Below are 144,179 nucleotides of genomic sequence, written 5' to 3' on the forward strand. Positions count from 1 at the left end.
CACCACAAACTTCCACCCTTCCTCACCCTGGGAGCTGCTAGTACACTATGCATGGGATCCCTGTGAAGATCCTGCCCACCTACCCCAGTGACTGCAGCCTCTTCCCACAGCTCTTTCACCCAGAGCACCCCAATCCCTTGGGATAGCCCAGCAGGTCAGCCCCATAGCTCGCCCTGGAGCTGCCCTGGCTCAGGGCCACAGGGTTAAGGTAGTCACTGGACTGGGGCTGGAGGACCAGGTGCTGCAGTTGCTCACAACCATCAATGCTCCAAGTCTGGGTGTCCCAACAAGTCTGTAACAGCATTTCTGGGGCCCAGCATCCTGTACTGACGTACCCAGCAACAGCAGCCTGCACCCCTAAACCTGTGCTCTGACTACCTACGAGTGCTCCCTAACTCAGTTAGAAAATTGAAATCTACTTTCTTTTCCAGAAAACAAGCTTTAGGGTTATGGTCAAGAGAGGAGCAAGAGGAGCAAGGCTACTGTAAGAGTTGATCTGCAAGGGGCTGCCAGAAAAAGCTAAAGGCTTTGTGGTGGTCACCGATTTCTCATTTTTTATCATGCACCTTTTGGAGGCTACTAAGTTAAATAAATGCCATGATATTGTATTTATTGTTATCAGTCTAGGAGCAATATGCTAGGCATAAGTGACTGTTGTTACCTCAGTAGTTCATTTGCATTTTTCTGACTTAATTCCTTGAAGATTTACTAACAATTTAAATACCATGGTTATTGCCATAAATTAAATTTTTGTCAGCTGACATATCATACATTTCTTGGAGCCGGTAAATTAACAACTATATTGATATTTTTGTAGGGAAATATCCTATTTGTTTGTTTGTTTGTTTATCCTCTGCATTTACCTAGAGAGATGTGCAGACAGATTTCTACTCAGTCACAGTGTATCCTTTCAAGGTCAAATCCCAGATCTCCAGGGGAATGTATTATTCTCTCTATAAGATGTCAAAGTTTCTAATAATGTTCTAATCAAGAAAAAAAATTCTTACCAACAGCACAGTGCTGACAATTATTTTTGCTGAAGGACAGTGGCTGCATAATGGTAACCACTCGCAACATGCTTACAATTTAGAAGGATGTCTGGACCATAGAACTTTGGCTAGGCTATTATTCCTATCTTTTGGTGTACTAGTTATTACTAAGATCAGCCATAATTTCCAAGCCTTTGTCTTTAGTGCTGTTCAAAGGTGTCAAAAGCTAAAAAAACCCCTAATTTTGTCAAAAGGGGACTGAATGAGGAGCTCCACAGCTTTTCCCTGTCATTATTACTAGTGAATACTAGTGCTCTCAACGGCAAGAGCACTGGTTGCATTGGGAGATGGAGGATTTTGTGCAAACTGGCAAAGTAGTCACTGTGTAAACAGAGAACAATAATTTTCACTGTGACCTTGTACTGACCTTCACCATGAGGTATATACTTCTTTGCTTCTAAATTCCTTCCTGTCTTTCCAGGACAGATGGCCTAAGACATGGTAGTGAATTCAACGTGCCCAAGGCCATTCTCTAGCCAACCTACACAGAACAGCACACATTCTTTCCTCTAAATTATCCTATCATTCAAAAAAAGGCAACCAAATCCAAACCTACAACTTTGGTATGGGTCCATCTCTTGCCCAGCAGATGGTGTGGGCCAAAACTGGGATGAAGGAGCCCTGGCATTGTGTCAGTATGGATGGGTAAGCCTAGTACCCAGTGTGTTCCCCAGGTCTCCTTAATTTAGCAGTAATAGCTAATAAGAATAGCAGGAGGCTTATTCTGATGCTCCTGAAACTTTCTGGGGAGTAAAATCTACTCCTTCTGTGTTAATTTTACTCAGAAAACTTGCAGGAAACACAAGGAAGGTCAGTAGTCACCACAGCAACATCTGAGCAAATCAAATTATATTCTACAAATTTTCCCAGCTCATCTAGCATATTCTGTTCACAGCCTTGTGCCTTCCCTGCAACTTATATTCAGTTATCAGATTGAAAAAAGAGACGAGAAAATCCAAACAGTTAAAAAATTCCTAGCTGGCCTGACTTTGTGGAGAGCTGTTTGTGCCCAGAGCAGGGTGACAAAAGGATTGTATCTATGGTAAATCAAGGAGCACTAAATGCTACAGAAAGTTAGCAAAGCTTAATTAATTGGTCCCGCAAGATATCATTGGGCAATTCAACAGTAAAATATTTTTCCTAAGAGATCATCCAACTTTATAGGAGCTGAAAAACCCAGCAATCTGTGACTATGCACTGCAAACAAAAAGCCATGGAGCCCAGCATGCATAAATCTTTGTGACAAATAACTGTAATTAAAAAAAAAATTCTAACAGACAGACTGGAAAAGAACACCAACCAAAAAAACGTTTTTCCAATAGGTGCACAGCAACCTAAATGGAAGCAACCCTATCCATCCCATGCAATTCCAGAAACCCAAAGACATAACAAAAAGATACAGTGGAAGTAGCAAGTTCATGTCCAAGGTTCTCATGAATGCTCTTCCTTGTAAGAGAGCATCATCATCATCATCATCATCATCATCATCATCATCATCATCACCACCACCACCATCTAGTTTTCTAAAGCAACCATGGTGTTTGCACATGCTTAAGTCATGCAAAACTAAAAAGCTCCCTTAGGAATCTATAGATATCACCACAGCCTTTTTAATACATAGACATACATACAAATTAAAAAAAAAAAAAAAAAAAAAATATATATATATATATATAAAATAGACATATATGCCAGCAGGATCTCACCATGAAATAGCCTTCAGAGCTTACACCTTACACTTTAAAAATACTTCAAAAATCAGCTATCTGTGATGGCCTACATGACCAGTATTTTGGCTTATAAGAATTTTTGTAAGACCTTCTAAGATAGTCCTTAACATTCGGCCTTTCTAAAGAGTAATGCAAACCTCCCCTGCTGGACCCTCATTCCTTAACTTCTCAGCCCATCTACAATAGCCATGATGAAAAATTGCTTCTCTATTTTGATTTTTTTTTTCTTTTGTTTTAAGTCTTCCACCTCTGACCAGATTTTCTCAAAACTGAGATCCTCAATTTCTAACAATTCCCATTCTCCTTCAGACTCACTCTACTCAGACCACAGCTTGAAGTGTAAATGGCCAAAAGACTCAAGGCATGGAGCTGACTTCTCCCCACTGCTCAGTAGAGAGGGATTGTTAATGTGTTCCATGCTGTTTCGTATCCTGGCGTGATGTGTTGATGGGCTCACAACAGCATGACATTGTTGACACTGTTCACTTTGATCTATGGTGAACCCCTACAGAGTCACTACCTAACCACTACTTGTACGAGTTTATTTTCCTCACCTATGCCTCATGTTTTACATATCTCTTGCACTGTACATTTCCAGTGTGTGAAAATTATTCAGCAGACCAGTCCTATCAGGCACGTCCAACCCATTCAAGTTTGGGAGGAACTATATATATTTTTTAAGACTATATACTCTATTTCAATATGTAAGTTATTGATTAATATACTGAAGAGTGGTCTCAGAGCAGGTGAATGGAAGTCTCTCCTCAGTCCGCACACTAGCTTGACCAAGAAGTGTTGATAATTATTTTCCAATCACAGTCTACCAGTCACATTTGTTCCTACTTCACAAGAGCTTAATAGCACCACAATTCTGCCACTCGTGTTTGGGAGTGTTATGTAATACATAGTCAAAGTGTGTATTCACATGGTTTGTGTCTTAACTACAGTCAAGACAGCTAACATCTCACGTTATTCTCCTAATGTCCTATCAGAGAAGGAGATTTGGATATTTTAAAATTATTTGTTCTTGTTTTGTTGACAGTTACACCACTTCTTATGATGCCTAAAGATTTTTTAGATATATTTTTTGTATATTTGCAGCCTTGTAGATTTTTAATATATAGTTGTATGGTTTCTAGGACTTTTCCTGCCCTTTCTCACAACAAGTTAACCCTTACTAACACATTCTTGAAATTCTGCTTAGTCTTTTTCTTAAGAGAATTTCTGACAAGGGTATCTTGTTTTTCACTGGAACTTAAGAGACTTAACAAGAAATGGGGCAAGAAAGCCCCTGGACCAACTCCAAGGGCCTGACCCAAGGGTGGGGGATACTGGGGCAACTGATCTCTTATTGGATGTGCCTGCTAGATATAGTAATTAATTAACCTTGCAAAACTGTAGAAATCCTTTATCACCCATGCACAGAGCCAGATTTGTGCACCTGAAAGATCTCATTAAAAAGCTGCTTTTTGTATTATCACTCAATAACATTTGGAAAATCTTTATTCCAGGCAATGCTTGTTCCAAGTAATTACATAGAGCGTGTTTTATTATTTGTTGTGGCATTATTCTGTGAATTTGAATATGAACTCACCTCCAAACTTCAGCTAACAAGCTGCTTCAACCTGGATTCCCATTTTCTTCGCCATGAAAAGGTGGTGGAATTATTTCTGCACCATGGCACAAAAAAGAAAAGCAATTGGTCCAGTTTCCAGTCTTGCTTTGGCAAGGAATCCTTCTTTTTTTCTTTTTTCACACTTGCACAGGCACAATATAAAAACTCAGAGATTTTTTTAAGCACTTTGTGGCAAGTTGGACATTTCAAGCCAACAATTTCAACCACAAGCAGTTTATGGGGCATCTCTGCTCTCACAGCATGTTTTGCGCATAACTTCAGAACCGTCATAACTTTCAAGCCCAAGGTTTGGAAAGAAAACAAAAATCAGGAACTGGTCATAAAAGAAGCACATAAAAGCCTATCAGCAGATAAATAAAAGTCTTCTGGCATAAACAGTTTCTCCCATAAGGTCCTTGGCCTTCTCACATTTCTTCTAATGTTAGCCTGAAAGTTCCCACAGCTCCCCAGCAAAAAGTTAAAACACCTGCTAAGTTTCAAGGTGGAACTAGACTGTGGTTTTAATTTCATTACTTCTTTAAATAGTGTCATGATACTTCAGCAGATGCAGAAGTTAACCTATTATCCAAGCAGGTATCAAACTCTCTCATCAAAGCCCTAGAACAACTCTACAGGTAACAAAATTCCATTGCTTACAGGGTCCTTTTAGCTGTGTGGAAACTTGAGTCCCAAAGTAGTTTAATTTTCATATTTATCATGCATTTCACATTCATCATGTACTATATGTTTATCAGGTGCTTCATATTTATGTTAGGTACATATCCCTGATCTTGATAAAACACTATTTAAATTCTAGATATAGGATAGTATGAAAAAAGACAGAAGATTTGCATTCTTACCTCTGTCACAGGTGCTATATAAAATATCTGTCCAACACTACCATGTTAATAGGAGTCTGAACAACTTATCAACATATCTCCAGTAATTTCTCAAAAAAACAGCTTTCTCATTCTAACTGTATATTCACCATTAATAGTTCTGAAAAACTGCCATAATCACACAGACATATAAAAATGAGATTCTTCAGAGAGCTTCTGAAGGTTGGAATCAATGGCAATCACTTTAAAGATATTTATACAACCCCACTGTCAGGTACCATGCACTGCTGGAGTTTTTTGGGATCTGGCCCAAAGTTCTGACATATTTCTGGGGCCCTACAGTGTACACCAAATCTGTGTACATGGCCAGGATGTATGGGACAGACAGACTCCAAAGAAAACATTTCTCACATGGCACTGTGAAAATACAAACCCTAACACACATGAGCCTGAACAGCACAAAGACCTTTTCTTGCAGGCAAATGGCCTTTATTTATAAAGTACTTGTTATTGTTTTTCAGCCTAACATTAATTGAACCAAGCCAAACATAATTTACAGGTAAACATGTGTTAAAGAAATGGCAGTGGCTTTGAAAGTGATTTTTCTGTCATGGAAGTAATGCGAAGACAACTAATTCAAGACAATAATGTTAATGGGAGTTGATAAAGTGTTTGAGTAGACAGTTGTATGGATTTATCAAGTGAAGCATGTATCTTAAATATATTAGAAAATTATCATCTCACACTGATTAAGGATGTAGCATTTCTCTCCACTAAGATGTGCTTTATGTCTGGCAGGCTGTAATGTGTCTTGCAAATGGCTTCAGTATTTCACAGACAAATTATATGTTTCTCACTTCTATGTGCTCTGTCACTAAGTGAATGGAGATGCTAGAAGACTCAGGTCAAAAAAAAGTGTTCACTGGATTTCTGTCCAAAACAGTGCTTTCATTACAATCAAAGCTTTTTTCAAGGACTTTAATCCACTTTGAGATGTTTCTCTTGTATTTCCTTAGCAGGCTATGACACAGACAGACATGAGGAAACTTCAGCCCTGTGAACACTTGCTCAAGAGAGACATGTAATCTCTGGCAGTGGTGCTTAATCACATTCCTCAGTCAGGTGTCAAACAGAGCAAAAGCACAAACACACAAGCAAGTTTTGTTTAGAGGACCTCAAAAAACCAGCCAAGTGGCAAATTTGGACATCTGTGCTAGACTGTGGCTGTCCTGTTTTTTCAGTCTAATCTGTCAAGATAACCATTTCCCCATTCTCTTAAACAAACACAGACTTCCTTGTTTAAACACAGCAACAGTTCTAACAGAGCACAGGTTTTAATCATTCTCTGCTAAGTACACTAGCAAGAGGCTCAGAAAAGAAGCAAAACATCTTAAATGTAAGCTGCTGATTTTGCTGTGTGGAAAAGAGCAGGGCATGTGACCCTCAGATTTCAGATGAACTGTAAACAGTGAGCTTGTAAGAAAAAATGCGACTCAAAAGGAGACGAGCTTTTTATTGCCCCCTTAATTAAAAGAGGCCAAATTAAATTCAATTCCACTCTGAAAAAATAATTATAATAATTATTTGGGAAGGGGTATCACTTCTCCTATAGGGTGTCCTTTCCTACAGATTTCCTCTGTTACTCAGATTACATTAATGTAGCACTAGTAAAAGCTATTCCATAATCATAAAATGTAATAAATGTAGCACATTATTCTATAGATGACCACTGATTTTAATACCAAAATCCCAGAAGATATGCCTCTCACAGAAAGACTATCAGATATAGACAAACAAATAAATACAATTAAAATCCATCATCTTTTTTTTCAGAAAATTACTCATATTTTTATTCTCTTCAGTATTTGCCCTCCCTTTCTCTTTTATTCGTTATGTTTCATTTCATTCACATCTGTATTATTTATCTTAGATTTTTTACTGTTCTGAATGTTGTTCCCTTGCCTCTCTTCAGTAACAATTTATTCTTTTTCTCTCTGAAAGGAGCATTTATTTTCCATTCATTCTTTAATGCTTTTATGCCTATCACCCTTTACTGACTTGCACACTTCCTCTCCTTTTCCTGTGATCTTTCTTATTTTCTTTTGTCTGATCCTTTTCATTGCATTCTAGTCTTTTTTCTCGGGTTTTTTTTCCTGCCACATTAATTTTCCTTTATCCTTTATCCCCAAAGTCTCTTTTTTCTTGCCATTGAATATCTTCCTTTATCTCTTTCTCATTAGGGGATTTCCCTACATCCTAATCCTACATCTTTTCCTATCCAACATATGGTGTCTCCCACCCTCTCATTCCTGATGGGGTCCTTCTTCCTGTAGTGCTTCAGAGGATACATTTACACTGTCAGAAATGTTATTTTCCCATCTTGCTCCTGCACCTCTCGCTTTATTTACTCTATAGCACAGGCTGAGTCTTACCAAATGCCTGGCAGCCAGTCTACCCAGGGCCTGGATCTTGTGATTTCCTGCAAAAATGATCCTGAATATTTTCTACTCATGAGCCACCTGCATGTTGGGAGCCTTGCTCTCCCTTGGGAACAGGATCTCAGACAAGTCAGTGAAGATGTCCTCCATCACAAAATTTCCTTGGTTACTCACATAATCTTCCAAGAGCCTCTCTTTCATGGCACTCTTGTCAAAAGTGAATTTTTAAAACACTTTATTCTTGGACAAGGAAGGAACCACATCACAAACAGGAATACCTGTGTATGTCTCTCACTCCGAGTTTATACCCCCCTGCCAGTGACTCTGCAGGCTCAACATTTGATTGAGGCAGCTGTACTCCTTTCTTCTTTGTTACTCTGCTGTTTTTCAAGATCAGCCCATCAGTGAAGTAGGGACAAAGAGCAGGGGGATATGGAGAAGATAGACATCTCCTGGTAGACCTTTGCTCACCTATCAGGTTACTCACCACTTTGTTACCCTGTCAGAAGGTTCATATGCAGTTCCCAGAGAAAGACTGAGACAACTGGTTTTGATTAGGCATTCTAACTGCTTTTGGCAAAGACAGCAAACAAAACATCTTCTACCACTTCTTACATCCAGGCTAAAAATAATTAGGCATCTGGTTTTATAGCACAAGCTGAATAAAACAATGCAGAAGGAAAGTGTCAAGGATAGTGGATCTGAAACACAGTCTGAAACGAGATACAGACAAAACATCATGTTTTCTTGCACAGTGATGTACAGACATCACTTCATGAGCGATGTATAGGCACTGGAAATAGCATGTCACATGCCTGAAAAATATTTCTCCTACTCAAAAGGTTGTCTCCTCAGACCAGTACTTCCATTTGAACAAAATAGTAACTCTTAAATGTTCCAGTGACATAGCTGCTCTTTTTGCTCATTGCTGAATAGTGCCAACTTCCAAAGTACCTTTCAGAAAATAGCAGTAGCTGAGGATCATAGGCAGCTCAGATACAGAAAGAGCTGGAAGGTGTGAATCAAAGCCCCAGCAGACATAAATTCTTAAAAAAACCCTGGAAACAAAGGACTAAAAATTCACCTAGAAAGTATACCCACAGGAAATATTAGTCATAGGTACATGAGGCAAAAGTGAAAAACCAGCCCTGAACTGAATAATTGGGGGTGGGGAAAACACCAAAGCAAAATAAAAGAAGCAAAACCTCTTTTTTGAGAGGTTTGAACCTGTGACCCAGGTTCTGATTGGCTCCAGAGGTGAGTTCCTCTCACACCAATCTCATCAAATCCAAACTGCAGTTTGCTGTAGTGGTTCTGAAAGTGTCAAATGCAGAACAGCTGGTTGTCCATACTCCCCATCTGAAAGCATCAGTTTAAAGCTTTGCAAAGATTTCTAGCTGTACTTACACAGAAACCCATTCTCTTGCTGAAGATTGTGAGCATACATAGAAAATCCTTGAAATTAGAATTTATTTAAAGATAGATTTTAGACTGTCCTAGGTTGCAATATTGATGTAGTTTTCTATTACCACCAGCTGTGGGCCATTAGCTGCTATCACCCACTCTGGATGACAGGCAATGGGCCATCCGTTAGCTGTTACCAGCTGCTAATGACCCACCCCGCATGACAGGCAATGGGCCATCAGGGACCCACCGTGTGACTCATGGACTTATCTCATCCCATTGTGGGATGCTCTGCCGAGGAGGGAGGAACCAGGTGTTCCCACGTGGATATAACCTGGCCTTGGAACTGCCTGAGCTAGCCCTGTCTACTGGGTTCCCAGAGGACGAGAGCTACACTGGATCTTCAGCTATAGACTAGACCTTCACAGGATCACCACTTCAACTGGACTACTTCAGTTGGACTGCTACTACCACCCTAACAGGGTGTTAGGTTGTATCTGACTTTGTCAGTGCTTTTCCTTGTATTATTTCACTTATTTTTAATTTCAATCTTGACTTGTGATCTCCCACTGGTTTGTTTTCAAACCAATACATAGACATTTCTAAAATTGCACTGTAATCCTCTGTGCTTACAAAGACATATCCATCTTTGGACTTTCTTTGGATGCTATCATCTTGATATTGTGAAAAAATATGTTTCATGCTTCAGAATTATAAGGCCTGTTTTAGAAGATCGCTTCTGTCTACTGTGTTGAGGTCATCCATCAAAACTTCACATCATTGCTGTGTAGAGTCTCCCACTTAGTGTTGGAAAGTTCTGCTGAAGGCAGTTTATGTTTATGCAACATCATGATGCCTTCCATTAGTTCTGATAAGATTAATAAATTCATGGAAGGATCACAAACTAGAGACACAACATTCAGATATCCTTCCATATATCCCTTCCAATCCTGCCCTACAAGGGGGTCAACTAAACAATTTCATAATCCGTCAAACACTTGAACATTCTGCAGTCATTAATCACCTGGGGAAATTTACAGCTTGGGGGAAAGGGCATAGTTCCAACATGAATAGCAAATATTAGTGAAGGCTGAGGTTATGAAGTTAAAGGATTTTCTCACAAAGGGAATATTGTCCTGAAGATTTAAATGTCAGAAGTACATGTGGGAAAATACCATCTCAGTGAAAAAAATGAGCTCTCCATAGAACTAGATGTAAGCAGCATGAAGTGAGGAATCCAGAGGAAGACAGTATAGTCTTGCAAGAGTCCAGAATTGGAATATAAACATCAGAAGCACCAGAATGGAACAAGTGACTAAAATGGAGAAATCTGAGAATGAAGAAATAGGGCCCTGTCAGACATGGTATATGAGTCTGACTACACATACTTCAAACTGGTGACACACCAAGGATAAAATTTGTACTGATCTGGCCCAGGATTAGTCTGCCTTGCTGCTAAGGCACACCCCTAGCTCATGCTCACCTTGTTGCCTTCCAGGAAGTGCAGGGCCCCTCTAGGCCAACCTCAGCCTGCGCTTTTGCTTTTGATCACTACGTCCCAGGAGCAGGAATTCCCATTTCTATTTGCTGATCCTTGCACATCTCTTTAAAACCCAATCTTGTTTCTCTATAGAGTGGCTGCTCCTTCCTGAGCAGGCCAGCTCTTCCTGCTGTGTCCCACGCAAACGTGGAGCAGCAGGTGCATTCAGTGCTGTCATCTGGGCCAATGGTAAGGATGCTGAGCACTGCTGGCCCTAGCACTCATCCTGAGGAGCTCTGTTCACAAGTGGCAGACAGCTTGATTTTGAGCCATTGACCACCACCAGCCAGTCAGACAGCTCTGCATGCTCATCATGACCCTTAATAAGTGATACCCTCAGCACTCTTCTCACCATAGAGCAAATTGTTTCACCACAGATGGTGACAAGACAGGACATGTACCATTTATCCTTGGTAAATCTGTATTTGTTTTCCCAGTCACATTTTTGCCCTTCACATGCCTGGAAAAAATACCTTGCAAGAGGACATGTACCATAATTTTCTCAGGGAGAGTAGCAAAGCCTGTAATATTCTGGATCTGCACCTGCTTTGATCTAATTGTGATTTCCTGAAAGTGTTTTCAGTTTAACACCACATGTAGAGGAAGGACACAAAGGAGATGCCTCCAAATTTTGTGTGTAGCACTTGAGGGATGGTAGATGCTCCTGTAGCACCTAGGAAATTCTTTAGAGGTTCATTTGTGTCTTTGAGCATCCTATAGGTGAGCTCATGGAACAGCTGGAGAGATACAGAGGGAAAAGAAAAATTCTGTCTGAACTGTGAAAAATGTGTTCAGCACATGTATCAGGACAAGCCCCAATGATTGTGCCTCTCCCCTTTCCCAGCAACTGTGGACTTCACTGCTGCCCACTGTGAAGTCCTGTGTGCCTTTAAAGCCAGCACCTTCACTAGCCTGTGCTCCATGAGAACATACTCATAGCTGTTGGGGGTTAGGTTTTCTGGGAGGGTTTATTTACACAAGCTAGGGTGTACTGACCTGCATCTTAAGATGTCTCAGTTCAGGAGCTGAATCTCTTGTCTGAGCACCTTAAAAACCCAGGGGAAAGCATCTGTTTGATAAATTCAATAAGAGATACCTGAGTGCATTTTTACAGGACAAAACAAAAGAGGTCTTACAAAATAACAAAACCATATTTTGAATATATGCTAAGACAAGAAATAGGTTTCGTGTAATAATATAATAGAAAAGGAATGAAGTTGTGGCTACTATATTTCTACTGTGGTATATTCCTGCCTTTACTTTTAGGCAAGGTTATTTCTGCTTTTACACTGTACAGTTAGCTCATAAAGTCACAGAAAGGCTGCATTCTTTTCCAGAGGAATGTAAATATTAGCTATTCAATAGTGAGACGGATTCAAGGCCTATGTTGACACAATTGACAAAGTTTATGAATACTTAGTTTATTAGTGTCACATATAATTAATTAATTCCAGGCAGACTACTTTAAAAAGCAATTTTCTAAGCTGTCTAACAATACAGCAAAAAATACTTTGCTAAGAGGCAATTTTGAAAAAAATATTAACTATTAGATTAGAAGTATGACAAATACTTTTCTTATGAACCTGCAGTTCAGTTGCAGCATTGTCTTCACAAAAACTCTCAACTATGTAAGGTCGAAAAACGAACAGTGCTCTTTTAAATACTAAGGACGTAAAAAATGTAACATGCTACAAGAGGTATTTCCCATCTAAAAGAGGTGGTAAATGAATGCATTACTTATTTCAGAATGATTTAAATATTGCTCAATAATTAATGTGCTGCTGTGCTAACGTGGCATTATAGAGGAGAACTAATTCAAAGGCAATTAGTAGTATTAGATGAAAGTTTTGCTTTGGGGACTTTTATTATTTAGAAGCTATTTTTTATCATCAGTAGAAAGCTGATCGCTTACAGTTAAGCTTAGGTGGTTGCAGCTGCCTGCTCCACACTCCATGGTGGAGAGACTCTTGTACTCAAGCTGGCGAGTCCTTGCAGCTCAGAAAAGCTGTGCCACAGCAGCTCCCTGAATTCAAGCTGTCTCATGGGTGTGCAAACATTTTTAACCCCACCACCCCCTCAGCATTGTAGCTAAGATATAAGGGAAGAATGCGGCATCCTGGCATTGTTTTGCACTTCAGTCCCACAGAGAGGCAAAGGTTAAGAATGAGGAAAATTAGGCAGCCAGCCCTGTGTGGCCCAGAGAAAGACAAGCTATTCTGTGGGGACCAACTGCCCTGACATAGACGGGAGAAAGCTCTATGAATGAGATCATTTTGACTTCCTTTGCTTACATGCTAATGTGGGCTTTCTTCCTTTGAGCCAAAGCAGGTCAGCCGTGCGCGAGGCCCATGGCTGCATTGTGCAGCGCTTCCGAAGGCCCAGGGCCTGCGCTGCTGCTCGGCTCTGCGGGCCGCGCTTGGCCTCGGCCCACCCTGCAGCCCCTGAGAGGCTGCTGCACCCTAACCCACCGCCCTGCTCCCAGCAACACCCCTGCACATGGGTCCCACAGCATCCCACAGGACCCAGGGGAGGCAGGCTGGATTTTAGACCACGTCTCAGGAGTTTATTAAAACAAGATTTGGGTACACCAGGCCTCTTCCGCAGCATTGCCAAGGGGGCAGTGCCCCAAGATTTAGGAGCCACGGGGATCATGTACAGGGAACAAACAATGGGAGTAAATACATCCCACGAAGAAAAATCAATAGTTAATATATGGACGTCGATGTTAAAACGACATGGCATAAAATATGATAAATTGATATTGCAAAGATTGTTACTCGGCAATATCATATGCAAAAGTCAAGGGATTGGAGCTACCATGTGACAAGAGTTTTAGCATACAGACATGGGAAATAGTGGGACAGCACATTTTTGACCTGGCTTCTTGTGGAAATGATACTGCATCAAGGATCACAGTGACCATTTACCAGACAGACACTCTTTCTCCTGCTGTTTCTTTGGTGACTTTTTTTAATCCTTGGATTACTTTATGCTCAAACTCTTTTATAGTTTGCTCACTGAATTATGTTCACTCCAGAGAAGTGAATCCAGTTCCTTCTGTTCCCACAGTAATCATCAATTCAAGATGAAGTGAAAGGGTCAAATTTAAAGGCAAGAAAATGGTGGCGTAAATTTCTCATTAGCAAATCAATGCAAATCTGTGAAATTCAGTGTCATTGAACCACAGTCAGCCCTGCTTTAAGTGAAAACAAATTCCATTAATTTCTATGGGAATAGAATATTTTTTACTCTCTATTTTATCCACTGAGCCAATTGCCTTTATACCTTTGACACTGCTATGAATTTGAATTTATCAGGGAGGTCAGCATCTCTGGCATGGTGAGTGTAAATCTGTACCATTTACCTGCTGAGAGTGGAGTGGAGCTGAAGTAGCAAAAAGAAAGAGACAGTATAAGAAAATAAACTTGGCCACCATAACATTTTCATCATCCCTTTGAACCTCACTTGTGGTGGCAGCTTCCACCTTCTCAAAATGGGCACTGTGTTAACAGATCCAAACACTCAAGGACTCGGTCAGCAGATGGCTGGGAGGTAGGACATAAAGCACCCAAAAGGAGGCTGCTGTGCATACAAAGAAAATGCCATCCCTACTGCCCCAAAGCCTGCCCTTGACTGGCTCTGCCCCCCAGACTGAATGATGCTGCTGGTGGAAGAAAACAGCAGGACGTCTCTGGAGTATTGGCTAAACATGTGCCAAAAGGCAGTATGTTATCTTACACGTACTAAAGTCCTCTAAAACAATTTAGAAATAGTGATGAATGGGGAGAACACAACACAGCCCCCAAAACCTAAAAATGCCTATCAACCGAATAAAGACTCACAGCTCTCCACAAGTATCTGCTGTCTGATGCCCTTCCCAGTGGATCATAGTGCCTGGTGCGCCAGGGAGGGTGCACACAGAGTGCCACCCTCACTGCAGTGATGACAGTGGTGACATTCCCTGCTCCTGGACCACGGAGGGAAACCTGCCACAGACATCAGCCAGGGCTGAGAGGCACTCTAGACCAGTGGTCAACAACAGCTCGCCACTTCTACATCCATATGCTTTCTCTGTTTAACTCAAAAATAACTGGCTTATTTAAAAAATAGCCTTTAAAGCTTCCTCACTTAGGGGGAACTCAGTGAATTATTTCTCTTATGCCTTTGAAAATATAACATGTCTGGAAATCAGTTGTAGTTTTACAGATTTTTGTGCATGCATAAATATGTAAATAAATAAAAAAGTTTAATATTATTTAAGTGTTTAATATATTTAATATATAAAAAAGGTTTTAAAAGTAGACTTTCATATAATATATATACATACATATAATATTAGAAATAAGAAAAACAGAAAGAAATACACTTCACTATGAAATCTGGTCAAATTACAACAGTTTTAATGAGCCTTTCCTCATTCAAAGTTTGCATCAGAGCCCATTTTCTCCTCTTTTTGAAAAGATCTTACCAATGCTCTTGTTGCATTACTAACTCATTTGTAAGAGATTTAAATTCTTGGTTTGGATGGATGCATCATTCAGATTGGGTCACATTCAGCAGTAATGTTGTCAAGGTCAGCCTTGGCTGTTCTTTTTTTTATTATTTGTTTTTCACATTGTCCAGGTTTGCTGGACATTGTTTTGCATTTTTAGCACTGTTATCTCTGAAAACCAAGATTAAGAAGCATTTTACCAGATTCATCTTATAATCTATGAAATAAATATGAACAAAGAAAAATGTGAAGTGTAAGCAGTTTGGAAACAATGCCAAATTCAACACTGAAAATGTTTAATGATCAGATTTGAGTTGGTCCCTTTTAGGCAGAACTGTTTCTTCTGCACACAGGCACAAACACACATATGCAACTAATATTAATACACTCTTAAAAGAGATTTGTGGTTACTTAGGTCTGTGCACTTGTGTGTCCAGGAGCCTCACAATACTTCTGCCAGGGCTAAAATGAGTTTGAGAAGAAGCCAGAACAGGATGATAGCACCTACAGGTGTCAAAGTCACCAAACTGTATGCCAAACATGGGAGCACTCACCCACTTTTCCTGCAATAGCTATCCATATATATTGAGGCATATACATTGTCTGGAGCAAGCATCAGGGTCTGAGTTGCTGTCGTGTATCTGACTGCCAAACAAACCCGAAACTGGAGCTTGGTTTGCAATCTGCAACATTGTTCTTCTTTTGTTGCTCACTAAACACACTTTTCTGGAAATGCCAAAGATTTGCAATAAATTTTAGAACAGCACATGTGAGAAACCACAGCTGGATTAAAAGTCTCGTCTCTGAATATTTTAAATTTCAGATTTGGATTGTAATCAAAGCAGACAGTCAAGGCTGGATTTGCTGTGGTTAGTGTCTCATGAGCTGCCAATTGTATTTCTTATAAAAATAGAAGGAATTTTACGAAAGCAGCTGTTCTGGAGAGGTTTTATTACTGTCCTACAGACTGATTTCAGCTGATTTGCCATTACCTACCCCATTGCATACTCAGACTCTGGGAAATGTACTTTAGTGTTCTCTGTGGAGCAGCTGAGAGACGAATCTGTATTGCCAGCAGACTGAAAAGCCTCACCTTCCATTTTACTCACCGGTAGGCAAATAGATGTGAAATAATAGAATGACAGACAACTGAGTGGGATAGTATCTCACTCAGAAACTCCCAGCAACGTGGTGAAGGCTTTCTCTGCCTCCCCACTGTACAGCTCCATCCCTTCTGCTGGGAGCCACAGGAATATCAAGAGCAACACACAAAGCTGCTGGACAGTCTAAGACCTCAAGTATGCAAACTATCAGTTAAAACCTCATCTGGTCTTTGCAGATCTGCTATGATGGCAATCACTTTAGTCTAAGCCAGAGCATTCTGCACTGCTTTAATTTCTGCTAGCTTTTGATGACCCCCTCTGGGGTGATTATTCTATTAGGACTGAACTTTGTAGTGCACATGCTCTCTGCCCTGGTACGTACTGTACATATTACTTCATTCAGCCAATGCTTCAGGAATTAATTAGTTGCTGACTTTTAGCGAAATTCTTTAGATCTAACCGCCTGTTTTTGAGGAACCTAATTAAAAAACTTGTTAAGGATTTATTCCAACTCTGTGTGGGTTACTTTTGCATCCTGGTCCTGTCCCATTCATTATTAAAAACAAGAACTGAAATGTGCTGTTGTTGCTGGTGCTGTCAAACAAATGCATCATCTCTTAGTGACTAAAAAAAACTGAGTTTGTTCAGCGCTGAGAAGGGAAGGAGAAAGGGAGATCTGACTTCTGGCTACAGCTAACTGGTGGAAGGATGAGGAGAAAGTGGAGCCAGATGCTTCCCAAAGACAGACAGCAGCAGGAGAAAAGACAAAAGGTGGAACATGGGAAATTTCAACCAGGCATGATACAGGTAATTTTCACCATGAAGGTGTTGAAATGCTGGAATGGAAGCCTAGAGAGGTGCAGGATTTCCATCCTTTAGGACAAATTTCTTCTATCCTGAGCAACCTCTTCTAATCAAAATTTTTTTGGGCTGGGCACTGGACTACACACCTTCACAGGTGTCTTCCAGGGGAAATTATTCTGTGATTCTAAGAGCAAAATAAGAGGGGGTAGACATTTCTCATTTTCCTAAGTTGTTTCCTAAAGTCTTGCAAGGACTGCGTTTCATCTGCTGTATTCCAAGTGTGTCTAAAATCCCAAGACAATTCTCAGAATGAGATTAAAATGTCAAAGTGCCTCTAGCTCTAAGTGACTTTACTTCTCTTTCATGCTGGAAACATTTTAAGCTTGGTTCCTGTATACCATTTCTGGCAAGCGAGGTCCTGCCTCACAAATCTGTTGACAGACAGGGGACTCATGTGCATACAAAAAAGAGGGATTCAAGCTGATTGCCCCTCTTTGTCTTTCCATTAAGCTTTTGACAGGGACCTTCACCATGCCTTTTAATGAACCATAAAAACAGGCATAGGAAAGATTAACTGGCTAAAATTAGGAACTTAAAGGTAGGAATAAATGGGCTGTTCTACAGCAGAAAGATAGATATGAGCCTCTATATCTATGGAGGACATATTATAAATAGATATGTTTCAAAGAAGAATGGCAAGGATTGTTAATAAGTTCCATACAGGAAGAAGAGAAAAAAAAATAAGCTGGGAGTCTTTAGTGTGAATGAGAGATGATGTAAGGAGGAATATGGCGGAGACTATAAAGTCATAGTAGGTTTAGAGTGACAATGACAAGGAAAGAAATTGTTTTGCTCTTTCTTCCAGTACAAGAATCCTTGGTCATCAGATAAAGGTAAGAAGGACTGTATCCAGGACACAGAGAGGATCTTTGTCAGTCCAGGTGGGAAACACCTTGGCAAACGGGAACATTGTGGATACAAAAAGCTCATACTGAATTCAAGAGGAGATTGAAGAAGCACTTTGGGGGTAGAAAAAGAGAAAAGGTTTGTAAATTATTACATAGAGAAACTACACTAGAAACCCACCATCTGAAAATTGTCATAACAGAGAGATATATTGGTATAGATACATTCCCTACTCTTGCTCTTCTCCAGGCATTTAATCATAGCCTTTTCTGATGATAGAGCTAGCTGGAAAGAGGTCGAGTTTGTGTTCTCTGACCTTCCTTTGCCCAGGCAAGAGATCCATCAGAGATATCAGAGATCCCCACGCCATGCCTGAGTGCAGCTGGCTCACCCATGGCTGTTGGCTTCCCTGCTCCCTGATGAGTTCCGCGCCCAGGGCTCTGCACCCCTGGGATGGCCCATGCACCACTGGGATGTGACCTCCTGAGCAACGTCAGCATGTCCAGCAGCTGCCCAGCAATCTTGGCCATGAAGATGAATCTCAGCAGACCTGAGATGATGAGACTGGGAAAGCAAAACCACTGGTGGCCTCAGCTACGTGGCCTGAACCTTCCTCTGGCAAGAGAAGCTGGATTTTCAAAAGTATTCAGGCTCTTTGCAGGAATCTCAAAATGTGTTTTTCAAGATAGTTACCAGATGCCTAGCTCCCCTTGACTGCAGAGTGATAGCTCTTCTGAAAATACATGAGGCACCTATCTACATCTTTAGGTGCTTAAATCTCTCCAGTGTGCTGACCCTCTGCCCTCCAGAACTTAAAAATAACTCTGCCTAATTGGGCACCTACTTGACCCCGTGTGGTTTGAGGCCTGCTCCATCTGCATAGTCTGACAGGCCAAATGAAAATATATTAATCTGAAGTGAAAAGCACTTATTGCAGATGGAGCAGGATCCCTTGAGGTACATATCTGATCCCAAAGTTACAGACAGGCACAGCAATTTTAATATTAATACTGTGTTTTAAATAATAGAGAAGGTGTGACTATCAATTTATGGCTTAACAAAATACAAATCACACTGTTTTACACCAGGTTAAAGGACTGCAGTCTAGAACTTTTCATGATTCTCTATTACAAGAATACTTGTAGTAGTAAATACTAGTAGACAGGATACTGCCATAAAAACAAAATAAAAAGAAAAGAAGAGTGAAAATGTTGGGGACAGGCCTCTCTCCGCAAGTGAGTTTATGCAGCACTAAGCTGAGCAGGTTGGAAGCTTTGGTGGGCAGCATAAAATAATTTAAACTCCAAACAAAAGAGTCCAGAAAGACAAAAGACTGGGCAGGAGTCATGTCAGAGAACAGTGTTACACTGACAGTGTGTGCACATGTTTTAAAGCTGTACCTGATCACCAGATGATCTCAGATGTATGCATACTTACCTAACCATCTTACTATTTTTTTTTTCTCTCAGAGAGCACTTTTGTTATCAGACACTGGCATTCCCATGTTTGGCACATTCGGGATTCATTTCCATGCCTTTGTTATTTTTTTTCCTTTCTTATTTTCCATTTTAGTTTCAGGCACTGTAAGCACATTTTTTTGGCTGGTGAATAGGCAGAGAGATCTTCTCGTCCAACTCAAGGACACATTCTCTCACATTTTCAAAGCAGATGATTAGCTGTACTAGGCTCTGCCAAGACAGTGGGTGTTGCCTAGCTAAATCCTTGTGCAGGTCTTTGAAATTATTCTCTCTTGATAACTAATTGCAGCAGCTGACCTTCCCAGTTTCAAATCCATCCACAGTTTCCCAGCAACAGTGCAAGGCACCACCTACTATGCCAGTTATCCAGTGGCCATTATTTGCAAAACTGCACAAAAACATTTGCTTAGCACACTGCTTTAAATTCAAAAGCAGGTAAATGGGTAGTGTTGTGACCTCAGTGGTAGCCCAGAGCTTTGGGATATTGCTACCACCAACTACCTTTCCAACCTTTTCAAAACACAGAAGTCCTGCACGAGTGGGCAGCAGTCAGCCAGGTGCTGTCGCTGTGCCCAGCTTGCCCCATAGGAGAGGCAGGGTTCCTGCTCTGTGCCCTGCCACAGGACGTGTCCTCAGCACAGTGGATGTTCAGCCACGAGGCAGGCAGAGCACGTGTGATGAGAAAACTCTCCTGTTCTCTCCCAGCCTCGGCAGAGGCAGGCTGAAGTGCACTTGAAAGGCTCCTCTGGAGTGCAGTAATTATTAGTAGAATGTTTACTGGGTCGCTTCAAATGGAAACAGAATGTCTTCAGAAACACCGCACAGGGCATTTGATTAGCAGTGGAGATGAACCTGTACCAGGAACTTGGATTCAGAGAATTCATGTTCAGCCTTTGTGGCTGTAATTCTGCTCAAGTCAGGATGCCCTCTTCCCCCAGCTATTTATTTAGCTGAAACACATAACGTTCTTGTTAGTTCAGCTAGGGCTGGATATTTCTTTTTGTTCTGTTCCAAGAGAAGCATTGCTCTACAAGGAACAGCTTGTGTCTAAAAGTGAATAGGTTAACAAAATAGCTTGTGTCAATGGGCAACAGGAGCACTATGGGTGGTTAAGTAAGAAAATTGGAGGTTGATTTTAGATGCCCAAGTTTGAAAGCATTTACCTGTGTTCCTCATTGAGTCCTCTCACACCCTAATCCAATTCACCCTTTCTGCACAGCAGAGTGGTGAATCCTAAAACTGGATGCTTGTTGTAAACAAATTGAAAAAAAAATCACAGCTGCAACTTCAATGATAGTTATCTGAGCTCATCACTGCGGTGCAGGTATATTCTTTGTGTGATGTTTCCTAACACTGAATGTAAACATGCATGAAAGCGAGAAATTATCCCCAGCAGCCGCGCCAAACTCATTTGAACATTAGATTATTCACTTTCCCAACTAATCAATAATTGTTATAATTAAAATTGATAGCTGCAAATAACATGACAGAGTGCTGCTGCCAGAATACTGATTGTGTATTTGGCTTGAAAAGATAGGCAGTAGCGTGGAACACTTATTTTCCAATTTGCTTTTAGCTGTGTGCAAATTGCTTTAGCTGTATCCAGCTGATTTAGACCTTGCCTGGAGGTACACTAGATTAATTGGGAGCCACAGATTCATTGCTTACAGAATGGACTCTGTAATTGGTGAAATTTGTTAGTGCCAGTTATAAAATAACTATATAGTTCTGCTTTTTAGTCGTCCTTTCATTACTCTTTCAGGAAAGGGAAAAAACAATTAGAATCTTTCAGACAACCAAAATTGCTTTTAAGTCTTTATGTAAAACCACCAGTGTGACTACAGTCAATATTTTATGCAAGCCAACATTAGTGTGACTATAGTATTGATTTTTTTTCAAAACTGAAAAGCTCTTCAGCATACATAAGAGGGATTTTTTTGTCCTTGTGACTGAACTTTAGATAATGAAAACATTATGTTCTTATTACCCAGAGCTTTCAAAAATAACTTTGTTCTTTTTTTGTATCTTAACTAGCTTATTATTAACCTAGAAAAATTCATTGTTGTTTGCTGGCACCCAAAAGCATTTAAAAGAGACTATAGCTTTTCTTAAATCCAGGCTCCTTTTTTTCCTATGTGTATATAATAGTGACACATAAAGCCCATAGGTAAATACATAAATATAATGGACAATTTGCAAGTATTATTTTCTCATTATTATTGATGGATTTAGGATTCAAGGCCATGACCCAGGTTTTTTTCAGTTTCCCTTGTTCATAACTTTACCCTAAGACTAAATAAATTGTGACTGAACTAGTTACTTTTGTTAACAACAGCTGTTATGCCAGAGATTTCTGCACCTTACTTGTGGTGCAAAGCATCGTGCAAGACAGTGGAGTGGAGTGATTTCACAGAAAAGGGTCCATGGCCTGGGCCTGAACACATCACACCTCTGTGAGGGGGAAAGATGCTGTTAAACACACTGCCATCTTTCAATTTTTGAACTGCTCAGGAGACACACACAAGGCCATGCAGAGGAGACTCTTGCACAGCTCTCATTTGCAGCTCCTGTGACCACACCAAGCCTAAAAGGTTTCCCTTCTACAAAACATTTGAGTACATTGGCCATCTGCAAATAAACGAGATACTCCAAAGACAGTCTCTACTTTCACAAGAATTGCTAAAAAGGCAGATATCATCTGTTAGTGGCCTCATGTAGGAAAAATTTATGAAGTTCATACTTTATTGACTGTCTGAGGGTCTAAACAGAAAAGAGATCCCCTGAATCTGTATTAGCCTCACTTGCCACAGAACTATTTGTTGTTCTTCGTCTCCTTTCCTTAGTGATTAGATAGCAATTTACTTTTGATGGTGTCAGAAGATGCAGATAACTCAGCTGTTGATTCAACTAGAGCATTCGGCCCTGATGCTATCACAAATGGATAGCAAATTCAAGCAGCAACCCAGGGGCAAAGCATAATCTAAAAGAAGTGCGGGGTTTTGAAAGGGAGATGGTGGTCTGGTCTGCATCCCTAACTGCTCTTAGCCACCCTGATAAAACCCCCTGAAAACAGTGTCCTGTGTTTGCCTTACAGATTCAAAATCGAGAAGGTTTTCAGTTCTCATCCTATTGACTCTATGTATCCTAGTCGAATGAGTCTTAACATGAGTCAGAGGGGTAATCGTATTATTGATAAATGTCATCTTCATCAAACCAATGACTTGTTTTGACATTTGTTTTCCTTATCAGCTGCCAGATCCTGCCAAGAATCTGAATGGTTTGTGAGGTAATTTTGCCTTTTTAAAGAAATGGGGAAAAAAGCCTCAAACTGTCAAAGCTGAATTCCTGCAACTTATTTTCCTCTTTCAAATGAACATGGTTTAAAACAAACAAACAAACAAAAAACAACCAACCATCAACAAGGAACAAATCCACAAGACTGTAAAACATTACTAAATATATATGTCGCACTTAATATGAAGGTATAGTATCGATTTTGAGCTTAGGATCATATGAAATATTGCATCCTGAAAATTCAGCTGAGAGCTCATCTAAGCTGCACACTGAAGTACTGATGCTTAAAAACAGAACAGCCAAAACAAAAAAAAGTACAAAATTATCACATCCCATGATGGAAATATCCTTCTTAGAGCGAAAAATACTCAAAATGGCTTCTTAAACATGTATCAGCCTATTAATGAGGAGATATGGGCCCTTTACACTGGTGACTAGTAATCTAATACTGCCATTTAATGGGGCCCAAAAGAATGTAAGAATTGGTAATGATAACAAACAGTGAAAGAGAACAGTACCACAGGTTTCAACTTACTGCCATGAGAGGAAGTGTAACTAGAGACACTTCTCTTGTCTTCTATGTGCCACATACAGTCTCTTGACCGATAATTTTCTACTCTGCAATAAAGTTCTCTTTCTCTATAATTTACTATTTTACTTCAGATGGAAGACACAGAAGGTGTATTCTCAGTGTACAGGAGCCTGAAGCAGGAGAAATCATGTCCTTTGGGGCAGGGGTGTTGTAGTCAGTAATGCGACAGGTGCAGTGCTCTCTAAAGACAAAGTTGTCAAGGCCACACTTGAACTTTGAGACTGACCCATGCTTTTTCTCGACTTGTCCTCTGTAAGTTGCTCAGATGTATTACAGTAACTCTCATCTCTCTTTGGGCTGTAACACCCTGTCCGTTGATGCTGCAGGCCTGTGCCAGTGAGGAAAGCAGAGCACACTGAGATGGCAGCTCATAAGCCAGTGGCATGCAAGCCTGTAGCAAGCACCCAATGGCTTCAGAACAGTCAGGTTCTGTTCTTGCCCCGAGGGTATTTGCTCCCTGCAGACTCCACAGTGAAGGTCTGCCTGTCCAGTGCCTGAGCTTTCTTTACTGGGACTCAGCAGTTCATAGTTTCAATGTCTGGGCACTCACCTGCACCTGCTCAGTGACTTATGTGACACCACTGCTCCTTGTGCTGCTTGGGTTCCCTTGCTGGACCCACAGCCCTCCAAATCCCCGCATCTCGATATGGAGCACAGCACCAGAGTCTTTGGAGCAGACTTTTATGTCACTTTTATGTCAATGCCCCTTGTCCTCCCTACATATCAGGGCCAACTTTAATTGTTCCCTCCCCTTCCCGTGTGCATTTTCAGCAATTTGCCAAGCCAATACATTGATGTACCTACACTCCTCTCCTTTAATACAACTGAATTTTAGTGTATGTTCACTAACCCTTTTTCAAGTGGGACAGGTTTTAAAAGCTTGTGACCTAGTGTGAAGTGCAGATATAAAATGCCAAAGCTGAGCAGTCATTGCTATCAGAGAGCTATTTTATTGCCAGTGGGCTACAAAAGAAACCCCTAAGCAAATTGGTATCAAATTATTCACATAGCATTTATGTGCAACCCTGTAACAAAGGGAAAGTGAGTATATGAGCATCTGAGAGAAACTTACATGTGCATGTACTCAAGGAAGAAGGAAGGAGCTATACTGAATAGCAATTACTTGTTTTGCCTCAAGGGTCCAAATCCTTATCTGGGTTGCAGAAGAGCCTGCCCAAGCCTTATTAAAATTGTTCTAGCATAAAGACCTGGACTCTGTCTTGCTATTATTAGTGTTTCCTTTCTATAGCAGTTTCTTTTACACTTTGGTTCTTTGGGGAAACAAATCCAAACATGATCCAAACATGGGGAGACACTTTTGACAGATTCAAAGGGAAAGTGGTCAACTGGTTTCTGGAAAGCCGCAAGTCATTTAGAGTCTGCAGATTTGGCAATTTCTCTATCCAAGGAAATCAGCTTCTTTTCAAGCAGGAGGACCATGAATTAGGACTGCAGATACTTGTGGCAAAGCTTGGTATTAAATTGTTATGTTCCAATGCACAGCATGGAACATGTTGTCATCGACATTTTAACGACCTTTTCTGTCTGGAGCTCTACTTGAAAATCAGTGGCTTGATGAGGCTCATCACTGCAAATGCTTGAACTGACTTAGTGACAGAGTGGGAAAAGATATGGACAAAAGGAAATTATAACAAGCCTTTTTCTGGCTTTTATAAGCAAAGGAAGAGCAGAAATTTTAGCTGTTCTTGCAGTCCATGTAGCCCTTGATGTGGTTCTTCCCACTCTCTTCTGGGGAGCAGAGAGCCCCAAAGGAAGGAGGCACTCAGCTTGCTGAACCAGCCAGCAGAGCTGACCACTGCTGAATAGGGAGCTCATGAATGAGAAACATGTTCTGTATACAGGAGGTGCCTAGCTGGAGTACATGGATTAAGAGCCAGCTCCTTTTACTAATTGTCCCTTTCAGACACTCCCACTGGAAGGAGAGAGGAAAAAATGCTCCTGTACCCTCAAGTTATTTCTAGTGTCACTTGGACTCTCAAATACAAGTTTATACTATTGGGGAAAGAAGGATTAAAACCAATGGAAAAAAAAGGACTGTTTATTTCATGGCAGTTGTTAACTATGCAGGGGTTCTTCAGTCTGAGGATTTTTATTCCACACCTAATTTCCACAGTTTGATGTAAAACATATAAAGGCAAAATTCCTCTTTAACCTTACATTTATTTATTTAGAAAGATATTAGCAAGGGTCTTACTGAAGCCCTTTCCCTGCATACCATTCTATGAGAAACAGCCTAAACACAAATCCCTTAAGAGAAGAAACTGCACATTCTTCTTCATTCTGAAGGTGCAGCCAGGGCAGATCCCGTCCCACTGACCCCAGCCAGGGGGTCAAGACAACTAGGGCACAGCTCTAGCCCAAGGCATCCACACCCCTGCGCCAGGGATGAGCAGCCTGGGCTGAAATGGGAGTCCGGGGACACTGAGAGTGGGAAGAGGAAGCTCCGTGGGAGGCTGGGCGGGGCAAGCAAGGCTTGGTAACTGGCCCTGGAAATAATTAAGAGAATCGAAGCAATTTAATCGTCAAGATGGATGCTTTAAAATTAGTCTCCTATATTAAGGGTTTAATCAGGCTTTCAGAGAGCTTTTGCCTACTGATTTAATTCTATTTTTTATCACACATTGCTGCACTGTTTCATGTGGAAATCCTGCAGCATTACGCTCAAAGCAGTAAGCAAGCACTATCCTACCATCAGCAAACTCAAATGATAGAGACCATGTAATTAGTTAACATACATCATTATACCAAAATTACTGCAGAACGATGCTGAAACATCTGTGCGGCTACTGGAACTGAACTACAGGTATCAGCTTGGTCTGCAGGAGTTCATTTGCTCATTTTGTAACAAAATCTGCTTTTATACTCCCCAGAACATTTCTCTATCATGTTATGGTGGAGATTATGTTTTCTTCATGACAAATATTTCTAGGCTGCAAGTAATAATTACCTTTGCTAAGTCCTTAAGTTTGCTAATTTATCAGTCCAGGTGAGAAATTTCAGAGCTGCTACTGAAATTGAAAGCCCTATTTAGCATATGTTGCACAAAAATTACTAACAGCCAGTGTAAGAATTTAATGGTGTCTATCTCCCCACCACTTGAACATGCAAAACTTCAGCTGATGTCTCCTCTCCTGAATGAAAACCTCTTGTGTTTCTTGGTAATAGTAAGATTCAACCCCCTCCAAAAGAAAAGGAAAAAAAAAAAAAGAAACAGGAAAAAAGCAAAAAAGCAAAAAGAGCCAACCTTGCAAAAAAGGCTGAAGCTATGAGAACTTGGGAAATACTGACCTAGAAAAAAAAAAACTTCCCAAGGGAGAACTGTAGTTCACAGTAATGCTATAGGGTGTTTAGTACAGAGAGCTACATAAAGTGCTAAAACTGAAATCAGAGCTCTGTCTCTAAAGCAGAACAAAGCTGGCACATAAAGTAATGACTGTATGTCTCCAGTTTCCTCTGATGCAGGGAGATAAAGGCTCAGACTTCCTACGTGGGCTTCGTATCATTCACTGCTTTGAGTCATTGGATGGTTTCAAAATACCTTTGAAAACTGTAATGCTTTTTGTCAGTTACCTTAAGCTCATTGCTAATAGTGGTCTGTCCTAGCTGCTCATGGCATCTTTTGCTATGATCTCTGAGGTGCTGTAGCTGTTATTCAGAGGTAGCTACAAATATGAACTATGCTATATGAATTTGAAGTGAGATGTGTTCTCTGTTCCAAACATTGTAGGATAGGGAGAGGCAGGATACATTAACCCATGCTAAGATACAGAAAAAGGCACAGGTCAATGGATGAACTGTGATAAAAGGAAAGAGAGAGAACTAATCAAGGGTCAAGCTCACAAATGTATGCAGAAAGCTTTTAGATGTGCAAATAGAGTTTTGATGATATCAGATGGATGTGTGAAGCTGGCAAGTGGCACAGAGAGGGGAGAGGAGAAAAGAGGAGAGAGTGTGGCAAGCAAACACTAGAGTGAGATTCTGAGACAGAAAAATGAGGACAGTACATTTGTCAATTGTGATAGTGACAAGACTCTGATGCCAGAAGGAAATATGAACTAGACTCCTTGCCTGACTCTCATTTGCTCCCTGAGAAGCCAGGGTGGAGAGCTGCAGAAAGGCACTGTGGTGTCCTTTGCTTACACCAATTTTTGTGCTATCAACAATCCCTCGTGTGTGTTTTAGGATGGATTCAAAGATTTTCTAAATTCATATCCTTTGGGGGTCCTTGTTCTGACATCAGTGTGACAAGTGTGACTAGTGACCACATGGTTAAGCCCAACCAGTGCACCTATCCGAAGGAAGGAGGGGATGCATGGCACAGAATTAGCTCTTTGACTTCTCAGGTGTTTCCCCAAGGCCACCAGGGAATCTAAAATTACAAAACTGAAGTTGTATTTCTCCTAGCCCCTATTTTCACTGGCTCTAGGCTAGCCCAGGTAGCCAGCCAGTTCGGTTGGTTAGATCCTTGTCCTGTTTCAGCCCCTAGAACTATATGATAGTTCAAAAAATACCCCATCCCCCTTTGCTGTTCACATCCTTTTTTTTCCCGTTGGAAGTGTCACGGGCAGTAGCTCCCTGGCTGGGTTTTTTGAGGCTGTGTGATGGACTTGCACTGACAGGCCTTTCATGTCTCCAGCTGTATTTACATGGACAGATTAGAAACTCAAAAGTGTACTGCATAAGCCCTGCTTTGCCTTTGCAAGACATCCAGCAACATCTGGATGAAAGACAGAAGCAAGGTCACTGATATCTGCTGCTGGAAGGGCAGGGTGGTAGAGGTCAGCTAGAGGTGGCAAAAAGTATGATCCTATCCTGTGGAAAACAGAGTGCAAATGCATCTGTATCGTGATGCTTCTGCTGCCCCTTTTCAGTGATCAGCCTCTGCAGCTCTTAGTTCCCAGTGTATAAATTGTCTTCCTTGTATTACTGCTTCAGTTTGCTCCTCCTTTGGATGTTCACACAGTGATGAGATTACCTTGGCAGCTGCACATCAGTGCTCAGACATTTGGGTGAATACCCTTTGGCTTTGGGGAGTGCTGAACCAGGGAGTGACACTCACTGTGGCACAGCCTTTAGGGAGGTCAGTGTCGTGAGTTATAAACCAAAAAGAAGGCTATGAAGCTAGATGGAAGACATAATAATCTTAAGTGAAGGAAGACAATAAATGGCAAGAGATGTTAGCCACTCTTATTTCTAGTTAGCCAGACCTTAAGGATACAATAAAGCTGTAACATTAATTGTAATTTTAACTGTTGCTTACCCTGTATCAATCAGGGTAATTCATTCCAGTTACTTATGACACTCAAATGACGCTAAATCAAAATCACCAACAGTGTGAATTTATAAGATCTGTTTTGCTGTGGTAGCATTAATGGTTGAGGCGGAAAAAAACAAAAGTCAATGGTACATTTCAACACAAAAGTCATCTGAGCCTTTACTATAGAAGTAATAAGGCATTTATTATTTCAAGAGCCCTGCATTCACAATATCCCCTTTTTCAAAGAAAACACCCCTTCCTTCCCATTTTTATGAGGCTAACTTGTAGTATGTCACCACTGTGAGACTTCTGAATGTGTTCAGAACAAGACAATAATAGTAAGCCACAGATGAATGATGTGTAGTAAAAATCAATAAACCTTATAACTATTCACTAAGGGAACTGATTTTATGCCTATAAAAATAAAACAATTATAGCAATATTAATGGCAGATTCATCATAGTAATATAAAAGTCCAAGTGTGCTTGTCTGTTGGGAATCTTTAATTCATCCTTCTGTATTAAGTATTCACAAGGTAGAAGAAATGGAACCAACTTCAAGAACAACCTTTAACTTGCAGTAATTCACCCTGTCAAAAAAAAACCCCAACAAACACAAAACAAAAAAAGCCAGTAAAACTTTAAAAAGCAGTTTTGACAATCAGTGTAACTGGGATATGCAGAAAAGGAAAAAAGTTAAAGCCTCAAAAACCTGACCAGTAAATCTGATCTTTTTTCACATCACAATTAGTGATTTCATTTTACTGTGTTCTGTGTTAACTGCATTGTAACAAAACAGGTGGTATAGCCACATAAAACATTTATCTTGTGGTAATGCAGGTTAAACACAGTAAAGGATTTTTTTTTAATTGACAGGTCCTCTGTTTTTAGGCATCTATTCATTTCTGGGGGGAAGGGCAATACAGACATAATAGGAAAAAATTTGCCTATAAATTATAGCATACAGAGCTGCTCTAAAACAGGTATAAGAGACTTCAGTTCCACTAATACCATCCAAAGTGTTAACATGGGCCTTTTCTGAGCCTATTGGGGTCAACTGAAAGAGGTCCATCTGCCTTCTGGCTTGGACCCTGCGTTGCCCACTGGGAGAGGACAATGGCACAGGCCCAGCAGAAGCATGACTAGGAGCTGTGCCACTGTTGCAGCCTCTGCTATCTATAGCTATGACACATCTTTCAAAGTGGCTCATAGACACCCAGAATTTTTTTAAAAATAAAAAAAAAAAATCTTTTTTTTTTTTCATTATTCTGATTGCCAAATTCTTTAAGGCAAGTAAAAAAATGAAAGCATTTGATATAGGTTTTACATAAAATAAACTAGGTTACAGCATAAAACAAGTAAACAGGTAATGGCATTAAAGTCTCTCCTCTAAATCTGGGTAATTGTAAACATTAAAAAAAAGACTGCAGGACTATTCAAGTAATAGAACAATCACAGATGTCTTCTCGTATGCAGGCTATTAGGTTATCTGCCATTCAAGATTATCAAAAAAGACATTTCATTATTCACAGATGCTCATTATCTCCATTTAAAATCTATACATTATATACAACACAGTTTTTGTGGTACTAGAATCCCCATGCCTTCCAAAGGTATATTTTTCACAATACACAATTACAATGAAACAGTGAATACAGTAACATTTTACACTGATGCATCTTAATAGGAACCACCAAATAGACATCTACATTGTACCAAAGTGTCATCACAGTTAGCCTCTCTGAGAGCTTGTGGGAAATACCAGAAGGGTATGCAAGGTTCAGGCACACTGATACATAACATTATTTATTTACAACTGGAAAGGAAAAAAGAAAGAAGAAAAAGGAAAGGAAGAAGAGAAAAGAAACAAACAGCCTTTTGCGGTTAACGCCTTCTAAACATGACAAATACATATCTCCATTTAGTGTGTGGTTCGCAACTTAGCAGCAGACCCTGTGTGCGAGCCTTGGTACTGATACAAAAAAAGTAAAGAATATATATATATTTTTATATATATATGTATATATATATATACGCATATATATATATATATAAAAACAGAAGTCTAATTACAGCAACATTTGTTACTCTGTGATAAAATCTGCAATTTACAAAAATGAAATGACTGGTTTTTGCCTGCCATTAAGGCATTTCAAATTAACACCATGGAACTGATGTCTGTAATAAAGCGCTTCCTCATGTGATCCAGTCACATGACAATGTTCATCCCCAAATTCATCATTCTCTGAAAAGAGAAAGAAGAAGGTTAGAAGGTTTTAGTAAGCAGCATCCTTTCCTCACACTTTTTTTTCTGCACCTTGAATACATCATGAAAAGAAATCTGTACAAATATTCTCAAAGCCAAGAAGAAAAGCTGGCAAGCCGTGTCCTCATCCCTCGCCTGCCAGGAACAACATCCTAAGAAATAACCTGTGTCAGGATTTATCTTCTGGGTTCTGGTACCCTATCATCCAACCGCTCTTTCAGGGCTACAAACCTTTCTTACTCAAATAATTCCAGCTAATGGTTGCTTGTTTCAGCATCAGCTTTCAGACAGATACCTATGGAACTCCACAGCTCTATTTAATACATTAAACTCTGAGGCTTAACATGGCAGTGATCAATGAAACACTAATGTTAAAAGATGCTTTGGGTTTTTCACTTGATATGGGGTCATCATAATACAGAAGCTTTCCTCTTGAGAACCTCCTGAAAAACTGAGAGGCAAATGTGCACAATGGGTGTGTAACTTAAATACAAATAAATCTCTAATGGGCTCCCAAACAAACCTCTCTGAAAGCTAGAGCAGCAAACCATGCAGACTTGCAGAATACATAAAATCCTACGATTTTCTGGTCATGCATGGAGCCAACTGATCATTAATTTTAAACTCACTTTATTAAATATTTGGATCCTAAATTATATTTCATAATCTCTTGTTTTATCTTAATACCAATCCTTAAAACACACTCTATGGAAAATCTCAGAAGACAGACTACTTCTTCCTTCTTAATGACCTATGTTGCAGTTAAAGAACACAACTAAGGACAAAATGTCATTCTAAGCAGAAAAAAACTGCAATTAACCCAAAGTACCAAGTTCTTCCTCAATGTTAAAAGCTGTGTCATACAAGGAAATGCACAGCATCAGGCTAAAAAAATCTATGATTTGCTTTCTCCTCTCTATGTTATGATATATAATTTATTGGCTATTTACCTTCTTTGTGCAGGAAACATACCAGATGCAGATGCCTGTGCAGCCACCTGCTGAGTGGCAACAAGGGCAGCAGAGGTCAATCCTGAGGGAAAGAAGAAACAATGTTGATATACATCTGGTTTTAATGGGTTTTTGTGATCAGAGAAAGGGTAGGAAGGATCTCTACGGCAAACAGCCAGAAGATGTGAGGGGGTTAACACTACATAAATGGCAAATATTGCAGGCAACATTGTTAAGACAGTCTGCCCAGTATGATCAATATGCCTTTCTGTAATACACTGAATTGTCTTTGATAGATATTCTACAAGAAATTACAGCATTTCTACTTACTGCATTCCTTTCCAAATACTGCACTGCATGATGCTAAGTGGTTTGTATGAGCTCATGAATAGGAAGCTCAGTAGAAATAATAGGTACCAGGAAACAACAAGAATCAAAAGTCACAGTGAATTACAGAAATGACATGCCAGCTGCTCAGGATACAATACTTTCATAATAACTTACCATTTTTATGGTTTTGCTACTGAACAAGCATAATGCATCCCAAAAGGCATATGGAGTCACTGAATCACACTGAGAAATGTCAAGACTTTTACACAGGAAAAATAAGTGCTGAGGCACCAAGTGAACGTAAAGAAGAAATGTCATTTAGCCACCAATTGTGGTAGCACGTACTTTACTGCATGGGAGGAAACCTCCTTTCAATTCAGCTAGAGTCCATGGTGAGAGAAAAAAACATTCAAAGACGGGAATAAAACCCAGGGAGAATAAATCGTATCTTAGTGTGCTGCTTTTTCCCTGACTGCAACTTTGTGCACGGCATTTGCCAAAATACAGAGTCCTCTTTCAAACAGGCAAATTATAACAAGCCCAAACCCTTGTGGACTGCGATGCCTTGTACATAAAATATGTTCAGTATAAAAAGCTTTTGTCTTTGCTACACTTCCTCCATTGCTTACACAACCCTTATTATACAAAAATGAGGTTGTTTGGTTTGGATTTTTTTACTGCCTTTCAGCCAGTTAATGTCAGTTTGCGGGAGGAATCAAAACATTCTTGGGGATGACAGCCTAACTGGTACATCTTTAATAATGCTCTGACACCCAGTTTTGGAAACGAAACTTGGTACTTCTCAGGCATAAAGCTCTTAATTTATTGTTAGTACATGCTGTGAATTTTCAAGCCGTCTCCCTAAATGTAAAGCACTTCTGATTTAACAACAGGATCTCTATTCAAAATGCTTCACACAGGCACGATTTCCAATGCCAAGGCAACAATTCCATGAGGCAAGCTAATCCCATCCATTGAAAATTTTCTGCTCACCTTGAAATGGGTCATACTGTCCAGGTATAAGGGGGTAGCCCATTCCAACATGTGTATGGTGGTGTGTATGGAGATGCCGCTGGCTAAAAGGAGAATGGCGGTCTCGTTCCCGTTCTGCTTCCCGTTCACGCTCAGCTGGTGATTTTTCCACAGGCTAGTAATAGACAGTGAAAAAAAGCTGATGTGAGAATTTTAAAAGGGATGAAATCACAGCAAAACCTGTCAAGAACTGAATACCTTTTGAATACAAATGATGAAGCTAATTTTTTCTGAAGAAGTTATCTCTACTGGATTTTTTGCAGTTGATTCTAATCTAAAGCTAGTCTTTCTGGCTAATGGAAGATTTCCCAAGGCACAGAGATTTTGAGGCAATGCACTACACCTTGAAGACACTACTGTGACTTCTGGTTTTGGGCTTCCTGAAGCTCGGCTGTCTAACCAACCAAAAAACCTTCTAAAAAAATAGAATGAGAGTCAGTGACTTGCTCACAATTAAAACTAGCACCAACTTATCTGAAAGTGAAATAACAGTATTTGTTCCAACTCTGTAAATCTTGTTTTCAAATCTTCAGAAATGAGAGCTGGTAATCAGCTACTTGGAAGATACAGAGTCTTGGCAAATACAAGGAGGGGATATTATCAAATCCCATAGCCCAACTTCTCATTTCATTATCTGTTTCCCAACAGGAGTTTCCTGTTTCACTGCAAAACACTGTGCACCCAGGAGGTATCTCTGGATCTGTATTTCTATATGAGTCCATTCAAGATAGGAAAACTCAGTGCAAAACTCTGATATATGTGTCACTTCCAGTTTATGCCACAGAAGCATCCTGACTATAAATTGCTTTTATTGTAAGGAGTACTATAAAGAAGAATCATGCATTCATAGTTTGATGCCAGACCGTGTGCTTCCTACAATTACATTCCTCCTCTACCCTTCCTATATGTAACACTCTTCAGAAACAACAAACGAAGCCTTACAACAGGTGACTTGCTGCGATACTGGTTGGCATGCTGCTGGAGCAGATCCAGTGCTTTGGACTCAGTGGTTGATTTTGCATTGATGCTTGGGCTGGTATTGACTTTCTCTGCCTCTTCTCTCCCTGACATCTTCCCATAAACTGGATAATGAAATCCTGGAGAGAGATAGGCCCCTGCAGGTAAACAATAAATACCACATCAAGTTACTGGTTTTACATTTTGATTATATCAAGGTAGGAGGAGACAATGTCAGAACTGAGAATAACATCAAAAGTAGATCACATGACTACCAAATGGCAACTTTGCTCTTCAATTTCATCACCTAATTTACCCTGATAAATGGAGGTTATAAAGAGGGTTGAGTTGATAGCCATTTCAGACATTTATGGGTCCTCTTTAAGTAAAAGGAATAGTAACTATAATGGCTATGACAGTAAGTGCTTAGAATATTTTTATAGGCAATAAACTATCTGTCAGTCTAACAGCAACAGCAGACTGTCAAGTGTTGAGAAACTTGAGAGTTCATAAAAGGAACATCTTGTATTAAAACAGTTTCATCTACAGAACGTTCCCCAGTGCAGGCACAAGCAACACAGTATCACCCATGAAACTTCTAATTTCTCCTAGCTTCTAACAGAAATATGAATATACAGGCTTTACTGAACTTGAGGGTGCAAATCTTAACTAGCGTGCAAGGCAAATTTCAGCATACATACCGGGATAGCTGTGCATTAGGACAGGAGAGACTGCGCGATAGGCCGGATGGTTGGGATCATACATCTGCGGATATGGGTAAGCATGCAGGTACTGGATGTACGACTGATGCTGACTCATTGGTGAGGAAACTGCTACTCTAGCACCCCGAGAGTCTTTCCAATTTGCAGGAGTCTTTTGATCATCGTTTTTTATCTTGCTCTCATCCACTGATTGAGAATCAGAACGCTTGACCTCTTTAGGCTCCTCTTTAATGCTTGCTAATGAGACAGGAAGGTTAGGCAGGGAACTTTCCTTGTTAGGTGTTTTTCTAGGGCTGTCTTCTTTTAACTTTTTCTCACGGTCAAGTTCTTCTGGTTTTTGCTGATCAAGGTATTTGGGCTGATAGACATAATGATGCCATGTTCGTGAATCCGGATCCTAATACAGAGGAGAAGAAAATTATTCCAAACTTAGACATAGAAATAAGTTCGTTATTGATACTTCCCATAATTCAGTTAATGTATTTTTAATAGCTGTTTTAATACCATATCCCTATTACATAGAGGAGAGGTTTGCTTGCTACAGAGTGCCTCAAGCTCAAAGTCAAGCCAATATTCCCATGAAGGAGCAAGAGTCTATTATCAAAATTTAATTCAATTGCTTCATCTTATATCCTTCTTCATGCCTTTAACTAGTTTAATCATGAAATACATATGCAATGTAATAAAGTTCTGAGACCATGTTATTCATAAAACATTTTAATTAAAGCCCACAGAGAAATTTTTCCCACTAGAGAGCAAAAAGTATCTGTGAACCACAAAATTAGAGCTGGCTAATGATATGCCAGAGCACTCAGAATACCTGGAACAATGCACATGAAAAACTGATCTAGCTGGAAAGATTCTAATGCTGCCTCTGATATTACAAACATCCACGAATCAGTGGAAGTCAGACATTAAAGCAGGTTTCTTCTGCTGAAAATCTTATTTTAAGTTTGTCAAGCTACAAATGGGCAAGTATTTATTGGATCAGGATCACATGGTTTAAAGAACAAGTACAGGGCACTGTAAATACTTTTTTACGTAATGTATTACACAGACCAGTTTATAAACATACTACAGAATTAGGTCGGTGAGTTCTTTACACCACCACACCAAATCAGTATTGAGAAGTAACAGGAAGACTTCTTCTTCTAATACAGGATATGCAAGAGGTAATTGTAAATGTTTTCCCCAGCTGACAGACATTTATGTCACATGCCACAGAAATACAAGTATGCAACTAAACACTTGGACAGTCTGGTTCAAATACTCCCTTGAATCAGCAGAAATCTTCTGCTTAGGGCTGTACCATCCCACTTCCTTTCGAGCTCCCTACTCCCACTCCCCTGACCCCACTGTACCTTGAAAGTTAGCCCGTAAGGGTGAAGTCTGGGATGCACCATACACCACAACATGAAAGCATCGAGCATCGAGGCTCCAGTTCAGAGCACGGAGACAGTCGCATCGCCTCAAATGAAGGCAATGTGACATCTATGAAGGTCAGCATGAAGCCACTAGATAAAATTCTGATTCCACCAAAGTCAATGGCAAAACTATTGCTGACTTCAATGGAGAGAGGATTTCATCCATTGTGTAGGTCTGTAGGAGCTTGAGGTTGGTTGAGGAGAGAAGGGGAACTTAACTGCTTCAGAAAGGTCACCTTGGGTTAAGATGAAGAGCTGTGCTTTAAGTCAACTCTTCAAAGAACCAGCTCACCCATCTTTAGTAAATGCCAACTGTCATTTAACAAAAAAAAGAAACACTTCAAACCATGTTTCAAATCTACTTTAAGTCCTCTCACAATGAAAGCTGCTTATTTTGCTTGAAATTTCTCATTTCTCATTTCTGAATTAAGCAAAATGCTTAGAATTTACATCTAAAAGAGAAATCTAATTCTATTTTATTCATGCATATAATTTAAAATAGTCTATTCAAGTCTTAAGCCTGGGTTCTGTCACCACCTTACCAGACTTTATAATTTATTTTTTTTGTTCTTTTCAAACAGCTCAACTGGAAGGTTTATTGGTCTATTCACATACTACAATACCATCCAGCATGAAAAAAGGGTGGTGGAGCTTGTTCGGCTGCAGAGATAGAAGAACATAGCAGAATCAGGGAGAAAATCTCACATGACTTAAAAGATAAACCAAGACACTCTTGTTTCATTTCCTGTGATCTCACCTGTTTAAATCTTGTGGTTGGATCTACTCCTGTTTGCTTCATGGAGTCCATAACAGATTTCATCTCTACAGCCTCCTTTATAAGCTGGTGGTTTTCCATTTGTTTGGCTTTGAAAGTGTCAGACTGAAGCTGTTGCTGGTGATTGGAAAGGATCTGTGATTTGCTTGTCTCCTCACCTTTGTTAGGAACTGATGACCCTATTTTAGGGTTATTTTTGCTGGCCTCTGGAGTTGAAGGGGCCTTTGAAATAGTGGCAGATGGAATATTCTTCTGCTTGTTGTCATCCTTCCCAATCTCCTTCAAGGGGGGGTCATTCTTCCTTTCACAGTCCCTCCCACTTTGTGCCATTTTCTGTTCTGCTAGTCTCTGGTCCTCATAGTATTTTTCATACTGCTGCCTGTAAGCAGGGTTGGAGGCCATTAAGGACTTTTGGTCCATATAGAGCCCATAGGCATACTGTCCATAATAAAGTGACTGAGCAAGTGCAGGGTGTCTTTGCGTTATTACTGACTGATGTTGCGGCTGCAAATTAGAGGAAGTGCTTTCGCTTTTCTTGGCATCTGATGATTCTGCCTTCTCTTTCTTTTCAGCCTCTTCCTCAGCCTCTTTTTTAATCTTCAGCCCCTGTGGGGTACTGCTGTTCCCAGCTGCTGGGGCACTGACCTGTCCAGAGTGCAAGTAACTTGGGGAATAATAAGGATCGTAGCCATGGTAATAGGGAGAATGAGACTCTTTTGCTTGAGCTGATTGTGCTGTGGTTGAAGAATGTCCTTTTACAACACCATCTTTATTAGAAATAATATCTGATGGAGAGCTGGCCTTTGACCTCATGCCCTCTGACCTGCTGTCAGAGCCACCATCATCAGCTGCATCAGAAATATCTGAGTAAGCAGGGCTGTTGGTTTTAGCGGCCGTGCTGTCTGCGCCATTCTGTGTCAACACGTGCAGTGGGGCCATGGCAGATTGTCCATTCACCAAAGTGCTGCATTCCATCCTGGAGGCACTCCCTATGGAAGGGCTGGGCGCATTGTCTGTGAATGTGTAAACTTTATCAGCTTCAGCCTTAATACTTGCCATCCTGCTCTCTTGAGACTCTGACAGTCCATTAGCTAGCACTTCATTCTTGTTGAGATGGTCCTTTAAAAAATGTCCAGATAAGTCTTTTCCAGACCCTTTTGAATCCTCCAGCTTCCCCAGCTTAGAATCCATCTTGGGGCTGCCTGTCTCTTTGCTTTCTTTGTCCTTCAGCTTTCGCTTCTCCTTTTTCTTTTTGTCTTTGAGTGATGTGAGAGCTGGGTTTACAGTGCTTGGCTCTCCCATAATTGTGGGCTTTGGTTGAATAGGTTTCAGTGGAGGGCTCTTTGGTGTAGCCTGAACAATAGTAGTTGTTAGAGAGGGCAGTCCCGGTATTGTCCCTGTAGTGGTGGTTGTAAAGGCTGTAGTAGGTATAGCTATTAACTGGGGAGGAGTTGGTGCTGGTGCTGGGGCAATGGGCCTGGCTGTTTTCAGTTTGGAAATGTTTTTATCCACTTTGCAATTGTTCGATTTCTTGCCTTTATCACCCAAACTCTTCTTGTCAATTAACCCTTCAGCCTCCAATTTCGGCATTTCAGTTTGCAAATTGCCATCTGCTACTGAGCAATTATCCAGTGGGGCTGCCATGTTAGAGATTACGGGAAGGCTGTTCAATTCACTGTTCAAACCCTTCTTTTTGCCAGAGTTCTTACCAGTTTTGGAACTGATAACTAATCCAGGGCCATTGCTGGTCAGTTCCCTCTTTCCCTTGGGGGTTCCTGGGGTAGCAATGGAGGAAGGAGATGTCGGTGCTTTTAGCGGATCAAAGCCAGGCAAATTTGTGCTTTGCTCACTGCATTCAAGTGCCACATTACTCAGTGCTTCCTCGCAGTCTGAAATTTTGTCTTCACTGTCAGGCTCAAACTCCAGTTTGTTTTCTGGGTCTAAGTGTGCATGAGCCTGATGGTAACGTAATCCATTAATGTGCTTGTACTTCTTGTTGCAGTTGGGGTGAGGACAGTCAATTAGCACTGGGGAGGAGCAGCCTTGGTCCAGAAAAGTAGTCTCAGGTTTCCCCTGTGGGGTGGTGGGAGTGCTTCTAGAGTTAGTACGAATGCGTTTTCCAGACTTATTGTCCTCTGAACTGGAGTTCAAATCTAGCTCCATTGGAGGCTTAGTTTTCCTCTTGTTTGTGGATGAGGGGCTGGCTTTGACTTCATCCATGGCGCAGTTTGGGGGTGTCCTGCGCCCACTTGAGTTAAGGCTGCCCCTCCTCCCCTTCCCATTGGCACCACCTCGATTTTTATTCTGAAGTCCTCTGGACTCTGCAAAACTCGTGTCATTCCCAGGTACAGCCGCAGCTGCAGCAGACCTTGCCCGCTTTCCCCTGCCCCGTCCTCCACGCATTTCCAGGTCACTTGTCGGCGATTCACAAAACCTGTACAAACAACAGATTTCATCAGCAGGAGCCATGAATTAAAAAAAATAAAAACCATCACCACCACGTCCCATAAGAGAACCTTCACATACTGTTAAAAGAAAGATGTCCTTCTGACAAGTGAGAATGTTACAGTGTCAAAGGCAACGTCATTATAAATGGACAAAAATGGTAAGGACACATCCACATAATTAGAACAATGGAGCAAGAAATTTCATTAACTTACAGAAATGCATTTTGAAATTAACTGCTCTGACTGAATCCCATGTATTTCCCCTTCTATCTCAAACATACAAAAGTAAAATAAAAAAGAACTTCCACCCTACAGTTCACTCTGGAACGGAGAACTATTCATTTCACTGGTGCATGTTTTCAATTATAACCAGTTGTGCTTTATTAATCTCTGTACAATCTCTTCCCCGAGATTAGGGGTTAAAATACAGCAGAGAAAAAACAGACTCAGAATGTTTGCCTACCTAGGAGGGGCCCAGTCGTGCTTTGTGCAGTCCAACAGTGTTCCCACGTAAGTCTTGTTCCTCCATGTAACATTTACCACTAGGACACCTGTCAGTGAGCGAAAAATAAAGTATTATCACTGTCAGAACAATAACTGGGATAGGCTTTTTGTTTTGCTCTTTTCTTTTCTTTTTTTTTTTTTTTCTGTCCCTCCCCCACAAAGTGAGATGTTTAATCTCATTTGCTTTCAAACACTCTGGTTTATATTCTTCCTCTTTTCTGGTTTCAGTGACCTCAAGTTAAAACCCACAGGAAAGGCAGCAAACGACAAAGAACAAGAATGTGTGCATGCATGTGTGTGCGTAAGGCAGCTTGCCTGTGTGGCTGTGTGTGTGTAATCAAGATACAGCTGACAGAAGGAAATGGGTTTTGCCATGTCCTGCTGTAAAACAGCAACACTCACCTCTTAATTTTGCTATTATTGCACATAATTGCTTTCACTTGGCAGCCAGCCAGCATAAACTAAGACCAGTTACAGTGTTTAAATCAGAAGGTGACTGAGAAAAATAACCGGCTTTGCTTTGAACAATATGATAATGATGCTTCTGTTTACTTGAAATTACACATATCCAAACACACAAACACGTATGCACAGCAAGCTTTTTTCAGCATATATAGCTGGAAAAATGTATTATTTGCTTTGCTTTTGCTTCTGTGGAAAGTGAGGGACTAGACATGCAACTTCAACCACACAGCAGTGAAGGTAAGAGTAATTGCAATATATATTTCTATAGGAAGAGGAATCCTTTAAAAAACGTACTGTAATTTAATTGCTTTTCCACTTACAACTTTTATTAAATGCAAATTTGTCTGCCTAAAGCAGTATTCTAATTTCATTTTACTTGAATTATCCCTGTAAAATTTGTGAATGATAAGGTTATTGTAAGTAACAAGAAAATAAATGTGGGGGATGTCATTCAGATGTTTTCAGGTTGCCGTCAAATGCTTCTTCACATAATTTATCATCACGTTTATGGACTAGCCAGCATAATGACCCCTTTAATTCATTAACTGCCACAGACAAACACAAGGTTGTATTATTGAACCAGACATCTCTTCTCATTAGAACACACACTGAAAGAAAATATACATTTTATCTAACAAAGAAAGGCACAATACAAAATGTTCCCAATTTATGAGAGGTGTGAAGACACCAACTCGCAGCTGACAGCCTTGTTTTTCCTCCACACTTCCCTTATTCTCTCTGCAGTGTCTCTGTAAAAGATATGATGATGGCATTGTGCCAGAATGTTTCCAGCCCATCTTTTTGCTTTGTCTTACCAGCTCAATTTCTAATTTTGCACTAAAACCATTCCTCCCTGCTGCACTGAGGTGAAGTTAACACGCAACCAGCCGCTTATTTCCTCGGGGGTCTTTTAGCAGCAGGGAAGTATTTTAAATTTGTAGTTAGCAGAGGTACCAGGGAAGAAGTGATTTCCTTAAAAATTCTCTGCAACATATTTGAAATTTATTCCCCATATGGTTTTTCACCGTGATTAGGAGACTGGAATTTTGTACACTGGGGTGAACTGGTCTGAAAGATAAACAGCACTTCCAACCAGTGTCAGGGCCAAGCTCTGAGTACCTAGAAGGATCATGGTGGAGGTGTTTAGGGAGAAACTGGATGTGGCACTCAGTGCCATGGTCTAGTTGACAAGGTGGAGTTGGGTCATAGGTTGGACTCGATGATCTCCAACATCCTTCCCAACCTAACTGATTCTGTGGTTCTGTGATCAGGGTTTAAATGCCATGCTGTATTTTTATGAGCTATGCAAACTAGGCAGCCTGCAAAGACACCAAGGCTGCTTTCCTGTGCCCCCTGCACAGGCATGGAGGTAGCCAGGGGGTGCTGGGGTCCAGGGAGAAGGAGCAGGAAGAGGAGAACCACCCAGTACATCTAAGAGGAAACACCTGTTGGTGGAAATGGGGTGTCTCACAATGAGCAACTCCAAGCTATGTTCCCATTTGCCATTCACATCCTAGAGAGGAGAGATTGTAAAGGAGTTTCTCTGGCAGCCTTGATGTGTTCCTTTGGCTATAACAGCTTGTCATCTGTGACTCTGTAAGGCTCCAAGTGAAAACCATGAGCTTTTTCCACTGGTAAATTCTATTATGGCATGCAGCCCATCCATCTGCAGCAGCACAGTTGTTCCCTCCAGCCCACATACCAGTGCTTGTCCAGTCTCCTAAATGTACCAGGCAAGGAGAGCTCTCTGACATCCCATGGAGTATTACGGGAGAATTACCTGCGCCATTTATTCTTCCCCAGCTAGTTCACCTTTAACATCTTTTTAAAAAGTAATTGCTACTTCTGTGGGGAATTTTTGCATCTGTTCGTTGTTGTTGTTGGGTTGGTTTTTTTTGTTTGTTTTGTTGCTGTTGTTGTTTTGTTTTGATTTGTTTTGTTTTGGGGGGGGTGCCATTGAATGTTTATTCTGACCTAAGGATCCATCTTCCTTGATATCTGTAATCTTGCTGATCTCTACGTGCACTTTATTCATTTATTAATTTATACACCAGACCTAGGGATAGTCTGTTACCTATTGATAGAAAAGAGGACAAGGTAGAAAGCATAGAATAGTGAAAATAATAAAAGCCCCTGAAATCAATACATATTTCAGTAATTCTTAGAAGACACTCAAATGACCTTCCAGTGTAAGAAAGTCAGTATCTCAAAAGCAAGCACAAGTAAGTTCCTCCCTTAAAGTCTGTGACATCTTGTGAAGTTTGTTAGGCTTAGCACGGGTCCCATGCAAGTAGGAGAGAATATTAATCTCCTCCATGCTGTGTTGGAGTAGCTGTGGCAAGGAATACATTTCCTTTCCCTGATGGACAGCACATTGCTCAGCCACAAGTAAGATTGCACAGAACTGGCAGGGAAGATAGCTCATTTACTCTTCTGAGATTATCACAGAAATGGGTGAGGAGAATATAAGTAACACGGGAGGTGGGACTGATCTAAGGAAACATGCAACTGGTGGAGGCTTATGAGACCAAAGCACTGTCAAATGAAAAGGGAGGCGATGGAGTTGGTAATCCACTATGCGCTTGATGCAGTGCTGAAGAGAAAGGATTATTCTCACTGCACCAAGTCAGGGTGCACTCTGTCCTGGCACAGAGTTCAGGCTCAAAACAAGAACCTCTGCTGAGCCTGCTCTGTCCCAGAGGCAGTACACCAACAGTGCCAGAGCAGCGTCCATCTCACTGGCCAGACACTCAAGGATGCACTGACCCTCTTGGGGTCATGCCAGCTCCCCTCTGTGCATGTGTGTGCCCCTGCACCCCCTCCATCTTCTGAAGGAAAATATCACATACAGGACCAAATCTCTCTAGGGCTGTGTCAAGTCATAAGAAGTCCCTGTAATGAGACTTCCTATTGCATTAGACTACACATCATGTAGCAATAACTTATTGCTTGAACAAGAGAGACAACGCAAAGACAGTCTGCAGAACCCACAGGTTTCGTACTGTCTGAACACAGAGATATATTTTCACCTTAATAAAAGCCCAAGAGGCTAAACTTTTAAAAATACATACTGAAGAATGGGGGAAAATTCAGATTCTTGTAATGAAGTGTACCTGAGGGTATTTGGCTTCTCAAAGACTCTAATTCAGGAGAAAACCTAGCGAAATATCTATTTCTGTTCTTGTGAGGTTGGATCAAACAACAGTGAATACGTATCACATGCAAATGCTTCTTCAAGCAACTCAGGGTGTCAACTCAAAGAGTCTGATGAATTACCACAGCACAGTTCACAACAATTGGGTGTAATAGAGAAAAACTTATCTTCCCAAAATAAGGGTATAAATTTCTTGGTTTAATTTGTTTTTTATCATTCCATCTGCAAACTATGTAACTATTTACAGTTACAGTATATTTGAAACTAGCAAGAATTACTTCAGTCTTCAGTGTGATATGTCCTAAATTAAAGCAAGCTAGAATACAAAAATTAAAAATGCTGAAGTCACTACCCATGCTACTCTTCTTTCTCATTAAAGAGTAGATGAAGTAAGTAGTAAATGTTCTATGTGTGGGAATCACAAAATGGTGTTATAACATTAAAAAAATGGGGTCATGTTACCCAGAAATTTTACAGTTCACCTATTGTACTTTTTCTGCCAAAATCCATTAGCCAAGGCAGAAGCATACCCAAAAGCATTCATGTGTGACAACGGTGCACACAGGATGTCATCTGGTGCCCACCACTGTCAGCAGAAGCTCCTCCTTTAACATCAAACGTAATGTTAGCCTTTTAGGAGCAAGAAAATTCTGCATTTTGCTGTATTCCCTCACAGTACATGTACCATTATGAGCTCTTTTTCTTTTTTCATCATGTTCATAACCACAATGCTTATGGCAAAAAATTCCCGGACAGGAATAACTAACACATGCCTATAAGAGAACAAAACCGTTTTACACAGGCATTTCTAATAGATAAAATGTACAAAACAACTGTGACAATTTGTACTTGAATTTTGCTACGGAATGAAAGGTCACATGTCACAAAAGTGGCATATAAGAAAATAATTTCAGAAACCTACAGAAAAGAACACTTTTAATGAGTTCTGTGGATGTGATATATCTGTTCTTCCTCCTGTCCCCTCTTCCTCCTTTTCCTGACTGCGCAACAAAGACCAGAACCAAAATTTGCTGTTTACTATTACCTGTATCTCATAGAATGAAATGTATCCATAGAATGAAATCGCAAATTGGAAATGAATTAATTAAATGAATTAACTAAACTTGTTGCTAAGAAATGCAGATGTGCTATTTTGACACAAAAACATCACAAAGGCATTTTCAGTACCAAACAAGGGTATTGTTCATACTTCTCTGCCATTGCACTCTTTGCTTTCTTGACTCTGTTCTCTGCAATGAACATAAGCCAAGAACTTTTATGTTTGTATTAAAAACTTTGAAAATGAGATCATGTGGGAAGGAATCAAATTATCATATTACTATCTCAAATGCAGGCCCCAGTTTTTAAAAGTACTGGCTCTAGAAAACAAACATGTTCAAATTCCAATACAAGTAGAGCTCACTCAATTAATGAGAGTGGAAAGCCTGACTTAATTTTTATAGCATAGGCTGCTTTTGTGTTCAGATCACAGCAAATGCTACAAAATCCTGGTTTAGTTCAAGCTGATTCTTTTATCAGAGAACTCAGAAGACCAGTTGTCTGAATGAGTAAGCCTTCAGAATCTGGCTGAAAGTACCTGCAAAATTCTGGAGAAAGAAGATCTGCACAAAGTCTTTCTGAACACTTCTGTAACTGATTTGTTGAAGAATATTCAAATGATCTTTCAAAACTAGGAATCATTTGTCTGCTTTTCACTTATCAGAAGTCATGTATGTTTAAAAAGTTATGTATATTTTAAAAGTCACACAAGTCACTTATATTTACACATAAGGGAATTCCTGTGTGGTCAAAATTCCAAAATCAACAGTTCTGCTTACTACCTTTACTATTCTGAATATAATTTTAAAACAACTTTTGCTGATGCCAGAAAAAGGTCTCTAAAGCATACCATACTTTGCAGAACATTATTAATAAGATTACTTCTTTAAAGGGTTAATACGATAAATTCTTGTAGCAAAAATCACTTGGCACAGTAGTTCTTCAAGGCTGAGACGTAATCCTTGGTACAGAGAAGCATCACATCATTACTTGATGTAACATCACAGCAAAATCAGTTCCTTGTATCTTTGTGATTAGTGAATCCACAAATTTGTTTGCAGGTCCAATTCAACTTGCCTTTTATCCCAGCCCTGCCAAGTACAAATAATACAGACATGCCTGCGATAGCCAAACCATGGCATATCTATCGTCACAGAGTACACCACCACCTGGATTAAACATGTTTTATCCTACATCTGGCACTGCGATTATTCTGGTCCCACATGTATCTGACATCACTTTCTAACAATACCTAAAGTATATGTAGTGCAAAAAGCTGCAATAAGAAAATCCATATTATTAGGATTATCTCAAGCATTTTTGTTGCTATTGGTTTAGTGAAAGCAGTATAACTCATTTGCCTCACAACCACCATATCTGTCACATCATCATCTATCCCAGATCCACATATACACCTGCAATTCATCCAGGCATAAAAAACACAGAACAATGTTTATACTAGACTTGCAATGCAAATGGCTTATTTCTCCCTGATTGCTTCCATCCAGAAAGTAATCTAAAATTAACAGTAAACATTCTCTGTATGAAGCCACATCTTCTACACTGAATGCTGATCTGGGAGACGTACAGTTTATTTACTACTTTAATCACAATCTCTGTCTAGCATGGCACAAGAACTTAGCTACATGTACAGCAGGTGCACATGTAACAGGCATCAACATCAGCCAGCCTGAGAATGTAATGATTTTCAGGTGGTCTGAAAATGCAAGACTGGTGGGTTGGCCCTTTCTGCTTTGTTTTGTTGGTGGGATTCTTGGGGGGGCTTTTTTTTTGCCTTTTTTTTAAGAACTCTGTTGGTGCAGTGAATATTTAAAAAGTCACTTTAACCACATCCTGTAATCAAACCATCTGGAGCACAGATCTGCAATTAGTCATCCTGGGCACTGGACTTTATCTGAACAAATACTGTACAGCAATAAAGATGAGAAGATTGGACAGCATAAAGGAAAGAAAGCATAATGAAATACTGCTGGTGTGGTCATAAACCACTGAGGTGCTTAGCTCTGGTGTTAATTTTGTATTCTGTACTTTGTGAAAGCATAGCAAGTTTAAAGGTTATAGGGCTGAGAGGCTAAAACCTGCTATTTCAGTTAATGTTGCCCTGCTGGTGGCTAAAGCTGGGCTACAAACTACAGTAGCTGCTACAACACCATAACAGAGTAAGATCATATCTGTGTGATTTCCAGTAAGTTCTGAGTAACGACAACCTAAATTTCGTGGATATTTTATTTGAATGCCATATCCTTTCTTTTCTTTTCATTATGAAGTCACTGGTAACATATACTGAAAGTAGGAACTACCGCCCTAATTTAAAAATAGCTGTTGTACAGAATCTATTCCCTGGACTTGTACTGCATATTCCCATTTGCATTCAAAAATGAAGCAGCAATTATACAATCAGAACTACAGAAAGTAGTTCTTGGAGCTAGGCCATTAAGCAGACAACTTTTTAATCCCACCTAATAACAAATGCAATAGATTTTCTTAATCTAAAAATTTATCCCAGTGCACATAAAAGAATAAACACTGAAGAAATCCTCTTTCCCCATGAGTCCATGTGCTTAATACACAAAAGAACACAAGCCACTTCCATCACTGTCACGTCTCCAGCTTCCTTTGTTCTGAAGCCTGATGGGCTGTATTGATTTGGGAAAATCATTGAACTTCTTGGAAAACTAGACTCTAGCTTATTCACCACCATCTATTTCTTTCTCATGAAGACAGTTGGTCAATATTCAGTTGAATGGTCAGCTAAAAGAAGCTCTGGTTTCATTTCTTTTTCCTGCCTCCCTAGCAACATTATCCTTTTCCAGCTTTAGTATAAAAAAACCCCAGAACGTCAGGAAGACATGTAGCTGAGGGTAAGCTGAAATGGTAGCTCCTCTGGGCAAAGCTATGACTGAAATGCTGGAGGCAGGTTGGCTCTGGAAAACAGGGCAGCATCTAATCAAAGAGCTCATGTCCCTTATTAGTTATAATAACAAATAGGGGTTTTTTTTGGTTTATATATTTCTTCTAGAGATGGTCTGCCTAACAAATAACCAGTGACCAAGATCTTAATGCAAACAGAGAGCTGAAAGAAATATGAATGGTCCTAATCAAATACAAGGCTAAATTTCACACTCATTAAAAGACCAATAAAAGACTCAATGAAAACTGGGTTATACCCCCAAAATTACATCAGATTGGGTCTCAAATGGCTTGTTGATTTATCCACAACTAAATAGTTCTACTAAAATATGAGCTACTTAGAGTGGTGATTTTGAAAACTATGAACCCACAGCAACCCACATAATTTTCTCTTGCCAGATTTATATCAAAGTGATTAGAATTTGGCAGCACTAGGAAAACTTTTGGATAAATTGCTGTTACACCTCTTGAATGTCAGACCACATGACTGCAGTGTTTACAGGAAAATGTGCAATTAATGTTATTATAAACTAACCATAGGCTTCTGACCTCTGGAGTACAAATAAAGAGTTAGCTTTTGTGCAACCCTTACCTTTCTTTGGCCAGAGTAACTGAACAATTTTACTGTTTCACTGCAGCTTGAGAATAAAACTGCAGTCTTACTTTATTTTAGCTGATACTAAAAATGCAAGTTGAAAATCATTTAACATCTGTGTGTTCTGAAGAAAACCGTATCTGTTTCAGAAATAAGGTATTTTGTTTCTAGCAGATTTTTTTCTTTTTTACTTCAGTAATCACAACTGTGATTCACATAGCCTGACACTGAAAAGTGTCACAGTTTCAATTTTAGAAGAAGGAAATGCTGTTCTGTAATCCCCTGAACTTCCCACTCACTTCCTGAGCAGTGTTGTTTCATCTCCTATGCTGCTGGCCTGTTGAACACATGGACACTCTTCTGACTTCTTGTAGAGCAAAAGAAAAAGAAGCCCCACAATCCACTGCTGTTGCCTGTACTCTAGGACCATATGTCACTTGAGATAAGCAACAGAACATAGGGCTTTTCAGCTAATCTGTCACACTTGCTTCCTGCACTTTATATTAATTACAGGAACTCTTCAGCTACTTACTTCTCTCCCAGACGCTTTCTCCCTTAAAAGCGAGAAAACAGCAAAGCAAAACATGCCTGGAATGTGGGCAAAAGAGCTATTGTTTCAATACAAGAAGTAAGGCCAAAAAAGGGAAAACCAAAACAATTTTTTCTCACCCAGACAAGCATTCAGGAGTTCCTTTTATGAATTATCTGCCTCATTTCTATTCTTTTTCTCAGACACCAGACCACAGAAATACTGTTTTCATCAGCAGACTGTTGAGAAACAGCTGCAGAAATGGGGAAGCTGGTATAAATTTATGCGTGTGTGCATGACTGTGTGTATCTATTAAAAAAACCCAACAAAAACCCCAAAACCTCTTAAGAAGCTAATACTTTTTTTCGTAAGGCAAGTATTAGGACATCTCAATAGAAATTTGTATCCCAGCCCTGAACTCTGCTGCTGTAGGAGCTTGACAAGTAAAACCCAAGCAAATAACAGATGACAAAATGCACCTATAAACCTTCAGGTGTCTTTGGTGATTAGTTTCCCAGAGCTGTACATCATGATAAAGAGCTGCCAGCTGCAAACACTGGTACAATTATTTATCAAACAGCAGAGTAGCTAATGAAACATAAAGCAATGGAAGACAGAAGAGAGAATTTATGGAAAAGAAACTGCATGAATAAAGAAACAATTCCAATCCCAAACCATGAAAATTTTCCAGATCTGTAGACTGCAGATACCAGAATTGCAGTCGAGCCAGACAGACAATTCTGCTCAACCTCAAAGAGCTGCTGCTGATCCATGTACCTCACTGGGATTGAGAAGCAGAGCCCCTTATAAATTATGATGCTTTATTTAAAGTCAAAGCATTTATTTGCTTTTGCGCCAGCTTTGGATCCTTTTCATTTCTAGCTACCAGGCCCAAGAGAGAACACACTCCTGTAGCTCTGCTGGCAGCCAGCTGTGGCCTCAGTAAATCATAAAGCCTCCTAACAAGCCATTCTTTACAAAGGCCAACTGCAGTTAGTAGACATGATAAGTTCTCTATTATTCCACTCACTAGAATTTAAAATAGCAATTTAAAGCAGTGTCTGAAAACATTGAAACCTACTGAACTGCATTTTACATCTTTCTCTTTCTCTCTTTGCATTAAGCTTCACTGATTTCATGAAGACTTCATTGTCTTCAGCCTGGGAAAAGGGTAAGTAAACACCTGAGACAGACACATCCAAGACAAAGGGGAGGGAAATAAAAACATTTGGGACTTCTTTTGCAGAACTCCCTGAGGTTTTCTTTCTACAGCTAACAGGAGACAAACAACTCCTCTTTCATTTAGTTTGTGGGACTTGCAGTGACACATCCTTTATGGTTGTGTAGATATAAACTCTATTAAGATCTTAATATAATAATATGCCACCATGAGACTTCACAGCAAAATACATAAAGATAAAAGTGGTGTATAGTCAAGCATTGGGTGTACATGAGAATACCACAAAAACTGCAAGTGTAAATATGAATTCTCTTTCTTCTACCTCTTTCCCACTCATGCACAAAAAAAGGAATCAATTTAGTGTGGCCAGGCCCAGAATTTCAATTTTTCTTCTGTCTAGAAAATGCTGGTCAAGAACCTTACACATCTGGGGCTCTTCTCCCTACGGAATTGCTTCAGTTTAGGATTTGGTGAAACCTCTTTTTAAGGTCTTTTGTTACACTAGTTAACAGATTATAAACCAAACTATGCTTGAAACTTCACCTTCTAGATTTGAAAACCACAGAACAAATATTATGCATTGCCAAACCTATATTGTTACATAATTTTTACAGTTCTTATACCACAAAATAGTTATTTTCTTTTTAAAAAATAGTAGGTAGTGCTATCCTTCCCATTATAAAATTCTTGCATTTTTGTGATGGAAAAGATGTCCCTAGCAGTCAAAAGTGTTTCAGTTGCACACTTCAGATACCAGTTCAGCTTTGTAAACAAGCCTAATGAACTGTGACTAATAGTGCTCTCCTTGAGTAAAAGTAAGGTAAAAGGGCTTTTGTTAGCATCTACTGATGCAAAATAGTCATTTTCCCGGGACAGGACAAAAGTGAGCTACTTGTCAGCTAACCTACTTCAACAGGTGTCAAAATTCTGCAGAGAAGTTCACCATTATTTTCTTTCCTGTGTTTCAATTTATCTCCCAAGTGGGCAAACTAGTAAAACATCTTGTTAACCAGTTGGCTTATTCCAGCTGCTCTACAATACTGATGCAATGCAAAGGCAAGCTACCAGCAAAATGATATCCCACTCGAGACGAATATCCTTTCTGTGAGACCTTCCTTCTCCTGCCAGCAACTGGTTGAACAATTTTCCAGCAAGTGTCCTTTCTGTATGCTGTCCCAGTTTCTCAACTTACTAATAGCAGCCTGGCTGGTTTACCCAGGCCCGCTGTGATCTTTGCCTCTACTACAGCTTCTCTTGGCTTTTTCATGCACTAGAGCTGATCAACCTTTGACCCCCATAGGCTTAGAAACAAAACTATTTAGACACTGAAGACTGCCCAGTGTTGCATAGAATGTAGGCAAAAACTTAGGATGCTAGGAAACCTAACATAATCAGCTAAAAATCTCTATGTTTCTTTTGGCAATGTAACATCCCTCAAAGGATTATCATAGGCATGCCCTCCCTCATCAAAAGTACAACCAACATGATGAAAGAAACACATATTTCTATACTGGGAGACTGTTTTCCCATGTCACTAAAGCGGGGGGTGGGCAGTGGGGAAGGACTTGACTTTCAGACATGACTTAATTATTTCCTTGGTTAGACAAACAGTTTCAAGATAAAGCTTGCTTTACTCCAGAATCGACACACAAATTTCTGTATAAATTATTGACTGCACTTTGGCCTCATCTGAAATGCTGGCCCCTGAGGCTGATAAGCTCTGACCCCAGGTGACACATCCAGCCCTCTCACAAGAGGCAGGAACATTATTGCTTTGCACTGAGGACTGCAGCCCGAGAGCCAATCAATCAAGCTCCCTGACAGCTTTTACAGCCTCCTCACATTAGGCCTAAGTCAAACTCCAGGGCTCCTATTGTTCACATTATTCTTTCGTTCCTCTGCTCTGATGAAGTTAGAGCAAGTCCAAGGCTTCAATGAGAAAGGCTATTATGAGCAGTTCAGAGTTTATTGACTCTGAGCTGCACAACAATGGCCCCAAAGGCTTTTTCTCGAAACTAACAGATTCCTAATTGCTAATAATCACAGGTAACAAAGACCAGTCCTTAGACTCAGACTTATGTGAAAGAAAGGTGTAACACTGAAACAGATAGAATTGTCACATTTACATACCAAGAAAGATCTTCTAAGACAATTTTATGCACACCAAGAAGAATAACCTTTCAGTCACACAGAACTATCATAGAAACATTGTCAGGTACCATAACATAGATTGTGTATTAGAAAACCAGTGACCATAACAGATTTGATTAAAAATATCCCTTGTGGAATTGTGCTATGCTAACTGTTTACAAATAGGTATGTTCTTCTTTAGTCACCCTATTGTATTTTGAGATCAATATCACGTTGTGCTCAAAATGGGAAAACACTTTCAAAACTAATCATGATGTCATTATTTTTTCCTAGTGTTATTCTGAGGTCTGAAGATCATTTAAGTGGGACTTCTACATGTGTGACATGGAAGAACACTGACTTGTCTTTGAAAAAATTCACTTTTCATTATTACTATTAATTTTAAACAACTCTGTATAATTTCAGCAGCATGCATAAATCTTACTACCACCAACAGGTGCCATCACCACAAACACAAAAACATTTTTTGTGTAAGAATTTCAACATTGTGTACTATGACTAAATTTTGCAGTTGGCAAAGTCTTCCTTGTCTTTTTGGTTTTTCTGGTAGTTTTCTGTTTCATTTTTTTTTGAGTGGAGGGCAGGGGTTTTTCTAATTAACTTAGCTATAGCGTTCAATGATTCTGCCATTTTAACTTCACCTTTTAGGAAAGAATCATCTCATTTTAAATTACAGAGAAGAAATTGGTAGCCATAAGTGAAGAGTTATTTACATCCTTAAACCTGAACATCAGTACTAAGGCAGTGAGATGTATTTTCAATTAAAATATTTTTAGTGCTCCGACTTCACAAGTGTGCCGAACTGGTATAAGACCCAGAGAGCTTTCTGGGATGGTGCTGGCTGAAAGAACAGCAGTTTCCTTCTGCTAAATCCTCTGACACAGCAGCTTGCCTTTTCAGCTGTCATTCAGTCCAATGTGGCTTTTCATACAAAACCAGAGGAGATCAAGCGCAGACTAAAAGCTTGTTTCGAATGAAGGATTCCCCTCCCTCCCTGGCTTTCAGCTGAAAGCATATTTACACCCTGAAGAATGAGAAGGACTCATAATTCGTAGTCCATCAAATAGCTTGTTTTCAGATTGTGCTGAAGATGAAGTTTCACAGTTATTTTGGTGGACATTTGAATAAACAGAGCAGTAAGCACTGGTAGTGCTGGAATAACATAATAAAAAGTAAAAATAAAGCAAGCCTTTCAATTTATTTATGCAGACACTGTGGATCAAACAGTCACAGTATTAGTAACTCAAGTTTTTATCCCTACGAATATTCTTTTATTTCCTTTCTTCTAAATAGTGCCAACATTAAATTTCTTGTCCCTACAGGGACATAAACCGTGACTGAGAAAAACCAGCCAAGCAGTTTGAAAAGTAAGCACTGCAGCACCTGGGACTGTACAGGACTTGTAGTGTGCAAGGGTTCCTGTTTACAGTGCAGTCAATTAGCTCTCACTCACAGGCACTGTGTTCAGCTTGAGAATTTTTTTAAGGGAAATAAATGTAATGCTATTCTCGTCAACTTACAAAGCTGACAAGTAATGCTGCTATATTTAACCTAAATGCTGTTTTTCATGGGTGCTCTGAATGATATCTAATTTAGAAAAATGACAGTGATTTTGCTGAGCTTTCCAAAATCAACACCCATTTTAGCTGAACAAAACAAAAGGCTGCTGAAGCACATTTATCTCTCTGATGACGTATATTCACTAAGTACAGACCATAACCCACCTACTCAGAGCAGCTTTAGACAGCTAGCTTCACCCACAGACCCTTGCCATTTAATGAACAGTCATAGCCAACAAATCTTTTACCAACAGCCAGACAGTTGCTATTCCTTTGGACTCCAGGCCCAAAAGAGAAATTTGTCACAGCTTAAATAAATTTTACAGATGCAATAGGTAAACGCAATAAAGAAAACAGGGCTTTTATAAAACAAAAATCGATGGAGCAGAAAGCTGTTCCTCCAGACTGTGCGCAGGAGCGCGGGGCTTCTGCTGAAGTGAAACAGACAATGAAGGTTAGGAAGCATGAAATGACAGCCTTCTTTGCTTTTCAGGGAACGTAAATTTTATTCACAGAACGTAAATCTCAAAGTCATAGTTTTCAATCTGCATGCATGAACACACAAGATTGATTTCAAGGAGATTTGGAAGTATTTAACTCATTGCTCAGAGATGCAAATCCCATCTTGTACAATCATTATTGTAAAAATAAGAGAAAAAAATGGGTGACGTTTCAAGGGCTCTGCCTATACATTTTCATTTTTCAGATAGTCACAGATCATTAAGCTTCCATTTCAAATATGGACATGTCTGTATTGAAGTACACAAATAAAGCTGTGTAAGTTCTGTATGTATTAGGGCAGCTTAAAACTCCTAATGAATTATACAGCTTAAATAAAAGACAATCCTGAATATGTTTGCAACAACATAAAATGCCTATGCTTATGCATTCCTCCCTAAATGAGCAGGAAAACAGTTCAAATGCTTCAGCAAACATGGCAGCAAACCTAACGTGGATGCAGTGCTGAAAAATTTTTGGAAATGCATATAAATATTTCTTGACTTTGGCACATCTGTTGCAGCTTAGAGTGGTTTTCTTATAATTCAATACCTCTTTCTTGCTACTTCACTGCTTATCATAAAACCAATCAGGTAGAAAAAAACTGTTGCTGTTAAATTAAAAATCTCAAACCACAGATTCTTAAGCATGGTGTATCAAGTTAATACATTATATCATTAAAAAATTCTCTGAAGTGCAGCCTTTTCTAACAGAAAACAGATCTATTCTTGAACTCAGATGAGCTTCCCCTTTGTCAATAAACACAAACTGATTCTGTTTAAAACACAGAGGAAACTGGTTAATTTCTATCTCAATAAAATTTATGAAGCTATAAAAACTTTGTAGTACAAGTTGTGTGGTTTGTTTCACTTCCTTGTCACATGAATTAATGAGGAAAATCCTTCCCTTCATTCTGTTATGCAGATTTGTGCTGGAGAGCACACTGTAGACTGACCAAAAGCCCTGAGGGCCTAATTCTGATTTCCACGCCTCACCTGCTGTTTCTTCATAAATTTTGGCAAGAAACATTTTCATTTCCTATCTTTGAGATGACAGTGCTTGTAAACTTGATGACCACTACACTGTGAATTGTGCTTAGTAATGCAGTGTAACTGATGGGGGAGGAAAAAAGGAAAGAAATGTCACATCTAAACTAGGGTCATACTAGTATTACCCTTCATTCTCTATTTATGATACTGAAAATATCAACAAATTTGAAATTTGCAACCCCTGGCTAGGAGAAAGAGGGACAGGGAAATGAACTGAAAGCCTGAAAATATATGTCTGCACCAGCAGGAGCAGAAAAGACTAATAAAGACTATATGTACAGCATTTAGTCAGATTAAGTACAACTCCCCACTCCATGTTTTATTGTCATTTATGTTCTCTCTGGCCACACGAAGAGAGCTGCTTCTGACAGGCCACAAAAGCAAGGCTTCTGGGAGTGTTTTGTTCTTTCTCTTCAAATCCTCTGACGCATTCATTTTCTGATCTCTCTCTTAATATAAAACTACAGCTCACTCCTTACATGATCACCTTTGTCAGAACAACTTCCACTCAGACAGCAGCTAATCCACTACAGCTAATAGTTTCTGTCAGGATGGAATCAAGGGAAATGATGCCATCATTTACAACATGGAATAATGTGCATACCTCAAATGGACCTCCCCTTTTATGAAATGCCAGTGTGATGCATCAAACCCTTAAAAAATCTAAACCCCTCAGTCCTAATCTGTGTATGCAGTTTCAAAAATACATTTAGCCAATGTATTTTTTCTTAAAGCCCTGGAGATTGTGGGGGTTCACTGAGGTGGATATTTACCCTCCTACTGGCTGGGAGACAACTGCATGGAAAGACTGCTCTCCTGCTTTTGGCTGTGCACATTACCTACACAGTTAGAATCTTTTAACTCACCTACCTGCCTTACAAAGAGGAGTCTTGTGTTTCAGGAGACAAGGCTGCCTGAAGAGATGGGCTGTCATCCACCATAGAAGGTTTCACAAGCAAAAGTGCTGGATTCTGCACCTGGGATGGGGCAACCTTGCATGGACAGACAGATGGGGAATGAGATGCTAGAAAGAAATGCTATGGAAACTGACCTGGGTGTCCTGGTTGATGACAAGATGAACATGACCCAGCAGTGCTCTGGCAGCCAGGAGGGTCACTCATGTCCTGGGGGGCATCAGGCACATCATTGCCAGCTGGGCAAGGGAGGGGATTGTCCTGCTCTGCTCTGCACTGGGGCAGCCTCATCTCCAGTGCTGGGGGCAGTTTTGGGTGCCACAACACAGAAAAGACATTGAGCTGTTAGAGAATGTCTAAAGGAGGGCATGGGGATGGTGAAGGGCCATGTGAAGCCTTGTGAGGAGTGGCTGAGGGCACTTGGTCTGTTCAGCCTGGAGGAGACTGAGGGGAGACCTCACTGCAGTTACAACTTCCCTGTGAGGAGAAGAAGAGGGCCAGAGAATGATCTCTTCTCACTGGTTACAGTGACAGGACCCAAGGGAATGGCCTGAAGTTCTGTCAGGGGAGGTTAAGGTTGGATATTAGGAAGAGCTTCTTCACCCAGAGGTGTTTGGGCACTGAACAGGCTCACAGGGAAGTGGTCACAGCACCAGCCTGACAGAGCTGAAAGAATATTTGGACAGTACTCTCAGGCACATGGTGTGACTCTTGGGGTGTTGTGCATATTTGGATGTTATGATCCTTGTGCATCCCTTCCAACTCAGTATATTCTATGATTTTATGAAGATGACCAACTGAAACCACCAAAGTAATCAGCAAAAAGTGATACTGTACTTGTTTTTTGTTCCCTTATGCTTCCTGTGCTATATTCACCACCAGATTAAGGCCACTTAAAAGGAAGGATAAAGCAGAATCTCTCAGATTCAGGGCATTTCATCAGGAAAAATAGCAGCACTCACAAAGGAAGGGTGGCAATGGGGAAAAAAAAAGTCAGACCTCCATATGTTTCCACCCTTGGGTTCCTGTTGATGCAGCGCTTCTTTGAGCAGTAGACAATCAAATGCAGTAACAACAGATGCCACAACAAGAAGTTTGTAACACTTCAGGAAGGTGTGAACGGAATGACAGTTGGCTGTCTTTTTCAAATCTCTGGCAGAAGCCTCTCTCCTCACCCAGAAGGCAGCCAAGGCTGTGGCACCTTTTCCTCACAGTTTCACTGTGTTCTGAGGTTTTCCCAATGATCTTTCAGTATTTTATTCAAATAATTTATTAGATTACAGAGGTTGGGCTTCTTCTCATAGACTCTCCTCTGTGACAGAGACAGAGAAGAGTACTAGATATCAAAGACCATACATTTGTCTCAACTGTTAAGGGACACAAGAACATGGAGGTCTTTCTGCCTCTTCTGGGAGCTGAACAAAAGTAGGACTGGTGTCCACTGGTAAGAGGATGTTTTCTCCTGGAAAACCTTTCCAGTTCTGGCTGGAACTCTTCTGCAAATGTCATTTTGAGAAAGAAAATTACAATTACCTATGAAAACCCTACAGAAGGAAGAAACTTGCCTCTGAAACAACGAACATGAGTGGAGATTTTAAGACTGCAGATTTAATAACAGGAACTGATATATCCTTGTTAACAAAGATCGGAAACTACCTAAAATAGCTACCAGACTACTCAAAGAAAAAAAAAAGAATTTACTTTACATAGGCCCATGCCCAGACAGAAGCATCTGCTTTTAAGTAGGAAGCCTCTTGGTGATAGACAGATAAAAAGGCTGCTTGGTGAACTGAATCAGATTCCAAGGAAGAAGGCTGGAGAATACAGAAGAGCTACACCAAAGAAATCCACATCACGTTTTTGTGATCTCTTTCCAGCTGATGGGATTGTTAGGCTAGTAAAAAGCTGCTACATTTACCCTTCATTTGAATGTTTTGAAAACAGCAGGATTCTATCGAAAAACATCTTGGGCAAAGATTCCCTGTTGCCTAACAGATGCATTTTAACTTTCCTGTAAGTTTTGCAAGCTTATACTGCCTTTAGCTTCTGTCCTCTGAAAAGGCCCTTTTTTCCCTTTCTTGATAAAACTGCTGAGTGACTAAGAACACCAAAATCTGCATTTTTTCCATTAGAAATGCAACCTTGACCAAAGAGTTCATAAGAACTTTAGGTGTGCTGTTTACACTGATAGGATCCTGAAAACAGAAGAACTCTCATGAAACAATCAGTATTTCCTAAATATGAATTTAGCAACCATTCCTCTCAAAAGGTTTCATTGTTTCTTTTTTATGAAAGTTTTTATCTTTAATCACCTATAGACTAGTCCAAAGACTCGACTCTACTTCAGATGAAAACTGACAAAAGGCAAATCTGGTAAACTTGAAAAACTGGCAACTGGAAGTTAAAAAAAAAACAACTGTTAAACCAAAAGACTACAAAGTTTAATTTAGACTGCAAAGTTTAAGTAGCTAGACTAAGGTAGTTCAGAAATAATTCCATGTAAAATTACATCCACTGAGTTTATTTCAAGTACTTTTCAATCCCACAAGTCAACAGCCAGTGTTTAGAAAAATTAAGACCAATTTTTGTCTCTGATATGTCTGTCTTTAGGGGTTTAATATATGCACTCCCAGTATATTTGGGAATTGCTGAAAATGAGCCCATAGACCTCCATGGATAGGAGGTTGTACTCTACAGAAGCCTGTCAGAAACATTCAGAGAGTAGAAAGACAATTCATTCACTCCAATATTTAACAGTCACATGACAGTCAAGGAAGAATCCTTCCAGTAAGATTTAAGCCAATTTTGGTCTCTGTTTTTGAAAACAAGGGCATTTCATAAAGAACCCTTCCAAATTTAGCTGGATTTCAGAGATTCTAAATGATGGTCAATGCAGACATAAAGGATGAAGTTGTGTCTAGATTCTAAACTGCTTTAAACTTATTTTTCTGACTCTACATCTCCCCTGTCCTGCCTACAGAATGTAGCAGGCGCAATCAAAAGTCACGTGGTGATCTCTTTTCTTAAAGGTTTTCCCAGTGGGAGATTACTAAACTATCTGCCTACAATACAATTAGAGAAACGTGGGGTTTTCTCTTATGTCCATGAGAAAACATCCTCTTTCTTTTAGAGATTCTAGACAGAGAGAAATGTAATGCATTTGTAAGCTAGTTGCCAAGGAGATTCACTGTTAGATAACCAAATGGTTAATGACTATTCTTTGACAAAACTGTATGGCTGACCAACTGGGAAACTCATATGAGATATTTAGACTTCATAAAATTGCAGGAGTGCAAGGGAAGACGTAGAAAAAAACCCAAATGAAGGATGAAGCAAAGAGAACATTAGTGGTAAAGCTCACTATTACTGTTTCTCCATCACGGGGAAATCAGCTCCAGGGAAAACAACACAAAACTAGGAAAACCTTAAATACCATTACCATTGGATGGTAGGAAGAATGAGAGAAGTGGCAAGACTAAGAGTGAAATTCTGCCTCTTGAAGGCTGTCTGCCAACTGTCTTATGGGTGGCATAAATAAAAAAGACCTGGCTGTATCTTTGAGACCTGGAAGAGTTGGGATTTTTAGCTCTCTCCAAGCAAAACTCAATATATAACCAATACCCCTCAAAGAAACAAACAAAAATGCTAATTAAGATTTACTGCAAGACAAACATTCCACTGAAAATAGTTTGATAAACAAAAGAGTAGTATATCCTCATTACTCTCCAAACTGAAACCAATAGCTGTCCTCACATAAGGAAGATTAGTGTTATTTATGTGCCTCACTCCCAGTTGATGGTATTCTTGGATCTCAATATGCTGTACTATGTTTATAACACTGCCTTCCCGCATTCCTCATAAGAGAGCTTTAAAAGATTATGTCACACAAATGCAAAGGTTACTGGAGAAGCATCATTCCAAATGATGAGGCATTACTAGCTAGGTACTGGTATGAAAGATTAAAGCTTAAGCCAAGCACAGGGGTAACTTTCCAGCAACAAGTACCTGCACTCTCTCCCTATTTTTCCTTTAGCTGTATGCATTCAACAGTTGGTCTTCATTACCAGGCTGTCCTTAAGAGAGTTGTTCTCTGTTCCATATTTGGGTCCCACGAGCCCTTGATTAATAGCTGCCTGCTATAATTTATATATAGCCCTGATTTAGGCAGAACAATTTCCTTTTTATGGATGTTTTAAAATATTTCAGTAATGCTTTTCAACTAATTTTTAATCTAAAGGGCAAAAAAAAGGAAGAAGGTGACATACCATGTCCTAATTTCCTAGGAAATCTCCATGTGAGAAGTAAAAAAAACCAAACCAAAACCCCAAAATGAAAACTAGAACCTATTATGAACTATCCTGATATCTGAGCTACAGAGCTCAGAGCACTTCCAGAGTTGCCCAGTCCACCCCTCCTACTTCTAAAGTAGTGTCAGCATCCATCTGGAAAAATGTTCATACAGGTTTTTCTCGAAGGGAAGACTCCACAAGCTGCTAGACAACCTCCTCCACAGCCTCATTATCCTCACTGTTAGAAACGCTTTTCTAATATCTCATATGAATCTCTCTTGCCACAACTTAAGATCATTGCTTTTTGTACTTTCTGCTATGGTCACAAAGAACAGATCAACCTGGGATAAACAGGTTGAGACCTGAGATCTCATCCAACTTAATAATCTCTCCAAACCAGCTAAAAAAAACCCCGAAACAACAAAACCACCAAAACAACAAAAACTCAGATGTGAGAAAAACCTAAAAAATCCTAACTGTGTGATACATTTTCTAATCTATGCTGTGAGGTTATTTTCTAGCCTTTCCCAGTCAAGATTTGAGTTTGAATAGAGCTGAGGGCAAAATGAAACTTACTAAATCCTGTGATTAGGAACATAATGATATTTACTAGTCTATTTCCACCAAACCATAAATGCACTGTGGCTGACCCAGGCTTTCTGTCATAAACACTTTATACTACAGCAGCAGTTAAGTATTACATATTTTCCAAAAAGTATTTCAAGGAATGTGTGTGGAGGGTAGGAGTTTTTTTTTTTTTAAGGACCAGCTAGGAAAGACTGTTTTGCATTGCTTATAATAGAAACCTCTTGTGAGGTCTTCTAAAACAACAATTCAGCAAAAAGCGAATGTGAAGCCACTGAGTCAGCCCCTATAAGCCTTTTTTTTTTCAGAAAAAGGCAGCTTTCAATGAATCCATTTTAAATGTTTCTCATCCCCCTTCCCCAGTTATATAAAAACTCTCCCTCCCAACCCTTTCTCTTTGGAAATTTGGTAACCATAGTTTCTGTGTCCTGCTGAGACTTGCTCTGTAGAGCAGTATTCTACCTGCTATTTAGCTGCTGATAGCAGTGTTTCTGTTGCAATTTATGAGAAATGTCAGTTGCAAGCAGAAAGTATTGTACACACTATATTTTCCCAGCTGGATATCTCCGTGAACAGAAAGCAAAAACATGAATACACATGCACCATACATTTGGGGGAGGGTAGGAAGGAGACTGTGGGGCAAAAAAGGCTGCAGGTTAGATGTGATGCTGGGTGGTCTAAAGAAAATGAGCTTGTCAATGGGAAGGTACATCTAATATTATTAGAAAATACCCGAGGTTTTTATGCAGTCCTTGGTGCTATACCACCAGTACAAAGACCCCACTGTTGACTCTGCAAATGACTCTTTCCTTTACACATGGATGTTGTACTGCTGCGTTTTGAAAACTCTCACATTCAACTGCTTGTTTCTCTGGCTCAGGTCTGCAGGTTCCTGTGTAATGGTTAGCACAAAGGCATTTTAATCCTGGATAGTGTTTAGCCACTTAAACTGTATTTATACCTGAGGCGTTTTGGGGTCTCCCCAGAGTAAAATGAAAATTAAGCCACCCAGCACAGGAAATACAGTTGTGTCTCATCATATTCTTCAGTAGCACTTTACTTGCTATGATGATAGTGACATGATACAGCAATACATCTCCTTGGGAAAGTGTCTTTCCTGGATAACAAGGATAGCAATTTTCATGCTGCTTTATCACGCTGACAGCTGAAAGTAATAGACTTCACAAGAGAGGAACTGAAGTCCAGTTCAGCAAAGAGTAGGAATTAGAGCAAAATGTTGGCTCTGTCTCCCATACACGTGATGCAGCAATCATTTCTTCTTCACCAGCGAGTATTGGAGATTACAGTAGAAAGTATACACCAAAGTTTACCCATCTTCAAGCACTGCCTCCCTGAAGATCAGCTTTTCATGGCCATGACCTTCTCTTGAGAGAGTACTGTATTAAATCAAAAGTTTGCAGGCAAATAGTTTAATAAATCCCATAATTTATGTATACTTCAAAGTCCACACTATACAGAAATATGCACCTGTCAGTAAGGAACTACTCTAGATGCAAAAGTCACCAGTAAAGAAGGAACAAATTATTAGAGCAGCAAAATCATTCATTATGGAACACATGTTGCTCCAATAGCCTATGTGACTTCCTAAACTCTTGTCACTAGTAACTAGCTTCCAAATTTGCAATTAGTCTTTGTCATTGCCCAAATCACCTCCTCCATCAGAAGTACAGAACTGAAAATAATGAAAAACCCAAGTCTACTGAAGTTAAAATAGTCACAGTTGAACTGAGGATAGATCCAATTACCATTTAAATAACAACATGAAACTCTTTGAATCTGGAAAGGCCTTTTGATCTCAAAGATCCAAATGCTGACTGAGCAGCAAGAAACTTAGTTCTTTAACTTTCCAGGAAAAAGGCTACAAAAAAAAGAACTATGACCCAGGCTGTCAGCCATGTGATTAAATTTCTAGCATTTTTGACTGTTAAATGTAGCTCTCTTGGTGTGTAATTAGTGGCTTTGTCATCATCGATACCACAGTTAATAAATGCTTTAGTAACTTTTCTTGCACCTTGTTCTGGTTTGGAGGTGGTAAGAGTAGCATGAAGTGATGGGAGACAGAACAAAGGTGAAACATGGGTTTTATTTTTCTTCTTTCTCCCTTGGAACTTTAAATTAGGATTTCCAAGTTTTGATCAACTCACACTTGGTTATTACTATAGATTTTGAAAATATGAATGTCTTGTTAATTTCAAATACAAAATAGCATAAGGCCAAATAGTATTAAAATTCTCATTTGGGTAGAATTACAAGCCTTGTGCATTTTGAGTGGCAAAGAAAAACAGTAAAATTGTACTGAACTGCAGTTCAAATTTCTGTCATTTTTTAATCCTTTCTCTGGAGATCTGTGAATGAACAATGCTTTGAAAAGTGCTTTAGCCTTTTAGCCTGCATCAGCCAGAGTTTGCTGATGTCACATTTCCTAATTGACACAACACAGGGTCTGCATGGCACACTGCTACAACATTTGTTTTACAAGTACACGTTTCACAGGAAACCAGTGATTAATTTCCCAAAGACTTACAGGCATACATTTCCAAAAAGGGAAAAATAAAACTGTTACATATCCATACAAATCAAAATTTACAGAATCATGGCAGCCAGCCAATAAAACTACTTCAGGTCTGCTTTCCCATCTGTTTGGCCTGTTAGCTGAAAGAAAATAAAATCAAATTGCTCCTTCTGTAACTAATTCTCAGAACTCCCAAAAAAACCCCAACTTCCATGACACAATTTTAATAACTCAGAATCCCTTACAACAATAAGTAAACCTTGTTAGCACTGTGCAATGTAGACACAATAGCTCAGGAAGTGGTACTGAGACAAGAACAGATCCCTCCTCCTCAGCACTGAAAAGGTGCTGTGCCAAACCACTGCTGATGGTCACAAAAGAGAGCTCTTGATCCTTCCAGCAAACAGTGCCCTCCAGCAGACCAGCCTGGCCAAATCTTGGGTGTGCTGAAAGTTAGACCCTCCAGTCCATCAGCCCTTGCCCTGTGCTGAAGGCTATGGACCTTGGAACAGGGAAGGTGGAAATAAATGTGTGTCAGATCCTTGGTCAGCTGCAATCACAGCATTAATGTAAATGAAAGCAGCGCTGGCTGGTGCAGGTCTGTGAACTTGCTGGCACTAGGAGCAGCACCATCCCCGCTGCTGCCTCTGCTAAACGAGAGGCAACTCACACAGCTGAGGTCAACAACGCCTTCAGCTATTTGTCTGCTGGAGCCCTGACAAGTGATTTTCAGTTTATGGCAATGCACCATGTCAAAATCATTACTTTTTCCTTTTAATGTTTAATTTATAAATTAAAAACCCAGCGTAAAAACTGGCACAGCTTTTTCCTGTCTACCACTGGAATGGTATACAGTAATTAATATACTACAGGTTTCTACTTCACAGATTAAAAAATAATTTGACTAGGAGCACTTTCAACAGCTGCCCATAAATCAGCCCACTCTCAAGAGTTCAACTCAAGAGTTGTTGTGTCTATTGTTCATCTTAAGGTTCAAAGACAGATTATTCATGCATTCATTCATAGCCAAGAATGTATCCCAGCGATTAAATTTACCCTTCAAAGCTGACCCAAGCTTAACCACTGGATTGACTAAATAATTTAATTGCTCAATGATGTGCTATATCCCTTTACTGAGGATTGTAGTTTGGTGAATTGAGCTAGTTTCAAATCAGTGGTATATTAATGGCACATATTCCAAAAGTGTAAGCAGCTGCTGCCCTCCAACAATGCCAAACTGAATAATAGGAATGCAAACAAATCTCCCGGTGCACAGTTAGCTTTTTTTTGCAATACTTAAAATTGTAGTGTTACAAAATTACTTCTATGAAAGAAAGAGGCAGAAAAGAGATGAAGGCAAAGCTGTTATTTACAGAGAGCCCCTAATAGCTGAGTAATGTTGCCAGTGCAAGAACATTAGTTCTGTCACCTCCTTTTCATACCCCACAATTTATTTTCCATTCTGCTTAAAAGGGCTTCTGCCACTAGATGTAATGATGAAAAGAACATCCAGTGTTCTCTCATACTACAAAGTCAAGAGTGCTGGAATAACTTCTCCTCGCCTGTTAGGGTAAGCTATCTGGTGCAGCTAATTCAGTCAACATTCCAGCCTCTCCTAGCCACATTAAGCCAATGCATCTAGACTGAAGATTAAGGGGAAAGGAGACAATTACATTGTGTGTTACTGCCAAAGATGCAAAGACTCTAAATCTCCTTGAAGCTGAAAACAAATTAACAGCTTTGCCTGCATCAAGCTGTCTGTCCAAATGGAGGTTTCTTTTCACAACAGCATTACTAACTGTGCTTCTCAAAGATAACGCTTTGGGGATACAAAAACATTTTCTCTAAGTTATTTCCTGTCACTTGCTTGTCTACACCAACAGAATCATTTGTAATGCAATCACCACCTACTGCCTTGAAGCAAAACCAAGTACAAATTTACTCCTGCCCTTCAAGAATCCCTCTTCCCCCTCATTTTTACTAATTTCATGTGCCAATTGTGTGGGCAGAATCAAAGTAAAAAGAAATGGCATTACCCTATCCATTCATATGTCATAAAAACGCACCAGTTAATAAATCTGGACCTTTGTCCTGCTTTTAATCTTTATCCGAGGCAGAGAGTGGCTGTCAGCTCTTGCAGAAGAACCTTCAGTGAGTATCATGAAATAAATTAGTAAAACGTTATACAGCTTCATCCCCACTGTCAACAAGAAGGTGTTTGCAGGGGAGGTGCAGTCATTCATTCAAAACCCTTCTCGAGTCAGCTGGCACCCAGAGCTTTGCTGTTCAGTAAGTGGCAGTACTTGGCACAGCAGTGCAGTGGCTGAGACCCACAGGAATTAAGGTGCTGGAATAGGAAAGTTCAAGAAAACCATCTGTCCAGCTTTTGGGATACACACAAATGGTAAAACCAAAAAACAAAAAGTCCCAAACAAACAAAACAAAAAAAACCCAAAACCACACACAAACAAAACAAATTAAACAAATCCAAAAACAAAGAAAAACCCAAACAAACAAAAACCAGTAACGAAGAAACCACAAAACCAAAAACAACACCAAAACCCAAAAATAACAAAACAAAAAAAAGAAAGAAATCTAGGAGACAGCTCCCAAACAAGATGTGCTACTGGCCAGAGAAAGCCCAAGTGCAGTGGAGATCTCTCCAGGAACACTTCCACCACTGCTGCCTTTTCTCCCACCCCTGAAATATGTTTGGACATTTTCCCAGATAAATCTGTTTTTAACCAACCTTGACTATGCAGTTTAATGAAAAATAAACTACTATGTCATTATGTTCCAAACCCCAGATCCTTCACTCCTATCTTAAGTAGGAAATGGGGCCCAGATGGGGTTTGCAAAAAATTGATGAAGTTGAAAAAGCTCAGAAATTGGATAGAATTCTCAAATAACTAAATTATTCTGACTTAAGAGTCACATGTGCTTAAAAATGCTGAATTTAAAATTTTTATAAGACTATCAAAGAAAACCTTTTCTTTCACACAAAAACAGAAAAATGAAAGACTTCTTCAAATGTGCACAGACCATGTAGAAATGCCATTCTCTCTTAAGCATTCAGCAAAAATAATCTGATCTTCATTAAAGTAATGCTCATTAAAGTAATGAACATTAGTAGCATATACTGGACTTCCTTCAGGTAGTATCATGTCTAAATAGATGTGTCTAGCTGGAAATTGCTGGAACCCAGGAATCCTTTTTTTTTTTTTTTAACTTTTTTTTAATTGCTCTGTTTTGTAATCAGTGATTCTTCCTAGTCTGAAGTTACATGAAGTCTACCAGCAGCTAGTGGCTCTTCTGCATAAAACTGGCTTGGATGCAGACAGACTTGTACTGCCTTCACTGTCACAGGTGGTGTTTGAACAAAATTTCCCAAGAAGCAATATAAATTTATTGCAAAACTTTCTCCACAGAACCTACAGTCATAACTTTTAGGACTTTCAGAGAATTGTTGAGAATAACCTACAAATTAAGCTTTTTTAAAAAATGTGTAACACACTGGAAGTCATACTCTGCTAAAACATGACATCAGTTTCTCTCTTCCCTAAGGAAAGCAGCTCCTTTAGTGAAACCTGAGACTCTTCTTACTGTTTCTAAATCCCAGCTAGAGCGGGTCACATAGCCCCAGGCTTTCAAAGATCCACAAAAGCCAGCACTATATGAATGCAAGGTTAAGAAGTACAGGTTCAGTCACTGCAGGGGAAAGTAAACAGGCAGTAAAACATAATTACTTGCTTCAACCTACTTAAATGAAGAAGTTTTAAGTGACCGGGGATAAAAAAAGCCCCAACCACCTCTAGATTAACTGAAGATTGATTTGAAACTACCCCCACTTGAAACTGATTTTCCACGACACTTATCCTCATTGTTAGGGTCTGGCTACAGAACTGCCATCTCCTGACAACTAATGTCAGTTCCATTTTATTAATGGAGATCGTTATACTATTAGCTAAATTACTAGAGAAATAGCAAATGGACTGATCTGCCTCTAACTCTCAAATAGAAACAGCAACAAAACTGAAACAAAACAAAATCACTTAAATACACTAAGTACTGCCCCAAGCAAAGGCCTAGTAAACATCCCGAATAAGCTTAACTGACATCTTAGAACCGGGGAGGGAAGAAAAAAAGTAGGGGAAAAGAAGGCTTTTCTTAAATATTCTTCTTTATTCTGATTAAATCTTTAACAAGGATGGTAAAAATCTGCCCTCAAAAATTAATTCTACTGCCTTTTATTTCCATAGTTATATCCCCTTTAAATTCTATTAAGCTTTACATTTACAGATAGTAAACATAAACCAGTGCTAATTTTGATGGACATGCAAGTGTTTTGCTTTAGTTGATACTTCTTAAAAAAAACCCCAAAACCTCAAATTAAAGCAAAGTGCTCTAATACTGGCCTTTTGTTTTTCATCCCAGATGTTTCTAGGGGGTTTTATTACCCCAAATTTCATGGCACTTAGGGATATAAAATTGATGAACTTCAATTGTGTTTTCCATTGCAACACTAGCTTTTGTAAATCTAGACCTACTTTTTCAAACTTAATCAAGAAAGCTATTTCCCTTGAGCTTTTCTCTTTTATATATATGCTTTGTCTTTGCCCTCAACCTCTACATTTTCAACCTCTGTGTTTCCTGTCTCCCTCTTTTAGAACAAAAACATAAGCAGTAATCTTTTATTAACCCCGAAAGTCAAAGGGCTCTTCCCTGTTCAAAAAATTTTAATTGACTTCTTCCTTCTGCTTTTTTGATTGCTACTTGCCACCAAAAAATCCGGATTAGTAGCTAGTTACTATTACATCAGTAATAACTGGAAAGAATTACAAATATGCCTCAGGATGACAAAATGTGTCTACTGTTTCTAAAGAATGAAAAGTTGCTTGTTATGCCATCCACTGTTCTTATACTGTTCTGATGCCAAAAGCAGCTTTTCACAATGTAGCCTGAAACACTGAAAAAAAGGATTATTTTTAAAATTTATATTAACCTGCATTAGTAAGAACATAGAGTCTATCAAGTGAGAGAACGTCTAATTCAGCACTGCACAAGATTGGCACTGATTAGGAGTAAAGCAAAACTGGAATACAACAGCTTCTCCTAACTCTTTAAACTATGTAGAAAATTTAAGAGTGACCAAGAAATCATTTTTGCATAAGTGGATTAATCCCTGAAGCACAGCAACTAAAGATGCCATTTCAGTTGTGCTTTCATTCCCTACTCCAATGGTATTTATTTAGTAAGGAAACACTTGGATGCACACACACTTCATCAGCAGTCATCTCTCCCCTTGCTATCTACAAATGCAAACATCTCATGTTCCAAGTATTTTGCACTGGAACAGTCTCACTTATAAGTAATCTGGTGCTACTGAGATTTTGATTTTGAGCAATAAATGCTCAAAACTGTTGCTTTTCTTGAAGCGTCCTTTGGTGTTCATAACCTCACTGCTTAGGCAGGCTCAGTTTCACATTTAAATAGCTCCAAGCAAATATTTCCAATCTCAATTATCCTCCTTCCTTTTTCTAGGCACCCTCCCTGCCCCCATATGCTTGTTTGTAAAAGGGATAATTTTCTATGTATGTACAAGCAGTGCAGGGAGTCTTCCTCTGTAGGAGTCTGGCAATATGCAGAGTTTTATGTAAGCACTGTCTGGAATTTGTTAAGCTTTTTTCATTCTCTGCTTTAGGTTATACCAAGAGAATTGCACTTAGATTCTCAGTGAGTCTGAAGATGTGGCATTTGCCAGGTCCCTTTAGATAGGCTGGCTGTTACTACCCAGGTTAAATAAGACTTTGATATTTTTGGTCAGTTACTGTGACTTTATTGTGGCTACAGTTTGCTTAGCATTACATCAGTACAGTAAGAGTGAACCAACAAGAGAAGCACTAGGCAGTAAAGAAATCACACATTCCTCCATGCAATAGAGGCATACAGCCTCTCTAAACAAATCTGTAGAACTAGCAATGGCTAGACCCTTTGGGATGTTTATGTTCAAGGAGGATTGCTGACATTTAAATACCAAATTTAACATTTAACAGCACAAAATTCCTAAGTGCTTTTCTTCCAGTGTTCGTCTGCAGTCTTCAAAAATCTGAAGTTAAGCTATCTCATCACCGTTTCATTGGGAAGAAATGGAAAGGGTGATGAGCTAGCTTAACTTCTCTCCTGTACTTAGGAAGCCTGGAAATTAGCAGTGGTTCTGTTTTCACCCCATTTTTTTATTTTTAACAGATCTTCACTAATCTGTGGTGCTTTCTATCACCTAGACAAATAGCTTCAATTGAAATTTATGTTTATATGAACAACTAATTGAACATTTTTGGGAAAATGAGTCCTTTGCAATGGAATCAAAATTAAACTCAAGAAAGTCAAAATATCTCCCATCTCCTTTCCTCTGCCAGTAGGGACCATCCATAACCTATTTTGAATTTCTGCTTTACTGATGTTTATAGTGACATGATTTATGTACTGTTTGCTGTGAACAAAGAGTGTGCAAAGGTTTGGTTATCATGACCCCGCTGATTCATGGCAACTCACTGAAGGCAGATCTCAACCATGTGCACCTGGCTCATAGAGTTAGTCCTAGTGGATTGAGGAGCTTCTGTGGATACTCTAAAATTACTATTTGCTTCATTTATTTTACATGAAAACAGTATAAAACAGGCTACAAGTACTAGGTACTCTTTGGCTCTAACACTGGCCAGCACTGTATGTTTCAAGGAAATTCACAAGAAACAGTGAAGAAGCCAGTTAGAGGACAATGCCAGAATTTATGTCCCTAAACAAGTGCATAGTCTGGTAAGGTCAGGTAAACTGCTGAGATGATCAAAACGTCCCCTTCAAACATGACAAACCTCAGCTGAACTACAGCTAAATCCATCTTGCAGTATGAATCCTGTAACATTAAACTCTTAAAACTTGTTTCAGGTAGTCTGTGTACATCCCAAAGTGCAGTCTTCCAGATTTCTTTCTGTGAAGTAGGTAGAGCTCCCATTAACCACAAATATTTATATGCAAGACTGTGGCTTTCCATTGTGAGATGCAGACCATTTCTCTCCTCCAAGTTTCTATGTAACACATACTTAGGTGTCAGACTCCAAGTGCCTGAGATGATACAAAGAGATAGCTGAGGTCTGTAAAAAATCTAAGGCTTCTTTAAATCCATTGATTTACTGTGTCTGGCATCACAGACAGTGGAAAGAGCAAAAACTAAACGTAACTAAAATATAAATATATGTAAAGGTTTTTTCTTACCAGATGGCATTTTGATAGTGGGCGACATTCATGCTGGGTCAGCAGGTAACCCATGCTAACAGCTGGATTTTAGGTGTTCTGTTAATGTACATAGCCAAAAAATCCTACTATCTCCACAAGCCACTTCTCTGCAACATGGACATAACAAAGCCTGAAATTGAGCAGTGGTTATCTTTATGCTTCTGTCACATAAATACAGTTCTGGACTAAAAGTGGTGGTTAACAATACAAAACCACCACTCCCTGTACTCAGCAAGTCATTGGTCTGTATCACACAGAAAAATAAATACACCCAGTCTAAAAGCAAACCTCTTTTTTACAACTGTATCACTTGGTTTAGTAAAGCATATTGCCTCTCTCAATAAACCTTGCTTGAGCTGAAGACAGCAGTGTGATTTAACACGTTTCTCTAAATTTTTATGACTTGATGTTATGTTCTTTGATAAAACTCTCTAATTTCTACATTTGTTTCCTTACATATTTGACATGGCTTTCACCATTACAAGTTTCATTGTTTCATTATGCCATTGTATTCGTGAAAGTAAGAAAATGTGGTTGTTAAACCACAAAAATTGCTAACAGGAATAACAAGCAGCCAGACCACTCACTTTTCTTATTCTGTTTCTGTTGACACATACACACCCTTACTTGCACACACATGTACAAACACGTATTTATCCAAAGATATTTAAAACAGACTGTTCTTTTAAAGTAGTCTTTGCAAAACTAAGGCCACATAGAAAGGCACCGAAGATTCCACATTAGATCTGCACAACAGACAATGTTTTCAAAACAAACTGTGGATATTAGTTGCAAAAGTGTCAGGCTAGGAAACCCATACCCAGCGAACACCAGCATGCCTCTTTGTCATCTAAGCCTTCTCCTTTCTACTAAATTTCCCAACAATTTCTGAAAAATTGTATCAGAACTGATGCCACGATAAATTTGGAATAACCTAGAAATGATCCCATCAGACTTCCAAGATCCATCAGATTCCTATTTCTTCTATTTGGCTACCAGTCTCAAGTTATGAAGACCTGATTAAAAAACACAACTCTTTTCCCCATGATTTGTTCCTGAATGACAGCAGGCTGCACATGAGCTGCACAAAGAGGAAGGATGTCACGGCACATAGACAGCTTGTTCTGCACAAAGGCAGCAAGGTCTGTCTCCTAGCAGTTTTCAAAAAATAAGACATTATCAGAACTACTGCTTCCCCTCTGAAGGCAGACTCTACTACTAGATGCAGAACCAAAACCAGGACATGACCCCAGGCAACTGCGTCTGAGAAGCTAAACTAAAACGCAAGCTCTAAGCAATTTAGAAAGTTGGTTGGTGGTTTCCCTTTTTTCTGGGTCATTTTTATTTTCTCCAGGCAGTAAGAAATTGCTCGCTTCAAATTGTTTTCCCAGAAGATAATTACACAATTTAGCAAGTACCTGATTTTAGATAAACTTTTTTTCTCAGTGTAGCAGTAGAGACTTTTAGCAGCTGTTTCCCAGAACATCAGAAAAACCAACCAAACCAAAATATACACTCCAGTTAACACTACCAAGCTGCTTTCTGTGAAGGACTTTTACTGCAGATAGTTTCTGGTATCAATTATCTGCATCAGCTGCCAGTTTCAGGTTGACTTGCCCACAATAATTTATCCTTCCTCTTCTGCAGGGTAGCCTCAGATAGTTCCTTCAGCGCTCTTTTCACAGCCATTAACACCACTTTGGACACACTACCAAGTTATACCCAAACGAGGTTGTTACACAGATGACAATGCCTATGGCATATATATGTAGAAATTAACCACCACACAACTTAGTGGAGCATCTGAGAGATGCCCACATGATAACCAGCAGTCTCAGTCAATTGTAGGAGGTACTAGCTTATGGTTAGTTACCACCCCCTGTAATTAAATGTCACAGACTTCAGATGCCAGCGTCCCTCTACACCTCTTAGGATTAAAACACTCTGAGAAAAATGGTCTGATTTATTAAATCAAGTCAGCTAAATTGAGTGGTGTGGAAATAATAAAAAGACCTGTTTAACAATGCTCTTTTTAATCTTTCAGAATTCTGTCTGAAATCCATTGTTGCTTTCTTCCCCTGCCCCCCACCCTTGGAGTGATTATCTTGAAAATATGACTCATAAACCTGAACATTATCCTTGTTCTGACCTCAAAGAACAAACACAACAGAATGTGACAACTTGTTTAACATACATAAAAGAAAACTGGTTATTTCAGATGCCTTCACAATAGGAATTCCCAGTATATGCCTTCTCTTTTATAAAGCATGCATTACATTTATGCTAATAATGAGTTCTACATCAGCTATTTGATTTTATCTTGCCCCACTCACGCTACTATGCTTGATTCACCACATCCTTTCTGTATTTGCATTCCCACAAGCAGTGGCAGCAGCACCTGAAGGCTGCTCAGCAGCACATTTGGTTCACATGCCATAGGGTGTGCAGACATCACACAAGCCTATTCTTACCACCTCACAACTCATTTTACAGAGTGGCTAAATTAGATACAGAATAATTCAAATATCTCAAAGCACAAGCCAAGTTTAGAAATTTTCATACCTTAGCTTCTTAGAATTGTTTTATGTTAAGAAGCTATAGGGCATATAGGCAGCTAGAGAAATGTCAGTTTGCATGTCTGTTTTTATTAAGTTTTGGAAAGCAGTAAAAGGAGAGACTAGTAAAGAAACATGTGAACATCACAAAAGAAATTAAGCATGTTATCATGAACATCAAGATGGTTTTAGATGTGACTAGTTACGAAGACTTCAGTTAGAGTAAGGTGGATTTACACCAGTTTAGGAAAGGCTGTGTTCTGCCCCAAAGTCAAAATCGTAACTGGAGAAAATGAGTATCTGGTAATTTTTTTTTTCTATTAAACATAAACAGAAGACCCATCTGTATGCTGTTTCCTCGAATTTGGCAGAAATAGCTCCACACAAGTTTCTCTATAGCTGCCTTCAAGAACATGTAAGAAATTTGAAAACACCTAAATTATACTTTTATGTGTGCTCCAAACACCAAAACTTGATTAAAATGCAAAAACCATTATTAGGAACTCATTTCTCTTAATACAGTGTTGATTGTGAACTTTGTGATAAAACACTCAAATTTGCATTTTTTTTTCTGTCAGCAGAGTCTGAAACACTCAAACACAAAGAACATGGTACAAACCACACAGTATGAAATCATATGAACTATTTTCAGTCCCTTAATCTAGCTGTATTTCTGGAGTATTTTAGAATCCCATTTTATCTATATTTTTAGTTACTCATAGCTGCAGTGCTCCCAAACAGTGTTTGTAAAGCTATGAAAACCAGCACACTCATAACTGTTTTGCTGAAACATGCCATCATTGAACTGAGTTGTTCCAGAAAATGGTTTTAGACAAACTAGGAAAAGGCTAAGGGAGTTAATTTCCATTAACTAACGAGAGTTTTTAAACCATTGGAGTGCTGAGATACTGGCAAATGGAATGTCACCCTGACCAGAATGCACTTTCTTTAATACTTCATTTCTGGTGCCAAACCTTTTGCAAGGAAGGCCTCTTAAATTCAGTGGGGGTCAGAAGTTTAGTTTATTCAGCAAGAATAACACTATTAACAGCTACTGCTCTTTCATGTCAACACAGTTAACACCCACACATTCCAACTCTGGGTAATACAGGCCAGTCAAGAAAGATTGGATTTTCTAAGGGCAGTCATCTCTGCAGGGATATTTTAAAACAGAATTTATACTGTGTTTTAAAAACAATCTAAAAGGATCAATCTACCTTATGAATCTGCTGTAGACATACACAGAGAGAAAGATGGATGGATGAAAGCATATAAAAGCAAGTAAATCTGACTCTCTCTATTGATTTTTGAGAGGACAGTGTAGAGCACTTTGGTGAGGTCTTATATATCACTGCAAAGGACAAAATGCCATTGTGCATACGGTCTGAAGCATGTCAGGATTTATCAAGAAGTGATGCACTGCTGTATTCTGTCATTATATCACTTTGTAAGTAATCTTGTTTTCACTGCTGAGGAAGGTAGATCACTAAAAATTAAATAATCCTCACAAGAAATATAAGAACTATCACAGGAAGATTTTGAGACAGCTGTAAATGGAGACATTTGCTATAATTTAATGGAAAAATTCAGAATTTTAGTGTACCATGCAGTATTTTTAGCAGGAGAAAGCTGGCATTTTAATAATAAGCTTTTGAAAACCAATATGGAAAAATCTGCATATCACAGCATAATCCTCTTCCTTCTTACTTTGTTCTAAATCATAGCAAATCAACATTTAGTGTTCCCCAAAGCTCTCCAGCACTCCTACTCAGACAAATGTCTTCAAAGGATATTAAAGAAATCAATCTGGTTTTGATAGCACTTCTTTACCACATGGAACACTTCTCTTCAAGCACAAAAGCTTTCCTCTTTAAGCATATTTCAGATAACCAAAATGCAAACAATAATCACATCAAATTGAATTTTTGCAGGGTCTCTGGGGCCTCTATTGTTATGCAATGGTGGCATTTCTTATCAGCCGAAATATTCAGCTTTCTAAGTTTTCACCTAAACTATTCATATATCCACTCCCATCACATAAACAGCCCCTCATGATGTACATTTAAATAGCACATTTATGCTACTCCATTAGCAATTTCTTCATAAGCTTTTCTTAATATATGCAAGAGGAAACAATTCTATTATTAGCTGGGGTTGCATGGTAAGTCATTTGGAAAATGCACTTGCTTTAAATAATAAAAAGACCTGCCATTTGTGTTTAAAATAAAAACTCACTAGCTGAGCTATAAAGCCATGACTGCCATTGTGTAAAATGGTGTCCCAACAGACTAGCAAGCCTCTAGCTGGCAGCCAGGCAGGTACAGCAAAGTTTATACCTCCTTGTCAACATATCTCACAGACAAACCTAATGCAAAAAACAAATTACCTTCTTCAGTTTCATGCCACACAATTCCTTCCAAGTTCACGCTGGTCCCAGGCTCACAGGGTCCAAGGCATTCGGGCTCTGTTACTACTCCAACCTCGCAAGTATTTACACCCACTGAACGTGTCCGTACCAAAAGCTGCTCGACTGGTGCTGCAATATTGGATGAAGATGGGGAAAAGTAGGAAGGCAGAATCTGAGGTGTGATACTGCTGGAAATCGGAGGTGGAGGTGCAGGCACTGTAAACAGGGGATCAACCTGGAAACAACAGACAAACTTACTATAATGGTGCTGTGAGAGATAAAAAAAATAAAATTAAATAAAATAATTTTTTTAAGTAATAGAAAGCCCAGTTTGCCAAGACTGCATTTCTTTATGTAGGGATTTGGTGTATCACAGGTAAATTTCAGTCCTATGAGTTCGATTTTTTTGACATTAGCCCAAAAATTAAGTGCAAAAATACCTATCATGATAAACAAGTTAACTTGCTAAATTTCTATAAGACTATTCCCTGTTGTCATAGACTGTTAGTATGAAATAATAATAAATTTTTAAAATAAGGACTAAGTTTACTTTTTTCTTGGCACTGACAGAGACTGATTTGTGGACAGAAAGTAATTTTGCACACTGGGAACTTCATTTTCTATTTAAAGAAAAACATTTATAAAGACAGTACAAAAACAAAAATGCCATATTTTCATGTGTATCATAGAGAAATTAGCAGTTGGACCAATTCTAATATCCATATGGCAGCAAACACAACCTTTTGTTATCCAATCATTTAAAATACAGTAGGATGACCTACCTAAGACCTTATAGATAACATTTAGATCTTTCTACTTGGAATAACAGATGAGGACTTTTGTAAGACTCTATCCAAACCACCTAATTTCTCAGGGTTTCCAAAATGGAAATTTAGAAGAATACATCTTGCCAGACAATCAGTCTGTACACAAGACAATTCACAGAGACACTATCTCCATATGAACTGAAGGAGTTATCTTTCCTGTATGACTTCCAATGTACTTAGTGGCAGATTTTCTGTATAAAGATTTGGCTGAGGGTTTTCAATATTTCACTCTGGATTTATGGTCCTTTTATGTCCATAAAAGACAGCTAGACAAGGATGTGAGTGTGCCCACTCAACTCACTGAACACCCTGGAACTCATGTTCATTTGGCCCACTGGCCCACAGACATCACACAAAGAAATCACTCTTCAACCTAGTAACTTTTCTAAAATAGCTGCTTTTTAGCTGTATTGAAATAGATGATCAAATGTCTTCAAGTCTATGCTGTTTTGAATTTTGGACCTCATAAAAAGACTCAACAGAAAAGACACAATGACTCACTGTACATCATCTAGGTTTTGCTCAAATGCATCTTAATGTAGATCAAAGTTAATTTTGCCTTCTTGTAAGGCAAAATGGGGATACAAAGAAAAGGCTGGACTAAAAGGTATTACAGTTGTATCACAGATCAGCTCACTCCATCAAATGGACACTTTTCATAATGAGAAAATAAAATGACAAATTAAGAAGAACTTTCTTAAAATTGTAACAATTGTTACTATTGGCCTTTGTAACAATTCTATTGCTTTTAGCATTATTCATACATGCAAACTGAGAGCTAAGGCTTTCAATTGTGTGTGCAAGCTTTATATGTGCTAAATACTTAGCAATAACTTTGTAAAAATGCTTTGTATGATCTTTCTATGATCAGCGTGGATTTTGATCTCAATTACATTAGAACTAGGGAGGAGAGGGGAAAGACTTATAACCACAATCTTCTCCAAAATATTTCTCATTTAGAGGGGGTTCTTTTTATTTAGAAAAAAATCTTCAGGCTAGAGGTAAATGAAAGTAAAAAAACAGACAAACAAACCCAACCAAAACAAACATGCAAAACAATAATAAACAACCAACCAAAAACCCACACACAAACAAACAAACAAACACAGAAAACCCCACAACACCAAAACCAAAGCAAAATATAAATACTAAAAGCATCCCTAAGGAGCAAAAACCTACTAATAGCATTAAAATTCTATTGGCTAAAGCAGAGTTCCTGTGGCATAAGAACAATCCACTCAAGCAATGATGTCTTTATTCTTCTCTTTGTGCCAACAGAGCTGCAGAGTTAAAGCCACAAGCAGAATGCTTTGCAGAACAGACTTGAATGTGCAGAGGAAAGTCCGACATCAACTGACCCCCAGCAGCAGCTGTTACTTGCAGTATCTAATAGCACACATCACACAAAACCATAGCTGTGTGCCTGCCAGCCGTGGGGAGACACTGATCCCACCCTCTGCAGCTTCTGCTGCCTGATGCCAAGTGGAGGCACACGGTTGGATGGCACAGAGCCCTGCTCCCTGGCACTGGCTGTGGAATGGTGCTCTGTCAGTGAAATGGGGTCAACATGTACCTCAGGCATAATTTAAGACTTCTAACACACCTTACTTCAAGCCAGAACAGAACTGGAATCAGTGACTGGCAGGTAAATGGAGCCTAGTGCTTAAGCTAAGCCACATCCCATTATAAACCCAAAAATGCTGATGAATAGCCTCTTTGATAGTTTACGTGGTATTTTGTAAAGCTGTGCAAAATCTCCTACTACACATGCAACACCATTCTTCCATAAAATATACTCCTCACAAAACCAGCGGAAAAAAATCCAAAGTGTTTTCTGTGGTCACTCTAAACTAGCCAATGTTTTAAATTAATGTAGACTAAATTGACACATGTGTTTTCCATTTTTGAGTGTTATAAACACTGAGGGGGAGCTAACGAAAGCACGGATCTGACAGTGTATCCTATTAAGTTCTTTGTTACAAATATTTGTACTCAGTTCTGGTTTATTTAGACCTGTTAATAAGTGTTCACGTTTTCCACTAGAAACATTCACCCAGGACAAGGCCAAATAGTGGTGCTTGCACTACATAGGGCTGTTACTCCATGAACTAAAACACTAAACCATTGGCTGAGAAGTAAGTGGGCACTTACTGTCCCTGAGGTGCCTGTTCATTGCACAAATATGACCTTAGTCACAAGAAAAAGAATATGCTAAGCTTAAACGTTGCTCCAAATTTCCATGTTTAAAATTATCCCATCTTGTTGGATAATCATAACAGCACTGAAAAATGGTGGTTCCTAGAGAACATTGTGGTGACACAACTGTTTTCATGAATTCTCCAAAGGGCACTGATGTAAGCTATTAGAGGCAAAGAGGCAGGAAGGCCTCCATCTCCAGTGGAAAAAAAGGCACATAAGACTAACATCTGGTGGTGGCAGTCTGTCAGACTGAGGAAAGTTAATGTCAAGAACAGATGCTCTGCAGTTCCTCACTGTTATTTTTTCATTATTATTCCCAGGTGTTGGCGCATATTGAGCAGTAGCCTTGCTGTTTATCACACAAGAGGTTCCAATATGAGATTGAAAATCTGAATCTGAAGAAGATTATTTACATAGATGCTCTCTTTAGACACACAATCAAAGGAGTACAAAAAGACAGAAACAGTCAAGCAATATTTTCTTCACCTAATTCCAAGAGCTTTTGAGAGCTGACTGGTGACAAAGGCTACAAAGCTGTAGTGTTATTCATGGCAGTTTTCCACTGCCAAGTGTTTGATCGTATCAGAGAGCTATGATGCTTAGTAGCAAAGAGCTCACAGAAAATGAAGACTGCCTGCCAAGCAATGTAGTCACTGCTCCATGGAACAATCCTTTATCTGAACATTTACCAAAAAAAAAAAAAAAATCTATTTTGGTGGCTGCATAACATTCATCAGTAGGAGGAAGCACACATGGAAGAGAAAGAAAATATCATACTAACAAGAAATACGCAAGACTTTCTAATAAACAAGGTTGCCATTCAGTGACTCAGAAACTTTACATGCTGGAATCAAGTTCTGTGTATCAAAACTCACCTTCCTGATTTAATGAAGGTGTATATTTGAAGATATATCTCAATGACAAAATAGTCTACCAAACTAAATCCAAAGTGGGTGATTTTGAAATGTACATGCCAAATGCCATATAGTCCATTTACCAGCACAGCCAGGAGAAAGGCAGTGGAGAAGGTTTCAGGCAAAGTAAAAGCCCTTCCCAGAAAGCACTGCTTTTTAAATGGAGAAAAAAGAAAAATCTACTGTAAGCATTCCCAGTGGGAATATATGCACTCATAGAAAGAACGTGAAAAGAAGATCTCAAAGCCTAGCCCTTTGCAAACCTAAATCCTCCCTCTAAAGGACAACAACATAGAAACGGAAAGGACTAAGAAACTTGCAACCTTGAAAATTACATTGATGAGTTCTTTAGAGTTATGAATTAATACTTCACAGAATCACTGTGTCTGGAAAGAAAAACAGGAAATAAAGAAATTCAGCCCCATCTGGAAGTTTTGAGTCCTACAAATTTCTTTCTCTAGATTTTATGATGAAAGAGAGACTAGCTCGTTTTTACATAAAGTATACTTGCCTCTATCTCAATTTTCTACAGCAACAGTGATACCAGAAGACCTCATTGTAATCCCACACACAGCATCATAAATCAGAAGTAGTTTTTATGAAATTAATGTAATTGCTTTGGAAGAAAACAAATGTGGGAGAATGTGACATGAGAAAAATGTCTGTGTAGTCAGAAGCATGTCTGCATTTCCAGACATCTCACCAAACTTTAATTCTCCTCTTTCTACAAACCTTACCCCATAGAGAATTTACATATCCAAAACCTAAGGCTATTCCTTCATATTCTGTTTCCATGTAACAGGCATTACCACTATGAAGAATCTCCATTTTGTCTGAAAGACCTCATTTTAATCTCCGTTTAATCTCTTCTTGCCTGTAAATCATATCAGAGGCCAACTCAGAAGCATCTTGACATCATGCTTAACAGAAACAATATTTTGTTTTCTTCAAATGTTCTATGTCAAATTACTGGGGGGAAAAAGGTCAGTGTCATAAAGGACAGTATAGAAAAAAAGAAATACCATAAGACATGGATGCAGGAAAGAATTTCTGTCATAGGACAAACGTATCTGTTACAAACTTCACATTCAAAATTCAGGAAGGCCTGAAGTACTAAGAAAATTACTTATTTTAGTCAGCTTTGCTGAGAAACACAAGAGTTTAAATATAAAAGAACCATAAAGATGATTCAAACTGCCTAAATTTCATCCAAGTTTCACACTTTGAAACTTTTGTTCGAGAACAGTAATCTTTTTTAAAAATGCTTATGCTTTACAAATATTGTACTATGAACAAGAAACTTGATGTATAATTGTGCATTGAATTGAGTACACAAGTAGCATGTACCTGCAGCTTCCAACTATTTCCTACTCTTAAAATTAACTTGTCCACTTCAATAAACTGAGTAGTTGGAGAGAGCAAAAAGACATTAACAGAACTGACAATTCTTTTTCTTAGGAAGGCAGCAAATCACTCACATCTGGAATGATTTCAATATTCTGAACAGTTGCTATTAAGCACAAAACAATCCACTTAAAACTTACTCTGGTACTACTAAACTTTAAATACAGGGAACAAGGAAAAAAGTCCCCCTTGTACCCATGATACTCTCTGCCACTTGTATCAACCACATTAACGAGCACAGAGTTCTGCAAACTCCTCATCTTTTGATAGTTGCATGTTTTTTTTACCTGCTGACCTCCAGACCTCCTGAGACGTTGACTACATGACACTATGTATCTGCAGCACATCCAGAGACATGATAATGCTAGTATTTTATTAATGAAAACTATTATGAAAAGTCAAAGCTCTAATGCAGCACAAGAGTGCTGAACAACAGGCAAGGAAACTTGCTTGTTCTCTCTTGTATCTCCTATTGTAGCTTAGACGATTGGGATTTCCCAAGCCATTCACCTATTTTACTGTGAGAAAGATTAGCATTTGACAGCTGCCAATGATATCCTTTTGCCAAGGCAGCATCTGTGAAAATTTGTATGTCAACTCTAATGCTTGGCAAAGTCCTGGGAGGATGCCCAGATCACCACCTGCAATTTTCTCGCAGAGAATCTCTCCTCTTTCAGCCTAAGTAAATCACATTCATTGATTTCTGCACTGCATCTTGATTTCTCCTGGTCAGCTCTTCAATCTGCACTTTCAAACTTCGCTTCAGTCAGCCATTATGCTTTGCTAAGCTTTAACACAAAATAAACAAGTACTAGAATTCACTCAAGATACCTATCTATCCTGTGTAGAGAGGTACACTGTACTCCACAATCAAGAAAGGAATTATTCTGAATAGTCAAGAAAGAAATTTCTCTGGATTGTCTGGGGCTAGAAACTGCATAATGATGGTCAGTATCTGTCAGTATCATGCAACTGAATATGGCAAAAATCAAGGCACATCGACTTGCTGGTGAGGGTTAGGTACTGATTTATGAAGTTACGTGACCCTTTAGAAGCTTTCAGTTTTAAAGAAAAAAAAATCATTTTAACAATGGCAATCACTTCTTTCTATTCCAAAGTTTCTGCTATACTCAACCTTTCAGGGTTCTGAGACTAAAAATAGATATGGCATTTGCTTACATAAATCTCATGGCATTATAAATAAATTTTATACTCAATTTTCCAATGTTTATTTCTAACACATGTGAGATTTCATCCCAAGAAAGAAAGCATGGTTGCTCTATGACAGATCAAGACTCCAGCAGACCACGGAAAATTTTCTCATTCTTAATTGTATACAGGAAGATAATGGTTAATTTGATTGCATCATTATTTAATTGCTCCACTGCAAATTTTCATTCTCAATGCCCAAGCAAATCATGACCCCATGACTCCATAGCAGAAGTTCTCCACTACTAAAAGATGGCTTCAGTTACCCAATGATGTGACTTCAGTCTGGTGGAAGAGGTGGCATTTCAGCCATTCTGGAATACAGGAACGTAAGACTTTTGATAAAACTTTACAAGTTTTTCCAGGACTCCACAACAATGTGTAATAAAGTGTCAGACAAAACTCAGAGGAGAAATTACTTCTTTGTACTTTTTTGGCTTTCTGCATGTCAGTGGCCCAGTGTTGCCTTTTACCCATTTGTTGACTGTCGCTGTTGAGCCGCTAGCAGAGAAAGAAGACCCAGATTCTCAGCGTGCCATAAAAAAGAGCTTTTATTATTTAATTCCAACTTATACAGATTTTTCAGAGGTCACCTGGATTGGTCAGTTCGAAGCCTCCCCCTAGGCCTGACTGGCCAGGCCTGAACTGTCCACATCCGAGAAACTGTTTTTAATAACATCCAAACTTTATCTTTATTTATAAAACACAGGAAGAAAAGGGAAAAAGTTCCCATGAGAAAGGTCTGTGCTAGCCACAGCTGACCACTCACTTTGTGAGTGCAAAGTAGCACATATTACTACTCAGGCTGTTGCTTCCTGAATTCCACAAACTTTTCTTAAGAAAAACCATCTAAACTAATAATTTCTCTTCCAAGAGGTTGTCAAAGAACATCTGTAATCCTCAAGAACAGAACTGAACTTCCTTGATGGCCCATGTATACCAATATCTTTAACATGCCTAACTACATTCTTATGGATGGCATTTTTAGCATGTTCTGAAAATTGAGCATTTGAATTAAATGGCCCCATATTTATTGGTGCTTACAGACCCCAAATTTTTTAATTTAAAAAGCCCTTAGGCTTTTTAGGCAAGACATGTGGGTCTTTGACTAATATATTCCCGTATTGTTGCCCTAGAGGTCTCCTTCTTGTGCTTTTTGATAGCATGTAGGATCTATATCGGTTGGGCTTTTTTTCTGTATTCCTTAGATCAACTTCACAGTATTAGCTACAAACACTACCAAGTGTAGGATATTGTGTCCTAATTTTATATAAAGGACAAGACAGTATTATTGCATTCAAGAAGGGGACATGCACATTCATGATTATTTAGCAAGTCACTAAAATAAACACTTCTAAAATGACCTTTCAGCTTTCCTTTGCACTGTGACAGCTCATCTGAATAAAGAGCTGAAGCATTATTGTTTAGCTCTCCCTGAAATTACCCACTGTTGGATATCTAGTTAAAATCTTTATTCTCAAATGCAGTTTGATCTATTTACAGTGTCTTCAGGAAAGACAGTTTATGAGAAGTGTTTTCTTTTTCTCCCAACAGGTGAACACCTCCACTGGTATAAAACCAGAGTAGGTTCACTGAAGCATAATTGTGGCAGACTGTAGTGGTTGTTTCACCAGGGTGAAAACTAGATAGCATTTCAAATAAGAGCTCTAGAAAAATTCAGAAAATAATATATGTACAGTAAAGATTTTATGAGGTAAGTAATCCTTGAGAGAAGGAAACCACTAATATCTGCTCCCACTAAATTATTGCTTCGGTGCTGGTTTCTGACACAAAGTGTCCAATAACCCTTAACAATGAGACTGAAGGAGAGAATCTCACCGTAGGAAGGCAAATACAAGAACCAGAGTCAGCAAGAAAGACCTTTCAAAATTTGCTTACCTACTTGCTTCAACTCTGAGGCCATCCAGTTTGCACAAAGAGAAACCCAGATTCAGTGTTCTCTTAGTTCTTTTTTGTGAGAGCATCTACACTATCAGCACCAAGTTATCTGATTATAGGTTACCTGACAGACAGACAAATCTTGTCCTTTCAGTGGCTCAGAATTCAGGTCACCTTGGAATCTCTGTTTTTTATGTCCCTATCTCAACAACATTTTTACCTATTGATTTTGCCTTAGTACCTTGAGATCCTCATTAGCATGCTCTCTAGGAACCCAAACACAGACAGAAGTTTGTATTTGAAAAGTTTTAGTAAGGATTTATCATTCTTGTTTTGCTGAAAACTAATGGAGGCATGCAAAGGACCCGATTTCACTCAGAAAATCCCAGACACCGTTGTTGAAATATCCTGTGTTTCTGTATGTCCTTTCTTATGCTCTCATAGACTACTTTTATAGTGTAACAATGTGATCAACACCTACCCTTTCTGTTCAAACTAAGCAAAAGACATCAACAGTCCAAGTATTCCACTTTTCATGTGTTATATTCTCCAGATACTTGCACCTTCTAGAATGCTCTGCTCTAACTGTGCATAACCTTTCTATTCTACCCACTGCATAATCAGCTTAAAACAAAGACAAACAAAAAAAAATTTGAATGCTTGGTAGAAATTCAAATATCTTGCTCATAAAAATAAACCTAATCTAAGCTGTCATGAAGTCATGAAATGGCTCTGGCAGTTGTATCAAACTATACAGACATGTACAGACCCTTTGAAGAAATGAAACTGCACTTTATCAAGTGTGATTTATAAGCAACACTGATTTAGCTAGGAGATAACACTGCTGTCTAATCATTAGTAGTCAGACAACAGCCATGTGAACACATCAATTATGGGCCACTGCCAAAAGCCCTTGAGATCCCAGAGATTAACAGCCAATCCTCTGTTTTACAAGCTCACATCAAAAAGAATATTAATAAGAGGAGGGGCGATGTGAAAGCTTGTCAGAGTAATTCACGAACTAAAACAAGGCATTTTTCCCTTTGCTCTGCCTTGAACTGGTCCATGAAAAAAGCTGGCATTTGCTACAAAGCCTGAAGCTGCCAGTTTCTCAGAAAATGTTTTTCATTAACATATGGGAAGTTGTGAAAGGCTTGAAAAGCTCTATTTGGTGGACAAAGGCGACAAGTTCTGTGTGTTCATTGCTGAATGTACCAATCCTCCAACTATTATCCAGATATTTGGAAATGAACATCCATGCACAGAAGCGTTTGATGACTTTTCTCATCCTCAAAACCAGAGCTATTTACCATTATATACAAATTAGCCAGACTTCAAGGCATCTTTTTAGTCTGCATTGCTAATGACTTTGAAAAACTGAAGTAGAAATACCCCCAACTCATTTTCAGGTTAATTCTGGTCTTTAAACATGTGGGAGGGGAAAAGATCCACAATTATGCCTTTCTTATTGACTTCTATGGAGTGTGGTTGACTAGAGGTTTACTCTTCTTGCACATAAATGAATGGAAACACGCCAAGAATGTAACTCCACAGGGAACAGTTATTCCTCTGCACAAAAGTAAATATGCCTATAAAGATGGACCTCAAACACCTTGTTGCTGACATTTTAAACGCAGCAATTTTAGCTGTATAGTTTAGTCCCATCACTGCCCACTGTCTCTGGACTATACTCAAACGTCTAAAAATAAAGAGTTTTCACAGCATGGCTGCAAACAACCCAAATCCAATCCTACAATACTGTGTATTTAAGGGAAGAGAGAATTTATTTGTGGGGATTTTCCAGAGCTACCTTTATAAAAGCTATCTCAGTTACTGCCTGTAGTTAACCTCTGAGCAAAGAGGAAGCAAGAAGCAGGAACCTTTTAGGCTCTTTGCTGTCCCAGAGCCAGTAGCTTTAGGCACAGCTCCAGAATACATATTCTGTTCAGAGATGAGCCAGTTTTGAAAGTTCCCACTTTGCTGTGGTCTTCCAGACAATCATTCCCTTCAACTTTTCTTACCTGAAGTACCACACATCTCATATCCTACTTCAGGATGGCATACTGTTAGTCAAATTGACACAACTAAGAGGGTCTTAACTAACTCAAGGAAGCACATAGAGGCACTAAGTATGTCAAGCACCAGCTTCATATTGTGGAACTCCTAATTTAGTAAACAGCTGGAGTAAAGAGGTATTAGTCCCACACTGTTCAGGCAACCGTGGCAGTGCTAGCTTTACAGCTCCAGAGACACCTGTAATGACGATTTTAGCTCAGGGAACAGTCTTGTAGCAGTCCTTGTGTCCCTACATCTGACCCTGGTGGACAGCTAGGATCTGACCTAAATCCCACAACATGTCTCACACTTTTGGTCTGGACATGTCAGTTCATTGTACCAGGTCCATGAGAAAGCGCGGCAGTGACAGCTCAATCCGAAGTTGGCTTCTGCAGAGGTGGAACCACGGGCTACGTGTGTGCTTTGCACTAAAGGAGACTGAACCCTCTGCCACGATCATTTTGCAGCCCATGAAAATGGCAACTCCTGCTAGAGAAATGTAACATCCTAAACTCACTTGATCAAGCACCACTGAGCTTAATCCCATAGCTTAATACTCTGTGTGTGTCCCTTGCTCGCTCAGGTTTGCACTTATCTTCCCATAGCAAAAGGAATGCCTGGAACACAACAGGTCCTCAAAGATTTACTACTTGTAGCTTAATGGCTGACCCAATTTTAGAAATATATTATATCTTGTCCTAGAGGTGTTTTGTGGAATATATCTGTTTAAAAAAAGTTACCTCTGATATATACCCAAAAAAGAACAACGTGCTATGAGCCTCACCCTAAAACATATCAAGACTTTTATTTCAGTCTGTTCCCTCTTTCTGTCATTCTATGACAACTAGTGATCTAGGAATTCAATTGCTTAAAAGCTAACCTGGGGAAACACTCATCAGGCAGATGATTTCCAAAGCAGTAATTTCATAAACACAGCATAAAAACAAGAACATGGTTCAACCAGTGTGTAACAGATAATGACAAAAAAACCCAAAACCCAACGTTATTTAAAAGAATTAAATTTATTAAGAGGCCATGTTTTTATTAAGCTGGCTGAGACAGTAAATTTGTTTTCCAAGCATTCTCAAACATTGTTTTCAAATTTCAATGAACTAATACAAACCAATACCAAATGTTGGAGTTAATGAGCCAAATGACATGAGCTAAGTTTGACAGGAGTGGCCTCCCAGTATCTAGCAAATTAAAAAACGACTGTTTATCTATTTTTAGAGTCTTCCAAAAGGGGTTAAGACTTTCTAAATTTCCAGCTCAAATACATCATTTTCAGAAAGCATTCCATGAGCTTTCACGTGCAGTCTATGCACAAGAATCTGGGAATTTTCAGATGCCTCATACTAGCCAATTAGATCTCTCTTAAATCATCACTGAAAATGTTAAGAGCATAAACAACTAACACAGCATCTGGATCAATGGGACTCTACCAGAAAGGCAGAGACTTTAGGTGACTGCAATGACTCTTATATTGGCTCTTACTGTGCCTCCTAAGTCACTACCAATAAACGCAGGACAAAAGAGCAAGTGAAAGGAAACCCTTTTATAAAGTGGAGGGCAGTACTTAAATCAATTAAGTTATTTTTGTGGCAATCCTGTACAAGTGCTCTGCAGGTTCTACATGGCACCACTCTCAAGGAAAGTGTCAAAACAGTATAGACAGGAGTGGTATAAAACAGGGGATGCATTTGAATGGATTAATTGGATAACAGCCCCAATACAGAGCTCCTGATGATGCACAGCAGCACAATCTGTATTCCAAGCAACACTGGTTACTTTTAAAATTTACTATTAGAAACGTTTTAGCACTAAGTGTGTCAAGCTCTAAACACTTATTTGCTTTAAGACAGTGTTAATGAGTTGGCTAATCACAAAATTTTATAGTTCTATAATGTATGGTGCTGTAAAAATTAAATCACTGTTTATTACACCTCTGCTGGCTTTCCTTTCCTTCTCATTGGACTGACTCTTGGATGGATTAAACGTATTAAAGCAAGCACTGTACTACAATAAAATATAAAAATGTGTGCTGGTTGACAACAGTTCCCAGTATATATGTAAACAGTATTTTAGTTCAAAGCCTACCTGCAAACAAAGTAGTTTAAATCACCACTTTCAGATACTGAAATCAAGGACATGTTTATTTTTCAATTTTGAGGGAGCTACTTTGTTTTTGTTTGCTTCTGGAATTTCCCTCCTCTTGGACATTAAAACCAACCTGGCTCAGTTTTCCTTTCCCCATCTCGAATGCAGAAGGTGAAATATAACTGAGTTTGTATTTTTGCAAAATTACATGATTTTGCGAATTCTCTTTGATATCAACAATGTTTATGTGACAGACCTTAATACTGTACTGTTAAAACTGCATTGAGAACAAAGCTTCCTTTATCACTGGAGAATCAATATGACTAATGGCCAACTAGAAAAGACTGGATCAAAGATACCTGAAAATGCAGTGCTTGTTTGAGGATGGAGAAAGAAGGCGCACACACACACACACACACACACACACAGACGTTTGAAAAAATCATACACCCAAGATACAAAGGTAGAATTAGTGGACCTTTGAATACAAGCAAAGAACTTCATACCCATTCTTACATTTCAACCTGGCTTTTCTACAGAGAAAAAATGGCAAAAAGAATCAGATCAACACAAGCTTCTTTGATCTCAATAGGCATGATATAGAAAGTTCTCCACTCTTACATTGCAAATAAATACATATTTAAGCTATCCTAAACTGGATTAATTTGAGTATCTCCTGAAGACTGACCACTTGCATTCGACATTGTTTATAATTAGAAGGGAATGATCACGCGTTTTATTAAAATTAGTGTCACAGCACTTGAATTCTGACGAGTATTTGTTTACTGCCCCATAGAAAAAACACAGTGTCTGTTGTTCTGCCCCCAAACAAACGAAAATTATTTTGAATTCCCAAATTATGGTAAAGAGTCTGACGATAATACAGGAATGGATAAAATCATGTGTTGGACTATGGCATGGCACAGTTAATTTTCATGCCATGTCATTACTTGCCTCATGGTCTTAAGTCCTACGAAGATCACAGACACATTTGGTTTGGTCTGTATGTAGGCTCTAAAGGCCACTTTTGAAGGAAATATTCACTATGGAAATATATTGTCCATTTTCAATAACTCTGTGGTCTCACTGTCTCAATTTCACTGACTATAAAATGAAGATAGCTTTCTCCCCCTCCTTCCTTTCCTCAGTGTATTGCAAAGCTTGTGGCCAGACTGTGTACTTTATTTAATTAGACCTTAAACCCCAGAACTGATGCCAGATTTTCAAGATAGCTCACAAATCAAAACAAGGGGCCAGATGTTCAAAATGACAAAGCATACTGGGTGCACAAGTTTCCTCTCAGATCCTCATAACGGCAAAAGTAGGTGCTAGCCTGTTCAAAAAAATCTTGCCATAGTTGTAGGTGTTAACCACATTAAAAATCTGTCCTTCATAAATGAATTTATAATCCCTCCAAGTGCAAATTGGTCCTTGCCCAAAGAATGAAATACCTACACATTGAATTACTTAGACCAAATTCCACTTTTCATTCACAAAAAAGGAATATTGTGCTTTATCTTTCCCCTGTTTGAGGGCAGCTTTAGGGGTCAGGAAGAGACTGTTTCTTGTTTTTTTCCTTAATATCACACAGACATTTCTGTGGTGGTTTGTTTTTGGATTTAATTGTTTCAGGGTTTGTTTTGGTTGGTTGGTGCAGTGGTTTGGTTTTGGGTTTTTTTGTTTGGTTGGTTTGGTTTTTTTGCACGTGTCTGTTCTAAACAAAATGAAGAAAAGACAACTAAAACTGGAAAAGGATAGAATGCCAGTGGATAACTATGATAAATTATACTCTGTTTCCTTCTGCCACACACAAGCCTTCAGCTTAGTCCAATACATCACAAAAGCACAGGGGAGGAGGATGTATTGGATTTTTATGCTACACTCACATTTGCATGAAAAGGAGCAGTCAAACGAAAATTAAGCACTTAAACAGCTTAAAAAAAGCACTGGTTCAGAATACTGTACTTCAATAAAACATTCATTGTTATTCAATGCTTGGCAAATGACATTGCCATCACATACTAGTGGAAGAACCGTGAAGAATAAATGCTATCTGAAAAAGAGGCTTGTACTTATGCAGCGCTAATGACCATCTAAAAGAGCGATTCTGCATGGTTACATCCTCTTTGAGATTCACAGCTGCAGCTTCACAAGAGCAGCCATACATCATAATCTGCAGCCATTTTAGGCTACCCCTGTGCTTTGGAGAGAAATATGGGAAGTAAGGAACTGCTAATCTGTAAAGTTACAATCAAAAACCACTTTATTCAGTGGTCATGAGTGAGTGTGCTGACCCACCTTCCCTTTAAGGGTGGGTCATCACACTGAGGAGGAGGTATTCAAATTTTAATACTGACAGCACCCTTGAAAGTAATAGCAGTGACACACAGGGAAAAGATCTCCACATTTGATCTCACTGTTGAGAAAACATACTCATTATTAGATTTTGATTTCTAATTCATTGTAACAGTGGCACAGAGTAGCACTCAAGCCATTCTTTTAAAAGGTCAGATAACTGTATTTTAAGATTATAACACATTTTAATTAATGTGAAGAATTTGCTTATTGAATAACATGCTGATCTTTTAAACATCATTAAATGAAGATACAGTGAGTTTTCAGAAAGTTAACAGCTTGGGAACAAACATTATGTCATCATACTTTGAAACTGTTTGATAATCAAATGCTACGTTGTTATCCACTAGATTAATCACAGATTTTGTGGGCAAACCAAAGATAGCCACCTTTTCTGTATACTCAAGATTTGCAGCCACACCCATCCACCAAAATATTTTCTCCAATTATACACAATTCTTTAAATTTAGTTTTATGGAAGTAACTGTGGCTCTCTGCACAACACACAGCTTCTAAAACAACTCTCTGGGTCTTAAATTAGGCTAGACAAAGGAAAACAGTCTGGAAACTACTGTCATTACTAGGCTTGTTTGCCTCACACATTAAACACCTTTGTCTCTACAACTACTTAAAGCGCATTTCTGAGGTCAGGTCAGTCAAGCTAGCCCTCCACTGCCCTGTAAATGGCATCTGTCATCAACAGACTAACTCCCACATATCTTTATGTACAAATTTGGATGAGGAAGCCCTGGAAGAAATGGGGCTGGTGCCAGTTTGAGCCGTCAAGAGTTCACCCAGAGGTTAACTGTAACCAGGAAAGAAAGATTGTGTTTTGATTTCAGCCCTCAGTACTTACACAGTCAATATACATCTCTTGTGTTTCTTAGGCTTCCCTTGCTGAGATGAAAGTTACTTGAAATCCAAGTAACTACACACATATGCATCTCTATGGAAATGGTGGCATACTAAAGAAAAAAACCCAATTCTTCAGCAATTAGTGCCGTAGCAATTTCTGCACTGTGAAAACACATCTAACAGGAAGGAACTTATAAATGTTTGTTCATTTGTAGTGCTTACCGAGAAGCTACATTTCAATAGTATCTGGCTCAGGCCAGAGGGACAAAGAAGCCAAGAGTCACTTCTGTGCTACAGCCTCAAGCAGGCAACCCAGGCAGTGGAGAGACTGTCTTTCCCTTGCCAAAGGCTTACAGTCACTTGCTTCCTTTTGCTTTACAAAGAGGTGCTTTTTAATTCCTCATCCCTGAATAGCTTATACAAAGCTACCTAATGTGTATTAAATACAGAGGAAAAGAATGTCACACCTGGCTCCCTAAACAGCAGAGATTTGCACATAAGCACAGAATCTGTCAAATTGCATTACTTGCACAAGGAATTGTATGCTTATATATTTCCATAGGTTATCATAAACTAATTCACTGGGTACACAAGACAATCGACAGTCCAATGAAGGAGCAAAAGACTGTTTAGTACTCAAAGAGTGCCATAAAGACAACAAAAAGACAGGGCTGTCTTTCTTGTCTTGTGTCAGCTACAGAAAATGTTTTCCAGAGTCTGCTGGTAAGTGTGAAAACAGTGGCCAAAAACTTCCAAACAAACAACAAAAAAACCCTCCTCGTGAGCAGATGACAGATGTTGCTCAATCCCAACCCCTGCCTGCCCCAACCTCACTCCAAAAAAAACAAACAAAAATAAAGCTTCCCCTGAACAACTTAAATGTGAATTTTCATCTTATCCTAAATGAGCTTCATTTGTATGACATGACTCAGTTTCGACTCCTACCATTTGCCTGAAAAATCAGTCATTCTTGCTGTCTGTGATATTCTTCCTAGTTATACCCAGAGCACCTAGCCACCACACAGCCAGATAAGAATTTAAAATGTTGCTAAAGAGATGTTGCTAAAGAGATGGAGAGTTCCAAAGCAGGACAGCAAATGGAGACAGGGACTTCAGCAATTAGGTTTTCTACAAGCACTGTCCCTTCAGGTCAATGAAAGTTTTTAAAAAATAAAAGCCCTGGCAAAGTGTTCTGGACGCAGCTTACCCTCAAGACTTCTGTATATTTTTGTGGTTTCACAACACATTTTCCTAATAATTTGGAAGCACTTTTCACTCCTTGGTAACCAGTTGATAAGTTCACAGAAACAACAGGGGAGACAGACAAAGTACACCATGGAACCATCTTGACTTCATATACAATCTGTCAAATTAACCAGGGGGGTGTTAAGGAAACTTTTCATCTTATATTCCATCTCTTCTAGTAAGACTGACTACGGAATACGATGGGAAAAATATTGAAAGGTACTATAATGTGAGATTCAAATGCAAGGAATTACTGTTTCAAAAATTCAAGATAAAGTCTAAATTATCTCTTGTCTCTTGGAAAGGAGGAGAAAGAATTATACATAAAGTAGCGATGGCCTTCATGAAGAAAGCAAACAATGTAACACTTACCTTTTAATAAATTGCTCTGTTTACCCAAGAGATTCCAAATGTCAGTATAAATGTCAAATAAACCAAATAGATTTAGTTTGCAGTCACAGATCCTTTTACAGCTGAGATAAACAGAAACTAGATAAACAGAAATGAGTATCAAGGCTAGGTAGTCATCACCAGCTCCATCACACCTATTCTGGAGATCACCACCTTTCCCTTCACATTGTCTGTATACCCTCCCCTCTCACCCCTACTGTTCAAGACAATGTGGACACTAGGTTAGGAAAAAAAGCACACTACTGTGGATCACCCAGACCTTTTTTTGAAGCAGGCTGGGGAATGGCCCACCTTGTAGAAATACTCATCAGTGATGTGTATTGACAGTATTCTGGGTAGATGCTATGAACCTCACATGAGATTACAGATCAAGTTTCATTTTCAGAAATGTAACACAACTGTTCCACTGAAACCTGCAAGCTGAGGCATGCTCTGGTCATCAGCTTCTAGTTTTGTCCTGGCCCTGTTCCATTCCTACCCACGTCACAGATGCAGCTTCAATGCTTATCCAGATGCAAAGGCTAGAGTACAGCCAAGACCTGTGCAGACACTCTTTTGCAAGACCACTGTGCAAAATCTTTTGTGGGAGAACTGACCAAAACTATGACTTTTTGTGTCCACATCTAAAGAAAACAAGATTTACCGTAGCCGACTTCCATAGTGGAAAAGCCAGACTGAAAAATTTCTGTAGTGCTGTAAGAAGAGTTAGTCTTGGAGATACTGGTTCCTCTAAGTGCAGCCTAACTTAAACCAAACCAAAGGAAATATATTTTCCTGCTCTAAAGATCTGTAATGATTGCTTGCTCTCACACCTCAAATCAACAAATGCAGTAATTCAACTTAAATTGGGCTACAAGCTTAATGTTAAATAAAGCTGCAATTTAAGAGCTTCACTTGATCTCTAACTAATATTTCCTCCCTGCTCATGGCCTGGTCTGTTAGCAAATGCTTTACAAATTTATTAATGACTAAAACAAATTAGCCTTATTACTTGACAGACCTGGTATACTGACTTTCAGCTTCCAGGCTTCCAGATCAGATGACCTTCTCCAAGTCAAAATGCTGAAAATACTAAAAGCACTGGAATGAACAACAAAAGTGCCACAGTCCTCCTCCGTGGCCCTGATTTTTATTCATGAGAGCAAACACAGTGACTCACTGAGCAACAATGGCTAGCCAAACAGGACAGAGAAGATTGTGCTCTGACCTCTACATTTAACTTATCAAAGTTTTGTTCCCTGCAAAATACTGAAATTTGTTTGTGCAAGTTACACCACTCACTCCACATTCAATTCTGAATGTAATACTGTATTTTCATGACTCTTCCTGAAAGAATTAAAAGTTGATAAACACAATTATAAGGAGAATTTCTTATGACACCACAAATATTACCCAGAGCTGTTGTTATCCTAATGAGCTAAAGTGTCATCAATTTCCTTCTGCTCAGACTTTTACCAGCCCCTTGGCTTCCAGTACAAGAAAACAGTAACAAAAAATAAAACAAGTTTCTATCAAATTTCCCCAAATCCTGAGATTAAATAATTTCTTTGTCTTATAACTGATTTAGAATGCAAATTTCCTTTTGAATTTACTGAGACCCACATTCACAGCAACATTGCTTAATTATTAGTTTTTATTTTGCCAAGGATACAGACAAGTTTATTAAGCCCATCAAACATTTGGTAATGTACTACTGATAAAGAAAAATATGGTCCTAACTTCACTAAATTGATCCAAAGTGAAAGACTTACGCTGGAGTGTATTTGTCTACTGGTTGTTAAGCCTCACATATATACCCACAAAAAAAAAAAAAAAAAAAAAAAGAGTAATTTTGTTTTTAAAATTTATGGAACTTCACTTGTTATTTCAATGTTATAATTTTTAACTTGCAGTCTGAAGACCAACTGTGTATCTGTTGGAAGCAATAACAATGAAATTATATATGTGTAAGTAGATGCAAAAATTGCTGCCATTTTTGCTTAAAAATTCCCACTGCAAATTTCTTATTACAAACTGATTTTATAGTTCCGCCAGTCACATTATACAGGTTTTAAAGAACAATGTGAACAAAATCACAATAGCACGCACAAAATGTAAAGTTCTTTAATAGTCACTAAGAACACTGCTTTCAATCACTTCAAATACGTCAACGCTCATTTTACCAAACAGATATCAGATAACAGCCTGGTTTAATGCTCCAACAGACACACTCATTTCACAGCCTAGGGAGAATACAAAGGGGTGTAAACATACTCAAATATGTTTATAATTAGACTGCATATAAAAGACACAATTCTTACATAACTTTCACAGCAGCGTTCTTCTCGCGGAGATGTCAGTGCTCATGTTGCTGCTCATTTTGCAGCAATCAGCTTCTGTGCCTAAATGGGATGGGTGAAGTGGCCTGTTACTAGGGAATGCAGCTACAAGCACTTTGCCGTGCACTATCTCTCATTATTGTGGTCAGGAAATGCAGCAGAAACTAAATCTGAAAAAAGAAATGCTATTAAGAATACTTTTTCGAGGTTACTACTTAGAGTAGTAGACTCTAGTTTGAGGGAGAAATATTCTTAATGCCACAACCTACTGGCTGTGCACTTTACATTTGTTTATACTAAAGAGGAGAGCAACATTTTATATCACATCAGTGAACTTCAATCAAGCAATATGTAAAGAAACAAGGCACAGCACTGCCAAGCACTTAAAAAGTCACACCTGAAGCTCATTAACATCTTCCTTGTCCTTTTATGAAAATTACACAGTATAACATACACTAAAATTTTTCTTGTTCCTATACTGGATTTCAAATAAGAACAAATGACAAGTTCTTTTTTTCATGCATCTTTTGATTTTTCTTTACACAAACTTGCCACTAGCCAAAGGGATAAAAAACTCAATGTCCATTTTATTATAAGTTAAGGGGATCAAACTAAAAATATATTTTATTACTACAGATGACCAGACACAATCACAACTTATCAAACTCAGCTATGCCTACTCTTTTTCCCATGCAAATTACTACAGCCACTGAAAATGGAAAACTGTTGTTTTACATAGGCCAAACATATTCTTCAGATGGTTTATAATCTGACCAAATCAAAGCCAATTTCCACACAAATAATCATGACGTGTTTTCTCAGAAGGCTTTGCCTAAAAAGATACTGACAACAGGGATGTTCTGTAAAATAGAATGTTTTCTTTTCCATGACCTATGGACCCTTGTTGAGACTTCATAAATTCATTTTCACAGCAGTGATGAAGAGAAGAAGTCACAGAAAATTCCACTCAGAAGTTAAGAATTTTGAAAGGCTATAAATTACTGAAAAAATGAGTTTTAACTGAAGCAGCTTAAACAACATTTACTGCAGAGGTTACTCCATTTCTGCTATAATGCTTTCTTCACTTTGATCTTTAAACCAATGACTCATGAAAATGATATCTTCAAATTTACAGGCCACCAGTAAGTGGGTATTTAAAAAAATGTTGTACAACAATAAAGCAGGAACCACAAGCACTTCTTAACCATTTGAACTGTCAACTAATTAATTATGATACTGAAACAAAGGCCTATTAAAAAAAACAACTTTGCTCTTAAAAAGGAGAGAGGAGAAAATGGGAGAAGGAGAAAAAAGAGGGGGAGGCAGTTCTAGTGAGCAAGCCAAGCAGCATATTGGGGAGAGAGGTTCAAGAAAATGTATTATGTTTGCTCAAATTAACAGAAGCATTTCTCCACCACCCCATTCAGAAGGAAAACAAAGTAGGGCAGCTTTTCTTGCCACAGACTGGTGCCCCTTAGCTGGAAGCAGCTCCAGTTGTCAGGTTCCTGTCAGCACGAAAGTGCACCAACACTTCCCTTGTCCCACCCTTTTGTTCCTACTTAATATGTGCAGTTTGTTCAGCAGTCTTTGCTGTTAAACAATTGATTTTTCCTTGCCTCCTCTGCTTTAGGAAGAGGCAAAAATAGCAGGACTTAGGCACAAAATTTAAAGCTCATTTCCTGTACCTTAGTGCCTCATTCTTTCACCTCCTTGTCCATAGGATTTAGCTACCAAATAGGTCTTAATCTGTAAACAAATGATTTGCTCTACAATTAAGCCATTCACTTCCTTTTTTTTTAGCCCCCTCTCTTTCTTTGGCTGCTTGGCTGCTGTCCAATGTGGAGGCTCATAGGTTCTTCTATTATTTACTGCTGGTTAAAAGGCAATAAGCTCATTTAGAGTTTATAAAACTATAAGCTATCAACCAAAGCACTTAATGCTTCTCTGAAGCACCGTGGGTTTTGCCTGAAATATTAATAACATGTGGTTGCATGTTTTTATGTGTGTTCACATACCTGTGGATGTGTGGGGGTAGTTTTTTAAGTACCGACCTGGTTATTCGCTCTGCATGTCTTTAAGTCAGTTATCGTAAGCTAAAACTACGTGCATTTCATCCAAATTTTGACTCTATACTTTTTTATCATCAACTGACAGTCACAGGAACCGTGATTCACCATGGCTACAAAGCTGAACCTCAAATACTTCAATGTTGTATGAGGAAAAAAATGCCATGCTACTGCAGCATGTCACAATGTTTGCAAATATTGTTTCTTTATAGAGCGATGTTGTGAATCACAGGAGTCTACTAGAGTAAGTGAAAGAGAAATAAATAACATGTTAGCTTTTTCATCTCTGCAGTTAAAAGTCACTCAAGACTCAAGAGAAAATAAAAACATTGAGATAATTTTTATTTATCTCTATTTTTACATTTTTGTTCTTGCTCGAAAATAAGTTCTTGAGGATTAAAACCAGAACACAGCATGTGTATATTTGTCTTCACACAGATGTTTATACATACAACAAAGGATTAGCAGGCTACCACCTCAATACAAGACAGTAAAGACAATTAAACTTTTTTTTTTTAAAAAAAGCATGTCTATGTGTTTTTAACACTTAATATGTTAAATTAGTAAAGTTTTGTAAATGGAAAGATAAATTTAGAGGTGTAAATCTCATTTAGAAATGACAGGCACTTAGCCATTTCAATTTCAGCAATATACTTCCAATGAAGTTCTGCAAGCCTATTTAAAGTCTATTACGGCTGCTGACATCAATCTGCCAGGCTTTAGAGTGCTAATCTCCACTAAAGATTTTCACCTACAAGTTTAGCTACTGGTGTATTTGAATTAAATACTTGTGTTTCTCTATATAGGCAACTACAGACATAAGGCATTAGAGGTGGCTGGGCAATGGAGCAGAATTGTCACGGAGCCTCTGATGATAAGTTTTGCCTGAATAAGGAGTGAAGTTCAGACTCCCATTAGATTCCAGTCCTCTCCTCTGTGTTTTAGTCCTGATTTCCACACTTTGCACTCAAAATCTCACTTCTTCCCTGGTGAATAAAACATATTCCTATTACAGCTACTCATAGGATGAACAGTACAGGAAAACCTTGGAAACTTAGTTTAGATACCATATTTTAAAGGTACACGTATGCACTCATGTATATGGATGTACACACAAGCACAGATCCATACAAAAGGACACACAAAAAGATTTTAATTAGCTGTACCTATTAAGACTCACCAGAGATCAAATGAGTCTCCTTCCCTTCCCCCAGCCAAATGACAACTTCTGAAGTTGCAGATAATAGGGTAGCAGTCAGACAGGTGTCAGGTGAGTATGTTTGTCCTGAAAAACCACTTAAAGGCTCCAAAAATGTGCCAACCCCGTAGAAATGAAGTGGTTCTTATCCTGAACTGACACAGCAATCACATCCAGATTTAACCACTAATTACGTTTATTGTTAACTTGTTTAATTTATCACGATACAATGAACCCTCAATAATTACCAACCAGCTGAAAGGGGTTTGCGAAAATTAAAAGTAATAGGCATTTTAAACCTTTAAGAAATATTTCAGTCTGAGAAAAAATAGAAATCTTGGATGTAGCTTGAATGTAGTTGGCAACTTTTCCACCTAGAGTAAATCTGAAGGCTCAAAAATAAATATTCAAGAGCATTAATTTGTTTCTAGATGTGTGCGTGCAAGTAAAACAGCAGCCATAATGTGGAAATTTGAGTCACATTTTGCAACTAATTGGAAGCAGATTAGAATTCTGCCTCAGGGGAACATTGTCAAACTAGAAGCTGGAGCAAATGAAGAAAGAGGTGAAAGCATCGTGAAGAGCTGACAGATTTACAGTGCTCAAGGCAATAAACGGGTACTAGATGAAAATGAATGTGCTTCACTGTACTGCATGCAGTTTTCAGTCATATCTCAGCAATACGAGCATACAGCCATGAAACAATTATTTTCAGAGAGATGGTGAAGGAAAGAGCAAGAATGAACAAAACACTATTCAGGTAGCGTGCAAAAAACCCTATAAACCATACAGTGGCTCAAGTTGTTACAAGAATAATCAAATTGGTCATAGTGGGTCCTGTTTTGCAACCTGGACTCATCTCAAGTAAGAGCTTACACAAACATAACGCAAGGAACTACTTACTTGAGTAGAGAAAGGACAGTAAGCCCTTGCTCAGTGTGAGTAAGAGTCAAAGCATTAAGCTTTTAGGGGAAAAAAAACAAACCAAAACACAGATTTTACATTTTTAAAGCTAAAAAAACACAGAACCCTGCAGACAGATAAATCAGAGGCAGAAGGGGAAAAGCCCTTTTAGGGGGTGATTAGGAAAGGTTGAAGGAGATTACAAAATGAAAATAAAGTGCAGAGGCTAATGTACCAATGCTGTAATGGAAACAGCTGCTAGCTTTCTCCTTCAGTGTTTGGCATCCATTGCAGCATCACAGGAAAGACTGTTAAAAGATCTGGACATGAAATGTAAATAAAACTATTAGCCAAAACTAAGTTGCTGTATTTATAAAACAGTAGCAGCTCTTTTTTTCTTGTGTATGTACGTGTGTGTGTGTGTGTGTATGAATATATATGTGAATATCTATATTGATATACGTACACACACATACGTGTGCACATATCTGTACAGAACCCTGTCCTTAAACAGCGACTGTTACATAATATTGCACCTTACTATTGGCTGAAGTGGGCAAAAACATCAATTTAGGTTTTCAGTAACACTGGGTGTGGAACAACTACCTTCATTGTTCTCAAAGTGCAGCAGTATTTTCCCTTCAAATTCCAGAACTCCAGTGCAATATAACATATAGTGCCTAACATTAAACCCAGGGCAAAAACTAACCTTTAAAACTATATGTCAAATGTGTTCATTATATCCATAAATACTTCTGGAATATTAGATCCTTGTAGTCAGTGCAAGCTAACTAAACAAATCCCTCAACGTTTACTAAATCAGATTTTAAATTCCTACCAGCAAAACAAAGTTCAATGAAGTAATGAGGCCCATTTCTAACTGTATTTGCTTCTATTACCTTTCATTAAAGAAATACAGATCTAGTTTCATTTCCCTCCTTCAAAAAGAATTGGCAAGAACATGAAACTCTGAAACATGCAAATACTGCCATTACTTCACTGCTACAAGCCTATAATAAAGCACAGATTTGATAGTACTATCCGTGTAGTGTGGCGAACCACACTCAAATAAACAGCTCTCCATGAAGAATGAAAACCCAAAGGCCAAACCCTTCCAATTCAAACATTATTGTTGCTTTTAACATAAGCCATCCACAGAAATCAGCCAAGGAGGTGACAGGAAATCCAAAAATAATTTGGTCTGGCCCTGCACACTATGAGAAAGGAGATTACAGGTTGCTTTTCACTCTTACTGGTTGAGGGAAGTGGTGAAAACTATGAAAGCTGTGCTTACGTAACAAGCAACCATGGTACCCACAGACCTATTTCTACCATAGTTCAGCACAGCATCACTGAAATTCATCAATAAAGGTGGCATTTGAATAGCATGAACTTGTGTTACAGGGGGGATGGGCTTAACAAAACCCCTGAATTAATTCAATGGATAATGCAAATGACTAAATGTGTGCAAAATCAAACTGTCTAGTGAACACAGTTAAAGAGGCCAGATGTGCCTCAAAATTTCCTGGGAAACAGAGTCTAAACTTGGTCCTTTCTTTTATCAGAATGAAGAAAGCAAGCCCTCCGAGTTTACGAAAGTGTGACCAGTTGGAGCTTAGTCTTCTGTTGCTAATTGAAGCATGGAAAAAACAGCCAGTTTCTGAGGGTAAACTACAAACATCTACTTTTTATATTCCACTGCCACATGATGAAAAACAGAATCAAGCTGACTGGTAGAAATTTGACTGGCAACCAAAGACCAACCTATTATTTCAAACTGTTATGGGAAAGCAATAAAATTGCTACCAGGTCTCCTCATGTTACTCTTCAATAAAAAGAAGCCATCGGGGAAATAAGAGGAAAAGAAAACACATCAAAACCTCTGAAGTTTCTTTAAGTAAAAATACACTTCTGTGGTGTTATGCCATCTGCTTCTTGGTTAACATGACAAGACAATTCAACAGCTAGAACGCTAGTGTTTTGAAAACACTGAGTAACCACAATCAATAGATTTAAGTTTGCTCTTTTGACTGCAAAAACTACATTCACATGCCATTGTCGGCATATGTTTCAAACATCCTCGTGAGGTCATTTTCCTTCCCTTATGATTTGGTGGAGTTCCTCTGGAGACAAACACCCCAGTCAAGGTGCATTTGTGCACCAGAGTGAGATTTAGGCTAGGAAGACTCAAAGTCTGTAAGAAAATAAGGGAACCAAATGTTTGGTTTGTTTGGGGTTTTTTTCTGAAGATCAGGTGATGAAGATTTCTCATAAAGGACATACAACTGAACATAATACAATTTCACTTCAAAAATAGTGAAACAAAGAGCTTCACATTTAATTCCCAGTAGATGTTACAGGCAGAAGTTAGAGAAGTTGATCCTTTCACCTTGAGATTTAGCAGTATTTGTCAATTTACTACAGAAGGAGACATACTATAAATCTCTGTCACTAAATGCAACTTTCTAACTTGCAGTGTTGGCTTAAGATTTCAGAAAATTTAATCAACACTACAGTGACCCTTAGAGCTGGAGAACCTGTATATACACACGTGAATTCTAAAAAACTTAAGTTGTTTAATCAAGTAGTCTTATATATATATAAGCACATATATTATGGACGTGTACATGTACATGGGGTGTCAGAGCAAACTACCTATTCCCACTCCTTGATATTTCTCTCAGCTTTTTCAAAAAAGAAAAAAGAAATTACAAAGAACTTGCTTGTCAGTCAAGTTGCTCTGAATAGTTTTACAACTCTTCATTCAAATGTAAAGGCTTTGTTCCAATTGCCAAGACCATTTTGTAAGAGTTAAAAGAGAAAGTGCAACAGAGAAAGCTTACTGAAAGCCTACAGCACATCCAGAAGTCATTATCTGACCTTCCTCTTTGCCCAAATGGCTACTCGTTGCCTTCAGTAAATTGTGATATTAAATCAAGAATGTAATAATTTTCAAAATATCCTGATTTAAAATCTCATTTAAGAAAACCCCTCAAGTCCTGCTATAACTACTGGTAATTATCTTTATTAAAATGATCACATTTCAAACATATTTTTAAGCAAATTAAAAACCAATACATTGTGTTATTGTTCACTTTGGTGAAAGGCTGCATGGAAAAAGAGTGGCACTGGGCAGAAACACTGGTACAAAAAAAGAGAAAAAGAAAAAGGTTTATGAAATAGAAAATATATATACATAAATTTTTAAAAAGGTATTAACTTTTTGCAACTATGTCATCGTCAGAAATTTTCATGAAAACTGTTTTGCTCTTTTTCACCCAACAGAAAACATTATGTACTGATTTTTCTTCTAGCATATCCATATATATTTTGTGATTGTTAAGAAATAAAAATAACTGTTTGATATGTAAACACACTAAAACAAACACTAGTTTTTAGCAAAAAATATGGCCAGCCCTTCAACTGAAGCCACTGCATCCACAGGTGTGACCCTGTCTGAGGACTCAGGGGAGGATGTATTTCTGCTGTAAAAACTGAAGCCCAATGAAGAAGTCAGACAATCTCTCCAGCGATTCAGGGAACATAGTGATATATCACCATGTGCATTAGAACATCATACAGGGACAATATAAAGCTGGTAAAAGGCTAAGCTTATTATAAAAATAGTAACCTGGCTGTTGGATCATTGGTACAAAGGATCTTAGCTCAGACCATGGTAGAATCTAAAACTTGGTTATATTCAGCAATTCCCACTGTATACCATGGAACCCATCTGGAAAATGCCACATGCCAAAATTGAATTCTGCATTTGAGAAATACAGACCACGTTGCAGTAACACAAAGCTGCCTAACCTGCTGCACAAGCAGTCTAACCTTTTTCAAGGGTAGGTGAGAGAAATCCAAAATATATATATGTTCTTATCCATAATGGAAATAAAGGTGAAGATAGCTAAAATGTTGGTATTTCTGCAATGACTCCCCTGATGATGCTCATAAAACGTGCTCAGTGTCACATGTATCAATAACACTGTAAGATGTGAAGAAACACAGGGGCTTTTTTATTCTTTTAGAAATGCAAATTGCACGGATAACACAGGGCACATAAAGGGGAACCTGCATTCAACGTGCAAAGGATGTGTCCAGTTAACAGAAAGCAGACCCCGGGCTCACTCACTAATGTCTGTACTATGGAGATAACCCATTTCTCATCCGGGGGAAAAAAACCAAAAAGGCACCAGTTTTAGCATGCAAAAAACCCTGCACATTTCAGATTTATGATTTACGTTGTTGTCGATAAAATAGCTTTCCAATTATGAAGGAATGCATTCTGCATTAATGATCACAACAAGGGGTCCAAGCTTTACTCTTCTGTCAGAACTACAGCAGATCCTCCCCGCAGCTTCACCATTAACATGTCTGTTTCCTGTCAGACCACTCAGAGATAACGTCATTTATCTCAGGGCGGCACAAGACCAGTCATTAGCTTCAGTAAAAGATCTCAAACAAAGGCCGGATGGCGTTTTATCCAGGGCTCATAAGCTGCAGCCAAGAATCTCACTGCCTAACATTTTAGAACAAGTTATCTTTAAAAGAGTGATTTTCTCCCTATCAACAATTCTAGAACACTTCTCTGAACAGCAGTGAAGTCTTCATGGAAAATTTTAGTAAATGGGTTTATCACATGCAATTAGGTGCCTGATAAGAGCTTGCTAAAGTTATCCTTTGAGAGGTTGGTGTGAATTTTTTTGGTTGTTGTTGCTGCAGGGGGGCAGGTTGTGGGGTTTTTTTTCCCTTCCTTTTACTTCGTAGGGAAAGACAGAGTAAATCAGGTTCTACCTCAATAGCAAGACCTTTGAAGAACTGACCCTTATTGTGTTTGCCTGCAGGAGGTGAGTCACTATTATAAATTCTTCAATGACTGAGCTTCTGGAAATCTCTTTAAATGAAAGTGGAACTGGTTAACTGTATGTACGAACATGTGTTTTCACAGTCTCTCTTGTATTATTGCATTTCAGAAAGCTTCTATAAAGTGCCAGGTGAACTTTCCAAAATAATGATAATAATAATTAAAAAAAGAAAGAGAGTCGGAAAAATACAAGCAAATCTCAGCTATTCAATTCCTGGGCTTATGCTGAAAACTAGAAACAGATGGTACTTTCCACGTTACTTGAATCTGGTTATTGAACACCTCTATGGTTACAGGAGATTTTGCTTAGCACTTTTAACATACATTTCATTTATTGGACTATAAAATGCTACTTTGGAAAAACAAGTCTTTATATAGCTATAATTAAAACAGTCTTGCAGGAAAGCCCTTTAACATGGAGAACATGGTTAACCTCGTGACATCTGGACAATCAATCCTTTCCTTTTTACTGGGTATTTATGAAGTTATTAAAATTGTAAAATTACCAATGCCCAAAGTGAAATATTTTTCCAGTAGTTCCGAGTATAGTTATCAGCTTCCCCACTTTATTTGACAGATGTTCTAGACCAGCCTCCATTGTGCTACACTAACTCTTGCTTTGCACAGGAATTCAATAGCAGATCTGGTCATACATATTGGCAGAGGTCAGCAGGTTCACACGGAAAGCTTTCCTCGGCCAAAGGGCAACACCTCTTCACCCAGCTCAAAAAGCACCGTCACACTACTAGACAGCACTACAGAACTTTAAGAACCTTGAGCTGTGCTTATTGTTAGACATCCATACTTATCAGTGTTTTTAACAGCTAAATCCCTTATGTGGCTTTCAAAACAGTTTGCTGTCAAACAACAATAGACTTTGTTCTTTAATTACAGCAAGTGACCTCCCTGCCCTTTTATTTCACAGTGAATAAACTACACACAAGGCCGGCAAGAAAAGTACATGAAGAGCATATCTCCATAACATCATTAATCAAAGCATGTACTTAAATTATCTACATCAATAGGTGAAATTCACCCAGATTCCTGATGGCATACAAAACACTCTCAAATGCTAACACTAAAACACAACAAAAAAAGTGAAGATAAAATAAATAATACCAGCCAACATGTTAATTTGCTGAAGACAACTTTCAAATGTGAAATGCAGCCTTAATGAGAAGCACTAAGCTAAAAAAAGGAAGAAAAATTCAATCCTGGAGTATCACTAGACCAATACATTTAGAACTGTAACTAAAACCCCTCTGATTACAGCTTTGTATCTTCTGCATTAATTTCATGTAAACATGCTGATTTTCACATACCAAATACAGTTTTCCCATATCTCAGAGCAAATTGTGACTGACTGAATACCAAAATCTCCTCACAATGCACACAAAGCAAATTTTGTAGCTATTCTGAACACTTTTCAATGCAACAGCTGTTAAAAATACAAAAAACTCAGCTGAAACAGATGAAGAGCTCATGCTGACAAACAGACAGTAACTGTGCTAAAAATGGTATGGATGAGAAATGGAAAATGGAGACAGGTTTTAACACCAAAAATCTTAGGAGTGGTTAGCCTACCTGTCAAAGCTACTTATTCAGACATGTCACTGGTGGCTTAGCCACAAAACAGACAGCACGAATATAGCTCAAACATCTTAGAATTATAGCATACTTTGACTTTATACACATATTAGGGGAGTGGCGACTTTTACAACATTCTTGCGGTTTTTGCATAAAAGAGCCAGCAGAACACAGTCATTGATTTAATTAGACTCCATAAGATCCAATTTATCATGTTTTACACGACTTTCTGCAGCAAGGAAACACAATAAATAGACTAAAAATAGAAATGAAACATGCTGTGAAAGCTAAACAGTGACTACAACTCCTGAGAATCTGCTCCAAGCTCTTCACAGATAGTAAACAAATGCAGTATTATATTCCACACCACATATAAAGACATGTAGATTTTGCATCAGCAGTCAGGAACTCATTTGATTCTAAGAGGAAACTTCAAAATTCATGAGGCATGTCTTGCACAACAGTAAAATAACTGAACGGTGATTTCAACATGCAGGCTGAAAATTATGTATTTATCTACAGATACAAATATCTGTATTTACCTACAGATACTTGCTTTATGCAAGTACAGCATATATGTTCTAGTGTATAAACAGTCAAAGGAATAACAGCTCAGGAATCTAAAACCTTTAAAGAATTCTTTCAGTGACTATTAATCATTTGGGGAAAAAAAAAAAAAAAAAAGCCAGAACAAACATAAAACCCTCGAGTGTTACCAGTTGCCACTGGCTGGACTTAAAAGTATCAGCCATTATCAGCAAAAAGCTACATTATTGTTATTGTTCCTCTAAAAGGGAACATTCTTGGCTAAGAAAACGCTAAGGGACATTACTTAAGACAGCAAGCAAGCACACCATTGTGCCAGACAATGGCCAAGGCTGCACGACTGTGATGTGCAAAGCCTGTATTAAAGTCGGTGTGTGCCAACAGCAGCGGCTGTTGCTGGAAATGCAAGCTCCAGACCTCCTCGTGGAGCGACATCTACAACACACACAGTGTGCCACCGACGCTGAACTCCTCCATACATGTTTGCTCTGAATTTGCATACCATCCCATTTACATTGCACATAAGATTGCTCGTACGTATATGGATTCTTCATACAATTTCCTGTGTGACTAGAGTTGAAAGAACACAAAAACGGGAGAAACCACACCACCCTCTAGTCTCTGTTGCCATGGCAGCAGCCTTTGAGATACTGAAATGTTCAGATTGCCAGCTAAACAAAATTGTTGAATGTGAACATTTGGCTGAGAGATTAAAAGGCTAAGGGGGTTGCAAAAGGGCAGTACCTCCCACATTCCAGGCAGCCACTGAATCCAATCAAATGGCTCTGACTCTTTAACCACAGCCATTGTGAAGACCGGATTAGGGCAATTTATCTAGATAGTTAAAACAGATTAGAGAACTGCAATTTGAAGACTATTGGCAACAGAAGTAAATGCCTACTGTACTAAGTTAATAAAGAGACCATGAGATTTTTGGACACCTTTCTGCCGTGAACAGCACTTTTCATAAATCAAAGTGCAAACATATACACATGAATTACACAGCAATCTGGTTTTCTCATCTGCATTTAGACAAGGTCATAAGGCTCATTCAAATTCATCCATAGATATGCTATCTTAAAAGCAATAATATGCATGCATACAATATGAAATTTAATTTGTTCCTTGCCTTGAACAGAATCCCTTGAAATTATCTTCCCGTACTAAGAAAGATCTGGTATCACGAACACCCAAATCTAATCCTCTAGTCGACTACAAAAACTTCACCACTGAAATACAAAAACCTGGTAACCAGTCATAAAAAGACATAACTCCCCCCCCCCCCCCCAGAAATCTTCAGCCCTCCCAGACACTTGCAGACCATACAGTTAACGCCGACCCGAAAGTTTCCCCATTGCCAAGCATTCACTCAGGGAAGTTGTAAAAGCAGCTAATTTAAGACCAACATCTGACAATACAGTAACAATCTAACACCCTGAGACTGTTCATTTGGAGTGTGTTGGTTTGCTTTACTTTCCAGGCAGAGCAGATTGTCTTTGTTTAACAACCTGTAGAATTTATCGTACTTGTAATCCTGGGCCAACATTCGCCCTCCAGTCCCCCAGAAGATGCCTTCTGCCCTAGGGACAGAACTCCCACCAACACCAGAACATCCTTGAACCAGCAGCTGACAAAAGACAACAAGCTCTCCCTCCACCCTTCCCAAAGAATAGAGTAGTGGCCATCTACTCATACAGAAAGCACGCTTCGTAATATAATGAAAGGAATAAAACCACACAGCCCTGTCTGATTTCTTTCATACATTTCAACCACTCAACAAACAAGCAGTTCAAATCCAGTGTGGCTCAGAGAGGAAAACTCCCCCAGACAGGAGACAAACTGCTCCCCTCTGTTCCAAAAGCTGTTTTCAACACACATTTCTCAGCACAAGGTGCATTTCCCTCCTCCCAGCATCGTTTTTCCAGGAAGAGAAGAGGCACTGCCTGTCTGCTGGCTCCTTCCTCCCAGCTGCTACACCAGCTTCTGGGGCCTCTGGGCTACAGTGCCACGGGAGCCCCTGGCACGATAAGCATCCTTCATCTCCACGAAGTGCAACGGCAGAGCCCAGGTCTCTGCCGGTACCTCCTGTTTCCTCTCCCCGGCACAACCTCAGCTCCAGGCAGTGGGTCAGAGAAGGGAGAGGGGGTCCTTTAGACTTAGGAGAGCAATGGCCACGAATGGCTGCTGATGTTGTGGAAGAGAGTCAGCACATACAAGACCTGCTGCTCCTGGAGCCTGAGCTATGCACCCCCAGCCTGCGAACACATGCCATGCCACTGGTACTGCTGCTCTCCGCTAAAACTGGGGACAGCTCAGTCAGGGTCATCTCTGTGTTTCTCCTTCTGGGCAAGTGCGATTAAAACGAACAGACAAAACAAACGAACAGACAAAACAAACGAACAAACATTCTCCAGGTCTGACGACAGGGAGAGCAAATCACGAGGAAGAGCAGCACACTGGAAACATGGTGTCTTCCGTGTAGGTAAAAGGTCTCTGGGTTGGTCTTTTTGTTTTTTGGGGGGTTTTCTTGAAAGGAAAAGAGGAAGAACATATGCATGTCACAAATACACAGCAGAGAGGACAGAGGAGCTAGACACACAGTCATGGGACACTCACGGGACAGTTATTACAGACATGGGGAAACACAGAAGAGGTGGAGAGGGGCTTTGTCCTACCTTTTCTGTTTTCAATTTCTTGATTCGCCTGTGGCTCTCCTCCTCCTCCTCTTCCTTCTTTACCAAAATAGAGTTTCCCATTAACCCTGAATCCGGGGTACTTTTGCTCACCTCCCCCACAGCAGAGGAGGTGCAGTGGAAGGGGCTGCTGCTTCCACCACTGCCTCCCTTGGCCCCAAAGCCATAGAGGTGCCCAGAGGGAATTTGGCTATTGCCACCCCCGCTGCCATTGGGGTGGCCCTGCTGTAGGTCATGCTGCTTGTCCTTCCTGGATTTTCCTGCATCCTTATCCCGCTTGGAGCCTCTGCTGCCCGGGGCTTTACCTGGTTTCTCCTCTTTGTTTTTCCCACAAGAGGCAATGGTGGTGGTGTTGCTGGTGTTGTTATTATTGCCGTTTGGGTTACTGCTCATGCTTTGACCCAGTGCTGAATTCATGCCAGCTGCCTCTCCAGGGCGCCCTTGGACTTCCTGCCTTTTGCCAGCACTGCTGATCTCAGGAATCCCATACAAGGCAGCAGAAGGCAGAGATTTATTAGCATCCTTAGAAGTTTTACTCCTTTTCACTTTTGATTTGCTAGTCTCTTTGTGAGAGGAATTCCCCTGGGGAGCAGAGGACTGAACAGAAGCGAATTTTAGGCCATCAGCTAAGGCTGAGGTAGCATTAGCCCCACTGGAAGCCAGACCCCCACAATCCTTGGAGCTGGTGTTGCTGCTGCTGGTGGTATTAGAATTATTCATCTCAAATTTCTGTCTGTCCTTCTCCAAATCGGCGTCCAAATCGATTATTAAATTCCCAACACCAATTTCCCAATCATCGCCACTGTCATAAGTGTCAACTGCGTTTGGATCCACACCTTTTCCTGCAGTGGAAGTGTTCAATGACATCCTGAAGATGAGATCTCTAGAGTAAAAATCCGATGAACTTTCCTTTGGAGATGTGGGGACATTCGTTTATCTCCGTTGGGCTCTCTCTTAAGTTCAACTCTTCTCGTCTTCCTCCCCCAGGTGTGTCTAGGCTCACAACCTGCACTCCACGTCCACGTTGTCCTGTGAGGAGGGAAAAAGTCAAGTATTTCTTGTCTGGGTGTTACCACAATACAACGTCACTCAATAAAGAGGGGACAAGGTAGGGGGGAGCAAAAACATTCACCATTGCCACATTCTTAAGTTTGTTAACCCAGAGGCAGAGGCTGTGGTGTTTTTACAATGAGCACCTTTAATCTAGTTGTATACCAACACCCACAGTCTCTCCTAACAAGCCAAGTCCATAAAAAAGAGGAAGAAAAAAATTAAAGAAAGAAAAAAAAAAAGACAGAAAAATATTATCTACATTATTTAAATCCACAAAGCTCAGGAAATACAGTCACTGAAGTGGTGCCTAGCTGTTGGAGCACATGTTGTAATCTAACTCCTTGGACCACCACCTAGGCATGAAAAGGAGAAAAGGAAGGACATGGATTCACTCTTCACTGCATTCCACGGATTTTGTGGCTTTAAACCAGACCCTTGAAGTTTTGTGACTCTCCTATATTATCTTTTACCCCCTTCCACTTAATCTCTTGGGGGATGGGGGAGGAGAGTGCTAAGGGAAGTGGGAAACCTCATTTTCCCTGCCACAATACACCTTCTGTTAAAAACAACAACCTACAAACACCAATGTTTACTGGAAAATATTAAAGTCCATAGCTTAAAAAAAAAACCAAAAAGGTGAGAAGAAATAAAAATTCTCTTTTCTTTAAAACATTATTCTTAAGATAACAGTTCTAAAAGCAGCTCTAATGTATTCCTAGGTCACACAATTGTTAGGTCTGTTAAATATAGTATTACTGACTGTACAGGAAACTGATTAAGACATACACTTTAAGTGATCTGCACCAAGGTGGCCTCAGTGACCGCAAATGAGTGTGTGTTTGACAAAGCTTAGTTAAAACGATTTTTAAAGGGATCTCTCCCTTTTACAGTCGACTGCCGAAATATTTATACATATATATGCATAATGCTTACCTTTAATCCTTTATCATTTTTAATTAAACCAGCAAATCAAAATGCTGTTCCCACTCGTCTCAGCAACAACTCTGTGCCTCATTTTACTTAAAGAGCAAGTGATCAAGAAGTAGAAAGCAAGTATCATCTCAGCCAGTATAAATCGGTCAATAACATATCTCCCCCTACTTTGGCACACGGATCAGAAGTCCTTTTTTTTTGTTTGTTTGTTAAGGTTTTTTTCGTCCTTGCTTAAAGAGAAAAAAAAAAAAAAAGAAAAAAGAAAAAAAGGAAAAAAAAATGCTGTGCCTCACAACTTTACCAGCTGGGAGGTAATATTTCACATTCAGAAGTGAAGCATCAAGGACCAGATTTTTGTTTGTTTGCTTTTCCTGAATAAGCACCGAGAGGTAATAATCATCACAGAATACTAAAAAAAAACCAAAAAATAGAAAAGAAGAAAAAAAAAATGTTTCCCCAACTTCACACTCCGTCTTCAGCCCCAGACCTGGGAGCCATCCCGATCAGTAAGTAATGATCCCATGAAACAAACCTACAGGCGCCCGGGTGTTACAAGACAGAATGTGCTAACATCGGGATAAATTAGTGAAAGGGAGGAAGGAAAAAAAGAAGAAGAAAGGACTGAAAATCTGGGCTGGATTCCGCCTGTTAGTTGGGAAGTGGCATTTTTTTCGCCCGTCCTGACAGATCTGATTTCTTGAAGTAACTTGAGGGGAAACGGGCGGGGGAGGCGGGGGGAGGGGGAAGAGGGGGGGCGAGGAAGAGGAGGAGCGGGAGGGGGAATCACTGATCTGATAAACCGGTTATCAAAACATTTTGTGGGAGTGCAGCAAGGACTGCGTGCTCTCAAACGAACTGAATTTTCCCAGGGGTAAGATTTCGGGGAGGGGAGTGCCTGTCCCCGTCCGTCCGTCCGTCCCTCCCCCCTCCAGCCTTAGATCAGCGCTTTTTAAAAATGGAAATTAAAAAGAAAAAAAAAAACCAACCAAAAAAAACCCCAACACACGCACGTATCAGTTTCGAATTGCTGTCTCGGGGGGCAAAAAAAAAATAAGAACGAAAAACCCGTGAGCTTGGGCTAGTCAGTCATGCGGTAAGTAATTCAGTAATTAGAGTCCGAGGAGATAAAGCAGACGACCTTTTTGTCAGGACAGATCGCTCCCACCTTATTGTCTCAGCAAACCTCGCAGTCTACCGTTATCACCCCCTCCCCTATCCCTCCCTCCCCCCCTGCCCAAGTCAGACGGTCTCGGAGCTTCAGCTTAGTATTTTTAATTAGCCGGCGATGGGAAGCTAAAAGCCGTAATGAATTGCCGGTGGCGGGAGGGCGGGGGGAGGGGAGGCGCGGCGGCTCCCCCCGCCCGCGTCACGTGAGGCCGGCGGGCGCCATTGGCCGCCGCCGCGATGGGCGCGGAGCGCGGCCCGCCCCGAACACACCCGGCGGGCGGGCCGCGCCCTGCCCCCGGCCCCGGCCCGCCGCCTCTCCTCAGCCCCGGGGTGCCCCCCAGCAACGCCGAGCCGAGCCCCCCGCCGCCTCCCCGGGGGGCGCGTTTACCTCGGGGCTCTCCCTTCCCCGCGCCTCGGGGCCGGGACAACGAGACGGCGCTGGAAGCGGCCGAGCCGTCAGCCACGGACGGACGATCCCAGCCCCACCCCCCAGCTCCAGCCTCGCGTTTCTGGTGTCTCGGTGTGACAGGCGAGGTGCCTCCCGGTCTGTCGGTGCCCCATCGCTCCTGCTAACGAGCGCCGTGCTCTCGGGGCCGAGGGGGGCGGGGGAACGATGCAGGCTTGGCTGCAATGGTGTCACTTTTATTCCCCCCCTTCCCCCCGCCCTGGGTTAGCTAAAACCCAAAAAAGGCACTACGCTTTAACGCCCCCCAAGTGCACCGTCAAGTATGATTTGTGTGGCTACAGTGCTTTTCACCCTCTTAGTTCCCTCAAATAACTCACCCTGTTCGTCGGATTGTTTAGGGGATTTTTAAAAAAAAATTCCCAGGAACCCTAGTTATCTCAACTCCCAAAACTCTTAACACTCCCGTTTGCAGAGAAAAAAAAAAATCCCCTCTAAGTGCTATAGACACACCACGCAACCGTACTTACGGTCTGTATTGGATCGAGTTGACCTTTTCCTTCTAACTGCATTGAGTGTGTTTTTGTTGCAGCCGCTTTTTATTTTAGGAAAAAAAAATTCTAATGTCTCCAACAGATTTATTGTGTTTGGAGGAAGAGAGCACCAGATATCATGAACCTTCCTTTCTTTCTAGAAACAAATTAAAACAACCAAAAAAAAAAAAAAACCAAAATAAAAGAAAAAGAAAAACGGGCCAGAGGAGGAAAACCCGGCATGTGTGTCTGTCCCCTCCCAGGCTGACACACAGGCACAGGGGACAGGGGCGCTGCCCCCACGGCAGCGGCCGAGGCGGGGGAGTGGGAGCCTCGCTCCGCGCGGTACCTGAGAGGGACTTTTCTTTGTTCGCGATGCCCTTTCGCTGCCGGCCAATCAGCACCCAGCTTTTATGAAACCGGGCGCTGCCATTGGCCCGCCGCTCCTGCTGCCTGCCGGCGAGGGCGAGAGACACAAACACGCACCCGCTCACACCCCCTGCTCCGCGCACACCCGCGCTTTGTACCCTCGCTCTCACACGCTGTTCCCTCTCACGCACAGACCCTCGCTCTGCAGCCCGCAGCCTGCACCCAGCCTCCTTGCTGCAGCCACATACAAATCGTGTTTCCCATTTCAATTATCCTACACAACATTTAGGGCTTAGGGAGAGGAAAAGAAATGAGGGGAAGGAAAAAAAAAAAAAAAAAAAGAGGGGGAGGAGAGGGGGGAAAAAAATAGAAAACCAAGGTGGAGAGTAGCTCTGCCAAGACTCACACGTCGGGAGGAAGACTCCCTCATTTCGTTTTAATTTAATTTCAAGGCAGTTTTCGAAGCCATGATGAATGATTTTTCTGTGCCGGTTTCAAAGAGGCAATTTAGAATCTCAGTCATAATTTTTAAATGCCCCCTCATTCAAAATTATAACAGCTTGAAGCCAGCGAGAGAGGGTTGCTGTTACACATGTGCGATTATTTTCGTGCTTAGTGGAGGAGAAAAGCAAACAGTGTCTGGAGGATGGGGCTGAAGGGATGTTCAGGGTAGAGCAGCACCCCCACCTCTGCTTGGGGGTCACCGAGACGCTGCTCCACTCTCGGATCAGCCCTCTTTCTTGCACTCACTTTTTTCAGCTCCTCATGTATTTTATTACATGTTCGTTTTTTACAATATGGCTTAAGTTAGGCAGGTCGGGTTTTATTCTTTCTTTCTTCCCTTCTTTCTTTTTTTTTCCTTCTCTTTTTCGGAAGGAAGGGGAGCAGAAAATAACCCTTTTGTTTCCAGACTGCTGATTTACTGCCGCACGCACTGAAGTGTGAATGCCAGCGACCCTATAACTACCACGTGAACATCCTTTCACAGGAATTAGTAACACAAATCTTCCCTATCGGGCTTTGTGTAGCTCGAAAATATCCCCCTTAATCATTCCTTTTGTTTACGTTGGGAGCCATTATGCTACACCACTGCGTTAAATTGCGTTTAACCCTTCGCGGACGGCGGAGGTGGGATGGGGACGGCGGCGGCCGCCGCCCGCAGACACGGGGGGGTCGGGTGGTGGGGGGCCCCGCAGCACCCTGTTCCTTTACATAGCCTTAAGCACGATCTACTCTTTTTTTTTTTTCCCTCTTTTACGCTTTTTTTCCCCCCCTTTTTCCCTTGATCTCGCTGGGACTGATCTCCCTGTGAAAATCGATACGGGATGTTTTTCTTGCCAAACGCACGCATTGCCCAAGTCAAAATTTCCGGCAAGAAGTCAAAGCGTGGCATTTACGATGTCCTGCACACCCATGACAGGGTGAAAAAATACCTCTTTGGATTTCATCCAGCTGAGCAAATCACGCGCGTTCAGCGTCCCCGCGTTGCACGCTTCCCATCAAAGGGGTGATTAGTACAGAGGTACCAGAGGAGCAAAACCCCCAGACCCGGCTTTGCTGCGGGGGCTTTGCAGAAGGTGAAACAAAACGTGTAGGAGTAAAAGCTGCCAGTGGTGTGGCACCCGACTGCGCTTTGGCCACCAGGTCACCGTGACCAGAGGCCCCGGGAGGAAGGGCTGCCCTCCAGGTGCTGTGAGCCCCGGTTCCCTGTTGCCCCTCTGGCCTCACGCCGCGGGCATTGGGGTCACCACCACAGGCTCCCTTGGGAGTCCTTGAGGCTGCCCGGTTTGAGACTACTCCATTTCTCCTGTGTAAAAATACTTCCCCTTCAGAGGCTGATAATGAAGGGTTTATTAGCAGGGATAGGTTCATTGTCAAGGAGGCCCTTGATCACATTAAATGTTTAAGCCATTACAAAGCGGGCGGTGGGGGGGGGGGGGAGAGAAGGGGGAGGGGAAGGAAGGAGGAAAAAGAAGTCATGGCATGTGTTTAGCACAAACAAGAAATGCTGAGGTGTGAACAGTGAACACATCCCTGCCCTCCCGCCCGGGCTTTCAGATTCGGCAGGGATAATCGCAAGGAGGGCCTGCGAGCGGCCGCTTCCCATCCGGTGTGGCAGCGGAGACGGCTGGAGACACTGCCAGCCTCCACCCAGGGAGGGGACACTTGTGCCCAGCATTTGCAGTTCGTGGGGGAATGGGCATGCGTAATGTTACAAGGTACCGAAAATCAGTTTCCCCGGCGTAGTTCTTGGGTGGTATCACTCAGAGGTTAGCAAAATTTTAAGACCAGCAACACCAGGCTTTTGATCTACTTAGTTGTGGATCACTATTCCTGTTCCTTTACAGTATGTATTTTTCAGATTTAGGTAATGGTCCTGATATTTCAGTATCGACCTCTGTTTAGACACGTTTCACTTTGGGCTGCTTCTCGTCTGCGAAATTACAGTCATTTTCACATTATTATACAGTGAGGAGGAGACGGTTTGTATTTAGCGTTGGGTGGGGGAGGGGGCATTATGGGAAGTGATCTGCTACGGTCAGCACATAATTTCAGCCCAAAGAAAATTGCTTCTGAATAGATGGTCTGTTAACTAGCCAAGGAACAGTCACTGGGAGAGATTGCAAAAATGCCTCTGCTTTATCTGCCTTGCACCATCTTTTAATTTTTGAAAGCAATGCTCAGTGGAAGAGCCACTTCTCCAACCACAGAGGCCAAGTGATGGGCAAAGTACCCTTAAAAACCTCCTTAGATCACAAAATTCGGAGGGGAGTCTCCCGTCTCGCCCCTTTCCCTCCTGGCTTTTGCGCATGACTAAAGGGCAGGCGCCTGCCCAGTGTACCGCATGGTTACCGAAGCAGGGTTTCATTTATCCATTTCTGTGGCACAAATTACAGCAAGACTGCTCGCAGGCCCGTGGGTGCATCTGCAGTAGCCAATTCCCATGAGCGGCTGCAAAAGGACTGCTTAACTCACATTGTCTTGTCAGGTTGAGAACGTCAGTGTTTCAGAAAGTGGCCAGCGCCCGCTGTGTGATTTAGGGGCTTTCCCGCCTTAATTTCTACCTGATCGCCAAACTAAATCACAACTTTGTATTCCTGTGCATTTTACACGACAGAAGGAAGACCAATAAATTAGTGATGTGTGTCTAAAATAGGAAATCCGGGTTTAATTGATGCTGCAGACCGCTAATAATACCAAGAGATCACCACTCACCCTCCCTGGGCACCGTCCGCTTGTTTTGTTTTGTCTGGGATTTTTTGTTTTGTGGTGGGGTTTTTTTTTGGTTGGTTGGTTTTTGGTTGTTTTTTTCTGTTTGTTTTGATCTTGCCAGACGTATGCATGGGATAAGCTGGGCAGAATCGCGGGCCAAGGTCTCTTTGTTCAGCGGAGGGCCCGCGAGGCGCCAGTGGCTGCTCCCGGCGCGGCGCAGCCCGCGTGTGCCGTGAGGAGAGCCTCCTTCCCGCCCCTCGCGGGCCCCGCGCGCTGCCCGCTGCCCCGGGCGCTGAGCGGGCGGTGCCCAATCAGCGCGCCAGAAATCGCTTTCGCGGCCCGCCATTGGCCGGCGGCTCGCGGGGCGGGGCGGGGCGGTGCGGCGCGCGGCGGGGCGGTGGCCGCGCGCCCGCCGTGCCCCCGCGCGCGGGTCCCTCGGGAGCGCGGGCACTGCGCCTCAGGGAGCTGCGCCGGCGGTGGGAAGAGCTGTTAACATCGCCGCTGCTAAATTTACTGCTCTAAATTGCTGTAGTGCCGCGTAGTCGCGCCGTCATTTGCAGCAAAGCCTTAATTACCGCCCCTCTCTCAGCGCCTCTCTCCCGCACTCTTTGTTCCCGCGTTCCATGTTGCAGGAGCGCGGTGCCCGTCCGTGCCTCCAGTCTCGGCATCATAGACAGCACGTCTGCAAAGATTAAACCATCGTTCTCCTTCTGTTCAACTGTGCGCCAAAGAGAGGACAAAAATCCATTTCTCATTAGGACTTAGTTGTCAAACTAATTACGTAAGCAATGAGTGGCCTTTCTCTAGTACACGTTTTACACAGAAAAGTTTTCTCATAACACTTTTGAAAGCGGTACACTGGAAATGGTATTGATCCAAAAATTTTGGATTAGCGCATCCTTAGAACCCTCGGAATATAGCACAGTATTATGGAGGAACTTTCAGCTGATGTACACAAACTACTGGCTCTGCAGAGTAGTTGTGGGTAATTTATTACAGCATTGCTGATTGCCAGTGATCCATAGACCAGAGTGTGGGAACTGATGATACAAACTACAGAGGAGTCATTATACACTTGGCAGATACTTCTGGTTTTTTTTTCCAGAGGCAATGCTGACAATGTTTCCTTCTTTAGAACAGTCCATAGGCTATTTTACATTTGTCTGCATATTCACAAGGAGTCTCAGTTAGATACCTAGTCTAGAGGTCAGTGTCTCATGTTTTATCACACAAATATAGGTTCTATATGGAAACAAAGTGCTGCTATGTTGTTTATTGAAGAGCAACAAAAATGACAACTGGGTGGAATGATTTATGAAAGAGTCTCTCTGTGTGTGTCTGTATATTTATTTGGGGGTACAGAGAGAGTGTAAAAGGTAAACAGGATAGAAACTATCCTGAGAGCACAGGGGAAGAAAAGAAAACAAAAAAAAAAAAAAAAACAAAGGAAAAGCAACAGTTGAAAATAAATAAAAATCCTAACAGTGAAATGTGCTAATCAGTGAAATTAATAAGAAAGGAATAAATAAGAAGGAAGTTCTTAAGTCCCATGGCACAGGACTTGAAAGTTAGGCTAGAAAAAGTACTAAAAAAATACTGTGGGGAATTTTTCCATTTTGGCATTAGAGTGGACTGAATGACCTAGTAAGTCTTTTCTATTTTGTAAATTAACAGCTCTCTGAAGTTCTGCTGTAGAATTTGAATTACAAACCTTTTACCTAGACATTGAGTATAGCCTTCAGCTCATTGTATAGGTCGTCAATTTCCCCTCAAGTAATTTAAACAGAGTGTTTATTTATGTAGTACTTTGTGTAAACATTCAGATAACATTAAAAACATTTATTTCTTGGATAATAGAGGGTGTTCTCTGAGAAACAGGCAATACGTGTTAAAATCTGTTATAATTTTGTCATAGCCTTAGCTTAATGTTTCACAGTCGATTATAATTTGTAATACAAATGATGGATGCAGTTTCAGTATTTTAGTTGGACAGTGTGTCCACATTATAGTCATGCTAAGGTGAAAAATGTACAAAAGGCCAGTGGCTAGGTACCATACTTCAGATTTTCAGAGAGAACAAATGAGCATGTGGAAATGAAACTGAGGCTTAGTGAATAGGATTGGATTGCTTTATTAGAGGAAAGGCTAGGAGTCATAGGCCAGGGAGAGGGAAGATGAGTCTTGAAATGGAATTTGCAGAGGAGTAGCCAGTTATGCATAAGGAGTCTGCAACAGAAGTGGGTTTGAGAGGGACTTATCCAATGTGAAAGGAGAGCAAGAAGCATGATGTTGGATAAGGAGAAGGAATAGGGCAGATATAAGATCAGATAGCCTATACTATCAGATAGCCTAGGAGTAAGATAAAGGTGACTAACAGTCAGAGTGTGTATGGTCTGCTAAAGTAAGGAATGACTCTGAAAATTTTCAGAGCCAAGGTTAGGTATATCGTCCTTGGGGGAAGAATGAGGAAAACATGCTGCTATATTTTTGACAGAAAGGAGCTCAAAGAGGAATGACCCTTGGAAATTCACCGGAGAAGTATCAGAGTGTATTCAGGAATTGACACCCGGTAGATTTAAAAACTGCAGAGGTATGGCAGAAAACCTATGCTGTGGGACATGACAAATAGCTGAGATTTTGATAATCAGGATGAGAAGCATTTTAACAAACTAAATATGTTGGCTACTGGAGCTGCTAGTGAAGAGAGAGACCATAAGAACTTCTCTATGTGTACCAGAGCAGGCAACTGTGCCCTCTTGCTTTACTGACTGTCCTGGTTGCTCTTTTGTTGTTTCCTTTGCTATGTTGGGGCAGGAGAAAAACACAAAGAGAGCTTTGTACCCTCAACTACACAAGAAGGGACCTGCCCTAAAAGGCACATGAGGAAACAGGGAGCAAGACAGTAGGAAAAAAGGAGAGGTGGGATGAGACCAAGAGAGGGAGACAGTAAAGAGGACAATGTAAATACAAAAAATTGAGATTAGTACAGAAGATGAGGAATTAGGGGCAGTCTTCTCCACTTTCTCACAATCATTATGTGCCAATTTCTGACTTGGCCATCTTGCCTTGAAATGGTAACTAAAGAAATAGGTGAATGTAAAAACATCATTAATTCCTTTAGCCAAAAATAATGCAGCTATGTTTTTTAGTGGATGATGAAACATGATCAGGCAAGACATTACTAATTTATTTAAAGGTTTACATTCTCCATGGAGCTACCTGAACCATTGCAGAACTGCATTCTTGAAGTTTGAGGAGAAGACCCATCCAGCTTTCTGCATAGGTATGATTTGCAAAAGTTTGATTTAAAAAGACGCCTGGTAAATAAAAGAGAAAATGAAACAAAACAAAACAAACAAACAAACAAACAAAAAACCCCAAAAAACCAAAGAATCAACCACGAACAAAACCAAGCCCAAAAAACTCCAAAGAATGCACCGACATAGACGTAAAAAATAAACTTGAACTGAGAATTTCCCACAAAAGGCTATAAAACACCTGGGAATCTAGAATATTGTATACAACATACAAAATTATTTCAGTGACATTTTACTCTTTTAATATGTGGTATGTGTATAACACTCCTATATTCTTGTTATGCACCTTGTTATGTACAACGTCAAGGAGTTGTACCACAGCAGGGGCCATGAAACATAGTTGGTGTTACACACCACAGCTGTGGTGCAAGAAAGTAACATCATCGTGTCTGCTTGATCGTTCTTCTTATTAGGGAAGCAAGTCGTGATTGTAGCTAAACTGAGCACCTCACATCTGTCTTTTTAGGGCAGTGGTGTGTGCTCAAGCGTAGCACTGTTTGTGTCAGACAACAAGGCAGAGGTGGTCTGTTTAGCTGGGGAGCCTCTGCACAATCTGGACTCTGAAACCTGCAGGTCTTCTCATCACAAAGCTTCTGCTTCCTCACTTGTAATTTTGTGTAACAGTGATTACTTACCTTACAGGGTGCCCTGAGGACTGTGTTTGTTAAGCATATTGAGATCAAGTGTAATGTGATTAAGAACATCTGCATTAGATTTAGACGTGTATTGCAAATAGCTACTATTAAAGCAGACTTTCCGCTGACTGAAACTGCTCTCTTCTTTGGGACTAGAGAAAAGAATGGCAAGTCCCAAGAGTCAACCGGGGGTCTCAGTTTTATCTGCGTTGTGTAAAGATGCTGTGTGCTTTCAAACCCTTTAAGCCGTGATGAAAACAAACTTTTTGTCTTATTTCCTGAACTGCCTGGGGATGGGGAAAATAGAAAAACCTGGTGCACTTTTTGTAATTCTCGTGAAAGAAGCCTTGAGTCCTTAGGAGATGTTTAGGAATTGTTCTGGAGCCTAAGGTTGTCTGTGGTGTCCTGGAGCCAGAAATGCTGTTTCAACCATCTTCCCACAGATATGCTGTAAAAGAACCTGAAAGAAATCCTGTGAGGATCACTGCTTCTACAGAGCATATTCTAGCTCATATTCATCAAGGAGATTTCTTGTATTTAAAAGACAAGGATACTTATGAATTATTCCATACTCTGGGCATGGAATATTATTTTGTGGAGTAAATACTTCTTCTTCAGTTTGTCTCTAGATTTGAAATTTAGGAATAAATTATAGATTTTTTTATCGTAAAGTTTTGCTTTTTCATTTTACAGTTCTATAATTTTAAGGGAAGGCACAAATGAAATGCTCTCAGAATGAAAACATTTGTGTTAATATTTTGCCCAAATCAAAGTTTTAAATCATTAAATAGTGTTGCTGGGTTTTAATTTTAATGGTAATATTAAAAGATATCCAAAAGTACATAAATATTAATCAGTGTATTAAAATGCAGTGGTTTTTTATTTGGAGAAATGAGTTTATGTGAACTGTTTCTGGCTGTAAATCTTTTTATCTAGCACTTTGTATTTTGCTGGTTAAAAGCATTCCTCTGAGGTCAAATAAAAATTTGTAATCAAATCCAGGCCAACTCTCTCGTACTGCTGTTCAAAATGGTGAACTAGTTCTGAAATATAATCCGTTAACATATTGTTAATGAAAACATTTAGCACTGAGGTCAAGGCTTTTGGGGGGGCTGTGGGGCAGGAGGAAAGGAAAATGCACTTTTTTCCCCCCGGAGACTATTTGCTGTCTAACCTTCTTAGTTGTTCTTTGTAAAAATATATGGATTATGGTTTAGGAAAAATATTGTTGACAAGAATGCATTGGAAATACACAAAATAAGTGGATAATTGCTTTACATTATTTCTTTGCAAGGCATAGGTATGGGAACTGTCCCAGTGTTGAGCATTACACTTACTGCATTCTTAGGTTTTAGGATGAAGAAAAATGCCAGAGTGTGACCTTAAGCAGAAAATATGAAGCCCTAAGTGATATCTGCCCAACATTTGAATATGTTCAGATACTTCATAGTGATCAGAAACCTCCATGAATACTTTGCTGTATTCACACAGTGTCACAACAACTCAGAATGCAGATAATTGTCTCCAAGTTCAGTTATCCAGAAGGTATTTATAGAAGGAGCTTTGAGGAAAATGTGATTGTGTTCCTTTATTTCTCTCTATTTTAGCCTTATTAAAAGGAGAAATTATGCATCTGAAAAGAAAAACATGAAGAGGAGACCCCGTTGCCATTACTTTGGAGAGCTGAGATGTGGAGAATGAAAAAGCCATTGGTCTCAGTTTTACTACCACAATGGCCTTTTATGAGAGGGATTAGATACGCCTAGAGCTGGTGCAGCATTCAGTGCTGCCCTGGACAACAATCTGGAAAGAAAGACGATAAAAATCAGTTTGTCATAAGGTTACATCACTACAGACTAGCTAGATTGGCTTTTTAGATTGTTTTTCATTTAGGGAAACAAGGAAAAAACAGAAAGAAAGAGAGAAATATGGCTTTAAAGCTGCTTGGCTTGTCTTTTTTTTTTCCCCTTCTCTCTGCTTTTTTTCTTTCCTGCAAGATGTAGCATTCAGAAAACATGTTGAGCGAGTTGAGGCATTAAAAAGATCAGTCTTTCGTTGCTGAATGAAAGACTGTTGCGCGTGTGACTCACATACTAAACAGAAATCTGCCTTCAAAGCCTATTTTACTGCCTAATTATATATACACAAAATGTAGCTGTCTGTTTCAATCAAATCCTAGGAAAAAGAATAAAACTCCTCTTAAGATGCAATTTTCATGGTTTTTCATAACCTTAGAACACACACTGCTAATGCAAAAGGGGGAAGTACAGCTGCAAGGTCCAGATAAGGCACCAGTCATTGTTTTGTATTTTTTTTAATTATTACCTTATAAAGACATTATACCTCCAACTCAGAATGAGTAAAATTAGTGTCTTTTTTTTTCTTTTTAAGGGTTGAGGTCTTTTCCTTGAAATCTTGTTATGCATTTCAGGAGCAGCCAGCAGCTATGGCAAAGTTTTTTTAAGCAGTCTCTGCTAATAGCACTAAGCTTTCAGGAGAAATCTAGGAATTCCAAACCTATACAAACCTTTGTATTGCAGTGAGCACTCCATATGAACCAAACCAAATATAGAGTGAAAGAACGCACCATAAAACATAAAATAATTGCTGGCAATCAGTTTTCTTGGAAACTTTGAAGCTGGACAACATGTGTGAACCATCTCTTTTGTGAGACACAAAAAAGTTGATTTTAGCTCTTTCTGTAGCAGTATAAACGTGTGACTGTACGTATATATATTTTTTGTCACCTGCTAGTCAGAGGTCTTTTTAAATAACTTTAATTCTAAAGTTTGATAAGCCGTTACTAATTTATGTCCTCTTGCAGATACAAATCATTAAAATGAAATAATGTTTTAATGGTTTATCCAATGTATATCTAATTGCACCTTAAAAGTTTCTTACTCTGACAATATCCCTGGTTATCTCCCTGGGAGACTGCAGCAGTGGAGATAAACACGTACTCCACAAATAGCTGTTCCTGTGAAGAGGTACAGCTCATCATCTGCTTGGGGACAGTACATCATATTCCCTCCACCTGAGCACTCTCTAGATCATTTCAACCAAAATGAGGCAAATTAGCAAAACTATTTTCCCCACTGCTTAAGTAGTTGAACCCATTTACTCAGGAGTGATTTAGAGGGGGCTCTTCCTGGAAGTACTACTTTAGTTACTTCTGGGAAGAGACATGGGAGTGCAGTGATAAACAAGTCGAGGTAGACTTAGAAAATAAGTCTATTTCATCCGCAGTGGTTGTTTACAGCCCAATAGTCATATCCTGGAGCTGCCTCTATTGTTGTTAAGCTATTGATTCTCGTATAATATTCTTGCTAATTACTGAAGGGAATAGGTCAAAACCGGTCACTGAAAATTTAATTCAAACCTACATTTTCTGTCCCAGTCACTGGCATTACTTGTGCTCACAAAAAGGCTGATCTCTCCAAAACAGGGCAATGTCTGTTAATTACAGAATTAATTAGATAAGGGGCCCGACATGTTCTGCTGTGCAATGTATGTGCATTCAGCCAGAAAAGTTTTCTGGCAAACCTTTCTCCCACCTAATCAATGTCTAGTAATTTGAACTCTGACATAATGCAGCGATGGGGTGAATGGGTAAGATTTAGGAGTCCTGGTTGGTGGGGTGAGCTTGCAGGTTTGCTGTATTTCTGAATACCCTGGCAAATGGGTATCCAACTCACATGGATTATTGTGTCATCTCTCTCCCGGACTTCTTACAATGGAGGCTTGTTGAACATAATGACTGTACTTTAGACAGACAATAGGTATGCTAAGGGGATTAGCTGAAGCTACTTCCCTTACCTGCCTGCAGGGAGGGAATTTGGAGAACAAACACAGAACAAAAGAGTTATGGCTCAAGTGAAGTTACTGCAAAGTATGCAGGGGTGTGACTTTACAGCACACTACTGCACTCTTTCTCGTGTGGGCATCCTTTGTGCACGGTGAGGGTGCAGTTCAGACAGACACTTCAGCCGCTCTAACAGCTTGCTGCTGCCAAAAGAGGAAGTCCCTTTCTCTAAGGCCCTGTTTTCCCACCTTTTCTTCAGCCTTTCAAGTTGTGTGGTCTCATCCTCTCCATTGCACAGATCTGGCACTCATTTGACCCCTAAGTGAGTCGGTGGAGTTTGTTAAGCCAACAAAAACTGTTGACTGTTTTGTGGGGTTGGTTTGCTGCTGGCTCAGTGAACTGAGTGAGTGCACTCTGCAGTCAGAGGACCAGATGTGTCACCTCTTAGGGGGGTCAGTGGTAGCATGCAGTTTAGGTGGGAGTGACGGAGAGGAAATTGAGGCCTGAACAGCACAAGATGACCCTTTTTAATTGCAGTAAACCGTGAAATTGGGTTATACCATTTAATACATCCGTACCATGAGGACAGAGACCTACCATCACCAGACCTGTGGGTTGAATTGGAAAAAAAAAAGCCTGAAACAACAACATTCTAGACATAACCCACTCCCATTCATTTTTCCAAGAGCAGGCTAAGGTATACTCATGAAAATACCTTATTCAGAGGAACAGCTAAAACTTTGGGTACCTAGGGATAGAAACCCCTTCCTCTGGCACAGCTGCAGTAAAAAGAAATTGTCTGCCTCTGTCCTTAGAGCATCAGCATTGTGAGTGATTTAGTGCAGAAGAATGACTGTGCTATAAATTCACAACAGTATACTTTGCAGTAACTTTCTCAGTGAAAAAAATATATGAAAGAAATCAAAGTGCAACTCATGGAGATGCTTGGGAAATCCTAAGCAAAGAAAGGGAAAAAATAAACCTACTTTCATAGCACATTAAGGAGTTTTGGCTATGAGATCAATGTATGCAACAGATGATGAGCTGAGTTGAAGATAGTAAATGGTTTGGAAGACAAATGATTTGGAAAAGTCACAGAGAATATTCAGGCTGTTGACTACAAAATAATCCTGCACATTTGTAAGAAATCTTAGAAATCCAAAGTAAATTTTGGTATGATTTGTGTGACTTCTTTGAGATACATGGGCTCAATACAAAGTGACCTGGTTTCTTGCCACGTTATATCCACTATCTTTTTCCCTGTCTTTCAGGCAGGCAATTTATCTGTTGATCATACTCTCCCATGAGGAATATTTTGTGCAGTGCATCAGTCTGGGGTGCATTCACTACACACGCATGAAGCCACTGGTTCATACTTTTTTCAATTATTTCAATGGTCTTATCTTGGCTGTGATGAATTTAGCAAACCCAGAACTGTTTAGTGGCATTGTTGACACATTCATTTTATCTCTTCAGCTCTAGGGTTGAGCATGAATAAATGTCTCTAAGAGGTATCCCTACTCTTAAGGCTGGCATAGATTTACTATTCATTCCAAATCCATAATGGGGTATCAGTAATTCAATTAATCAATCAATCAACAAGCAAGCAAACAAACCAAACCAAACCAAACCAAACCAAACCAAACCAAACCAAACCAACCAAACACACATACAAAAAAAGGCCAACAAAAACAACAAACAACCCCCCCAAAACAAACCAGAAACAACAAAAACCCAGCATCGCCTTCCCCCCCAAAATAAGAACAAAAACCTCCCAAACCCAGAAGAAACAAAACAAAAAATACTTAGAAAAATACTGTCAGGTTGTTATGGTTATGGAACTTTAACTGTGTTAATACTTTTACCCCAACATAATACTATGGCATCACCTAAAGCTGATGGTGCAGGTACTGGTACAAATGGGGTCCTGGTCGATGGCAAGTTGAACATGCGCCAGCAGTGCTCTGGCAGCCAGGAGGGCCAAGCATGTCCTGGGGGGCATCAGGCACAGCATGGCCAGCTGGACAAGGGAGGGGATTGTCCTGCTCTGCTCTGCACTGGGGCAGCCTCACCTCCAGTGCTGGGGACAGTTTTGGGTGCCACAACACAGAAAAGACATTGAGGTGTTAGGGAGTGTCCAAAGGTGGCCATGAGGATGGACGCTTCCCATGACGGGAAGCCATGTGAGGAGTGGCTGAGGTCACTTGGTCTGTTCAGCCTGGAGAAGAGGAGACTGAGGGGAGACCTCACTGCAGTAACAACTTCCCTGTGAGGGGAAGAGGAGGGGCAGACACTGATCTCTGTGGTGACAGTGACAGGTCCCGAGGGAATGGCCTGAAGTTGTGTCAGGGGAGGTTTAGGTTGGATATTAGGAAAAGCTTCTTCACCCAGAGGGTGGTTGGGTGCTGGAACAGGCTCATCAGAGAAGTGGTAACTGCACCAATCCCAACAGAGTTCAAGAAATATTTGGACAATACTCTCAGGTACATGGTGTGACTCTTGGGCTGACCTGCTTAAGACCAGGAGCTGTATTCAATGATCCTTGTGGCTTCCTTCTAACTCAGCATATTCTGTGAGTCTATGAACTTGGCCTTGGATAAAGCCAGTGGTAAGCTGATTTCCAGGGAAAATGTTGCATATGCATTTTGATAAACTGCAGGCATGCAAGACCCTTTCAGTTGACTTCCAAGTTGCAATAATAAAGTTTTTGGGAGCAAATAACAAAAAAGATAGACCAATGCTTCTTTCTTTGTTGTCGTTTGTGGTCTTTTTAGGTTTTCTGGACTTCTGTTTTCCACAAAGAGTTCAAAAAACCCCAAAAAAGGTGTGTTTATTTCTCATAAGTACCATTTTATTTCTCATAAATACCATATGATGCAGAAGCCAAAATATTACAAAGACACCTAGTAGACAAATTGCTAGATAGACAGGTAGTATGGACCAGTGCAAGTTCAAACATCATGCATGAAGTCTGTGGTAGAACAGTCAAAATCACTGAACCCATGGAATATGAGTTTGCAGAGGATACTGTATAAGAAATCCAAATCCCTGCCCCTGCAGAAAACCTTGCAATAAGTGTTCCAGGAGGTTCAGAGAATATATATTCTACATACTACTGAATTGTAATAGGCCACAGAACTCATTCCCAAGTCCTACAGCAAATGTGAGATCTGTATCCAAACATGAAAAGACACAGTAATAGTATGTCCAAGGAGGGCAGCAGATTTTCATCCGATGTCATAAGCCTCTGCAGCAGAGGGGAACCTTACATACAACCATTAGCAAAAGACTAATTCTGTAGAAGAACATGAAGAATACATGCCAATTAGATCTGAATAAGGATTGTTTCCAGACACCATTTTAGCATAAAATTGCGGCAAACACACATGACACAGATGACTCATAAATGTCATTGCTACTAGGAGCATCTCCTGCCTTCAGCTGTGTGTGACCAGTGCCTCTGATGAGCCACAAGAGGAGTGCTGTTTTCTAAAAGCAGGGAAGCATTAAGCTTTCTAACCATTCCATGCTGGTCTACTGCAAAAAGCCCACTTTTGCTGAGTGAAAGCTCATAAAGAAGGAGGTAAATGCTATATTGTCTGAACCCTTGCAAAAACTAGTTTGGTGCTAGTGTCCTTTTTTAGATGAGACTTTTTGACAAGATGAGATGCCACTTACCTTTTCTGAAGGAAACAGGCTTTCTCTTGAGGACCCTGAGGTGGGGATATCCCTCCTTCACATCACAGAAGTCAGGCAGGGAGTAGACAACTTCCCAAGCAGAGAAAGATTATCTTCAGTGTGCAGTCCGTCCATCCCCAGCTAGGAGCATTTTGCTTGTTTGGATGAGTCGGTGGTGGGAGATCGTGTTTTATATACTTCTGTGACCCTGTACAGCTGTATAATGACATAACCTTACATAGTCACAGCTGTGGCAAGCCCAGATTTTGGATGTTTGTGGTATGCGAAAACTTTCTGTTATCTTTGGAAAAAAAAAAGCATTTGGTATTGAAGGCCATTGCTAAGCCATTGCAAAATGGCAAAATAATGTTAATCTGCTTCCTTTAATTTTATAGTTCAGCAGTTTAGTTCCCATTTATGTTGCTGAATTGCCTAGTTTCCTAATTTTTTAAAAATATGAATCTAGTCTTTTTGACATGTCAGTACATTGCCAAGACAGAAATAACTGACTGTAAACTTCATGTCACAATAGGGTTTTCTCCTTGGGCTTTTCCATGGAAATTATTTGTCCTTCAATTATTCTTTTTTGATTGTGTGGCATAAAAAACCCAAACAAATGTTTAATGGGAGTTTACAAGGATGGCAAAGGAATTCTAACTGTTTACCATGCAGAACATAAAGGCAGAGTGTAAAATGCATCTTTTACACTTACAGCAACATCAGCACAAAATGTGAAGCTTTATGGCACTAATGTATGTGCACATACAAAAAGAAGAGAAAGTATGAAAGGGTAATTGATGTGAAATACTGTTTGATTATTAACTTTTCTATCTGAAAATATCTGAGCATTTTTCTACCTGTTTTTTAAAAAAACTCAGAAGCCAAATTTGAGTCACATAAGAGTACATTAATGCATTTTTTAAATATATGAATGAGTAAAAAGGGAGGGAGTAATCCTTACAATCTAGAAAGGATTTTAATGGTTTTATTTAGAACTTCTTAAAAATGGGCTAAATGAAGGAGACAGCAACAAAGCCTTAAATATAGATGAGCTGACAAGAACATAGGAGGTAAAAATCTCAAATGGTTCTGAAAGCTTGCTGCAGCACTGCTAACATATTTTGTTACAGTGCTCTTTTAGTCCTTCACCAAATGTCTAATTTCAGATCCGCTGCACGTGCTTTCCTTGCAGGGTTTAATGTACGTGATTAATCTTGACTTGGCTTAATACTGCTAGGAATGTGGCAATGACCTCAGCTGAACACTGGCAAAGTGATTAATGTTACATGAACTGGGATATTTTTTACTCACGATCCTGAATAAACACAGACATGCTGTATTCTGTTACAGACCTTTGCTCAATTGAAAATGTACTGTGGTTTCAAAGAGTAATGTTTCAGATGCAATAAACAACGTTAGAGGAAACATGGCTCTTGTTAAAGAAAATGCTGTTTCAGGCTAAAGTCCCAGTGATCATAAAAGATATATGATGCAATAAACAAAATGAACCACAGGCAAGACAGGTCCATTCGATGACTAACCTCTGATTGAATTTTCCAACACTCTTTGACATTCTGTGAGATAAACTATTCACAAAAGGTCCCTATTAAATATAAAGTTGTAATTTCTTTTTTTTTTTTTTTGGTACTTTTTATAGAGGGGTCTAAGGACTGTCTCCTATTGGTTGTTTGTGTTTTTGAATATTTTATGATATGGGAAGGCAGGCAAACAGTTGCTATGATTGTCAAATGTCTTAAATCAAGTAGAGAAAATGCTATAAAACACAGTTTCCATGGCAACACATTGTAACCTAGTACCTCTGGATTATGAACCAGCTCACATCTATGATCATTATTTGTTGACAAGCATAAATTGAGCCTAAAAGAATAAATTTCAGAGATAAAACTGAAAGCTTGAGCTCCATAATAATAATATTTAAATATTTCCAAGGTGGTGGCAGCAAATCAAAAGACTAGTTATGTTGTCATTTGCATAATGTTAATAAGCTAAATGAAAATGTTTTTATTTTCAAACCTTTCAGGAAAGATGTAATAAATATATACATCTCTAAACCTGCAAATAGTAACTGATGAGTGTTGTGCCCTGCTGAAGGAATACAATAGGACCAGTAATACAGAACGATACACAAGACATCACAATCAAATAATGTAATTCTAATTTGCAGCTGTTTAACCAAAACCTGGAGAAAAAAAAGAACAAATATTTGAACACCTGATTGCTAACACCATGTCTTCTTCTTCACAGTGTTTTCCCTGTTGCTCATTGGACGTTTTTATAGGTCACCATGACACGTTAAGGCAGAAAAAGGGAAATTAACTTTGTTGGCAGAATTTATGTACACCTTTCATCACCATGTACATTTCAAAAGCGTAAAGGTGATCACTTTGTCTTTTTTGCACAACTCAGTAAGAATTGACTGAAACAAAGGGGTAATGAATCTTGTTTTTGAGTGCTTCTCACTCTTACTGCTCTTATGCATGATCCCCTGAAAGCATGGGGTTGCAGCTCTCCATTCTCAGAGGCTCCAACAGGAAGCTCAGCCTCAGGAATGTTGGATCTATTGTGCCATCTCTGCAAAGTTTTTCAGCAGCCCTGCAGGTGTCCCTGAAGTTGCCTGGGCAGCAACGATCAGACACCTTCACAAAGCAACAGAGGGTTGCCCATGTACTGGAAGTCTGATCCTTCCACTTTTCCATGCAGTCACAGAAGCCATAGCCCATGCTTTTGAATTGTTTGAGATTATCCTCTTCCCACAGAGAATCCAGTTTGTTAGTATGTGGCTTTTCTCCAAACAAATTCACTGTTTTAGAAACTTTCTGGTGTCTTACAAATAGGCAGGAATGGATGTTCATTGCTGAATCAATATCCCTGTGGTTCAGAGGTTTCAGCATAACTTCCTTTAAGACTCTATGTCTCATTGCCTTTGTGTTGTTGATGGTGTTTAGAGAAGAGACTTGATAAGATAGATCCTAAACACAGATCTGTGGTTACACAGACTTGGGAGCCTATCTTAGTGGTCTGTGTAAACAAAATTAATTGTTCTGCTTGGTGTTAAAAACCAGTCAGATCTGACCAGCACTGAAAACTGGAAAGGTCCAATTCAATAAGTATATGGAGCAGCTTTGGGACCAATGGAAGCATACAGCATACCACAGCCACTTACAGCTTTAAAATCTAATTATGTGAATTAATAAATCCGTCTTAAAATACAGTTGGTTTTTTTTTCCTGGCTGCATGGCAACAACTTTGTAGACATTCCTACAACATTTTGTAGCAACCTCTTGCTAGTCGCAGAAATAAGTGACTCACAGAAGTTTTCCTGGCAGAGCACACCTACTGGGTCTTCACAGGCATTGTCATGTAAATATCCACTTGAACACCTTTAAAAATACAAGCTTCTTGGACTTCTTTATGTAGAACAATTGCTGTTACATATCTTAATGTGTATAAGTAATGCAGCAGGGACTCTAAGTCTGTCATTATGCTTTTCACATTTTCTCCTGCTTAGGGAAAAAATGCAGAATTAGCTTTTGCATAAATACAGTGGAGCTGGAATTTTATATTCTAAAGATCACAGACATTTCCAGATATTGTCTGGGTACCTGAAGGGCAACATCAGTTCCTTACGGGACTGGGAGAATGTTGAGGTATGAAAGCTAGTAACGCCTGTTTTTGGAAAATTTTGTGTGGACCCAAGGTTCTTATAAGTTTACAGATTTGCTGAATGATGTATTGTGCTTGAAACAAATCTTCAGTACAAAGGGAACAAAATGATATTTAAAAATCAGAGGCATGTAGTTCTTGTCACTCTATCAGTTCCCTACCATAAATAAACTCCATGAAGGAATGAAGAATTAGCAATTAATCATTGTCATACTAGTGTGGGCACAGCCAGAGCACACCTTCTTCTTTTTTCTGTTTTTAATGAAGTACAGCAGCACCAGTAGAAACCAGTGGAAAAGTAAAAACTATGCACAGTAGGTTGTATTTGAAGCAAAGTTTTTCCTCCTGATGTGACTGTGATCTGAACACATTGCCCATACCTTGGATCTCCCTGTTCTAGTCTTTAGAATAAGCATCCTGCTTGGTTTGTTCATCCTGTATGAGTATCTTTCTTAGGTGCCAGATGTCCTTAGCTTGGCACTTCTGCATTAAATAATGTCTGAGATTAGCCCTTATGCCCTCTGTTCCATGTTGGATCTTAGATCTTTACCTGTCTTGCGTATTGAATCTTCCCTGTGGTTTGCTAATGATAAGGTGACTTTGAAGGTAATCAAAGCTAGATTTTTTAAAATATAATCTGAATTTTAAGTGTGATTTCTGAAGCATATCTCTATATGAGTGAGTGACCCCCATAATTCTGTATGTCTGCAACATTTCTCAAGACAGTGGTGAATGTTCAAGCACTCCAGTGATGGACAAAGTGTAAAACACCTCTTTAGAGGAGATAGCTATATATTGTTCTTAATTATGCTTCTAAAAATAGAGTTTAGAAGAAAAGTAACTATAAAGGCTGAATGTGGTAGCATCAAACGTAGGCTTTTCTTCAGAAAAGACTGTAATATTGTAATCTTTAAGGTGATTCTTGGGATATATTGTTTGTGATTTTGATGGTGGGATCAGACATTCTTCAATGCTCAACAGGCTTTGCAGTCACAAAGTTTAGTTTTAGTGACAGTGGCTGATCTCTCAGTGATCTGGTGCTCCTTTTGGGGAGGCTGTTTCAGCAGACACCATAGCTACTTACCTTGTTTTACATCTGGATTTGCTTGCTCCGTGGTAGTGTAAATTCTGCTTGTTTTCAGCAGCAAAGTTCTCATGGGCCTGTTGCACTGCGGGTTTTTTTTCCTCTATTGTGTTCTAACTATGACTTCCTCAAAGTCAGTAGAGTTATCTGGAAGTAAAAGCAGAAGAACATAATTGTGAATTGGAAAAGCACAGGAACATCTATTTCGCTCATTAAATTCCCAATTAAACACATCATTGGTCCAAATCATTTGCAAAGGCCAGTGCAAGGTCATGTAGTTTATGTCACTTAGGCAGAATAGTTTATAGTTGGCATATCTGTCCAGCTGAGCAGATTATATTCAAATAGGAAATGTGTAAGAAGATTTTTAAGGGACCCAAGCAAAATCCACAGGCATGCTTTAGGCTGAAGAAACTGTTTAAGGTTTGGCACATAATACATGTTTAGAGACTGTTTCTTTTGCCTTGCCTTGTCTTGTCTTTCCTTCCATTCCCTTCCCTCACCCCTGCACTTAATTTCTTTTTTTTTTTTTTAATTTTCTTTTTCTCCCATCCCTCCCCTGTCCTTTTCTTTCAAACTGCTGATATACTACTATGGGTATTCATAACAATTTAATATATCATGGTTTGTGTACTCACAGGTTTATGCTAAAATCACAACGATATTTGTAAAGTGGAATTAATAAATAAAGTATCCACTTTCTGTGTTAGCTTTCGTGTTTAAATGGTGTCGCTCACTGAGTTCACTGAGAATTTGCACAGACAAAACCAAATTAGGAGCTGAGTTAATCCAAACGAAATTACATCATACACGCGTTTAGAATTGGGCCTCCTGCATTTTGGCCATTAACACCTGTCTCTTTGATTCAAAAGCAGCTTCATCTACATTACAAAGTATCTCAGCTAAAAGGGATAATCTATGTCGAGTTACAGAAGCTTAGAAGTAATAATGCAACATAAAACTGTAGGTGTTAGCGCTGCTGCTTTGTCCAAGAGACACCAGAAGGGATGAATTTACTAAATTCCCGGGGTTTTGTGGGGTGTTTTAACATGCTGCATCCTCTCGCTGGTCACCGTGCCCCTTGGCAAAGGCTCCAGAAGGGCCACGAGTGCATAGCTGAGGAGGATTGTCCTTGCTGGCCGCACAATCCCCGCAGAGCAGCCGTGACCCCCGGCTGAGGTCACGGCAGCAGCTCTGAGCACCGCCGAGTCTGGCAGGGCAGCTCACGGCAGAGCTGCTCACGGCAGAGCTGCTCAGCCCCCGGGGCACGACAGCAGCTGACAAGGCTGTTTGCAAGCCCTCCTTCCTTCGCTGTGCCGGCTGCCCCCAGAATGGCACACTGCAGCCCTAAAGGCTTGTGACATTTGCATTTACTCTAATGCAAGTACAGCTATTGACTTGAATACGTTAAGATTATGTTGCACCGGGACCAACATTTTTCTGGCTTTTTATTTTTTTTATTTTTTTAAATTTTATTTTCCTATCATGCTTCAAAGAGAATATTTTTTACTTTGCTTTAATTAGTTTGCTCTTTGTTTTCGTTTTGGAGGTAAATGACATATTTTTTTCTAGCTGCAAGCATAAATTCTGTATTCTCCAGCTTCACAGAATGAAGTAGTAGCCGTCATAGCCAATCCACAGCATTTAATTTTCTAAACTCAGCTTTGAGAAAGAAAAAAGCACCCAACAAAACAAACCAACCACAAACCTTCCTACCTTGGGAAAAGAAATAAAACCAACCTAAGCTTGAGATAGTTGAAATTATGATCTACTCAGATTAAGTGGGTGAAGGAAAGGCTGCTCTACTGGCATGCCCTTGTTCCACCTCCTCTTATTATTAGTAATTCTATTCCATTCTTATCTGATTATGCAGGGACATATTAACTCGCTGGCAAATGAATACACTATGGAAAAAACTCCCTCAAATGCAAATTAAACAGGAGTTGCTGATACTGAACACAAGGAAGCTTCTTGTACTCCTACCCGTCTGCTGACAAGGAGCTGCCAGGCACCTTCCTACAAAAATAAAAGCCATAATCTAGCAAATATTGCAGAAATTACATGTTTCTCATCTCCTTGAATGAAATCTGATATTCAGTAAACCCTTAACATTCACACTTATTACTTATCTGACATTATGTTTTTGAAATGCCACATTTCAACCTTTAAAATAAAGCAAAGAGCAAGCGTTACACTGCACATTTGCATCAAGCCCGATTGTTGAACCCATAGACACACTCGGGCCCCAGGGGTGCATGATTTTTCCAGAGGTTTATCATCTCTCCCAGGTCAGTTCAATGACAACAGTAAAACTCCAGCACCTTGCAGGGTTTGACAAATAGGAAAAGAACTAAAGTTTTCATGTATTTTTCAGGGATTTCATTCTGGTCATCTTCATGAGGTTCACTTTTACTAACACCCTTTCTCTTGAGCTTTAAGAGTAGAAAGTATCATTTGTATAAGAAAAATGGCAATCAAAACAAAGAGGAAAACTTCCCCAAAAAGTTTAAAGATAATTCCAAAAAGACTGTGCACCAAAATTTACACACACACTGGAAAATTGCTTGTATCTTTTAAATTTTACTATTACTCAGTTTTCATTTTTGGACCAAGACGAAGTCCTGCTTAAGTTGTTTTTAGAGCTATGGTAGGTAATTACTGAGTTGTTTTTTTTTAAATCTACCAGTGATTTAATGGTGAACATACTCAATGTTTGGGAGTATTTGGTTTTGAAAATGCATGCAGGTCTTTATGTTCATAAGCCATTTGTGTTAAACAGGTGCCTGTATTGTGAAGAACTGCACTCATTGAGACTGCCAAAAAACCACAGAATATGTTGTCAGGTTCACAGTCAAAACTCCTATTTTTTGTCTGTAATACAAAGCATTTAGGTAGCAAGCATGGAAGGTGCAAAAAACACAGGGTACAAATGGCAGCTTGTGTTCTGTGAATTGCTTTCAGGAAAAATAAGCTGATTTGCTGAGGTTCTCTGTGAACTGAGTGAAAATAATTATTTACTCTTTAATATATGTCATGTCACGTTACTCATACCTTTTCATTTTGTTATGTTTTTATCTAACACAGTTGTATTTTACTTCATCCTTCAAATTAAAGCAATGAAAACTAAGAACTGGCACAGTATGAACTTACAATTTATTTAATACTTTGACTTTCCAGAGCTCAAATACCTCTGATCCATTTGTTTCATGTTGTTAGTTGGCTTAACCTTTTTAAATTTCTCCAAACAAAATAACTTGAACTGCAGCAAGCTGTTTGCCAGGGATTTGAACTCTGTAAAGAATGGGGAAAAAAGTCAGTTAGCTCCTTAGTGTGCTGGAAGAAATATATTTATTCTCATTTGTGTGTTAGACTCCTGCTCACCTGGCTTCATTGTTGTTTCTATGTCAATTCTGCCTGTACAATATACTCCCATTTCCCACATTACTACTGGCAACAGTTTCTTGAAATGTACAGGGTATTAAAAATAATAATAGCAAAAATAGTATTCAGTATGAATGCCCTTTTACTATAAGGTGAAGTGTAAGTATAACAGTTCTTGTCTATAATCTGTATTTATTCCATGGAAAAACTATCGAAGGTATAGTAACTGCATGAAAGGATCCCCTGTATTTGCTCACTCAGGTTCTTTACACATACTATTTTAAAGCACAGCTTATTTAATTTTGACACAACACTACGGCTTTTCTTTTTCCAACAAAAGGAAGGAGAAAAGAACCAGACATACCATATAGCAATTCAGCTTGTAACAAATAATAGAGGCCAGTATTTCAGGGTAGAGGACTTCAGCAGATCTGAAAATGAGTCAAGGCCTATGGGGAATAGTCAACTGAATAACAAGGCTGGGTGATTCTCAAATAAGGTTCAAGGTATTTTTAGTAGGATAGTTTGTACAGGGGCGCTGTGTTCAAGTAAGATGTTGATATTCCAGAGAAAATGCAGAAAACAATTAGAAAAGAAATTTAAAGACTGGAAAACAAGCCTCATTGTGAAAGTTTGGAGTGCGCAGTCAGTTTTATTTAACCCAGAGAAGTTAAATGAGACCATTGGTCATAGTCACAAATTCCTATAAGGAAACAGAAAATTGATGATATGAAGTTCCGTTAGAGACATAACTGCATAGAATGTATTGGTAATAAACATAGATAAATTCAGACAAACTCAGTGTCATCTTGATGGGCAGCATTCCTTCTAAAAGAAAAGGTCATTACCTATTTTTACCATGTGCAAAAATCTTTACTAGATTCTCCCTTGCTGGTCCAAACACTCTGCCCCAAGCAATGAGGGGAATATATTCCCAGTTCTGGTCATGATTTACAACCAATTTATTTGGCTGTCTTCCTCCCAGCTTCTTGGTCAGCAGCACAGCATCAGTGTGGTGCATGACTTCTCTTTCTGAGCAGCAGTGTTCTGAAAATAACCCATCATCTCAAGTGCCTGTGAACACATAGCACATGCCTTGGTCTCTAGACTAGAGGAGAGGAATGGCAAGAGGCAATGCAGGGCAGCTACTTGCCAGCCTGTTGTGGCCCTGCTGCCACAAGGAGCAGCCACCAGCCCTGCCCACAGCCTGGCAGCACACACGGGGATCTGGCAGGGCTGGGGAACGTGCAGCATCACTACTGCATCCATGATCCCTGCGATGCTTGCTGTCCTAAGGCAAGCAGTGTTAGTTTCTGTGAGAGCGGCCCAGAAATCACCCAGTCTTGCATCAGCCTGGGGAAACAGCATGGGTGTTTCTTGCCGGTATTTTCGTTGAGTTTTTCTGTGATAGGGATAAATGACTGAGAGGAAAAGAAAGCAAAAACGAAACAAAAGAGCACCAATTCATTTTGTATCAGTCACTAGGCAGTCTTCAAGTCATAATGACATTGAAATACTAGTGACCCTGCTGGGATAAACTCTGCTTCTAAATGGAATGTCCATGTTATTTGAACATGTTTTTTGACAGCTTCATTTAAAATGGGCATTCTTCAAACTATCAGTGCCCTTCAAGAGCTCCACCTGAGTCTCCATATTATCTTCAGGTCAAATTACAAACCTCACTCAGCCAGTCATGGTGGCTGGCTTAGAGAAATGAAAGTTACAGTCAGAGTAATAGGAAATAATTTCAAATAGTATCTTATTACTTCTGTGAATTCTGAGGTTTTGGTTTTCTGAAATATGTATGTAAATATAAAAACACACACACATGAAAAGAGAGAGAGTGTTTTCCAGTTGGTATGTTTTCCAGCCTTTTACAGCTCCAAAAATATTCTGTGGAAGATTTTATGGTGAATGTTTTCCAATTTAGCGTAGTTACAGCAACTGAATATTTGAGCCGTTTTCCTTGGAGGAGTGTTTTCAATGGATCCTTATACAGCAACAATCTCTCTATTCTTGTGAAAATTGTGGGTTTGGGCTCGGGTTTTTTTGTTTGGTTGGTTAGCTTTTTAACTTTTTTTTTTTTTTTTTTAATTTAATGACTGCCACATTCCTCCGCAAAAACATTATCACCGCACTCTTCTTTCTCCCTTATGCCTCTGCCCCTTTTCATTTCAGGTGGATGATGTAAAGGCTTATTAACGAAGAAGCAGTCTGTGATCAGCATCTGAGAGCTCTTTATACGCTGTGCTAACAATGTTTTGATATGGTCTCCCCCTCTCCCTGCCTCCCTCCCCAGCTGGCTTCCCGTGTGTGCTGGAGCCCTTGCTGGCAGCCTGCCCGGCGAGCAGCGCTCCTGTAGATTTCAGCCTCTCTCCAGGAGTTGCCTGCCTTCAGCATAATGGGCAACATTGAAAGCAGCAAGGCGTTCGGTCGGCAAGGTCAAAGTGCCTTTCATTCCTGCAATAATCAACCAGTGTAGCTCTTCCTCAGACCTAGGGAGGGAGAAGATAGAGGTCAAAAGAGCAATTACATTTCACGATGACTCCAGGAAAGGCTTGGAACACAAAACTGAAAAGAAAACAGCATAGAGCCTCTCTCTCCCACATTCCTTTTTCTGGTCATTATTATTAGAACAGTGCAGCAACCGTGTCCGTTATAAGCACTATAACATGAAGAACCATTTTCCTCTGTGGACGAGATCTTTCTTCTCAGATGTTTAGTGCTGTCAGCATCTTGCAAAGGAATGTAAATGAGAAACACCATGTAAAACCAGATACAGTGAGTAAAGGCTATTAATTACATTTAAATTTTAACACTAGCCAACTCTGGAGCAAGTAGTTACGCTAATTTCCATCTGTAATCTGTCTTGGAATTATCATAGCTTTATTTATTTAATATTAAGGTGATAATTCACATGAAAATGTCAGTAATTTCCATTTGCCATATTGTCATTTACAAAGCTGTCTTTATTTGACCCTACAGCTGCTGGACCTAATTACTTTAATGGCATTAATTGTAGTGACCATTGAGGTATTGTAGCTTTTAATTGCTGTTACTGCATAGCTGAGATCATTGCAAAATGCATCATGTTTGTTTCACAGACATCTTCTATTGCTTCCTTATATTCTTAAAGCATAGTCTGCCAAAGATTTAGCCAAAAAAATCCCTGTGAAACATAAATTTTAGGCAGACCTTTCAGCAGAGCAACCTGAAAACTCTAATGTTAATGTAGTGCAATAGTAGAAGAATGTAACTGAGCCATTTACTCATTGCCCTACCCTGAGAAAAAAAAGGGTTGCTGAATTAGCTCGGTGTTGACAAAAGATTAAGAAACTTGGTAGTGACATTCCTCACAGTAAACAAAGCCTCCCTCATTCCACATTTCACACTGAAGGCAGCCACTTCAAGAGTATACACTTCTTTGTTTCCAGCTATAGAGTGCAAACATGGCTTTATTCCACGGTTTCCTATGAAACGAAATGTGAGTACAATGTCTCTATCCCACAGAACACCTGGTATTATTCACTCCTCTGTTGAAAGCACTATATTGCTAAAGGATTGAAAAACATATTTATTTTATCAACCATGACAAGCAACAGGATTTTTTTTCTTTGTTTCTTTTTTTCTTTTTTTCTTTTTTTTTTGCAGTCAGGTTCACCTTATCGTTGCATGGCAAGGCAAAAAGAGATATAAAATTTCATTCAAGATCTTTTGAATTCAGGTCTCTTCAAGTACAGTACAATTAGTAGCCAACTCTTAAAAATCACATGGAAAGAGAGCATTGCTCTAGGCAAGGTCCTAAAACTTAGACCTCACCGAGGCAAAACAAACTGAGGATTCAAGAGCAGCTGAATCAACATCAAATAGGGATTTGTTTAGATGGTGGAAGCTGTTCACATCCCAGTGGACTAAACTGCTGTAGCCCTACCAGCTCTGACATCTCCCTGGCCATGTTAACATCTGACCCATTGGGAACAGTGGTTAAAATCAGTTGTATGAATTGGCACCATTTTTTCTTTCATTGCAGTGATGTCTGCTGGAGACAAATGTTACTCAAATGGTTCGCATAAGCTCTTGCAACTGTGGGTGGTGTTGTTTTCTGTTTGTTTGTTTGGTTTGTTTGTTTGTTTTTCAGTGGCTACCATTTGCTAGAGGAATAATTATGAAGTGGGAGTTCTGTGGTGTGTGTGATCATGGTGTATCACTGTGAAAGACATGGCCCTAAAAGGAGGGTTTAGGATGGTGTTGTAACGGAAAATTCTGTTCATTTCTCTTTCCTTAAGTAGAAATGAACTTTACTGGTCTTTCCTGGACAGGTCATGAGAAATAAGGCATCTGTAAAAATGTTCCACTGGTAATAGTCGTCCAATTATAACCAGCTAGACAGTCTATGTGGAGAAAGACATAGGAATATAAATGTTAACTTTCTCATTACTAGTCTAGTAATTGCACACAATCCTTTCAGTATATGACAAGATGCATCAGTTTTCCCTTTTTGAAGATGTTTCTCTACCCTGATGACTTTTTTGAATTAGTAGAAATATACGTGATAAAAATTTGCTCTGTTGAACAGATATATTGATTGCTCACCTCTGCATATCCTGGGATAATCTTGACAGAGGAGACCCTGCTTCCATATACTATCTTTTTTCTGTATTGTTTCTGTCATTAAAACAGATAATAAAAAAGGGCTATCCTGTAGAACTAAGGAGAGATTACTTTAGTAAGGAGGGGGCTTAACGGAATAGCTTAATGCTATGAACAGAGACAGAACGGAGAAAAATGCAACTCTGGTAAATTATTGCTAAGTCTGCATTGCTTATGTGTTTCCAGTCCTAGTTTATTTATAAGTTCTGTACTAGTAGTATACAGAATTTTTCAGTCATGTCTAATTTATGAGACAGAAGAATCCATGGAGCCCTTGTGTCATGACGCCTCATCATTTATTGATAATCTTAGGCTGCAGGATTAGGCACCTGTAAACTGTCAGTGCTGCCAAAATCACTGGCATTGCCATGCCCACCTCGCGTTGCCTGTTCCCTGCCCTGCTGACCAGCAGCCTGCCAGGAGCAGCCCTGGTGAAGCAGAGACTAAAAGCAGCCCTAGGAACTGATGCACCTGAAATGCAAGGAGACAGTTTGTGCTGGGCTGTCTTTCAGCTGTATCAGTTTTCTGATCACAGCACAAGCACATAAGCACTCGTGCTGGCTCCGGCTGCAAGGTGACACCAGTCTGGAGAGGATCAGCCAGCAGCTAAGAGGGCAGAGACCTCTCCAGCAGCAGGAGTGGCATATGGACCTCATCGTATGGCTTTAACCTTCTGACATACTCCTGAGATCTCTTTCCTCAACTCCTCTATTTAAGGGAAGCTGACGTTATAACAAACAAAATCTAGCTGTTAATTGGCTAAGTGTATCTGGCAGCAGCATTAGAACTGCTCAGAGATACATTCATGACTGTGATTCGCATTGCTTAACTGCATACCTTCCTTACAAGATGTCTTTTTCAGAAAAGTGCATCCTACTTTATATGTCTCATGATAAAAGTGGAAGCATTCAGACTGGTGGTCTCAGGGTATGAAGAGAAGGCAGGCAAGGCCTTGATGTGGATTAGCCACAGAAAGGTGAGGTATGCCAGCTGATCTCATTTAGTGACTGTAGCAGAGCTCAGCGCAGAGCTTATTTACTGAAATGAGCATTTGGGATAGTTGAATGACAGAAGTGCTTCTTCCAAACAAGAGAATACATTAGACTCTGTATAGTCACTACAAGGAATAGCTTAGAAAAGTAGCAACTTCAAAGTATCAACAGTGCATGATATAGTTCAGTCTTAAAAAAAACAAAAACAAGGGGCAAACAAAAAAAAAAAAAAAAAAAAAAAGGAAAAAAAAGAAAAAAGCCCCCAAAACTTTCCCATAAAATCAGGGGAAAAACTCTCATTGACATTGTTCAGAACAGGAAAAAGATCAATAGTCTGTAAAATGTGTGTATGTGCTCTGTTTATAGAAAACTAAGCAATATAAAACATATGGCAGTGCCACATGGAAAGAAATATTTCAAAAAATATTTGCTATAGGAATAAGCCTGTCAAGGGAAGAGTTAGTGATAGAGCTCTTTAAACAATGTTAAACATTTCAATCCAGACTTGACCTCATTTTGTACCTTCATCTCTTACTGATTGGAATTATTTATTTAATTCCATTTTGGTTTTTTTTCCTGGTAACTCTCCAGACTTCTTGGAATCCTCTAAAATTTAATACTCAGTCAGAAAATGTAGCATTTCCCAGTAAAACCCCTTATTCATTAAATTGCCTATTATGAATTTTCCTGTTAACAGATTTTCACAGACTCCTGAATGATTTCTGGCACTAGCACATCATAAAAATTTAGCAAAGTGTCCTGTAATCCTCAGCTTGTTCTCTTACAAACTTGCAGACTTGCTAAATACCTACAAAAGATAAGATGGACTTTGTGGCAGGCCCCAGTGAGTAAAGAATGTACAGTATGGAATATGGAAGAAACTGGTGGGCTAAACTTCTGCAAAGTCAAGTTTTTTATTGCCAGAAACTCCTCTTGAAACCGAGCTTATTTCCTTTGTGACTGATTGTTATCTGACTATGACAACCTATGGAAAACTGGGATGTGAAATTCTGCTTGAGGATGACTCCAAAACATTTCTGTGTGGGCAATCCCAAAATCTCCAGGATGTCTTTCCAGCAGTATCTCAATCTCCATAAATTCCATCAAGACTGGTTTTAACAGTGTGCTGGTTCCCACTGCTGTCATTGGAAGGATTCCTGACCTCTGATCATGTGGAAGAAAATGCAGCCTCTAAGAACACACATCTGGAAGCACTGTAATAAACAGCATATGCTCACAATGATCTTTCTCTGCCATTTCACCGGCATATTGTCAGCAAACAAAGCGCCACCTTTGCCGTACAGACTGAAATAGAAAATGGTCTGGCTTCTGCTGTCACAACATTTGTTTCAGTGCTTCAAGTCACGACTTCATGTCATCTCGTGTTTGCCTCACTGAAGTTAAAAGACAGGGTAACCTGCATGTACCAGAGCTTGTAATTACATTGCATGTTTGATGGTGAAACAAGCTGAGAAGTTCTTCCCTCCATCTGTCCTTGACTGCTTGTTTGTGCTTTCACACAAGCAGACAATGTCATAAGAGTAATAACAATAACAAAAAAAATATTATAAGCTGGGCATTACTGTTTAGAGGACATTGCCAATATTTAGATGAAAAAATTGCCTTCAGATTCATTGCTGTAAAAGAAGCAGTGGTTACCTTTGGGATGCAGAACCTGGAGAACTGCTGAGGAAATATGCCATGTAAACCTAGAAGAAAATGTATGTAGGGAAAATCTGCATGTTGCGCTCCAGCATGCTTTGTAAACTTCTATTTGTTAAAGACTGTTTGATGAAAAGCAATATACCTTTGAAATAAATTAATACACAAGTGATGTATCAAGGAAAGTTGTGATTAATTTTCTCTGGTGGTGTTGTCCAGCTTAAAGGACAGTTACGACCTTTGAAAAATAGATCTCCATATATT

General features: G+C 39.7%; 1 protein-coding gene across 3 annotated transcripts; it reads right to left on the bottom strand.

Moving 5' to 3' along the window:
• Positions 1 to 28,738: 28,738 nt before the first annotated feature.
• ZNF608 (zinc finger protein 608) lies at positions 28,739 to 113,832 on the bottom strand. Of its 3 annotated transcripts, none has more exons than XM_085041898.1 (10): positions 113,446 to 113,832; positions 109,342 to 110,388; positions 75,691 to 75,946; positions 39,928 to 40,015; positions 37,000 to 39,451; positions 34,798 to 35,215; positions 34,082 to 34,254; positions 33,101 to 33,254; positions 31,778 to 31,859; positions 28,739 to 30,806 (listed from the first exon to the last, which is right to left on the bottom strand). In XM_085041898.1, exons 2-10 carry the CDS (start codon positions 110,224 to 110,226, stop codon positions 30,800 to 30,802), a joined length of 4,515 nt encoding a protein of 1,504 aa, XP_084898024.1. In that variant the 5' UTR covers positions 110,227 to 110,388; positions 113,446 to 113,832; the 3' UTR covers positions 28,739 to 30,799. The 3 variants fall into 3 exon arrangements, with proteins under 3 accessions (XP_084898024.1, XP_084898026.1, XP_084898023.1); XM_085041900.1 differs by lacking the exon at positions 113,446 to 113,832 and adding an exon at positions 111,346 to 112,541 and having other exon boundaries at positions 31,800 to 31,859; XM_085041897.1 differs by lacking the exon at positions 113,446 to 113,832 and adding an exon at positions 111,346 to 112,540.
• Positions 113,833 to 144,179: the final 30,347 nt, after the last annotated feature.

This window comes from Lichenostomus cassidix, chromosome Z, assembly GCF_008360975.1.
Source record: "Lichenostomus cassidix isolate B80296 chromosome Z, HeHo_3.0, whole genome shotgun sequence".
Lineage (NCBI taxonomy): Eukaryota > Metazoa > Chordata > Aves > Passeriformes > Meliphagidae > Lichenostomus > Lichenostomus cassidix.

Coding starts and splice junctions, on each gene's coding strand:
- ZNF608 (XM_085041900.1), bottom strand. CDS start 110,226: ATGTCATTGAACACTTCCACTGCAGGAAAAGGTGTGGATCCAAACGCA. Junction 40,016..75,690: donor GTGGCATGAAACTGAAGAAG/GTAATTTGTTTT, acceptor GCTCACTGACAG/GTGTCCTAGTGGTAAATGTT. Junction 31,860..33,100: donor ACAGTATGACCCATTTCAAG/GTGAGCAGAAAA, acceptor TCTTTCCCTCAG/GATTGACCTCTGCTGCCCTT.